Source organism: Callorhinchus milii, unplaced genomic scaffold, assembly GCF_018977255.1.
Source record: "Callorhinchus milii isolate IMCB2004 unplaced genomic scaffold, IMCB_Cmil_1.0 Scaffold1, whole genome shotgun sequence".
Classification (NCBI taxonomy): domain Eukaryota; kingdom Metazoa; phylum Chordata; class Chondrichthyes; order Chimaeriformes; family Callorhinchidae; genus Callorhinchus; species Callorhinchus milii.
In genome coordinates this window covers 65,667,013-65,787,347 of record NW_024704742.1, presented here as the reverse complement: position 1 = coordinate 65,787,347, position 120,335 = coordinate 65,667,013, and the positions used below count along the sequence as shown (strand labels likewise).

General features: G+C 43.6%; 4 protein-coding genes, 1 long non-coding RNA gene and 1 pseudogene across 8 annotated transcripts; 3 read left to right on the top strand and 3 right to left on the bottom strand.

Moving 5' to 3' along the window:
- Positions 1–6,450: 6,450 nt before the first annotated feature.
- On the bottom strand, positions 6,451–32,458 carry si:dkey-21a6.5 (multiple epidermal growth factor-like domains protein 9). Its single transcript, XM_007900383.2, has 9 exons — positions 32,193–32,458; positions 19,815–20,036; positions 19,357–19,492; positions 14,755–14,843; positions 13,876–13,936; positions 11,959–12,047; positions 11,246–11,358; positions 8,484–8,640; positions 6,451–7,098 (listed from the first exon to the last, which is right to left on the bottom strand). The coding sequence occupies exons 1-9, from the start codon at positions 32,245–32,247 to the stop codon at positions 6,935–6,937; spliced, it is 1,086 nt and encodes a 361-aa protein (XP_007898574.1). The 5' UTR covers positions 32,248–32,458; the 3' UTR covers positions 6,451–6,934.
- A 3,534-nt stretch (positions 32,459–35,992) lies between these two features.
- Positions 35,993–37,080, top strand: LOC121849574. Its single transcript, XR_006085266.1, has 2 exons — positions 35,993–36,613; positions 36,764–37,080. It is a non-coding gene; the product is annotated as an uncharacterized LOC121849574 (long non-coding RNA).
- A 1,100-nt stretch (positions 37,081–38,180) lies between these two features.
- LOC121850447 lies at positions 38,181–51,626 on the bottom strand (annotated as a pseudogene). Its single transcript, XR_006085609.1, has 10 exons — positions 51,584–51,626; positions 48,994–49,083; positions 47,710–47,830; positions 47,277–47,283; positions 46,769–46,841; positions 45,132–45,220; positions 44,162–44,273; positions 43,338–43,678; positions 41,061–41,160; positions 38,181–39,918 (listed from the first exon to the last, which is right to left on the bottom strand). The product of XR_006085609.1 is annotated as a negative elongation factor A-like (transcript).
- A 312-nt stretch (positions 51,627–51,938) lies between these two features.
- On the top strand, positions 51,939–55,230 carry ino80b (INO80 complex subunit B). Of its 3 annotated transcripts, none has more exons than XR_006085689.1 (3): positions 51,939–52,340; positions 54,143–54,763; positions 55,023–55,230. XR_006085689.1 is itself a non-coding variant. In XM_042343150.1 (2 exons), the coding sequence occupies exons 1-2, from the start codon at positions 52,077–52,079 to the stop codon at positions 54,599–54,601; spliced, it is 723 nt and encodes a 240-aa protein (XP_042199084.1). In that variant the 5' UTR covers positions 51,939–52,076; the 3' UTR covers positions 54,602–55,230. The 3 variants fall into 3 exon arrangements, 1 of the variants encoding a protein (XP_042199084.1); XR_006085688.1 differs by having other exon boundaries at positions 54,914–55,230; XM_042343150.1 differs by having other exon boundaries at positions 54,143–55,230.
- A 1,865-nt stretch (positions 55,231–57,095) lies between these two features.
- On the bottom strand, positions 57,096–83,063 carry nelfa (negative elongation factor complex member A). Its single transcript, XM_007900382.2, has 11 exons — positions 82,783–83,063; positions 73,268–73,439; positions 69,440–69,601; positions 67,097–67,186; positions 65,817–65,944; positions 64,875–64,944; positions 63,217–63,305; positions 62,304–62,415; positions 61,480–61,820; positions 59,216–59,315; positions 57,096–58,071 (listed from the first exon to the last, which is right to left on the bottom strand). Exons 1-11 carry the CDS (start codon positions 82,990–82,992, stop codon positions 57,887–57,889), a joined length of 1,659 nt encoding a protein of 552 aa, XP_007898573.1. The 5' UTR covers positions 82,993–83,063; the 3' UTR covers positions 57,096–57,886.
- Positions 83,064–83,279: 216 nt separating this feature from the next.
- cunh4orf48 (chromosome unknown C4orf48 homolog) lies at positions 83,280–91,913 on the top strand. Its single transcript, XM_007900381.2, has 3 exons — positions 83,280–83,675; positions 90,149–90,237; positions 91,386–91,913. The coding sequence occupies exons 1-3, from the start codon at positions 83,558–83,560 to the stop codon at positions 91,455–91,457; spliced, it is 279 nt and encodes a 92-aa protein (XP_007898572.2). The 5' UTR covers positions 83,280–83,557; the 3' UTR covers positions 91,458–91,913.
- The last annotated feature ends 28,422 nt before the right edge of the window (positions 91,914–120,335 follow it).

Below are 120,335 nucleotides of genomic sequence, written 5' to 3'. Positions count from 1 at the left end.
TGCTAGTTACATTTATTCCATAAGCAGTGGTGTAGGAGTTGTGTCTTATCAAAATATTTGTTTGAGGAACCTTTTTATCTTTGAGCAGTAGTTTTAGCTAATCATGAAGCAAAGGGCAAATATGAAAGAAATCTTAGAATCCAAATTACAATGGAGTACATTAGAGTCCAGATAAGGCAAAGGGTTATTTTAGAGCATTTTACCATAGAGAGATGAAATTGCATTAAAATGAAGACTATTCAACAAAGTTGATATCAACGAGAATTAATTTGCATTCATTTCAGATGAATTAAGCAGGTGTTTGCAATTAATTCTCCTACTTGGTTCATACNTTTTTTTAAATCCAATTTAATAACAAGACCCCAGATACAAATGTCTGGATTCAAAGACTTATTGATGAATCCATATTGAAGCTGCTGTATATCTTTCAACACCACTGTGCACCTCAAGATTTTTATTTTTATGACATTTTTGAATTAAAATGACTTGCTTACCCAGAATTGTAACCAATTTCATTTGAAATGTAGAGATTTACGTTTGTGCCTGATGATGACTAACCATGAAGTTGTATTTTTCTTCCCTCTTTCCCTCCTCTCCCAAATACAAAATCTCTTCCCCATTTTTTTATTCTCGTACAGCTCTCAATAGGATACACAACGGTTCCAGAGATGGCCTTTTCCTGGATTTCGCCACGAGGAGCTACTTGACAAAAGTCTGGTCGCAAACTTCGTCTCTGATTTTCCAGATGTGGTGTAGAGGTCAGTATCATCCCTACATGCACTGTACAGTAGCAAACATGTCATTACTACTGAAAAAATGTTTTGAGAAGCTTCATTACACTGGAAATACAATTATTATAGTTTCTGCACTGTCGCAGATTAATGAATGAGATTTGGATATAGTCCACTTCAGATTTTAAAATGTATCAAAAGTTCCAGTGAAGTTTTTAAAGATTTGAGATTTATTGGAATAATTGATTATAAATTAACTGGATCGAAGATTGGTTTAACAAACAACAACAAATTACATTTATAATAGTGCCTTTCACTTCAGGAGGACGTACCAAAATAATAACAGAAAGTAGAAGGTAATAATTGATAGACATGATGGACAAGATTTTTGCCCTGGGTTGATCGACAAAAACTTAAGTTTTAGTGGGGTTCACAGTTTTTTTTGTATTGGACTATAGTTGAGTTTCCAGAAATAAAGTATAGAGGTGTTCTACACAAATTAAGTACATGTCTCACAAATGGAACATGTCTTAAATGTGGATGAACAAGTTAATGGTGATATAAGTCCCATTGGTTCATTCACAAGAAACTTGGAACATGCACCCGATAGTGTTATTGACAACTAAAATAATCCAGTCACCAGCCCCAGTACTCAGCCATTGGAATGTATATCAAGGGCATTTCACTGGATGCAGATATAGAAAATTGCAGAACAGATGGAGACCATTCAGCCCACCTTGTCCAAGCTGGTACTTTGAAAGAACAATCTGTCCATATACAATATGTACTTTTCCCCATACCCATGGAAATTATTTTTTATTAGATGTTCTAAAAAGGTTAATTTAACTTTGTATCCATTACTCACCCCACATGTAAAATGGACGGTCCCCACCCTACTGGGTGAGCCTACATTTAGTGCATCCCCATCAATTGACAGTGCTTCAGAGACAGATTGAAGAAGTGAGGAAGAATCTGTAAACTTGAGTGTGTGTGGGTGGCGGGGAAGAGTTAGGAAGATAAACAATGAATTGGATGAAAAAATATTGAGATACTTTAGTACAAGTGTATTTGGTGATTCCCCTTTATGAGTTATGAAGGAGGTAGATAATAAGATTGATATTGTGGTGCATACCTGGGCCACAATGCAAAATGAACCATCCCCAAAGGGGTATGTGAGACGGACCCACTCACACAAAAAAAAATGTTAAAAGTAGAAAAAGACAAACACTGGGCAGATTGGTCAGTTTTGCAACATCGCAAACGTACCTATGATTATAAGCCATTAGTCGTGGCAATTTTAAGTGTTCCACTACGCTCATGATTAAAGGGACTGTGTTTTAAGGCAATAAGGAATAATACAATAAAAATAACCTTACAGTCGATGCAAAAAGGTTCCTGTGTGTTTGTGTTTGGCAGCTTCTGCAGACAGAACAGCAGCACCCAATAAATCCCTATTTCCAGATGCCCAGTGTGTGTCCTGGTGCAGTGAATCTAGTCTGTGGTGACCAGCAAAACTGCCCATCACTTGGCTTCCAGCCTTGATCACCCACTTTCCAAAATATACGGTCATCCAGGTATTCCTGCTGCTCATCCATTCATTCATGAGGGGGGAAGGGTGGGTTAGGAAGGTAAAGAGATAATGATTTGGACTGATTTGAAGACTATTGAGAGACTATAATAATAGTGTATTTTGTAATAGTGTGATAGTGCATCGCATTCTCCTGGTTCTCCTCACCCCAGATTGCTAGATGTCCCCATCCCCACATCACCTCTTGTTATCACTACAGAACAGGAGCCAGTTTAACAGTAACTATCATATTGCTAGCTCCCCGCCTCAGTGCAGGGTCGTGGGCAATGGTAACAGTATCTGTTCGGGTGCCCCGGCTCTTGATTACAACAGCAGCTTCAGTCACACTTTCCAGCTTTTAACAGTGATTAAAACGCGAGATTCCCTTTTTTTTTGCAATAAAGCAGCACCGCCCACTTCCCTCCAGAGCAGAGGCGCCTTCCCCCGGGGCTGGGTCTTTCCCGTTCTGTCTGCAGGCTCCACTGCCTCCTGCTGCAAAACTGGCAGATGACATGTCACACAGCAAGAGCTTCCAGACTGCTGGCATTGCCAAGGTTTCTTGGAAAATCGTCCCAAACCAATAGACCAAGTGCCGCCCGGCAATACCGCAGGTGACTCCACCAGCACATTCCCTGCCCGGGTTAGAATAATAAATAATAATAATGATAATAATAATCCTTGCATTTGGTATAGTGATTTATCACATCCAGACATCTCACTGCGCTTCCCAGGATTCTACTGCAAAGTGGATTTCTCAACTTTTAGTATTAGGCACACAAGATTATTTCAAGCATCTCCAGATAATTTTGGCAAAGGAATCTGGGTCTCTTTAATTCAGCCAATTTATTTGCATTGCAGCAAATACAGGATGACCAAAAAGTCATGTTAGCTGCCCTATTATCTAAAAAATGAATATCATCATTTCTTTTAAGATTTATTTTTTGTGGAGTCCTGTAGCTCAGTACTCGCTTTGCAAGTAAGAGACCTGAGTTCAATTCCAGGCAGCGCGAAACCTTGGGCAAGTTTCCTTACTCCACACGCTTAATAATAATTCCTCCAAAAACAAAAATAATAATAACATTGGTCATTTTCAATCTACGATTGTTTGTGGGACATTGCTGTGAGCAATTGGCTGCCGCGTTCGCCCACAAATATACAGTCAATTCACTTTACAGTGTGTTTTGTGAAGCACTTTGGGACGTCCTCCCGACATGAAAAGCGCTATATCAAATGCAAGGATTATTATATTATTATTATTATTTTTGGTCACCCTGTGTATAGAATAATAATAATCCTTGCATTTGATATAACGCCTTATCACGTCTTCGAGACGTCGCAAAGTGCTTCACAGACTATACTGTAAAGTGAATTGACTATATTTTGAGGGCGAAACATGGCAACCAATTGTACAGAGCAGTGTCCCACAAACAGTTGTGGATTGAAGTGACCAATTCATTATTATTATGTTTTTGAAGGAATTATTATCCCCGGAAAAGCAATCCGCCAATCGACTAACAACTGGGTCCCTACTTACTGCTAGGTAAACAGAGACGTGTGGAGTAAGGAATCTTGCCCAACATTTCGCCCTACCGGGAATCAAACCAGGTCGCTTGCTTGCGAGGCGAGTGCTCTAATCACTGAGCTACAGAACTCCATAATATATATATATATATATACACACACATACACAATGTCTGAAGGCGTTGGACATTCAAGAGTTTGCATCTCGAGAGCGGTGGAGAGCAAAGGGTGGTGTGTGCAATTGGCTGCCACGTTTCACCCACAAAATACAATTAATTCACTTTACAATATATCCTGCGAAGCCTCTGAGACATCTCATTGAACATAAGATGTTATATCAAATGTAAGGATTGTTATTATCTTTCAGATCCACCTCGGTTTAATCTTTCCCCAAGAACAGCACCTAGGATAATGCAATCCTCCCCTCCCAGGCACCTGCACTGGAGTGTCAGTCGAGACTATATTGGTGAACCCACATTAATGTTATCTTTCTCCACATGCCCCCAACTGGTGGGAAGATGACAGAAGGTGCAGTCAAAGAGGAAGTTCTTCAGCCATGTCTTGAAGGAGGCAAGGGAGGGGGCGAGACAGAGGGGCTCTGGGATGGAGTTCCAGAGGGTGGGTGCAGAGAGGCAAAAGGTTAAAGACCCGACCACCGAAAAATAATCATCTTATTTGTTTAAAGCAGCAAGGACCAATGACACTGAGCACAAACAGTACAGAATTTGATAGTGGAAAGTATACAATTAACCTATGGGTTTCAAAGTCATTTTTAGTCCGATTGATTAATGATCAACATTCAGTAGTTCCTTCACATCATTAGAGTCAGTTAAACAAATGACACCACGCTGGCTCTCTCTTCTCAAATGTCGACTGTGCCTTTTTTAAAAAAAACAAGAATCTATACAGTAGTTCATTTTATTTACCTTTTATTTTCACAAAGCACAACTGATGGAAGTGTTTGATCTTTATAGCACAAAGGAAATTTAAACATTTGAGAAAAAAAGTGGATAAGGCATTGACCCTTATTTGGTCTAATGTAACTTTGTTTTCTATAAAATGGGGGAGAAAGGGAGCTTGTTCTGAAGATTTTCAAGCTAATAAAAAGCTGCAGGCAGATCCTTCACCTTTCAAAATATAAACTATCTAGAATGGGGGGGGGGGGGTGTTGATTCAAGAAGTTATTAACCTATACCATCTATTTTTACCATCAGGAGTCCTGTAGCTCAGTGGTTAAAGCACTTGTCTTGCGAGCGAGAGACCTGGGTTAAATTCCCGGCAGGGCGAAACCCTGGGCAAGTTTCTTTACTCCACACGCCTGATAATAATCCCTCAAGGAAAAAATAATAATTTGATCACTCAATCCACGAATGTTTGTGGGACACTGTTGTGTGCAATTGGCGATTTTTGCCCACAAATATATAATCAATTCACTTTACAGTATATTCTGTAAAGTGCTTTGAGACGTCTAGAAGACTTGAAAAGCGCTATATCAAATGCAAGGATTATTATCATCAATTAACATCAAAGTTGGCCCAATGGATACAGCACATAGTTTGGGACATGACAAGTACATGTGACTGCCACGATGGTGGAAGGTGAACTGGATGGACCTTGGTCTTTGGTCCAGCAATTCTTATGTAATTATAAACACCCCCTTTCGTGTACACCCACCATAGTTTGACTACAAAATATAATGAAAAGCGTATTTCATTAGTAGTCTTTATTTTTTAAAAAAAAGAACAAATTCATTCAAAAAAATACAAGATTTTAAAATCAGTTTTAGTTCTCCATCAGTTTAACTCTGTCTGGCAAGCTTTCCTGCTGCTTGACCAGCTAGGACCACTCTACCAGTTAAGGCTTTGGCGTGAAGGATAACAGGAGGCAATTGGGAAAAATCCCTGCCTCCCAGTCTTCTCCCCCCCCCCTTCGCTAGTCCAGACTGGCTGGCTCAGGAATCTGTTTACTGAGACCACCGCAGAGAATTAACTCGACACTGACATTTCAGAGCCAATCACTGTCATAGTAGAGGCAGCTCAACTCCAATGAGATCCCACTTACCTTCTTTCTCCCCCTCCCTCCCTCCCTCCCTCCCTCCCAGGAGCACAGTCACAAGTTGGTCATTTAACCCGGTTAGTTTAACACTGCTCAGCAGAGCTCCACAAAGTGAATATTTCTACTATGCACGGTTCTGTTTGAACCAAGAGTTCAGGTCAACCATCTTGTGTCAACTTTCAACAACTAAAAACAATGTAACTGCTTCCTACGCACCTGGTTTCAAAGTACGCCTATGTTAAGTGCATACAAGCAATAGTTAATTAATCAATCGATTAATTAAGTGCCTTTTTTTAGTTACCTAACTGGCAATACAGAAACAGTCATTTTAAATCTTAAAAACTGTAAACGTAATAAAAAATGAATGCAAAATAGAATAGTTTTCATACTGCCTTTTGATATTTGCATCATAACTAGCGAGTAGGTTGTGTGCAGATATGGGGGAGTTTGGTGACAAAGGCACCATAGAATGTTTTTCAGTACAGACTCCATCCATGAGTTGCATTCCCTATGCAGCCAGCCAGGCAGCCAGCCAGGCGGGCAGGCAGGCGGGCAGCCAGCCAGGCGGGCAGGCAGGCGGGCGGGCAGGCGGGCGGGCAGCTGTTTTGTTTCCAGAAAGGGGCAGAGACTTGCACTTCTCTGTGTCAGCCTCTAGGTGGCAGTGCTGCGCAATACTCTGGTTGACCTGGCGGAGCCCACATCAACCAATGGTATTCTCATGGCAAATATGTATATATATATATATAAAATATACTGATCAGCATCACAGGCCACGCTCGATAGTGTAAGGCTCAGGGACAGTCCACAGCCCTCCACACCCCCCCCCAAAAAAAACACAGCACAATCCTGGTCCAAAAGTAAACCAACCAACGAGGCAAAAACACTATATGTGTTCATTGTCTGCAGTGGACCAGAGGAGTGTGGGGGAGCCAGTGGACTGTATGATGTGGGTGGTTTTTATGAGGGTGTACATGTCAGGTGTTAGCAGCGTGAACAGCCCAACCTAAATTTTACCCCTCCATAAACTCTCTTGTGCCTAGGGGAACAGATTGATCCGTGGTTACCAGCCTGCGTACACTGGCTCTCTGTCCCAGGCTATTCCGTAGATGGGCTGAAACCCTCTGCTCGGAGTCTCCTCTTTGTTCAGCAGCGGAGTCCTCGCTGGGTCCATTGGACGTGCATCCTTCTTCCGGCGAACAATCAGTATTATTATCAGCAAGATAACTGGAGAAAACAAAATAAATCAAATAGAATGGAAAAGGACACGCAACAACAACAACTTACATTTACGTAGCACTCCTTAGGCAAGGTAGCCTCCCAGAGCATTCAACAGTGGCGGTGCATGATGCTGAGCCAGGGGGATAGGGGAGATTACTGTAAGCACTGTCAAAGAGGAAGGTCTTCAGACGCGACCTGAAAATGAGGAACAAGGGGGCAAGGTGGAGAGATTGATGGAGTGTGTTCCAGAGTTTCGGGACATAGTGGCTGAAAGGGTGCCCACCGATTCTGGGACAGAGGGCCCAAGGGATAAGCAGGAGGCCGAAGCCAGTCGAGCGGAGATCAGATAACAATCCTTGCATTTCATGTAGGACCTTTCATGTCTGGATGCCATCTTTTCATAGGATTTACTGTAAAATGTTGTGACTATGTAACGTTTGCGGAATTTGGGAATACCTTATTCAGTTTCAATTTGGACGCGGTTTGTCCTGAACCGGCTTCCAAACTAAATCAAAGAATTTTCCTAAATTCTGCACAATCTCACACCATCAGTTTGAACAACGCTGTCAAGGTCACAATCACAAAGGGATTTCAGGCCTGGTCTCTCACGTTAGCTGTTCAAGCAGTTCTGATATATTAGAGTGAATCGAGGACTTCTGATTCACTCTATAGAAGTGGAAAGGTAATAAAGAACAAGAAGAAGCATCCGGATTCCCATTTTGTTTCCTATCCAGTGATTTGGTGAAAACTTTGCATTTTGAAGATAATTGCGGCAGCCCATTTGCACACAGAAATGTCTGACATACAGCAATGAAGTGGATTGCTCGCCAGGACACTCTCTTCTCTTTCTTTGAGTCGTGCCATGGATCGCCTCACAAGCGAGAGGACCAGGGTTCAATTTCCGAGTGGGGAGAAACCTTAGGCAGGTATCCTTACTCCACATGCCTCTGTTTACCTTGCAGTAAGTAGGAACCTGGTTGTTAGTCGATTGGTGGATCGCTTTCCTGGTATAATAATCTCTTACCCTCAAAAAATGTGGTCACTCAATCCACGACGTGCTTGTGGGACACTGCTGTGTGCAGTTGGCTACTATGTGTCATCCACAAAATTCAGTTAATTCACTTTACAATATATTCTGCGAAGCGCTTTGAGACATCTCAGTGACATGATAAGACGCTATATCAAATGTGAGGATTATTATTATTATCTTTAAGGTCCACCTCAGTTTAATCTTTCACCCAAGGACAGCACCTCGGATAATGTGGTGCTCCCTTCCAAGGCACTGCATTGGAGTGTCAGTCTAGACCACATTGGTGAACCCACATTAAGGTTATCTTTCTCCACACGCCCCCAACTGCTGGGAAACAGTAAGAAAGATTCCATCTACTCACAGGTTGCTGCCACCACGAGCAGGAAGATGGTGAGTGGAGCGAGCACGCACTGACTTCCCGATTTACGTAAGAACGTCTCCATACAGAACTGAGGGGCAGTGCTTCCCGCTGGGCAAAACGCATCACCCGGACACTGGAGAGGATTGATGTCTGGACTCTGTAGGGGAGACAGAAGTCAGTAAATCTTCCATATTAAAGAAAACAATTCTGAGGCTCTTCCTTAACAGAAACCACGACAACAATTTACATTTGTACAGCACTTTTCACATTAGGAGGACGTCCCAAGTTGCTGGACAGTCGAGCATTTGCAGCAGAGCAGGGGGTTGGGATCAGGAGGGGTGAAGGGCAGGGTGGGTGGGGGTAGGAGGGTGACCGAAGTCAAATGGGACAGGCTTGAGAAACCACGAGGAGTTAGAACTAGCAATCGCTTTACACTCAAAGTGATCACAAGAAGGTCACTTCAACAGAGGGAGCATTCGCCAACATGAACTTCCACAGACATTGAACAATCCTGGCTTAGTGCCTGACCTGGGGATGGGAGCAGGGACTTTGAGTGGAGGGGGGGGCGGGGGAGTGACAAAGCGCTGTGAAAGAGGTGAGTCTTGAAGACGGACCTTGAAAAAGATGAGTGAGCCAGCGAGTGACCTGGAGCGACATGGGAGTTCCAGAGAGCGTTGACAGACAGGCTAACTGCCCGAATGCCAATGATGGGGTGTAGGGCAGGGGATATGAAGCAGGCTAGTGCCCACTATGTGAATAGCAAAAAACAAAACTGCGCCTACCACCCCCCAGCAAACCACCTCCAAACTTTCTAAAATTATTTTGAAGTGTAAAGAAAAGTGACTTCGGACTGGGCTGAAGTTAGTCACATCAACTGCTGATAGTTTCTGCCAACATTTGCTCGGATTCAGGAGAAAACAACTCCCTCAGATTTAGTGTAAATGACCCTCCACACATCGAGCAGGACTTTGCACTGAGAAGGCAGCAGGCTGATAGAATGAATATTTTCAGCCTGTGCACAGCTTAACCCTACTTCACACTACGACATTGCAAACGTGTGACAACTTTAGTGGGATTTAAACTAAGTTATAATGCTGAGGTTCAAAAGGAAAGTACAAAAGCAAATGCCTTTGTCATCTCTCAGCTGAACTACTCTAAAGCCCTCCTTGTTGGTCTCTCCTTCTCCACTATTCACAAAATTCAGCTCATTTAAAACTCTGCCGCTCGCATTCTCACCCACACCAGACTTCATGCCCCGATTACCCCAGGCCTTGCCAAACTCCACTGACTCCCTGTCACAGAGCGGATCGATTTCAAGATCCTCACTCTAGTGTTTAAATCCCTCCATTCCTTGGCAGCCCCCTATCTCTCTAACCTCCTCTCTCCCCACAGCAGTACCCACTGCCTCCGCTCCTCTGGGTCTGGCCTCCTCCGCGTCCCCCGAATCCTCCACTCCACCATCGGCGGCCGTGCCTTCAGCCACTAGCCCTGAAACTTTGAAACTCCCTCCCTCAACCCCTTCACCTCGCCCTCTGTTTCCCCATCTTCAGGTCGCGCCCGAAGACCTTCCTCTTCAACCACACTTACAGTCACCTCCCCCCTCCCCTGGCTGGGCCTCGGGCTCCGCGATTGTTAAGCGCTCCGAGACACCACCCAGCGGAGAGGGTGCTATATAAATGCAAATTGTTGTTGTTGAGAAGCAGGGTATACACAGCATAGAGAAGTGGGGGTGGGGTGGTGGGGGGAATAGCACTCAAAGTTTCTATCTGAACAAGTGATTGTCTGACATACTAAACCATGGCTCTGTTTTGGGATCTTGTGCAAGCAGAACACCACACCCAGAGAACTACATGTAGGTGTGGTCACTGCAACATAACATGGCCGCAGTGAAGGGCAACAAACATGATACTCAGTGCTGGGAGGTGAGCTGTGAGGAACAAGATAAGCCATAACTCTTCAGCATCAAAAAGGAAAGTCTCAGAGGGATGGGCTTAGAGGTTTAGAACACATGATAAATGGGATTTAGAGAGTATTCCACAAAGTAGCGTTTTCAGATACGCCAAGACCGCAGAACAAGAGAGCCTGGGGTCAAGTCTGTGAAGAGCAAATTAGGGCAAATACCAGGACACATTTTGTCTCACAGAGGAAAGGCAGAATAAATAGACATTTGTGTTTATGTGTGTGTGAGAGAAAGAGAAAAAGAGAGTCACACAAACACCAGAGAAGGAACAGAAAAAATGAAATGGATTAAAATATAAAATATATAAATCTCAATATAAAATAGTCACAATTAGATCAAATAGGGGAAGCTAGAAGAAATTTCTTCACACATAGAGTTGAGGGAATGTGGAACACCTGAACTCGCAGTTACTCCTACCACAAGGAGTTGTTGAGGCAAATAGCATAGATGTATTTAAGGGAAAGGTAGATAGGTACATGAGGGAGAAAGGAATAGAAGGTTATGCTTGAAGGTTTAATTGAGGAAGGGCAGGAGGAGGCTCATGTGGAGCACAAACACCAGCATAGACCAGTAGGGCCGAATGGCCTGTTTCTGTGCTGTATATTCTAATGTATTCTAAAAGATCTTCCATCATATAATCAAATGTCTCACATACACACACATTTTACAACAAACCAGGTTCAATATTTCAGATGTTAAATTGTATTCCATTCACACAATCACACCAACAAAGGCCTGCGTGAAAGACCCCGTTACCAACAGTTACTAGCAAGTTACTAACAAGTTACTCGCAGTTACTCACAGGGCAATAATAATTCTCAGGACAGATGTTGCATTCCTGCTGCCCCTGCAGAGTCTGGTAAAATCCAGTCCTGCACATCCTGCACCGGAGCTCATTTTCTACCTTGTGCATTCCTGCCAAATAAAAACATTCCACCATTCGTTCTTCTTGTTCTGATATCACTGCAAGTTTCAAATAATAATAATCCCTGCATTTGATATACGCCTTATCACCTTGTCGAGACGTTTCAAATTGCTTCACAGAATATATTGTAAAATGAATTGACTGTATGTTGTAGGCGAAATGAAGCAGCCAATTGCACACAATAATGTCCCACAAACAGCCATAAACTGAGTGACCAATTTTATTGGAGGGATTTTTGGCCAGGACACCGGGAGAAACTCCCTTCTCTTTTCGAATCATGCCATGGGATCTTTAACATCCACCTGAACAGGCAGATGGGACCTCGGTTTTGATGTCTCATCCGAAGGACGGCATCTCCCACAATGTAACATCTCCCCAGCACTGCATTGGAGTCTTAGCTTAGACTATGTGATTCTAAGTCCCAACGTGGGGCTTGAACCCACAAACCTTCTGACTCAAGAGGTGAGAGTGCTACCACTGAGGAATTTTACTCTTCAACACCCCCACCCCAATCTCTTTTCTCCCAGTTTAATGATTTAGATACTGAAGGGGTGAGGTGGGGGCAGGGGCTGATCACTGGACACAGTTACCTGGGCGACAAAAGGAACATTTTTCTGTGGCTGAAGACAAAGCCTCCTGTCCGGCAGGGCACATGGTGCAGTGGGTGCAATGAGTTGTGCTTCAAGAAAAAAAAAGACACAAGGTTTATATAAACGCAGCTAGAGAAACCAGGGCACTCTGCCTGCACAGGTACCTGTGAAGGAAAAAAATTAAGGGATTAAACGTAGAGGAAAAGCTAGGAAAGCGATTGCAATGTGCTCAGCCGGCTGACTGCTCTCTGTGCCCTGGCTGGTTGATGCTTTAAGAAACAGTGGCCAACATCATTCCCACATTTGCTGCTGTGCCTCCCCAAAGCAGGAAGCGATGCTGACAGCAACCTGACAACCCAGTCGGCCTCCGTTTTGTCTGGGAAAAGCTAAAATGGCCAACTTCTGGGTAATTCGGTGGTCGTCGATGTCACTTCCTGATTGCACGCACACAACAAAACAGGAAGTGACAACAAACTAACCCAGCCGTCCAGCAGAGGGAAGCGGACACACAGTGAGTGAGTTCACAGTGAACCTTGTAATAAGTAAATTGAGGCTGTAATGGGCTGTGCATATAATATATAAATATAAAATATACACGGACACGTGCTCAGCTCACTCGTTTCCTCTACACCAGACACCTTTCACAACTAAAATGTCCGACTTCCAGGTCATTAGATCGCTGCCAGTGTCACCTCCTACTTTACACATACACAGTAAACAGGTAGTGACAGTGGCGATGAGTTAGCAATGACTCTGAAGTCAGATATTGTTTCTCTGGAATGAAGGAACCGATGAGCACACAGGGATCGAGCCAACCCAGCCAGCAATGCTCATAAAAGCATAACCAGCTATGAGCATTAGGGCTGCCGCAAATGTCACAGCAAACGGAGGAAATGATGTCAGCAACAGCCCGACAATTTAGACGTCAGACACCTTCTTTGAGCAGCAAACCAGCCAGTGCTCAGAGAGCATCACTGTACTCACGTTCCCACTTTTCCTCCTCATACAATCCCCTCAATATTCTTCCTCATTGGGTACCTGTGAAGTGGTATGTAATAATAATAATAATCCTTGCATTTGAAATAGCGCCTTATCATGTCTTTGAGACGTCTCAAAGTGCTTCACAGAATATGCTGTAAAGTGGAGTCCTGTAGCTCAGTGGTTAGAGCACTCGCTTTGCAAGCGAGAGACCTGAGTTCAATTCCAGGCAGAGGGCGAAACCTTTGGCAAGTTTCCTTACTCCACACACCTAATAATAGTCCCTCCAAAACAAAACAATAATAAAATTGGTCATTTTCAATCTACGACTGTTTGTGGGACATTGCTGTGCGCAATTGGCTGCCGCGTTCGCCCACAAATATACAGTCAATTCACTTTACAGTGTGTTCTGTGAAGCGCTTTGGGACGTCCTCCCGACGTGAAAAGCGCTATATCAAAATGCAAGGATTATTATTATTATATTATTATTAAAGTGAATTGACTGTATATTTTGTGGGTGAAACGCGGCAGCCAATTGCGCACAGCAGTGTCCCACAAACAGCAAAACCTATTTTTTTGGAAGGATTATTACCTCCAGAAAACGATCCACCAATCGACTAACAACCAGGTTCTTACTGACTATTAGATAAACAGAGGCAATGTGGAGTAAGGAAACTTACTGCCCGGATTCTAAACCGGATCCTCTTGCTTATGAGGTGAGCACGCAACAACTAGGCTACAGGACAGTATCAACATCCAGAACACAAATGATCAAAATAAAAAGAGATCGGAAACCCATCAAAACCTGCGGAGTGAGCTAATGCAATGATAAACTGAGGCCGCAACACAGAGTGAGGTGTTACATGTCAATCCAGGTGAGTTCAATGACAGACGGGTTTGTTAATACTTCCGACAGCTCAACAAGCTTCCCTGACTTACTTGCAAAAGAATCCCTGGGAACAGGCTTCACAGGAAGTGGCATTCTTCTCGGAAAAGTAGCCTGGGAAATGTAGAACAGATTTTTAGTGGGATTTCGGGATAGTTCCTTGGTGTCAAGTGACAATAGCACCCATTGGTGGAAAAATAAGCAGCCCCCCCCCCAACAAAACAAAGTCTTGTTCCATTTGTTCCATGGGTTGGGGGGGTAGGCAGGGCAAAAGCAAAGAACAAAGAGGAAAATATTCAGCAATCATAACAGTTTGTATTCATGTAAGTCTCTTCACATCTCGGAGCGCTTCACAGTGACAAGGGCCTGTCACCATGTGGGGAAGGGGGGAAGTGACTGTAAGCGAGGTCGAAGGCAGAGAGTATTTTTTTTAGGTGGGATTTGAAGACCGAAAGACGGAGCAAGACAGAGGGATACCAGAGGTTAGGGGTGTAGTAGCTGAATTATTCCCCTCTCCTCCCCACAAAATAATTTGAGCATTTATTTCCTACACTCCACGGGGTGTTCACAAAGTTTTGTTAGCCCCTGTTTTTTTTTCTTACAATGAATTTTTATTTTCTGTTGCAGATGAGTCGAGTGTAACAATGTCTGACACCAGTAACTTCTTCCTCGCTCCATCCATGTCATGGAAGATGTCACACCAAACATGGTGACAGTTCATTATCTGCCATGAAAATGATGACGCTCACACACACCCATCCTCTGCACGTCTAGATATAGTTAAACACTTGTACTGAATACAATGAAGTACTTTCTAAACACAATTATCATTCTTCCACATGTTCCAGTTGTTGGTCAGTTTACTATGTAAAAAAAAACATGGGGGTAACAGGAATTTGTGAACACCCTTACACAATGACGCACACCATTACCTGAAGAGCAGTCTTGGCAGAGTTTTGAACCAGTTTCGTTGGCGTAAAACCCAGCTTGACAGGGCTGGCATTCAGTGCTTCCCGTAGAGCTATGGAGAGAGAAGTGAGAAAATATATAGTACAATACAAAATTACATTTGTGTAGTGCCTTTCACATCAGAAAGACGTCCCGCGGTGCTGAACAGTCATGAAGGCCTGACCACTGATGGTGGGGGGGTGGGCCAGCACCTGCTGAGCAGAGGGAGAGGACAGGTTGATATAGGGTTAGCATGTCAGAGAGGTAGGGAGGGGGCAAGGCCATGGAGGGCCTTAAAGGTGAGGACGAGGATTTTGAACTCGATCCTCTGTCACAGAGCTTGGTGCAGGACAGGACACGAGCTGCAGAGTTCTGGATGATCTGCAGCTTGTGGAGGGAAGAGTTGGGAAAGCCAGCAAGCAGGGAGTTGGCATAGCCGAGCCTGGATGTAATGAAGGCATGTATGAGGGCTTCGGCAGCCTGAGGGGATATTAGCTACATCACTACATTCCTCACTTTTTACAACTAGATTTGGTTTTGATCAGCGGAGTGTCAGACACATGTGGAAACCCATGACTATGCTCAAGAGTATCCAAACCAAACAGTTCCATCGTGACACCTAGACATGAAAATTAGTGTTTTAGAATGCAGTGTGAACTCTGATGAGGTGGAAACACACATCCTGCTTCTCCACTTCTCTAATTCCGGTTCCAGAAAGTATTAGGCACAGGTTGGCAAGAGCCAAGACTTGGGGACCCCAGAGTGTGTGTTGTGGCATTGCTAGAATCTAACCAGCTAAAACCACATAAATATTGCTGTCTTGCTTTCCCTCTGCTTGTCCAGCTTGGACCATCCTACCCATTAGGGCTTTGGCTTGCAGGGTTAACAGTAGCTGAGTGGGATGGATCTCAGCCACCAGGGTTTACAACTGTTCCAAATGTTATTCTTTAACCCATTGACTAACAAAGATGTAGAGCAGTACTGTGAGATTCCCCCCACCATTCCCCATGGACACTTGGAACATACAAACACTTTGGAGCTGCTGCTATGATTATTTTAAGTCAACATACTCTGGAATCGAATAATCGGATATAAAACAACAACAACGTATTTGTTCTTACTATTGTGGGATATAGTATAGAGTTTGGCACATGACATGTGTATGCAACTGCCAGGTTGGTGGAAGGTGAACTGAATGGACCTTCATCTCACAATTCTTATGTTCCAACTTCCATTTATATAGTGCTCTTTGTGCAGGATAGCTTTGGAGCACTGCACAGTGGTGGGATTGGTCACCAAGCCTGTGTGTGTGGGGGGGTAGGAAAACCATAGGCATAGTTGATAAGATAGAGGAGCACAACAGTTTGCTCTGAATTGAACCCACGTCACACAGTCACTGACCACAGTACTACTTGACATGCCGGGTAGCCCAGCTGGTTGAGCATGGAGTATGGGTCTCAAATGTTCTACACAGTACTGAATAGAGTGTTGCTGGTCAGCTCCTGTGCTGTAACCCAAACACCACCACCACCAACAACAAGATTACATTTGTATAGCGCCTTTCACGTCAGGAGGACATCCCAAGGAGCTGGACAGTGTACAGCATTCCAGAACACAAAACTCAAACTACAGAAAATTCGGTTTGAATCACAAAAAAAAAGTAGAGTTTGAAAACTTCAAAGAACCACACGAAACACACACACAGGAAAAATCTTCCTTCTGCCTGATCACAAGAGGTTATCTGAAGCTACATGAGCCAAAGTACCACATGCACACACACAACAATAAAGCAAGAAGGCACAAAACAAAAAATAATTCATACACAATACTGCCTACATTTACACAGCCTCTTTCAAGTCAGGAGGAAGTCTCAAACCGCTTTACACAGCTTGCTGGGCACCCGAGCGGGCGTGTGGGGGGAGGGGGGAAAGGAAGGAAAAAGAAAAATGACCAAAAGAACGGTCAGAGACAAATTTTAAGGCAGGCTTTAAAATTGGGAGGGAGTTCCGAGTTGAAAGATATGGATTTCCAGAGAGCAAGGGCTGATGGCTGAAAGCTTGTCCAGCAATAGTGCAAGCAAGTCAGGCAGGGGACATGAAGCAGGCCGGTGCTCACTGAGTGCTGGAGGTCACAGAGGTAGGGTTTGGGGCGAGGCTGTGGAGGGATCTGAATGTGAGGGTGAGGATCTTCGAAATTCAGTCCTGGGGGAAGGGGATTTATTTACACGTTCATAAATTCTTAGTTTTTTTTTAAAAAGCGCACACTCTTGGGCATTTGGAAGAAGCCCCCTCCCTTGCCTCCTTCAAAGCCAACCGTGCCTTCGGTCATCTTCCGTCTTCCACCCCCTACCTTGCCCTCCACCTCTCTCTGATCCTAAATCCAGCTCAGGTACAACCCCCTCCTTTTTGTCCAGCGCCTTGGGATGGCCTCCTGACGTGAAAGGCGCAAATTAATTAAGTAGAATTTGTTGTTATTGGTGCAAAACCTAAACTTGGCACCAAAAATCAGCATTATGGCCATATTTCAAGCAGCTAATGACCCATTTGTCAACCCTTGCAATGCTGATTGAAGAACAGAGACTAAAATGAACACAAGTTGACAGCGGAGAACAGTCTGGGCTGGTTACCCGGCAAATAGTCAGCATTCTGGACAATGAATGGTCACTTGGATCCAGCTCCAGTCACACACTTATGAACAAACCAGCATTAAATGGTTTAGCACGACATTCGTATAATTCATATCAACAGATGATGGAAGAGGCCTGAAATTGTGAAAAGCTCAAATCTCTTTAAAACTGTACAGAGATTAAACTGGGACCGAAGGATTTAATAACACCACTTATCAAACACTCAGTCATCGGGACAGAAACTGGAGGTTTAAAATAATAATAATCCTTGCATTTGATATAATGCTTTATCACGTTATTGAGATGTCTCAAAGTACTTCACAGAATATATGTAAAAATAATAATAAATCCTTGAATTTGATATAGCGCTTTATCATGTCTTCGAGACATCTCAAAGTGCTTCACAGAATATACTGTAAAGTGGGCTGCGTATTTTGTGGGCAAAACACGGCAGTCAATTGCGTACATTACAGTACAAAATTACATTTGTAAAGCGCCTTTCACATCAGGAGGACTTCACAAGGCGCTGGATAGTCAGGGATTTGGACCCGAGCTGGAGGGTTGGAATCAGGGAAGGTAGGAAGGGTGGCCGTAGGCGTGATCAAAGAGGAAGGCTTTGAGACGTGCCTTGAAGGAGCCAAGGGAAGGAGCGAGGTGAAGGGAATGTGGGATGGAGTTTCAAATGGTAGGTTCAGAGAGGATGATGGTGGGGCAGGCAGGGCGGGGGACGTGGAGCAGGCTACAGCCTGCTGAGCAGAGGGAGCGGACAGGTTGATATATGGGACACAATAGTGTCGCACAAACACAACCATAAATAGTCGTGGAGTGAGTGATCAAATTTTTTTTGGGGGGGAGGAGGGATTACAACAAAAGCAATTACTTGCATTTATTTAGCGCCCCTCATACAGGGCAGAGTCCCAGAACACTAGGGGTATTATAGAACGACTGCCTTTTGTTTTGCACCATCAACGTTTCTAATCTCATCATCTTCACTTAAATGTTTCCTTTTTCTTTCCCCGCTCCTTTCTCTGTTTGTCCTTATATAATATATAAGGAGGGTAAGAGGTGACCTGATAGAGGTCCTTAAAATGATGAAAGGTTTTGATAGGGTAGAAATAGGGCAAATGTTCCCACTTGTGGGGGAGACCAAAACCAGGGGCCATCAATATAAAATAGTCATAGATAGATCAAATAGGGGAAGTTAGAAGAAATTTCTTCACACAGAGAGTAGTGGAATGTGGAACATGCTCCCACAAGGAGTTGTTGAGGCAAATAGCACATATGTATTTAAGGGGAAGCTAGATAGGTACATGAGGGAGAAAGGAATAGATGGTTATGCATGAAGGTTTAGTTGAGGAAGGGCAGGAGGAGGCTCATGTGGAGCATAAACACCGGCATAGACCAGTTGGGCTGAATGGCCTGTTTCTGTGCTGTATATTCTGATGTATTCTCATAATCCTTGCATTTAATACAGCACTTTTCACATCTTCTAGACGTCTCAAAGCGTTTCACAGAATATACTGTAAAGTGAATTGACTGTATATTTTGTGGGTGAAACGCGGCAGCCAATTGTGACAGCAGCGTTCCATAAACACTCGTGGTTTGAGTGACCAAACTATTACTTTTTTTAAAAATTTATTGAGAGATTATTATCACTCAAGAAATAAAATAATCTGCTCCCTTCCCCCAGTTCTGACGAAAGGTCATAGACCTGAAACGTTAACTGATTTTCCTCTCTCCATGGATGCTGTCTGACCTGCTGCGTGTTCGCAGCATCTTCTGTGTTTATACCTAACTTTACAGTGTATCCCGTGAAGCGCTTTGAGATCCTCAACCACATGACAAGACTCTATATCAAATGCAAGGATCATTATTGTTTTTACTGCTGGCAGAATGACCAATTCATTCCCAGCCAGAGGATCTGGAACCATAATATTCAGCACTTCGCTACTGTACTTACTTGGAATAAGCCCCTTTTGAACAGGGCAAGCAGGCCTTCTGCCCAGACTGGGACTGGTAGTAACCCTGTGGGCAGCTCAGGCACTTGTCCAATGAGACGCAGAAACCATCAGGACAACAGGAGCAGTTCAGGGAAGCTGAAAGAGACAGAGAAAATCTTAGAGCATCTGCAAAGTTACTTGACTTATACTTTGTCATGCCCTCCGTTCCACCATTGGTGGCTGCACTTTCAGCCATAATGCCCCGAAAATCTGGAACACTCAACCTCTATCCCTCCTTCCTCATCTTCAGGTTGCGACTGAAGACCTTCCTCTTCAACTGTTACCTCTCCCCGGCTTGGAGTAGTGCTCCGCCACTGCCAAATGCTATGGGACGCTACCCTGTGTGAGGGTCGCTATATAAATACCAGTTATAGCTTCTCCTAATGGAAAATTTACCCAACTCTGCACAGTAACTTACCATTGTCGGGATAATGCCCAGCGGGGCACACAGCACAGCTGGAGGTATTCACTCCCGTACAGTTTGGGAACGAGGAAGTGATGGCCACCAGAATGATAGCTGTTGTGCTGTTGCCCTGCAAAGTCTGATTGGTAAGATCATCAAACGAAGAGGTCACTGGTGCAGAAGGAAGCGAAACTGTGGGGGAAACCATCTTTGTAGTCATCTGACCCACCACCAAGCCTAAGAAAAAAAAACAAGATAGGAGCGTCTTGAACAGAATTGAGGAAACATTACTTCAGTGACCGAGTAGCAAACATACGGAACAGCCTCCATTGGGGGGCCAGTGGAAGCAGAAAGTCGATTCTTTCAAGAACAAATTAGATTTCTGCTTGAAAATAATATCTCAGGCTACAATGTATAGTTTGAGACACGACACGTCAAGCGACTGGCAGGATGGGGAAGGCAAACTAGACGGACCTTGGTCTTGTTTCGCCTAGTAAATTCTTATGTTCTTAATTCACAATACTGATGCCCACGTGTGCACAATACCCAGGCATTTAGTAACACAACACATTACAGTTACAAAATGAAAACATTCTTGTATTGAATGCATAACACAGAATGAACGTAACCAAGTAAAGGCATCAAAAAAAAAAATCTTATACAGGATTTAATTGCATAATGAGTGAAACTTCCGAAAAAGTGGGAACAACAACAACATTTCATTTGTAAAGTGTTTTTCACATCGGGAGGATGCCCCAAGGCTCCAGACAGACCAAAATATAAACTATGGTAAATCAAGCGGAATTCGTTTTGGATTGTTTCTTATTGTTTTGAGATTAATAATCATTTTGGGCAGAAGTAAAACATTGATGTATTGGTGTATCTAGCTTCCCACCCAACGTCCCAAAAGGTTTGGTCGACACTTCTAGTTCTCCTCATCTAAGAACCCCAGCAGTTGCCCATGCTCGCTCACCCCCATTCCCACCCACACTCACTCGCGCCCCCGCACGCGCCTGCCCGCACCAGCACACACCCACCCATCATACCCACCCACCACGCCCCATCCACCACGCCCACGCCCGCCCACAGCTGAAGAGCACAGAGGTGCCCTCCCATATCTCACAATCTTGTGCAAGACATAATAATCATGATAACAATAATAATAATCCTTGCCTTGGATATAGCACCTTATCACGACATTGAGACATCTCACAGCACTTCACAGGATGTAGCGTACAATGGATTAACTGTGTATTTTGTGGGCGAATGCTGAAACTGCAAATTTCTCTGTTGTAGTCAGATGCAAATGTTTTCTGAGATTAAATTCAAGTAAACCCACAGAAATTATCTACGCTCACTGCTCTGAATTTTAGTCACAGCTGCAAAGCAGCTACTACTGAGAGAGATGACTCCAGAGGTGGAGGAAATCTCACTTCCAGCCAGTTGTGGAGCCACTGCAAGTGAGAATCATGAGTCTCATCAGCTGATGACAAACAGCAAGCACTCTGTCCCAACATTTATCTCTCATTCAAGGAACGCTGCTGGCAACATTAGCCATTCCTTTTCATTGCTCAGCAAAACATATATGTTTTTTAAATGTGAAAGGCACTCTATAAATGCAACTTATTATTATTATTGTCATTAAACTCTGTGAATCAAAATGTGCAGCAGTCAACAAAAAGAAAGTGAAACCAACAGGGAAGTTCTGGTGGGTGATAAACCAGGCATGACAATTTTGATGTCTACAACAACAACTTGTATTTATATTGCGCCCTTCACAGGGGCAGCGTCTCGAAGCGCTCGTCTATTATTAACGCAGTAACAACAGATGCCCAAATTGTGAGTCTCACTGAGGGAACATGAGGCTAGTCCTTCAGGAAGTGTAAAGGTCAGTCTGGTATGCAAGGGAGATGTTTGTGTGTGGTTGAGGTACAAGAGAGAAGCTGTTGTCAATTACTGTAAGTGGATGCAGGAAGCTTCAAGCAAATTAAGCAATAAAACTGGACAATCGTACATTGTCCTGGGCAACAAGAGTGCGGGAGAATGGATCGTGGTTGTTTGTGGGACCTGACCATGTGTAAAGTGGCTATCACATTTGCCTATTGAAAAAAAAGTCAATACACTTAACAGTAAGGCAAGGTCGAAGAGGAAGGTCTTCAGGTGCGATCTGAAGACAGCCAAAGGGGGAAAAGCAGAGGCATTGAGGCAGAGAATTCCAAAGTTTTGGGGGGCTGGTGACTGAAGGGCAGACAGCTGATGGTGTAGCGAGAGACTGAAGGTCTTGTAGAAAGCTGGAGCCAATGGAGCGAAGGGATCAGAAAGTGGAGTGACGTGTGAGCAGATCGGAAAGGTGAAACAGCGAACTGGCTACACATTAGTCATTTGGGAATCACAGACAAGCTGACATTTAGTCTCAGTTCCCCTTTCTATGTCAAACAAGTCTATTTTAAGGGATTGCACACAACTGTACTTCTCGCAAAACTAACCAAATAGCAGCCAATAGCCCATTGGGCAGATCAACAACTCTCTGCATTTATCCAGTGCTCTTAAATCCAGGGTAACAAATATCTCAGGGTGCTGAACAATGGTGGAGTTTGATGCTGAGCCGGGGAGAAAGCGGAGGCGACTGTAAGCATGTTAAACAGGAAGGTCAGATCATCAAAAAAAGAGACACGTCAAAAAAAGGGAACCCAGCTCCATCTCTCCCCACCCCCAACAACCCAATCACACACTGGTCTTGAGCCAAACAGCTTCAGGAAGAAAAGGTGCTTTCATCATCCTCAAAATCCCAAACCAAAACAGGAGTTTCTTGCATCTAAAAGTAGTCAAAGATTGTGGTAAATTTCATCATGTAACAGCTTGGGTATTTTTTGGAGCTTGCTGGGTGGCTAACCCATCACAAAAACAAATAGCGCACTAGCGCATTCGGGAGATACCAGAGGGCACTCACATTCAATGCAACTGGAAATACCCTCAGCGGGAAAGGAGAACATATTGAGTTCAGAAGATAAAAGAAGAGGAGAAAATTACCAAACCCAAGAGGGCTACCAACTAATTCAGACAAAAAGTCTGGCTCAGTCAGTTGGACTCTCACTTCTAAGTGAGATAGATTCAACCCCAACATTCAGCTCATAATCTAGGCTGATGCTCCGATAAAGTACTGGGGGACACTGCATTGTTGGAGGAGCCAACGTTTGGTGATACAATACACCAGGACTCTTCTGCCTTTTTCGAGTGTATGTTAAGATTGCTTTTTGGTCAACCAGGTGTCTGAAACATGTTCCATGGCACTATTCCGAAATAGAAAGGGAGTTCCTCCCAGTGTTTTAGTCAAAAATCCCCCAGAATTAAAATAATAGTCATTCACTTCATGGCAATTCCTGGGTCATTGCTGTGTACACACTGGCTGCTGTGTTCACTTACACGGTCATCAACAACAACAACAACTTCCATTTATACACCGGCCTTCACACGGAATAGCGTCCCAGAGCGCTTGACAGTAGTGGAGTCTGACACCGAGCCAGGGAGAGAGGGAGGCGGGAGGTGACCATAAGCACCATCAAAAAGGAAGGTCTTTAGGCAGGAGTTGAAAGTGGGGAGCAAGGCGGAGGAATTGAGGGAGAGTTCCAGAGTTTCGGGGCGTAGTGGCTGAAGCCACGGCCACCGATGGTGGAGCGGAGGGGACGAGCGACAAACAGAATGTCGTAGCCAGTCAAGCAGAGGCGGCAGGTGGTGGAGTGGGGAGTAAGCAGATCAGATAGGTAGGGAGGTGCGAGAGCATAAATGGACTTGAAAACAAGTGAGAGGATCTTGAAATCGATCTGTTGGGTGATTGGAAGCCAGTGGAGCCTGGCAAGGACTGGTATGTTGGAGGTATGGAGTTTTGTGCGGGTGAGTATCCGGGCGCCTGAGTTCTGAATTAGTTGCATTTTGTGTATGGTGGAGCTCGGGAGACCAGCGAGGAGGGCATTGGAATAGTCCAGTCAGGAAGTGACGAGGCGTGGTCAAGGGTTTCGGCTGTGTTAGTTGTGAGGTACAGATGTGATGGGCAAAAAGTCACTACACTTTACAGTAAATCTCAAACGGTTTGAGAAGTTGACAATGTGATAAAAATGTTGTATCAAATGCAAGGATTATTTGTAATTTGTTATTAATATTAATTAGGGGAACACAGAATCAAAATGAAATGCCCGAGTGGAACTCAATAATAAAAACACAATATACCAACCTAAAAATAAATAAAAAATAATGATAATTTGGTCACTCAATCTATGACTGTTTGTGGGACATTCCTGAGCACAATTGACTGCCTCATTTCACGCACAAAATGGGGAGGACAAGTTTGCATGGTTATGGGGAGAGAGTGGGGGAGTGGGATTGATTTGGATAACTCTTTTCAAAGAGCCGGCACAGACATGACAAACCTCCTTCTGTGCTGCATAATTCTATGATTCTATGAAAATATACAGTCAATTCACTTTACAGTATATTCTGTAAAGCGCTTTGAGACATCTCAACAATGTGATAAGGCTGTATATCAAATACAGGATCAGTGAGGAACCAATCCCAAATTAAAGTAAGCATTTTACTTACCAGCAGCCCTGAAATTCAAACTCTTGACTTTCTGGTTAGGGTCTACAACCTGTGTCACATTGCTACCCTTTACAAGGCTCAATTTAAGTCTGTTGGTAGATTAACTTTTTTATTACAGGCAACACTTAGGTGCTGATGTCAAGCAAGTGCATTTTGTTACATATTCAAACCCATCCCCACATAACCATGCCATTAAATACCAAGCCTCAGATTTGAAGTAAACAGTTCAAGCTATTTTTGTTCCAAATAAACTCCTAATCACATTTCACAAATAGAAAGTGGTGGACATCAGCATTGTTGGCTTTTAGTCAATGGTGAATAGTTGGAAGCAGAAACTGCCAAAAAAACTATCCAATAATCAAAGAAAGAACTTTGTATTTTTAACAGGAATGTCTACCCAGAAACGTTTGGGTAATTATTGTCGCGTGTATTGAGACTAAACAGATTGTTCTTTCAGAGAGCCAGCAAGGCCTCCTTTATGCAATGAAATTCTCTATGGTTCCAGCAACTGCTTTTTGTAACTAAATTCCACTGCCGTTTTGCACACAGCCAAATCCCACAAATAGCTACGATGTGAACAACCGATTAACCTGCAGGACTGTTGGCCAGAGCATCGGAAGAGAGTCTCTCCTCTCTTCAAATACAACCCTGAGACCTTGACACCCATCGGAGAAACAGGCAAATGTGACCTTGGTTTAATGCCTCATCCGAAGGAAGTGATCTTGGCAATGCAGCACCTCCACCATACAGCACCTCCACTGGAATGTCAACCAAGACCGTGACATGGGGTGGGGCTTGAACCCACATCTCTGTGATCCAGAGGCGAGAGAACTACCAACAGAGCAAAGTCAACAGTGGAACATGAAGCCATATTAGCGAATATGTTAAATTTACATCATTGCTCTCTTCACTCCAATAATAACAACAGTATTTTCACCTTGTGTTGGAAAATAAAGAATGGAAGCAGTCAGTTGTCTGTAAACCTGAGAGACAGTGGGATCTCACTCACAAACATGGTTTAACCATATTCAAATGCATATCTGCTCTTAAATGTAGAATAGGCGTATGATTGTATAATAGTTGTTCACATGAACCACCGATTACATCTTATAATCTGTATGCTGTAACACGTGATAATAACTATTACAGTGTGGTTTATAGGACACCAGTGTAACTGTACGTTTCAGACTGTATCCTGCAAACCCATTTGATTCATCTGTTTTTTCAGAGTTCTTAAAATGTATCTTCTTCCAAATTAAGATTAAATTGAAAATGTTTTCCACAATTCTGTGCAATTATAAATCTTAAAGTGACTTGGCATTATAATCCAAAATCAGGTGTACTTTTGTGGAGTCCCATAGCATAGTGGTTAGAGCACTCGCCTCACAAATGAGAAGACCCAAGTTCAAATCCCGGGTGGTGTGAAACGTTAGGCAAGTTTCCTTACTCCAAACGCCTTTGTTTATCCAGCAGTAAGTAGGAACATGCGTGTTAGTCGGTAGATCACTTTCCGAGGGTAATAATCCCTCCCCCACAAAAATAATAATTTGGTCACTTAATTCACAACTGTTTGTAGGACACTGCTGTGCGCAATCAGCTGCCACGTTTCATCCACAAAATATACAGTCAATTCACTTTAAAATATATTCTGTGAAGCGCTTCGAGACGTCTCAACGAATGCAAGGATTACTATTATTTTTATGGTGGGCCCTTTACTCAGCTGCCTGTCACAATGCCATATTGGATCTCAGTGAATCGGCAACCACATCGCCTCGTCTAACAAATCAAGTTAATTGCAAACTTAAAGACACAGAAGACAAGGTGCAGATCATCTTACACTGTGCACAAACTGGCTGCTGTACTTTGCAGTAAATCTGATGAAGCTCATTGAGATGTGAAAGATGCTATTTCAAATGCAAGGATTATTATTATTATAGTCCTGTAGCTCAGCAGTTGGAGCACTAACCTCACAAGCGAGAGACCTGGGTTTGATTCCCAGCAGGGCAAAATGTTGGGTAAGTTTCCTTACTCCACATTCCTCCTAGCAGTAAGTAGGAACCCGCTTGTTAGTTGTTTGGCGGATCGCTTTTCCAGGGGTAATAACTCCTTAGAAAAAAAAATCGGTAACTTCAATTCCCGACTGTTTGTGGGACACTGCTGTGCACAATTGGCAACCACCTTTTGCCCAAAAAATAAACAGTCAATTCACTTTACAGTGTGTTCTGTGAAATGCTTTGAGACGTCTCAAAGGCATGATAAGGCACTGTATCAAATTCTCATCTGCATTTTATTTTAGCTCAATTGCCCAATAACCTGAAAGCTTGTTCAATTTAATACAGAATAAAATAACCAGCTATTTTTTATCTGCACCCAGTTTCTTTCATGTTCTTTCTCTCCCCCCTTCCTCACGTATGCGTTGTAGAGAAGTTTGAGCAAAATATAGTCCTCTTACCATTAAATGCCAACACCCAAACTCTGACAATGAGCTGTTTACTGGAAAAGTCCCAGTGTAAGTCCTCGGCAGCAAAAAACCTGATATATAGCAACAAGAGGAAGTTCACCACCTGTTTAAGTCCAATGTCATCAAACTGCCAAGGTAAATAGAGAAGTTGTGGCAATCAACATTGGTGGTTTTTAGTCAATGGTGAATGACTGGAAGCAGATGCAGACAAGATAAATAACGATCACTAGTCAGGCAGTTTGAATCATAGCTATGTACAACCTCAACTATTATCCAAAATAGTTATGAACACAAAATGTGTTTATTTAACGCCCTTCACATAAGATAAGATCTCTGAGTGCTTAATGTTAAGGAAAATAGCAGCATATTGCTATGTGTGAGATTATAGACTTCACCTGGCTGTTATGAAACTACAATGAAAGTTAAACAAGGATTTACATTTAAATAGCCCTTTCGCATCAGGAGATCTCAAAGTGACTGAGCTGGGAGAGGAGCTTGAGGGATGGAGGAAATGTACAGGGTGTCCACAAATTCCTGTTCGCCCCACATTTTTTTCTACAGTCACTGACCAACAACTGGAGCATGTGGAAGAATGATGATAATTGTATTTAGAAGCATTTTATTGTATTCAGCACAAGTGTTTAACTGTATTTAGATGTCCAGAGAATGAGTGAGTGACCGCCACATTTTCATGGCAGATAATGATCTGTTGCCGATTTCAGTGTGACATCTTCTGTAACATGGTGTGAGGAGACGAAATGCATCTCTGACAGCTTGTTTCAGCTCCTCCGTATTCTCATATCACTCTTTGTAACGGGGGGATAAGAGGACTTTATGTACACCCTGTAGAAAATATTGTTTCTCATACAAGTTTTGCAGACAGGGACAGAAGCGATAGTGAAGCAGACCAGTATCAGCTGAACAGAGGAAGCAGATTGGACAGTGGGCGAGGGTGTGGGGGCATTTCAAAGAGGACAAGGATCAAATTCAAGATCTTGAATTTGATCCACTCAGGGATGGGGGTAGTTTCTAGGAACCAATGTAAAAAAGAATTAGATGTTTCCAATGTATATTTTATATACTGCGAAATTAGATATAGACTCAAGCCCGAAGAGAGAATCACAGGAAAAAACACAAGCAACTCAGAAAAATGTATTTGATCATTTAAGGGAAAAAAGATGACGATTAGTGAGCAAGATCTGGAGAAGGCAATGAATGTAGACACGGCAGCCAATTCACACACAACAGCGTCCCTCAAACAGCCATGAAGTGAATGAAGTGCTGGTGAGTAATGAGGTGCTGTAGAAGTTGCTTGTGTCGGACTCAATCAAAGCAGTTGAAGATTTCCAAGATGACAATCAATGTAAAGAGCTAGTGTTCCAAAGGTTGGCAAGACACGTCAGAAGATCACCAGTGGACACTGATGCAGAGAAACCATAATGATCATCAGGTCAACACTACACTTGGACTGAGCTCTGCAGACAACATCACTACCCAACCCAACAGGGTGCTCAACATGATCGTAATCCAATCTCAAAACATGCAAGGAACTGCTTTCATATACGGAAATCTGATTTTGTAATCTGTTTACCCGGAGGATAGCTACATACATATGGAATCAGGACAGCTATAGGAATCAAGTGCCTTCTTGATACAAAGCCTTTTCATCCCAAGTTTCACATCACAAATAGTCAGGAGACTATTCCAAGTTACCCAGAGCAAGAGAAAAATGTTTTTATTAGAAATAGGTGACTAGGAGCATTATTCACATGTGGACGTATTGGAACACGATCTCATTCGAAAATCAACAGCCCATTGAGAACGAGACACACCATTTTAGTCGATGAAAGGACTGTTTCAGTTTGGAATAGAACATCTGCACTTTAATTAGTTAATTTTGTTACCATCAATTCTGTTACTGTCAATCACTTGGAGGAACTTTCTCAGAGCGGGATTTTACTGTCAACAGGGGGATTTATGGCATAAGAGCAGAGGAGTGGGAATAGTTGGATAGCTCTTTCAAAGGGTGGGCATAGGCACGATGGGCTGAATGGCCTCCTTCTGTGCTGCAAGATTCTATGATAACAGCGACTTGCTTTTGCAGGAACACATCGCAATGGGGAAGGAGGAGGTCAGGAAAGAGGATGTCCCATCCTCAGTATCAGATATTCCTGAAGATTTCAAGCGTATTGGATGTTCCAATAAAAAATCAAAAAGGAAAGGAACTAAGTGACAGCAATTTATCCAGGGCAGAGGTAGGGATTTGAAGGAATAAGCCTCTCAAGGTGAAAGGCACTATACCAAACGCAAGTATCATTTTGTATACTATAGCACCTTTCACGGTGGGAGGATGTCTCAAGTACTTCACAGGATTTACTGTACAGCGATTGTGGATTTGTCGACAACCACAGCAGCCAATTTGTATACCGCAATGTCCCACAAACAGCCATGAAGTGAATGAGCAATTTTATCTTGATGACGAAGGGTTGGGAGAGTGGTGGGGGGGCAGTGGGGTACTGCTGATCAGGACACTGAGAGAAACTCCCGTGGATGTAATGCCATGGGATCTTTAATGCCCATCTGAACAGGCAGACAGGAACTCGGTGTTACTGCTTCATTTGAAGGGCGGCACCTCGAACAATGCAGATAACATCCACAACAACAACAACAAGATTCCATTTATAAAGCGCCTTTCACGTCAGGAGGACGTCCCAAGGCGCTGCACAGTTGGGTCAGGACCCGAGCAGGGGGGAAATGGTCAGGGTGAGGGGAGGGAAGGGAGGGAGCGAGGAGGGGAAGAGAGTCGAGAGGGGAGCTGAAGGCTCGGTCAAAGAGAAAGAGAAAAATCCAGCACTGCACTGGAGTGTCAGCCTGCAGTCCCAATGAGTGGCTTGAACCCACAACTCTTAATATTTTGTTAAAGCTATATCTGAATTCTGTAACAATGCCACCCTTACAGTGGGAATGTATATCTCTCAATCCAACTGACTTTTCAGAAGCAGCACTGCAGTTAACTAGAATACCTCCACCTTTATGGTAGGAATCTGAGAAACCCGGTTTGTAAACAACATTCCTCATTCACCACTCCCCGAGCAGAGAAGGAATTCACTCAGTCTTTTATGGCTCTCTGTCAACAACAACAACAAATTACATGTGTATAGCGCCTTTCACATCGGGAGGGAGTCCCAAGGCGCTGGACAGTCAGGGATTTGGATCCGAGCTGGGGGTTGGCATCAGGAGGGTTGGGGAGCAGGAAGGGTAGGTGTTGGAGGGTGGCCGAAGGCATGGTCAAAGAGGAGGGTCTTGAGACTTGAAGGAGATAAGGGAGGGAGCAAGACAAAGATACTGTGGGATGGGGGATGTGGAGCGGGCCAGAGTCCACTGAGCAGGACGGATAAGTCGGTATGGTCGTTAAGTGTAGTGACTTTTTTTTGTGTAGGCAAATGTGATAGCTACTTTGCACGTGGCCAAGTCCCACAAACAACCAAGATCATGGGACATGGAGCAGTCCGAAGCCTGCTGAGCAGAGAGGTCGATATGGAGTCAGCAGGTCAGTAATGCAGAACCCAAACTACAATATCTAGTTCACAGGTTTTCAGGTAATATAATGATAAGAAGAATCCTTGTATTTGATATTGTGGCATATAATCTTGTTGAGACTTCTCAAAGCAGTTGTAAAGTGCATTGACTGTAGGCGAAACCCACAGCTGCGTGGATATAAAATGCAAGGATCAATTATTACTTTATTCTTAATTATTTTTAGCAATTCATTTTATTACTTACTTTTATTAATTTCCATTGTGCATTTCAGAAATTTATGCCTGTGTATTTATAATATCATCTGATGCAGTTACATTTAAGACCATAGAGGACAGTTTTTAGTTAGAAGAAAATGTTAACTATTATAATTATTGAGAACCTGGATGAGGAGCCAAGACAAGGGACATTATTGCAGTGCACCAATTAAGCTAAAATCATAGAATTATACAGCAGAGAAGGAGGCCATTCGGCCCATCGTGTCCGTGCCGGCTCTTTGAACAGAGGTATCCAAATCAATCCCACTTCCCCGCTCTCTCCCCATAGCCCTGCAAACTTGTCCTCCCCAAAGAATTATCTACTTCTCTCTTAAAGATTCTTAAAAGATAAACAATTCCAAGAAGATAAACCACACAGTGGATATTCCCCCAAGATACCTTGACTTTGACTCTTACCAACATCAACTTGCCCCCTTGCACCTTGAACCTCTGTGTACTTAGCAGTAAGTAGGAAGCCAGTTGTTAAGTCCCGGTCGGGGCACTACTATGCACAATTAGATGCTGTGTTTCACTGACAAAAATACACAGTCTCCACTTTACAATATAGTTTGTGCAGAAGAAATCAGCAGAAGAAATCTCTCTCTCTCTCTGTTCTGTTCACTGACCATCTATCCCTGGATGACAGTCATTTAATTAAACAATTGGCGCCACATTTCGCCCACAATATTCACAGTCAATCCACTTTACATTAAATCTTGTGAAGCGCTTTGAGACGTCTCAACAACGTGATAAGGCACTGTACGAAAACGGAAGGATTATTATTTTATTATTTCGCCTGTAAAATCAGCACGTTTATTACCCGCCAAGAGGGTTCTCCAAAACACGAATACTAAGAATCTTTTTATTTGATACGGCGCCTTGTCACGTATTTGAGACGTCTCAAAGCGCTTCACGGAATGCACCGTAAAGCGTTGTGACTGCGCATTTCGTGGACGAAACACAATAGGCCAATTGCGCACAGCGGCGTCCCACAAACACCGGTGGATTGAGTGACCAAATTACTTTTCGTACACTGAGCGTAGAAAACATCTTGAAAACAGAGAGAAAGGGAGAGAGAGAGAGAGAGAGAGAAAAAGAAAGTAGCATTGCCCTAAACACCAGTACAAGGTCCTCTTTCCCTCTGAGATAAACACATGTCGATTACATTTCAAAGACTGACTTTGGCTTCAGTGCTGTCAGGTGTGGTCAGGGCACCTGATGCCAGGCTGGCAGGGCTGGCAGGGCTGGCAGGTTGGCTGGCAAGGCTGGCAGGTTGGCTGGCAGGGCTGGCAGGTTGGCTAGCAGGGCTGGCAAGGTTGGCTGGCAGGGCTGGCAGGGCTGGCAGGTTGGCTGGCAGGGCTGGCAGGGCTGGCAGGTTGGCTGGCAGGGCTGGCAGGTTGGCTGGCAGGGCTGGCAGGCTGGCAAGGTTGGCTGGCAAGGCTGGCAGGGCTGGCAGGGCTGGCAGGCAGTGGGCACATGTGCACAGCAAAAGCAGCAACTGCAAACCCAAAGGAAAAAGCAAAACTTTCCAAGTTGCCCTCTCACCTGCAAAGGAGACAGCGACCAGGACACAGCTCGGGATCTGTCTGCGATCTCTCATGTTGCTGCGAGTGAGTGAGTGAGTGAGTGAGTGAGTGTCAGGGCGGCTCCCACTCTGCAGCTGTAGCTCCACTCACACTCTCTCCTGTGTGTGTGTGTGTGTGTCTGAGCCTTTGCAAACCCTCTCTGCCTCTCACTGTGCAGCCTGGACCAGCCCCTCTCACACCAGTCCCGGTCTATCATATGATCCCAATCATGTGACGAATTTCCAAACCCACAGACGCCCTTTTTTGGGGCTTTTGTTCCAGTTTGAAGGTGGAATTTATTTGTGTCTTTTTTTTTGGGGTGGGGGTGGGGGTGGGACGTTTGCACATCCTGCCCAGAGCGCACCCAGAAAACTCCTCGCTTTTGTTTTTTTAAAAATACAACTTTATCTCTTTAAATAGCACGGAATGATGTTGCGGCGCTTTACAGGATGTTCGGTGAAGAGCTTCAAGGCAGCTCAAAGACATGATAAGGCGCTGTATTAAGTGAAAGGATTATTATTATTAAACTGCTATTTGTGCGGAAAGGTGACACGTGTACTGTATAAAACTGTAGCCAAACTCCACTGAGCGCTATTTTTTTAAGATGTCAAAGTATCTGACAGATATTAAGGGTGTCGTATTTTGTGATCAAAAGAAATGTGGCAGAATGTAAAGGGACTGGGCTTAGTTTTCTCTCTCTCTTTGTATGAAGTATGAGAAAACTGCGAGAAATGCTGAAGTGTATTAAACAGAGTCACTTGACAGAACTTAACTGTCAGAAACAGTCTGTGAAGGTGAATGCTCGTTCTCAAAGATAAGTCTCATCGAAAACACATTCCAATTTACAAAACTCCAGGATAGATTGAATACACACACAACCCTGTCTATTGAGCACAACTTGACTCATACAAGTTTTGATCACGGGGTTGCATATTATCAAGTATGAAGTCATGTTAAAAAGATATTGTTGCATATTTTGCACACCAGGAAGCCTTTCTTTGCACAGAGGATGGAGCAAGTTAGCAGTAGGAGAACTGGTTTGCAGGAAAGGTGATTGTTGTTGAGGCCGGGGCTATTTGAGGGGAATTTTTTTTGAGAAACAGCTGGATACTGTCATGGGAAAGAGATCAGATGGGTTGAAGTTTCTTTTACATTCAAACCTCTCATGATCTTACTGCACGTTTCTCTTTCCTCCTTCCACAGCAGTCAACCAAATGAGCTGCTGCAAATTTCACTTTAAATGCCGCTTATTGATTGAAAAGTGTTCGTTCAATAGAATTAAATGGAAGGTTATGGGCTATTCAGCTCAACTACTCGACACAGGCTGCCACCCCTCCTAATGCCCTCTATTCCCTTCTCCTTCATGCATTGGGACATCCTCTGAACATGAAAGGTGCTATACAAATGTAATTTGTTGTTGTTATACATCAACTTTCCTCTTAAATAGCCTCTATGATTCTAAATAAAATTGGTCATTTATTTCATGGCTATTTGTGGGACATTGGATGCCGTGTTTATGACAAATACTAGTCTATATCCTCCAGCCACTCCACTTTGCAATACATCTCGAAGACGTCCTTTTGACAAGAAAGGTGCTGTATCAAATGTAAGGATTATTATTATTATCAACTCCGCAAAGGATATCTTCTTTTTCACACATCCTATAAAGTCCGCGTTTAAAATGATTGCCCCTCCCCCCACCACCATTACTGATGAAGTTTAGTTTATCTGGGATGATTTATTTCTGGCAGATGAAAAAGGATATTTGTCCTCATGTCCAGACTGCCCCTAATTCTATGTCTCAGTCAGACTTTTGTTTTTTCTTTCTTCTGTTCTTTAACAGCAGCATCACTTTTAGTTCAAAAGCTAGGAGAAAGGCAGAGACTCACCGGGGAGAATAAAATCCCTTGTATCTGATAATAATACCTTTATCATTAAATATCAGACAGTGCTCGAATGGCAAGTCATAACCCAAATAGGGTGATCGTAACCGAGCTGGTCAAGGAGCAAGATATGGGGAATTTGGGGCCTAACTGGAGAAAATTCAAGTTTTTCACTAAAAGAAACTGATATAAATCACATTTTTTTAAAAAATTGGTGTTACCTTTGTAATGGTTTATTATTATCTTCATTACAGTATTATAATGACATTGTTATCATTACAATGTCATGGAGTACTATAGCTCAGTGGTTAGAGCACTCGCTTTGCAAGCGAGAGACGTGAGTTTGATTCCCAGCAGGGCGAAACCTTGGGCAAGGTTCCTTACTCCACACGCCTGATAATAATTCCACAAGAAAAAAACAATAATAAAATTGATCATTCAATCTACGACTGTTTGTGGGACACTGCTGTGCGCAATTGTCTGCCATGTTTCGTGCACAAATATACAACCACAAGAAGATTTCATTTATAGAGCACCTTTCACGTCGGGAGGACATCCCAAGGCGCTGTACAGTTGGGTCAGGACCTGAGCAGGGGGGACATGGTCAGGGTGAGGGGAGGGAAGGAGCGAGGAGAGGGTAGAGAGTCGAGAGAGGAGCTGAAGGCACAGTCAAAGAGAAACAGTCAGCACCTGAAAGAGGAACAACAACAAGAACTTGCACTTATATAGCGCCCTCCATGCAGGGTAGTGTCTCAGAGCGCTTAACAGGAGCAGAGCCTGACTCCGAGCCGGGGGGAGGGGGAGGTGGCCGTAAGCAGTCAAACAGGAAAGTTTTCAGACGGGACTTGAAGGAGGGTGCCAGTGAGTGAATGTATTTGAACGTGAGTGTGAGGATCAGTTTGGTGATGAGGAGCCAGTGGAGCCTGGCCAGACTTGGTGAGATGTGGTTACAGAGTTTGTTCTGGGTCAGTATGAGGGCAGCAGAGTTCTGAATGAGGTGGATTTTGTGAATGGTGGAGCTGGGGAGACCGGCGAGGAGTGCGTCTGAGAATCCAGGTGGGAGGTGACAAACGCACGCACAAGGTTTTCGGCTGCATTTGGGGTTAGGTACAGTCGGAGGTGGCAATGTGGCGGAGGTGGAAGAAGGCAGTCCTGGTCAGGGACAAAGGACAGTTGGGGGTCGAACCGGAGGCCTAGATTGCGCACTGGTTCGGTGAGTCTGAGGGAGAGACCAGGGAGGTTGAGCAGTTTAGATCCACAGGTGTGAAGACGTTGAAGGGAGCCAAAGAGTATGGCTTCCATCTTGTCCATATTCAGCTGCAGGAAGTTAACACTCATCCAGGCTCTGATGTCTGCCAGACACGCTGATAGAACATCAGCAGATCTGGAGTTGGTACTGGAGGAGGCAAAGTAGATTTGTGTGTCATCCGCATACATGTGGAGTTTTACCCCATTGTCTGCAGATGATATTGCACAGAGACAGGCGGTTGGTTAACTCGACCCAGGACTCGAACCATGCAAGGTGAGACAGTGGAGGAGGAGGGCTTGGTCGACGTAGCCGTTCAGCCCCTTGAGCCTGGTCTGCCATTCTTTTAGATCATGGCTGATCTATACCTCAACTCCAAATACCCACCTTTGCCCCATATTATTTATTCACTGGGTTATTTCCATGCCCCTTACTGAGCATGGCAATGGCATGGAAGTGAGAATGGGTTGTCTGGAAGTGAGAATGGGTTGTCTGGCGTGTGTCGGCACTGATGGTAGGGCAGAGGATGCATGTCTTTGTACAAGAGCTTTGGAGGTCTAAATTTGTTGTGTTCAAACTCATCTGCTGTTAAATTAATGTCCGTTTGCTGTAACTAAATGCTAAAACCACTCCAATTTGCTTCTCTCATAGCGGGCTTTGTTAAACAAGCAGCAAAGCCAGCCCCTCCTGGAGCTGCCCATGGGCTACAAAGCAAAGGAAATGACCGAGGAGATGATGGTTAAGCGTGCAGAGCGCGCCCGGAAAAGACGCCTCCAGGCAGCCAAGAAGGCGGAAGAAAGCAAAAACCAAACAATCGAGCGCCTGACGAAAACAAACAAGGCTAAAGTGAAGACGCTGAGAGAGAAACGGACCAAGAGAACCCATTACCCCATGATCAGATATTCAAATAACCTTGGGGGGATTACTGTTGCTTTTCCACCTGGCTGTTCTGCTCCACTCCCAGGGATCCCGCGACCTGTCCCCAAACCGATAACCTGTGGGGTCGATAGTTGCTCAAATCTGAAGAAGTACTCTTGTTCCAAAAGTGGGTTACCTCTCTGCAGCATTGGGTGTTACAAAAAGAATTTGCTGAACTTGGGTTTGGCTTGACCAGAAGTAAACAAACAAAGATACAGAGGTAGAGATACCTAGGAGCCACATTGATCCTCGCTGCCACCAGTGCACAGTGCTATCCAGCAACATTCACATTTATGGATAGAATATGAAGGAATGATAATGCACTCCAATGGGTTAGAGTTGTTATGATATGAGGTACATGTCATGAATGAGACTGTGATAAATTATCTTTTCTTTAACCCAGTCAATGTTTCATTTCTAGGAAAACTGACTGGATTCATGGATGGTATTTTGCAATTTTATCAATTTTGTTTTGTTTTTCTTCTTCTCCCCCTCCACGCAAAGCTAACAATCCCCACAAATGCTCAAGACACCCATACGGATATTGTTCAGTTGATCCAGAAGGAGGTCCACTTCAAAGAGTGCCAATGGAGCCCCTTTTTGTTTTTTACAGGTGATGCAGCCGAGATTGGCAAGAGTCCTCTTTGAGGAAAGCTCTACATGAGCACAGCAAGTCAAGACAAGGATTCAAACTCCAGCTACCCTCGTCTGAATACAACACTGTACTGTCAGACAGGCACCCAATGTGTGTACTCTATTTATAATGCTTTTTGAAAAGATTTATTTCATAACAAATGCAGCAATAAACTTATTTAGAAACATGGAGTCTCCAACCATCATATCAAGCGCTATAATCAAATGCATGAAGATGGATCATACATGATGCATCGGATTTTTATGCAATCTCAGGTAAAATTTATAGTTAATTAGATCAAATTAAATTGTATATTTTGTGACATCATCCTTTGAGACACTAGAGTATTATTCTATTATAGGGTGGGGCGAGGGCAGTAATACCTTTGTAGTCCTACCCAGATTACATTAGCACATCAGCAACTTGTAGGTTCAAGCCCCATTTGACTATTCTGAGCTTATCTTCTTGGTTGATACTCCCATGGATTGCACTGGAATTCTTGAAATTGCTGTCCTTTGGAGTGAAATGTTAAACCAAGATTTTGCAGCACTATTTTAAAAGGGAATTTTGCCACATATCTTGGTCAACAATCCCCACCAAATAAAATTGGCTATTTGTGGGACTTTGCTGCAGAGAAATTGGCTGCTAAGTAAGCCTACAAGTCACAGTGCAGTGTGTTCCAGTAAATCTTGTGAAGTGTTGACAACATGATCGAATGCTTAACAAATACATGGTAGGTTATTCCTCTGTCACATGTGGAACTTCATTTGCTGATCGACTGCTAACATAGGTGAAACATTTTGATTTTAGCAGCCCGCCTTTCTCCATCCCCCCCACTGATCATTAATTCACAAATTCCTAACATCAGCTAGGAATTATATAATGATGATTTACATTTATAACACCTTTTACATTGGGAGTACATCTTCTACACAGCTGGCTATGCACCCACGTGGGTTGGGTGTGGGGTAGAGGGGGTAGAAAGATAACGAAAAACTAGTTCAAAGAATTGTGTATGAACTGCCCTTGGAAAGAAAGAAGCTCCATGCAGCACATTATTGGATGAAACTTAAATGAAAGTAGTTTTTGACTAGGTAAGAGCATCAGTTCTATGTAGATCTGCTATGGAAGTGGACATTTCACAATAAACAAGAACCAACTTTTACAGAATGGACTCATCTATTCTACTTGAATTAATAAACCCAAGGCAACTCATTTAAATAAATAACTTAACTGGTTTAAGTTTCATTTTTTTTTGCATTAAATGAAGCCAAAATATGACCAAAATGTTAAAAATAGCCATACATTTTATTATGTTCAGAACTGAAACGTCACAACCTGCAGGATTGAATGGAAGTGACTTCCTGAGAATTGTACCTTTTACAGCTGGCACTTTTGAGTAAATATTCAGTGCAGTGTGTGCCACATTTAGAAATTTGTCCATGTATATATGGCACTGTGTGTGAGGGGGGAGAAACCACATAAGAGCAAATGTTTACAGAATCAGCTTGAAATGTCACATCGAATCTAAACCTATAAAATGAACTTGCATTGAAGCAAGTTAATATGTTTAATTGTGCAACAATCACCTCCCTCTGCATCAAACTACACCATTGTTAAACACTCTGAAACGCTCCCACGTGAAGGGCACTATAAATGCAAGTTGTTCTCAGTAAATCTATGTTTGCAACAAGTTACAAATTTACCTGGGTGTAGTTTTACTAACTGAACAAAAAAGCACCAAATTAAACCATTATTGTTACAGAAAATATTGACGCGAATTTTCAGGAAGTGACTTCTCGTTGAGATTTCATACCTGGCAAGTAGCTCAAGAGGTGTAGCTTCCAACAGAGTTACAATTGGATTCAAAAGTACTTCAGCAACCTAGCTAAGGTAGTCGAACAAAGTGTCACTGCTTCACCGAAACATGTCACAAATTGGTGAACAATCAGGCCATACTTGCAGAAAAGACGTTTTTAATGAAACTACTGATTATGCATTTTAAAAATTGTTGCTTATTATAAAATTCAGATACCAGTAGATTGATAAACTATGACACCAGTTACAATGTAACTTTATTGTGCTTGGTACTGTATGTCCAGTAAAAAGCACTATTGTCCCTTAAGCACTGACAGTTCAACCAGCTGTCTAAACACAGAAAACCAAACTATTTATGGCTGTGCATTCTTTAAACTGCACTTAATTACAGTCTCCATAGAAAATCTAATTTGTTATTTTACATCTTACACTATACGAGAGAAAGAGAGAGAAAAACCTAGAATCTTTACAACTGTACAAAAAATAGAAAAATGTAAGTCTTGCTGCCTTTGCAACAATACTTTATGAAACTGATAACATCTCGAGGGAAAGGCTCCAGGTACCAGGAAGAGCTCTGGCTTTCTAATGCTCTCCAGTTTAAAACCCAGCGCTTTTCTTTTTTGTTTTAAAAAAGAAAGTGAACCAAATCTAAGCTGCTTGAAATGATCATCCCACATATTTCGAATAAGACAAAAACCCACTCCGAAGTTGTGACCACACAGTAATTCCTGTCAGCTAACCATAACAAATGTTCTACATGCTTTTGACAGATCGGGTTTTCATGCTGAGTCGCTGGAAGTCTGGACCATCATTTAAAGACTTCGGACACATCACAGAAGACGAGATGACCTCACCAAGGCAGGAAATAGGAGGAACCACTGCTCACACCCCACAATCTGTAAAAATTGGTGTCTCCTGTGACATTTCAGAACGTCTGAAAATACAATCATTTAAGCTCAGTTCAGTGGCAACCAGGAGAACCATGCTGGTTTTGGTCCACGATTTCTCAGCGTTGGGAATTCTCAGGATACGTTTGTGATCGGCTTGTACTTCTTCAGTCTGGTCCACTGGCCTGTGGCATAGTTCATTTCGAAGACTGTGTCCACCAGCATGGTGGTGCTGCCCGTTCCGTCTGCTTTTGGTAAAAGCTCTGTGTGCTCACTCAGTTTGATTTGAATGATATCGCCCTGCTCTGGACATGGGTTTTCTGGGGAAATAAACAGATTCAATCAGTGCTGTGTAGAATAACTAAACAAACCATTCTTGGTTGGCATTCCTGTGGTCTGATGTGATAAGTTACCTGATCCCAGCCAAGGTAGCACTACCCTTAGTACAATTGGCCAACAATTCCCTCAAATAAAACTGGTCACTGCCTCCATGGCTGTTTGTGGGACACTGCTGTGCACAAATTGGCTGCATTTGGAGGCAAGACATTTGAAGGCAACATCAGAGATCTTAAAGGCAATCTGCTGGGTGTAGTAAGCCAGTGAAGCCTAGCAGGGATGGGAAAGATGAGCTCACAGAGACTGGTATGGGAAGTTTTCTGGATGATCTAGGAGCTTGTGGAAGGCAGAGCTAGGGAGGTTGGTGAGAGGTCACAAAGCTGAAGATTTTAGTTACGTGGAGGGCACGGCAGCGATGAGGTTATGGAGGTGGCCAATTTGATCTGAACACAGATGAAAGGTTTATAAAATGCCAAACTTTTGCACAGCCTCTGTGAGTTGGACTGACCAATTGTTGATGGGAGCCGAGCAGAAGAGCCTCAGCTTTGTCAATGTTTAGTTGGCAAAAGTTAAGGTTTGTTCAGGGCTTGATGTCTGACAGGCATCTTCAGAACAACAGTGTTCCTGGAGTTGAGGGTGGAGGCAGAAAGGTAGAGTTGGATGTTGCCTACATACAGATGACGTTACCAAGACACGTAGATGAGGAATAGGAAAGAACAAAAGGTAGAGGCCCGAGGAACCACACATCACCAAATGGGGCTGGGAAAAGTACAGCAATTTTATATTGCACCCTTCACATACAATGACGTCTCAGAGTGCTTCACAGCACAATGAGGAAGTGGGAGAGGAAGAGGTGGTGACCACAGGTGTTGAAGAGGTAGGTTTTAAGGTGGGATGCAAAGATAAGTAGAAGGGAGGGGGTAAGGCAGAGGGATAAAATCACAGAATTTCAGAGGTTAGAAGTGTAAAAATCCCTCAGAGGAGGGGGGGGGATATGCAGCAGATCTGTGGTTAGCTGAACAGAGCGGGCAGACAGAGGAGTCAGTTAGGGAAGTGTTCAGAAAAGGCAGTGATGAAATAGGAGAGCAGGGGAAAGGTGAGAGAAGAAAAAAAGGTTTCAACACACCTCTAGATCCTGCCATAAATCCAAGTATAAGAGCCTTCTCTGGTCGAGTGACCTTGTTTGCAGTTTTGAACATTTCTTGGGCCGCATACATTTGGTCTCTCTAGAGAAAACAAAAACATGAACAAGGTCAACTGGAGGCCATCAAATTAAAACTATAAAAAGTAACGTTCCTCGTATCAGGTGATTCTTTTACAAACTAAAATCCTGCTTTATAAAGAGCATTCATCTTCTAAATAGCCCTCCCGAAGCATCAACAACATGAAACTATGTCCATAAAACTCCCAAATAATTTTGATATATATATGCACAAATGTACACAGCAATCAATAGTTTCTTCTCACTTTCCTCTTGTTGTCTCTCCCACGACATTAATCTTCACAGTTGGGTGGAATAGCAAGTCCCACTTCCACATCTCCACCAATACCATTCTGCTCTGTAACTAGACGATACCCACAAGACGGGCTGGATGGCTGGCTCTAGAGTATTTTTCAGTAAAACTCACACAAGTCTTCTGTATAAATCATATTATCGCCTAAGTCATACATCAACCAGAGTTACATTCAATTTCCTATTATATCCACTTAAACATGCACCAGTTGTTTCGACCACTGCATAACTCGTAACACCCCTACCGCATTTGGCAGCTGTCGGGTCAAAGCTTTGTTTCCCGCGTCTACCTCAATCGGGAAACCGCACAAGCACACCCCAACGCACAAGCACACAGATCCTCACCCTCCCTCTCGGGGGCGTAACATCAACTTTGTCACACGTGCAGGTGGTGGGGGAGAGAAGAGCATCACTTGATCACGTAGTGCGTTAGGGGGCACGGAATGCCTGATCATGTGGAGAGTGAAAAGGACCAGTCACCTCATGTGCACTTACCAGCCTTGAAGCAACGTACGCAGTGCTCCATGTGAGACAATCGCGGGAAGCTAAGTCCTGACCCATCACCACATTGTGCACTTACTGTCTGTAGCTGAAGGATCGCATGTTCAGTATAGAACAGTGAACAACTACAGAAGACAGGTTTTGACCAGCCATCATGGCATCAGGCAATGCAGATACCCCAAGTAACCATAATGATAAGGACCTATCAGGAGAAGTACCAGATTCTCCAATTTTGCAAGGCAAATCCTGAAATGAATACTTTCAGGCAGAGTGAATTGAGGTTTATGTCTGACTTAATATTTTCTTAAAAGTGATTGATAAATCAGTTATAAAACAAAATTACATTTGTATAGCATCTTTCACGTCGGGAGGACATCCCAAGGCGCTGTACAGTTGGGTCAGGACCTGAGCAGGGGGGACATGGTCAGGGTGAGGGGAGGGAAGGAGCGAGGAGAGGGTAGAGAGTCGAGAGAGGAGCTGAAGGCACAGTCAAAGAGAAAGGTCTTGAGACCGGCCTTGAAGGAGGAAAGGGAGGAAGCGGCGAAGGCACTGGGGGATAGAGTTCCAGAGCCTCGGGGCTGAGAGGCTGAAGGCCCGACCACCGATGGTAGGCGGGGGGGCGGGGGATGTGGAGCAGACCGGAGCCGGAGGAACGGAGGGTACGGGCAGGTAGGTAGGGGGATAGTAGGTCAGAGGTAGGGGGGAGGAGGCCTGTGATGGCTTTGTAGTGAGAATGAGGATCTTGAAATCATCCTCTGGGATGGGGAGCCAGTGGAGTTGGGCGTGGATGGGGTGATAGGGTCACAGAGCCTGGTGCAGGAGAGGACACGGGCTGCAGAGTTCTGGATGATCTGCAGCCTATGGAGGGAGGAATCATGATATGACTTATGCAAGTTTGCCATAACACATACTTTGCATAAATCATATTAAATGTTATTGTCCCAACTGATAAGACTTGTGAGTTTTACTGTAATGCACTGTACCCAGCCCTTAGAGCAGCACAGCGAGGCCAAGTCCAAGAGTTGCACGGCGAGCAACAAATTCATTACTTCCCTCACAGTATCTGGAGCACAAAGTCACACTGTGAAAGGCTTGAAGGCTTTCTTATCAATGTTGCTTCTAGTGCCCAAATAATACAATAAAGGAAGTTTGTAAGATATTGGACAGTAGGCCACCATTCTGGCCTAAAACTGTTGTTATAAGGAACAAATGAGGTCTTCTATGCAGACGCATGGTGATCGAGAAACGATGGGATGACTATCGCAGTACATAAAAGCAACAGTGTCACTGGGCGCTTTCCTCCGATGTTTGTCAGATGAACAAATGAGTAAGAATCCAACTCCCCCTCCTCCCCCACTCACAACGTTGGTCAGTGCAATTTGTACTTACTGTGAGTGAAAGATTCCTCCGAGGTTGTTGCTGCTGCTGTGTCTGTTGTGGCGGTGGCTGTGCCTGTTGTTGTTGTTGCTGCGCTTGCGGCTGCTGCTGTGGGGTTTGCTGCTGCTGCTGCTGTTGCGTCTGCTGTTGTGCAGGCGGCGTCTGTGCTGTTGTAGTGACAGAGGCAGACGCTGGGGTGGTGGTGGTGGCTGAGGTAGTTGATGCAGTCGAGCTGCTGTTAAAAATGGGCGTTCTTTGTTTGAACTGGCCAGGCAGACCAGAGGTAGGTGCTGTTGACTCTTCCGATAGTCTATTCGTCTGTAAAGCCTCCCTCACTGATCCACCCGTGTTGGCTGTGTGATGGAAAAAGTTTTTTTTAATGACTTCCGTATACATCAACCTCTTAACACTGATGTTAGAGAGAAAGTTTGAAAAACAATGCCAGAGACAGAAACAATCAGAAAGCAAGACAGAGACACATCGAGTCAACCAAAAAGAGGGGTTTGTCACAATATGGTCATTTAGTGATACTCTAACTTGCAATAGAAGAAGCTTTGATTACCACTGTTGCCAATTTGCATTTTGTGCGATGACCAGTTATCCGCTCGGTTTCCACATCCATGATGGGGCCGATCCGTTCGTGTGGATAATAGGCTCGCTACCGTATTGTTAATGTTGGTCTCAAAACAACTGCTTCCGATTGTGCAGTCATACCCAGTCTCTGCTACTTGAGCAACAAACTACAATCCCAGATATCTGCAAGATTACTACATGCCCCTCTACAAACAAACAATAAATCACAGATCGATGGATGTTAAATATCTCTCACAACTCACCTTGCGGAGTTTCTGAGCTGGGAATGTAGGACGATGATGGTACCATGCTGGGTGTAGCAGGCAAATAACTGGTAGATGGTAGTGGATTATCATTGTTTAAAGCACCGAGTTTCTGAAGTGAATACAGAAAAGAAAATGTGAGATATCATTTGTAGCTCTTAAAGGCCTTTGCACGGATTGGTTTGTGCTTTATAATAATAATAATCCTTGCATTTGATATAGTGGCTTATCACATCTGTGAGACGTCTCAAAGTGCTTCACAGAATATACTGTAAAGTGAATTGACTGGATATTATGTGGGAGAAACACAACAGCCAATTGCGCACAACAGTGTCCCACAAACAGTCATGGATTGAGTGATCAAGTTATAATTATTACTTTTTTTAAAAAATAGCAGCTTGAATGAAATGTTATGTATTATTTACTTAAGATTTGTTTATAACAGGACACTGGCTCTTTTGTGGAGGACAGTAATCTCCACTAAAATTAACAGTCACATACATACGTGGTTATGTGGAAGCCACAGAAAGTTTGTTCCAACTCAAATGGATTTTGTGTATAGTATTTTTAGTTAAGATCAATTGCACAAGATTCCGCAAAACCTGAGCAATTCCATATTGTTTTCCAGTAAATAAATTAATATTATAGGCCTCTTCTGCCGTTTGATTCTTTCTGTTTCTGTTTCCCAAAACGTATCGATTTGATTTACCTGAAAGCATTCCTCCAAGTTTACTTATCTTATTTACATCTTATTTAGTATCTATTTAAGGTGCCTTCAGAGAAGTCTTCTTTCAAGACTAACAAGTCTCAGCCTATCTTCTTGGAACTTGGAAGCCAAGAATTCTCTGATTTATGTTCTAGAGAGTTTGTAAGTCAGTCATCATATAGAGAGTGGATGCAATTCATCTTAACTAAAAGCAAATCAAAACCAGAAGCATCACATCTGATTTCCAGTTCAGAACTAACCTACCTGAGTAGACACCAGACCAACCGCATAATCTGGTGTGACACTGTCCAGAACAGTTTCTTCTTTGGCAGGCTTTTCTGCAACATCTGCATCTATATTTTAAAGAGAAAACAAAATCTATTGACCATTCTGAATTATGTGCATCTATCTCTGAAATTATTTATTTATTTTTACAAAGTATCCTCAGAGATAAAATAATTCTTGCATATGATATAGCGCTTTAGTACGTGGTTAAGACGGCTCACAGAATATATTGGAAAGTGGATTGACTGTATTTTGTGGGCGAAAAATGGCAGCCAATTGCACACATGCCTTGTTCTTTCAAAGGGTTGAATGAAGGCTTTTGATGCCCGAAATCCCAGGATCACCATCATTACCTTAAAGTGATTGTCTTGACATCTTAAGACTGTGCAGAATTTTGGAAAAATCTAAAATTCAGTCTGTAGTTGGAAGCTATTTTTCTGCTTCCAAATTAAAACTCAGGATAAGCTGTTATCTAAAATTGTTATTTTTGGGGGTAGGAGCCAGGTGTCTGTAAAGCCGTTACCATGCTTAGGGAGTATCCAAACTAAACAAAACATATGCATGCGATCTACCCATTGATGTGTATTCCATGTATCAGGAGTGGAATGAGCACTCTCTCCCTGGAGTAAGCCTAACTTCCTGTTCACCTGACATTAAGGGCACTATATAAATATAAATTGTATTTGCCAATTCTGGAGAGTATGAGGCGCAGGTTGACAAGGGTCAGAACTTGGGAACCCTGAGTATGCATTGGAGTTTAAGGTCAAACTTCACCTAAAACCGCAAAGGTTGCCGTTGAGAGCTCTGTCTGGCAAGCTTCCTGCTGCTTGCTCAATTGGGACCAATCTCCACTCGTTATGGTCTTGGGTTTGCAGGGTTAATAGGATCCAGTTGTGAAGAATCCCATCCCCAGTGACCTGCTTTTTATCCAAGTTCTGGTGATAAGTCATTGGTTGGTTTATCATTAGTAGTGCCCTGGTGCACTGTGGACTCAGCCTGCTCAAGAACTTGACTTCCTAGCCTGCTAGAAAATTCACTCAATTCTGTCATTCTGTTGCCAAGCACATCACCTTAGAGACAGCTTACATTCCCCTCCACTAGTCAGATACACACACCAAAGAGAAGGAAATAGAAGGGTGTTGAAGGAGTTAGGAGTGGATGAAGACTTGTGTTTCTGTCCTGTACAATCTATGTAAATCTGTGTTATTGTCTTAAACTTTAAGACAGTCGTAACCGGAAATGCTTCTGATCTAATTTGCCAGTTTGGGTCACATTTGTGACAGAGTGGTATTTAAGAATTGTTTTAAGATTTTTTGAACTTTTATAGCCAGAAGAAAATAGCTTGATTCTAACAGAAACCTCACAGCTGAAACAGCAACAAGCTAACTGTACATTTACAGTTTTTATATATATATATATATATATAAATACCCTGTACCTACCATTCAAACATGATAAATTTGGCAAATGCAATGACATCAAAACACATGTGCATCTGTACAGGGATTGCACTATACAGAGTTGAGGATTAGACTGGGTTTCGCGCTGTGGTTGCCTACTTGAATCTCTCGGATGACAAATAAAACACCAAATATACAAGTGAAGTCAGATTACACCAACCTAATGTCTCCTTCTCCTCTTTGCTTCCCGACCAGCACCAACCATATCCAGCTCAGAAATGTCCAGCAACTAGAAGAATCAACAGATCTACATCAATTTTGCAGTAATTATTTTTGAATTGGGGAAACCTTCATCTGAAATAGAAAACTTGTCAAGGTTTGATTATAAATACACAATAATTTAAATGCAGATTGAATGGTGAATTTACTTGAATTTTACTATTCAACAGTCTAACCAAATGCTGAGAAGCAAAGCAAATTAAACACTATACTTCACAATAATATGGAAGTACTCCAAACAATCATCCTGATGCTATCAGTACTTAACGTGCAATCTCATTAAATAATACATAACATATATATATAAAAAATATACAACACCAAAGAGAAGGAAATAGAAGGGTATGTGAAGGAGTAAGGAGTGGATGAAGACTTGTGTTTCTGTCCTGTACAATCTATGTAAATCTATGTAAGTTATTGTCTTAAACTTTAAGACAGTCGTAACCTTTACACTCATTTAAATTGAAAGTGACCTTCAACAACAACAACTTGCATTTATATAGAGCCCCTCACAGCAGGGTAACATCCCAGAGCACTTGAGAACATAGGGACATACAGGACATTAACATACTATCTGTTTTAAAACCACTTTGTGTAAAAGGATTAAGATAACACACTTTCTGAGAATTGCTACACTTGATATTTTAAAAGAGATTTGTTTTCTGGAGATGGACAATTGAGGTTACAAGTCTGGTTATCAGTTGTAACATAATTCCTGACTCCCAATAGGAGCCATCAAAATTATTACACAAGATACTTTGCAAAAACACTTTGAAAAAACTGGTCAAGGAGGAATATTTTTTTAAGACACACAAATATATCAAGAGGTTCAATGGCAAATCACATGCACACTGACAACCAATTACACTCACCTTAACGCCCTCTCCTTGCGCAAAGGTGTCCGACCTGCCATTGGTGTTCTGTTGGTAGATGGACTGAATACGCTGGGAGTAGTGGGACTCCGGAATGGAGCTTGCTTTGGAATCCCCTTAAGAGGAGCTGCAAAGTTACAATCAGCATTTACAACTGATATACATGAAGCCAGACATTTTGCCCTTCCACCTAAATCACTACTCGAGGCCATTCAGCTTTGTGTGAACCATTTCTTTCCTGGACTCCTCGTCCAGGCTGGCCTACCATGGTCTGATCACCAGGCAAGGCAACAGTTGAGCAGGAAAACAATAACTTACACATATTTAATAATAATAATCCTTGCATTTGATATAGTGGCTTATCACATCTGTGAGACGTCTCAAAGTGCTTCACAGAATATACTGTAAAGTGAATTGACTGGATATTATGTGGGAGAAACACAACAGCCAATTGCGCAACAGTGTCCCAAAAACAGACTGCATGTTGCGTGTGGAGTACTTGCCTAAGGTTTCACCCTACCCGGGTCCTCTCGCCTGTGAGAGCAAGCGTGCTAATCACAACACTACGGGACTCTTGACAGTCCATCCAATCATGGTCTGATTCGGCCAAACCTGGCCAGCTTTAACCAGTCAAAGCACAGTGGGCGAGCATGCACGAATTTACATCATAAAGACAGAAAACTTCATGTGAGGGATCATGGTCTAGATAAAAACAATTTACAACCTGGAACCAGACCACAGAGGCTATGGGGAGATTTAATAGAGGTGTTCAAATTATGAGAAGTTTTGATAAGAATAAATAAGAAGAAACGGTTTCCACTGGCAGTTGAGTCTGTAACCAGAGGACAAAGATTTAAGATAATTGGGAAAACAACCAGAAGGAGATGAGGAGAAATTTCTGTTATGCCCCAAGTTGTTACAATCTGGAATGTACTGCCTGAAGCGGTGGTGGAAGCAGATTCAATAATAACTTTCAAAAGGGAATTGAAAAGGAAAAAAATTGCAAGGCTATGGGGAAAGAGCGGAGGAGTGGGTGTAGTTGGTATCTCTTTCAAAGATCAGGCACTAGCACGATGGGCCAAATAACCTCCTTCTGTGCTATAAGATTCTATGATTACAGTCCACCACTTAGGAACCCATTTGCTGCACGGATTAAGATTTTAATTAAGAAAGCTATTCCGGTGAGCATTTTTCATATCTATCATGTGGTCAATAGATATACCATAATTCTAAACCGATCCGTTTACTTAGGCAACTTTGGGTGTGTTCTATTAAACAAAAGACACATACTAGTGGTATCAATTTTCTTAACCAAGCCTCTCCCCTTGGCAAGAAAAGGCACTCCAGATGTCTTTTTGAGCTGTTGTGCAGTCTCTGTTGCTGAAAAACAATAAAATGACACGCATTGAACACAGACTCCAATTGGACACAAAATCATAACAGATTAAAAACGATTGATAACAAGTAAACCCCTGAAAAGTTCCTCCAACCAATTAAGCAAGGATTCAGAAGTTATTGTTTACCTTAAAATTAAAAGAGCATCATTGAATTCACAATTTTAAACAGACATTTTAATACAAAACAAATCAAGTAGTCTGTCACTCAGCCTGACTGATTTACTAGTTTCCCTTTGTGACAACGCCACAAGAGCATCTTCTGAACAGTTTACTTATTCTGTTCAAGAATATTATTGTAACAATCTTGTTGCATTTTTCCACACAGTTTTCTTCATAAACTCAGTCAACTTTTAGCTGCACAGTGACTTAGGCTTCTTGGCTAACACACTGCAAAGCTGAGACAAATACAATCAGTTTAATAAAGTTACTCAAAACATCTAGTCATTTCATACAACAACAAAATTTCATTTATAGAGCGCCTTTCACTCCGGGAGGACGACCCAAGGCACTGGACAGTTGGGTCGGGACACGAGCATTGGGGGGGGAAATGGTCAGGGTGAGGGAGGGAGCGAGGAGGGGGAAGTGGTCAGGGTGAGGGGAGGGAGCGAGGAGGGGGAATGGACAGGGTGAGGGAGGGAGCGAGGGGGGAAATGGTCAGGGTGAGGGGAGGAAGGGAGGAGCGAGGAGGGGGGAAATGGTCAGGGTGAGGGGAGGGAAGGGAGGGGGCGAGGAGGGGGGAAATGGTCAGGGTGAGGGGAGGGAGCGAGGGGGGAATGGTCAGGGTGAGGGGAGGGAAGGAGGGGCGAGGAGGGGGGAAATGGTCAGGGTGAGGGGAGGGAAGGGAGGAGGGGAGCGAGGAGGGGGGAAATGGTCAGGGTGAGGAGAGGGAAGGGAGGGGGCGAGGAGGGGGGAAATGGTCAGGGTGAGGGGAGGGAAGGGAGGGAGCGAGGAGGGGGAGATGGTCAGGGTGAGGGGAGGGAATGGAGGGGCGAGGAGGGGGAAATGGTCAGGGTGAGGGGAGGGAGCGATGGGGAAATGGGTCAGGGTGAGGGGAGGGAAGGGAGGAGGGGAGCGAGGAGGGGGGAAATGGTCAGGGTGAGGAGAGGGAAGGGAGGGGGCGAGGAGGGGGGAAATGGTCAGGGTGAGGGGAGGGAAGGGAGGGAGCGAGGAGGGGGGAGATGGTCAGGGTGAGGGGAGGGAATGGAGGGGGCGAGGAGGGGGAAATGGTCAGGGTGAGGGGAGGGAGCGATGGGGGAAATGGTCAGGGTGAGGGGAGGGAAGGGAGGGAGGGAGCAAGGGGGAAATGGTCAGGGTGAGGGAGGGAAGGGAGGGAGGGAGCGAGGCCATCATGTTACAGAAGATGTCACACCAAACATGGTGATCGATTATTATCTGCCCTCGAAATGATAGCGCTCACAAACACTGATCCTTTAAGAGGGTCTAAATACAGTTAAGCACTAGTACTGAATACAACAACAACAACAAGATTTCATTTATAGAGCGCCTTTCACGTCGGGAGGACGTCCCAAGGCGCTGGACAGTTGGAAATACAGTTAAGTACTTCTAAAAACAATTATCATCATTCTTCCCCATGTTTCAGTTGTTGGTCACTGTGTAAAAGAACACACACACGCACGGGGGTAACAGGACTTTGTGGACAACCTGCACAATATAGCTGCCTCTGGAGGATATGAGATAATAATAATCCTTGCATTTGATTTAGCGCTTTTCACGTCTTCGAGACATCTCAAAGAGCTTCACAGAATATACTATAAAGTGAATTGACTGTATATTTGTGGGCAAAATGGGGCAGCCAATTGCGCACAGCAATGTCCCACAAATAGTCGTGGTTTAAATGACCAAATTATTATTACTTTTTTGAGGAATTATTATCTCTGGAAATTGATCCGCCAATCGACTAACAACCTACTTACTGCTAGGTAAAAGAGGCGTGCGGAGTAAGGAAACTTGCCCAACATTTTGCCCCGCCGGGAATAGAACCCAGGTCTCTCGCTTGCGAGGCGAGTGCTCTAACCACGGAGCTACAGGACTCCACTTCATGAGATGAAGTCAAACCTGTAGGTTAGTGACAGGAATTGCATTTTGAACAGATCTTCTTTCTGACCTGAAATTAATTCCAGCCAAGTTTTCAAAATGTGCCAGGTTCACTTAATCTTGTATTTATTTTGATCTGTACATTTATATATTACTTTACCAACAACTTGCATTTATATAGTGCCCCTCATGCAATGCAGCATCCCGGAGCACTTGACATTGGCGGAGTATGACACGAAGTCGGGGGAAGAGGTGGGGGGGAGGTGATTGTAAGCACGATCGAAAAGGAAGGTCTTTAGGCAGAATTTGTGAGTGGGGAGGGAGGGCATTTCTGGTATCTGCAAGAATTCTTTCAAGCTGGCTGTCTTGAAAGAGTTGTGTACAGAAACAACTTGTACTTCAGTGAGCTGGACATAGAGAACAGGTACCTGTGATTCTACACTCAGTGAATTTCTGATCGAAATCATGCATCTGGGAAGGTTCAGAACAAAACATGGAGACTTTCTCTGGGTCTCCAGATTTTTACATTCCTCCACATTCAGATCCAAGTACAAATTAATTGACTACCCGTCTCTGCAGTTTATAGGATGTTGCTGGCACAGATGTTAGATTCAAAGGTTTAGCCCTAATGGAATTAACCGTTCTGTCCAGCCTGGGTCAAAAGGAGCGGCCAGAATAAACCAGCCATTCTGGTCAGCCAAGGTGGAGTCTGGAACCCGAGAACAGAGGAACCGAAGCCAGCAAGGTCTGCTTGGAGCTAGCTCAGCTTCAGGGAGACCTTGCTTACCTCCACGCTCAGGGCCAGCCCCAGGAGGATAGATTCTAGTTGGTCATTTGAATTTCGATAAGCACTGGTTTGAGCACTACTTGGTTGGTTAAGGCAGTGGAGATCTGCAGGAGCCGGTGGTACCAAACTCCAGCATGATTCAGCTCCTTCACAGACAGCAGAACAGGAGAGAAAATAATTGTGAAATTGAGCTTTTAAAATACCCTTTCTTTTTTTTCAAAAAAGACGAGGAGAGCAACTTGGATCCATCACCCCTTCCTGATGTGGATTTGGAAAGTCTTCCAGGTCGGGAAGAGGATGAGGAACAGCGCTGGCTGGATGCTCTGGAGAAAGGGGAGCTGGACGATAATGGGGAATTAAAGAAGGAAGTTGATGAAACACTACTTACAGCCAGACAGGTGAGAGACAGCATTCAGTCTTAAAATCATAGAATCCTACAGCACAGAAGGAGGCCATTCAGCCCATTTTGCCTGTGCCGACTCTTTGTCCAGTTACCAATTAGTCCCACTCGCCAGGTAGGAGAGAAAAATTATAGGCCTAATTTTCAGTATTTATTAATGGAATTCCATAATAAGGAATCCCAAAGCTCACAAATGGCTTTGGATGAGTTCCTCTCTTTCTCCCTCTCCTCATGATGGAATAGCTTGCTGACATTCATCTTTTGGCTGACACATCATGACCATCATTGGTTTGAGGCACTGGATGTCTGCATGATGCGGTGGAACCAAACACGAGTCAGCTCCTTCCTGTAACCATAAGGAGTCCCTTCAGAATTCCTGAGAGACAGGAAATGTACCAGAGTGAGCTCCCACAGCATAAAGTATTTGTTGTCAGGAATCCCATTTGGCACAGGGCAGATCCCTTGTTGTGATATCTGTTAAGATATATCACAAATTAGTTCTCTATGTTGTCTCGACGGAAATGAACTGCGGTGAGCTCCTGTAACAATTTGTGTCACCTTTTAATAATAACACAAATCGCAGGACAGTCAGCACCTGAAAGAGGAACAACAACAAGAACTTGCACTTATATAGCGCCCTCCATGCAGGGTAGTGTCTCAGAGCGCTTAACAGGAGCAGAGCCTGACTCCGAGCCGGGGGGAGGGGGAGGTGGCCGTAAGCAGTCAAACAGGAAAGTTTTCAGACGGGACTTGAAGGAGGGTGCCAGTGAGTGAATGTATTTGAACGTGAGTGTGAGGATCAGTTTGGTGATGAGGAGCCAGTGAGCCTGGCCAGACTTGGTGAGATGTGGTTACAGAGTTTGTTCTGGGTCAGTATGAGGGCAGCAGAGTTCTGAATGAGGTGGATTTTGTGAATGGTGGAGCTGGGGAGACCGGCGAGGAGTGCGTCTGAGAATCCAGGTGGGAGGTGACAAACGCACGCACAAGGTTTTCGGCTGCATTTGGGGTTAGGTACAGTCGGAGGTGGCAATGTGGCGGAGGTGGAAGAAGGCAGTCCTGGTCAGGGACAAAGGACAGTTGGGGTCGAACCGGAGGCCTAGATTGCGCACTGGTTCGGTGAGTCTGAGGGAGAGACCAGGGAGGTTGAGCAGTTTAGATCCACAGGTGTGAAGACGTTGAAGGGAGCCAAAGAGTATGGCTTCCATCTTGTCCATATTCAGCTGCAGGAAGTTAACACTCATCCAGGCTCTGATGTCTGCCAGACACGCTGATAGAACATCAGCAGATCTGGAGTTGGTACTGGAGGAGGCAAAGTAGATCTGTGTGTCATCCGCATACATGTGGAGTTTTACCCCATTGTCTGCAGATGACATTGCACAGAGACAGGCGGTTGGTTAACTCGACCCAGGACTCGAACCATGCAAGGTGAGACAGTGGAGGAGGAGGGCTTGGTCGACGTAGCCGTTCAGCCCCTTGAGCCTGGTCTGCCATTCTTTTAGATCATGGCTGATCTATACCTCAACTCCAAATACCCACCTTTGCCCCATATTATTTATTCACTGGGTTATTTCCATGCCCCTTACTGAGCATGGCAATGGCATGGAAGTGAGAATGGGTTGTCTGGAAGTGAGAATGGGTTGTCTGGCGTGTGTCGGCACTGATGGTAGGGCAGAGGATGCATGTCTTTGTACAAGAGCTTTGGAGGTCTAAATTTGTTGTGTTCAAACTCATCTGCTGTTAAATTAATGTCCGTTTGCTGTAACTAAATGCTAAAACCACTCCAATTTGCTTCTCTCATAGCGGGCTTTGTTAAACAAGCAGCAAAGCCAGCCCCTCCTGGAGCTGCCCATGGGCTACAAAGCAAAGGAAATGACCGAGGAGATGATGGTTAAGCGTGCAGAGCGCGCCCGGAAAAGACGCCTCCAGGCAGCCAAGAAGGCGGAAGAAAGCAAAAACCAAACAATCGAGCGCCTGACGAAAACAAACAAGGCTAAAGTGAAGACGCTGAGAGAGAAACGGACCAAGAGAACCCATTACCCCATGATCAGATATTCAAATAACCTTGGGGGGATTACTGTTGCTTTTCCACCTGGCTGTTCTGCTCCACTCCCAGGGATCCCGCGACCTGTCCCCAAACCGATAACCTGTGGGGTCGATAGTTGCTCAAATCTGAAGAAGTACTCTTGTTCCAAAAGTGGGTTACCTCTCTGCAGCATTGGGTGTTACAAAAAGAATTTGCTGAACTTGGGTTTGGCTTGACCAGAAGTAAACAAACAAAGATACAGAGGTAGAGATACCTAGGAGCCACATTGATCCTCGCTGCCACCAGTGCACAGTGCTATCCAGCAACATTCACATTTATGGATAGAATATGAAGGAATGATAATGCACTCCAATGGGTTAGAGTTGTTATGATATGAGGTACATGTCATGAATGAGACTGTGATAAATTATCTTTTCTTTAACCCAGTCAATGTTTCATTTCTAGGAAAACTGACTGGATTCATGGATGGTATTTTGCAATTTTATCAATTTTGTTTTGTTTTTCTTCTTCTCCCCCTCCACGCAAAGCTAACAATCCCCACAAATGCTCAAGACACCCATACGGATATTGTTCAGTTGATCCAGAAGGAGGTCCACTTCAAAGAGTGCCAATGGAGCCCCTTTTTGTTTTTTACAGGTGATGCAGCCGAGATTGGCAAGAGTCCTCTTTGAGGAAAGCTCTACATGAGCACAGCAAGTCAAGACAAGGATTCAAACTCCAGCTACCCTCGTCTGAATACAACACTGTACTGTCAGACAGGCACCCAATGTGTGTACTCTATTTATAATGCTTTTTGAAAAGATTTATTTCATAACAAATGCAGCAATAAACTTATTTAGAAACATGGAGTCTCCAACCATCATATCAAGCGCTATAATCAAATGCATGAAGATGGATCATACATGATGCATCGGGATTTTTATGCAATCTCAGGTAAAATTTATAGTTAATTAGATCAAATTAAATTGTATATTTTGTGACATCATCCTTTGAGACACTAGAGTATTATTCTATTATAGGGTGGGGCGAGGGCAGTAATACCTTTGTAGTCCTACCCAGATTACATTAGCACATCAGCAACTTGTAGGTTCAAGCCCCATTTGACTATTCTGAGCTTATCTTCTTGGTTGATACTCCCATGGATTGCACTGGAATTCTTGAAATTGCTGTCCTTTGGAGTGAGATGTTAAACCAAGATTTTGCAGCACTATTTTAAAAGGGAATTTTGCCACATATCTTGGTCAACAATCCCCACCAAATAAAATTGGCTATTTGTGGGACTTTGCTGCAGAGAAATTGGCTGCTAAGTAAGCCTACAAGTCACAGTGCAGTGTGTTCCAGTAAATCTTGTGAAGTGTTGACAACATGATCGAATGCTTAACAAATACATGGTAGGTTATTCCTCTGTCACATGTGGAACTTCATTTGCTGATCGACTGCTAACATAGGTGAAACATTTCGATTTTAGCAGCCCGCCTTTCTCCATCCCCCCCACTGATCATTAATTCACAAATTCCTAACATCCAGCTAGGAATTATATAATGATGATTTACATTTATAACACCTTTTACATTGGGAGTACATCTTCTACACAGCTGGCTATGCACCCACGTGCGTTGGGTGTGGGGTAGAGGGGGTAGAAGGATAACGAAAAACTAGTTCAAAGAATTGTGTATGAACTGCCCTTGGAAAGAAAGAAGCTCCATGCAGCACATTATTGGATGAAACTTAAATGAAAGTAGTTTTTGACTAGGAAGAGCATCAGTTCTATGTAGATCTGCTATGGAAGTGGACATTTCACAATAAACAAGAACCAACTTTTACAGAATGGACTCATCTATTCTACTTGAATTAATAAACCCAAGGCAACTCATTTAAATAAATAACTTAACTGGTTTAAGTTTCATTTTTTTTTGCATTAAATGAAGCCAAAATATGACCAAAATGTTAAAAATAGCCATACATTTTATTATGTTCAGAACTGAAACGTCACAACCTGCAGGATTGAATGGAAGTGACTTCCTGAGAATTGTACCTTTTACAGCTGGCACTTTTGAGTAAATATTCAGTGCAGTGTGTGCCACATTTAGAAATTTGTCCATGTATATATGGCACTGTGTGTGAGGGGGGAGAAACCACATAAGAGCAAATGTTTACAGAATCAGCTTGAAATGTCACATCGAATCTAAACCTATAAAATGAACTTGCATTGAAGCAAGTTAATATGTTTAATTGTGCAACAATCACCTCCCTCTGCATCAAACTACACCATTGTTAAACACTCTGAAACGCTCCCACGTGAAGGGCACTGTATAAATGCAAGTTGTTCTCAGTAAATCTATGTTTGCAACAAGTTACAAATTTACCTGGGTGTAGTTTTACTAACTGAACAAAAAAGCACCAAATTAAACCATTATTGTTACAGAAAATATTGACGCGAATTTTCAGGAAGTGACTTCTCGTTGAGATTTCATACCTGGCAAGTAGCTCAAGAGGTGTAGCTTCCAACAGAGTTACAATTGGATTCAAAAGTACTTCAGCGACCTAGCTAAGGTAGTCGAACAAAGTGTCACTGCTTCACCGAAACATGTCACAAATTGGTGAACAATCAGGCCATACTTGCAGAAAAGACGTTTTTAATGAAACTACTGATTATGCATTTTAAAAATTGTTGCTTATTATAAAATTCAGATACCAGTAGATTGATAAACTATGACACCAGTTACAATGTAACTTTATTGTGCTTGGTACTGTATGTCCAGTAAAAAGCACTATTGTCCCTTAAGCACTGACAGTTCAACCAGCTGTCTAAACACAGAAAACCAAACTATTTATGGCTGTGCATTCTTTAAACTGCACTTAATTACAGTCTCCATAGAAAATCTAATTTGTTATTTTACATCTTACACTATACGAGAGAAAGAGAGAGAAAAACCTAGAATCTTTACAACTGTACAAAAAATAGAAAAATGTAAGTCTTGCTGCCTTTGCAACAATACTTTATGAAACTGATAACATCTCGAGGGAAAGGCTCCAGGTACCAGGAAGAGCTCTGGCTTTCTAATGCTCTCCAGTTTAAAACCCAGCGCTTTTCTTTTTTGTTTTAAAAAAGAAAGTGAACCAAATCTAAGCTGCTTGAAATGATCATCCCACATATTTCGAATAAGACAAAAACCCACTCCGAAGTTGTGACCACACAGTAATTCCTGTCAGCTAACCATAACAAATGTTCTACATGCTTTTGACAGATCGGGTTTTCATGCTGAGTCGCTGGAAGTCTGGACCATCATTTAAAGACTTCGGACACATCACAGAAGACGAGATGACCTCACCAAGGCAGGAAATAGGAGGAACCACTGCTCACACCCCACAATCTGTAAAAATTGGTGTCTCCTGTGACATTTCAGAACGTCTGAAAATACAATCATTTAAGCTCAGTTCAGTGGCAACCAGGAGAACCATGCTGGTTTTGGTCCACGATTTCTCAGCGTTGGGAATTCTCAGGATACGTTTGTGATCGGCTTGTACTTCTTCAGTCTGGTCCACTGGCCTGTGGCATAGTTCATTTCGAAGACTGTGTCCACCAGCATGGTGGTGCTGCCCGTTCCGTCTGCTTTTGGTAAAAGCTCTGTGTGCTCACTCAGTTTGATTTGAATGATATCGCCCTGCTCTGGACATGGGTTTTCTGGGGAAATAAACAGATTCAATCAGTGCTGTGTAGAATAACTAAACAAACCATTCTTGGTTGGCATTCCTGTGGTCTGATGTGATAAGTTACCTGATCCCAGCCAAGGTAGCACTACCCTTAGTACAATTGGCCAACAATTCCCTCAAATAAAACTGGTCACTGCCTCCATGGCTGTTTGTGGGACACTGCTGTGCACAAATTGGCTGCATTTGGAGGCAAGACATTTGAAGGCAACATCAGAGATCTTAAAGGCAATCTGCTGGGTGTAGTAAGCCAGTGAAGCCTAGCAGGGATGGGAAAGATGAGCTCACAGAGACTGGTATGGGAAGTTTTCTGGATGATCTAGGAGCTTGTGGAAGGCAGAGCTAGGGAGGTTGGTGAGAGGTCACAAAGCTGAAGATTTTAGTTACGTGGAGGGCACGGCAGCGATGAGGTTATGGAGGTGGCCAATTTGATCTGAACACAGATGAAAGGTTTATAAAATGCCAAACGTTTGCACAGCCTCTGTGAGTTGGACTGACCAATTGTTGATGGGAGCCGAGCAGGAGAGCCTCAGCTTTGTCAATGTTTAGTTGGCAAAAGCTAAGGTTTGTTCAGGGCTTGATGTCTGACAGGCATCTTCAGAACAACAGTGTTCCTGGAGTTGAGGGTGGAGGCAGAAAGGTAGAGTTGGATGTTGCCTACATACAGATGACGTTACCAAGACACGTAGATGAGGAATAGGAAAGAACAAAAGGTAGAGGCCCGAGGAACCACACATCACCAAATGGGGCTGGGAAAAGTACAGCAATTTTATATTGCACCCTTCACATACAATGACGTCTCAGAGTGCTTCACAGCACAATGAGGAAGTGGGAGAGGAAGAGGTGGTGACCACAGGTGTTGAAGAGGTAGGTTTTAAGGTGGGATGCAAAGATAAGTAGAAGGGAGGGGGTAAGGCAGAGGGATAAAATCACAGAATTTCAGAGGTTAGAAGTGTAAAAATCCCTCAGAGGAGGGGGTGGGGGATATGCAGCAGATCTGTGGTTAGCTGAACAGAGCGGGCAGACAGAGGAGTCAGTTAGGGAAGTGTTCAGAAAAGGCAGTGATGAAATAGGAGAGCAGGGGAAAGGTGAGAGAAGAAAAAAAGGTTTCAACACACCTCTAGATCCTGCCATAAATCCAAGTATAAGAGCCTTCTCTGGTCGAGTGACCTTGTTTGCAGTTTTGAACATTTCTTGGGCCGCATACATTTGGTCTCTCTAGAGAAAACAAAAACATGAACAAGGTCAACTGGAGGCCATCAAATTAAAACTATAAAAAGTAACGTTCCTCGTATCAGGTGATTCTTTTACAAACTAAAATCCTGCTTTATAAAGAGCATTCATCTTCTAAATAGCCCTCCCGAAGCATCAACAACATGAAACTATGTCCATAAAACTCCCAAATAATTTTGATATATATATGCACAAATGTACACAGCAATCAATAGTTTCTTCTCACTTTCCTCTTGTTGTCTCTCCCACGACATTAATCTTCACAGTTGGGTGGAATAGCAAGTCCCACTTCCACATCTCCACCAATACCATTCTGCTCTGTAACTAGACGATACCCACAAGACGGGCTGGATGGCTGGCTCTAGAGTATTTTTCAGTAAAACTCACACAAGTCTTCTGTATAAATCATATTATCGCCTAAGTCATACATCAACCAGAGTTACATTCAATTTCCTATTATATCCACTTAAACATGCACCAGTTGTTTCGACCACTGCATAACTCGTAACACCCCTACCGCATTTGGCAGCTGTCGGGTCAAAGCTTTGTTTCCCGCGTCTACCTCAATCGGGAAACCGCACAAGCACACCCCAACGCACAAGCACACAGATCCTCACCCTCCCTCTCAGGGGCGTAACATCAACTTTGTCACGCGTGCAGGTGGTGGGGGAGAGAAGAGCATCACTTGATCACGTAGTGCGTTAGGGGGCACGGAATGCCTGATCATGTGGAGAGTGAAGAGGACCAGGCACCTCATGTGCACTTACCAGCCTTGAAGCAACGTACGCAGTGCTCCATGTGAGACAATCGCGGGAAGCTAAGTCCTGACCCATCACCACATTGTGCACTTACTGTCTGTAGCTGAAGGATCGCATGTTCAGTACAGAACAGTGAACAACTACAGAAGACAGGTTTTGACCAGCCATCATGGCATCAGGCAATGCAGATACCCCAAGTAACCATAATGATAAGGACCTATCAGGAGAAGTACCAGATTCTCCAATTTTGCAAGGCAAATCCTGAAATGAATACTTTCAGGCAGAGTGAATTGAGGGTTTATGTCTGACTTAATATTTTCTTAAAAAGTGATTGATAAATCAGTTATAACAACAAAATTACATTTGTATAGCATCTTTCACGTCGGGAGGACATCCCAAGGCGCTGGACAATCAGTGTTTTGGACCCGAGCCGAGGGTCAGGATTGGGAGAGCAGGGGTGGAAGGAGGGTGACCTAAAGCACGGTCGAAGAGGAGGGTCTTGAGACGGGTCTTGAATGAGGCAAGTCAGGGCGAGGCGGAGTGACTGCGGGATGGAGTTCCAGAGGGTGGGGGCAGAGTGGCTGAAGGCCCTCCCGCCAATAGTAAGGCAGGCGAGGTGGCAGATGTGAAGCAGGTCGGAGCCCGCCGAGTGGAGGGAGCGAGCAGGGTGGTAGGGTTTAGGAGGTTGCCGAGGTAGGAGGTGAGGCCATGGAGGTCTTTGAAAGTGAGGGCCAGGATCTTAAACTGTATCCTCTGTGTGATGGGAAGCCAGTGGGGTTGGGCGTGGATGGGGGTGATAGGGTCACAGAGCCTGGTGCAGGAGAGGACACGGGCTGCAGAGTTCTGGATGATCTGCAGCCTATGGAGGGAGGAATCATGATATGACTTATGCAAGTTTGCCATAACACATACTTTGCATAAATCATATTAAATGTTATTGTCCCAACTGATAAGACTTGTGAGTTTTACTGTAATGCACTGTACCCAGCCCTTAGAGCAGCACAGCGAGGCCAAGTCCAAGAGTTGCACGGCGAGCAACAAATTCATTACTTCCCTCACAGTATCTGGAGCACAAAGTCACACTGTGAAAGGCTTGAAGGCTTTCTTATCAATGTTGCTTCTAGTGCCCAAATAATACAATAAAGGAAGTTTGTAAGATATTGGACAGTAGGCCCATCATTCTGGCCTAAAACTGTTGTTATAAGGAACAAATGAGGTCTTCTATGCAGACGCATGGTGATCGAGAAACGATGGGATGACTATCGCGGTACATAAAAGCAACAGTGTCACTGGGCGCTTTCCTCCGATGTTTGTCAGATGAACAAATGAGTAAGAATCCAACTCCCCCTCCTCCCCCACTCACAACGTTGGTCAGTGCAATTTGTACTTACTGTGAGTGAAAGATTCCTCCGAGGTTGTTGCTGCTGCTGTGTCTGTTGTGGCGGTGGCTGTGCCTGTTGTTGTTGTTGCTGCGCTTGCGGCTGCTGCTGTGGGGTTTGCTGCTGCTGCTGCTGTTGCGTCTGCTGTTGTGCAGGCGGCGTCTGTGCTGTTGTAGTGACAGAGGCAGACGCTGGGGTGGTGGTGGTGGCTGAGGTAGTTGATGCAGTCGAGCTGCTGTTAAAAATGGGCGTTCTTTGTTTGAACTGGCCAGGCAGACCAGAGGTAGGTGCTGTTGACTCTTCCGATAGTCTATTCGTCTGTAAAGCCTCCCTCACTGATCCACCCGTGTTGGCTGTGTGATTGAAAAAGTTTTTTTTAATGACTTCCGTATACATCAACCTCTTAACACTGATGTTAGCGAGAAAGTTTGAAAAACAATGCCAGAGACAGAAACAATCAGAAAGCAAGACAGAGACACATCGAGTCAACCAAAAAGAGGGGTTTGTCACAATATGGTCATTTAGTGATACTCTAACTTGCAATAGAAGAAGCTTTGATTACCACTGTTGCCAATTTGCATTTTGTGCGATGACCAGTTATCCGCTCGGTTTCCACATCCATGATGGGGCCGATCCGTTCGTGTGGATAATAGGCTCGCTACCGTATTGTTAATGTTGGTCTCAAAACAACTGCTTCCGATTGTGCAGTCATACCCAGTCTCTGCTACTTGAGCAACAAACTACAATCCCAGATATCTGCAAGATTACTACATGCCCCTCTACAAACAAACAATAAATCACAGATCGATGGATGTTAAATATCTCTCACAACTCACCTTGCGGAGTTTCTGAGCTGGGAATGTAGGACGATGATGGTACCATGCTGGGTGTAGCAGGCAAATAACTGGTAGATGGTAGTGGATTATCATTGTTTAAAGCACCGAGTTTCTGAAGTGAATACAGAAAAGAAAATGTGAGATATCATTTGTAGCTCTTAAAGGCCTTTGCACGGATTGGTTTGTGCTTTATAATAATAATAATCCTTACATTTAGTATAGCGCCTTTCAGTCAGGAGGACATTTCAAGTCGCTTCACAGAATATACTGTAAAGTGGAGGGACACCAGCCAATTTTACACAGCAAGGTCCCACAAACAGCCATGAAGTGAATGACTTTTTTTAAAAAATAGCAGCTTGAATGAAATGTTATGTATTATTTACTTAAGAGTTTGTTTATAACAGGACACTGGCTCTTTTGTGGAGGACAGTAATCTCCACTAAAATTAACAGTCACATACATACGTGGTTATGTGGAAGCCACAGAAAGTTTGTTCCAACTCAAATGGATTTTGTGTATAGTATTTTTAGTTAAGATCAATTGCACAAGATTCCGCAAAACCTGAGCAATTCCATATTGTTCTCCAGTAAATAAATTAATATTATAGGCCTCTTCTGCCATTTGGTTCTTTCTGTTTCCCAAAACGTATCGATTTGATTTACCTGAAAGCATTCCTCCAAGTTTACTTCATCTTATTTAGCATCTATTTAAGGTGCCTTCAGAGAAGTCTTCTTTCAAGACTAACAAGTCTCAGCCTATCTTCTTGGAACTTGGAAGCCAAGAATTCTCTGATTTATGTTCTAGAGAGTTTGTAAGTCAGTCATCATACAGAGAGTGGATGCAATTCATCTCAACTAAAAGCAAATCAAAACCAGAAGCATCACATCTGATTTCCAGTTCAGAACTAACCTACCTGAGTAGACACCAGACCAACCGCATAATCTGGTGTGACACTGTCCAGAACAGTTTCTTCTTTGGCAGGCTTTTCTGCAACATCTGCATCTATATTTTAAAGAGAAAACAAAATCTGTTGACCATTCTGAATTATGTGCATCTATCTCTGAAATTATTTATTTATTTTTACAAAGTATCCTCAGAGATAAAATAATTCTTGCATATGATATAGCGCTTTAGTACGTGGTTAAGACAGCTCACAGAATATATTGGAAAGTGGATTGACTGTATTTTGTGGGCGAAAAATGGCAGCCAATTGCACACATGCCTTGTTCTTTCAAAGGGTTGAATGAAGGCTTTTGATGCCTGAAATCCCAGGATCATCATCATTACCTTAAAGTGATTGTCTTGACATCTTAAGACTGTGCAGAATTTTGGAAAATTCTAAAATTCAGTCTGTAGTTGGAAGCTATTTTTCTGCTTCCAAATTAAAACTCAGGATAAGCTGTTATCTAAAATTGTTATTTTTGGGGGTAGGAGCCAGGTGTCTGTAAAGCCGTTACCATGCTTAGGGAGTATCCAAATTAAACAAAACATATGCATGCGATCTACCCATTGATGTGTATTCCATGTATCAGGAATGGAATGAGCACTCTCTCCCTGGAGTAAGCCTAACTTCCTGTTTACCTGACATTAAGGGCACTATATAAATATAAATTGTATTTGCCAATTCTGGAGAGTATGAGGCGCAGGTTGACAAGGGTCAGAGCTTGGGAACCCAGAGTATGCATTGGAGTTTAAGGTCAAACTCCACCTAAAACCGCAAAGGTTGCCGTTGAGAGCTCTGTCTGGCAAGCTTCCTGCTGCTTGCTCAATTGGGACCAATCTCCACTCGTTATGGTCTTGGGTTTGCAGGGTTAATAGGATCCAGTTGTGAAGAATCCCTATCCCCAGTGACCTGCCTTTTTATCCAAGTTCTGGTGATAAGTCATTGGTTGGTTTATCATTAGTAGTGCCCTGGTGCACTGTGGACTCAGCCTGCTCAAGAACTTGACTTCCTAGCCTGCTAGAAAATTCACTCAATTCTGTCATTCTGTTGCCAAGCACATCACCTTAGAGACAGCTTACATTCCCCCTCCCACTAGTCAGATACACACACCAAAGAGAAGGAAATAGAAGGGTGTGTGAAGGAGTTAGGAGTGGATGAAGACTTGTGTTTCTGTCCTGTACAATCTATGTAAATCTGTGTTATTGTCTTAAACTTTAAGACAGTCGTAACCGGAAATGCTTCTGATCTAATTTGCCAGTTTGGGTCACATTTGTGACAGAGTGGTATTTAAGAATTGTTTTAAGATTTTTTGAACTTTTTTATAGCCAGAAGAAAATAGCTTGATTCTAACAGAAACCTCACAGCTGAAACAGCAACAAGCGAACTGTACATTTACAGTTTATATATATATATATATATATATATATATATATAAATACCCTGTACCTACCATTCAAACATGATAAATTTGGCAAATGCAATGACATCAAAACACATGTGCATCTGTACAGGGATTGCACTATACAGAGTTGAGGATTAGACTGGGTTTCGCGCTGTGGTTGCCTACTTGAATCTCTCGGATGACAAATAAAATACCAAATATACAAGTGAAGTCAGATTACACCAACCTAATGTCTTCCTTCTCCTCTTTGCTTCCCGACCAGCACCAACCATATCCAGCTCAGAAATGTCCAGCAACTAGAAGAATCAACAGATCTACATCAATTTTGCAGTAATTATTTTTGAATTGGGGAAACCTTCATCTGAAATAGAAAACTTGTCAAGGTTTGATTATAAATACACAATAATTTAAATGCAGATTGAATGGTGAATTTACTTGAATTTTACTATTCAACAGTCTAACCAAATGCTGAGAAGCAAAGCAAATTAAACACTATACTTCACAATAATGTGGAAGTACTCCAAACAATCATCCTGATGCTATCAGTACTTAACGTGCAATCTCATTAAATAATACATAACATATATATATATATATAAAAATATACACACACCAAAGAGAAGGAAATAGAAGGGTATGTGAAGGAGTAAGGAGTGGATGAAGACTTGTGTTTCTGTCCTGTACAATCTATGTAAATCTATGTAAGTTATTGTCTTAAACTTTAAGACAGTCGTAACCTTTACACTCATTTAAATTGAAAAGTGACCTTCAACAACAACAACTTGCATTTATATAGAGCCCCTCAAGCAGGGTAACATCCCAGAGCACTTGAGAACATAGGGACATACAGGACATTAACATACTATCTGTTTTTAAAACCACTTTGTGTAAAAGGATTAAGATAACACACTTTCTGAGAATTGCTACACTTGATATTTTAAAAGAGATTTGTTTTCTGGAGATGGACAATTGAGGTTACAAGTCTGGTTATCAGTTGTATAACATTAATTCCCGACTCCCAATAGGAGCCATCAAAATTATTACACAAGATGCTTTGCAAAAACACTTTGAAAAAACTGGTCAAGGAGGAATATTTTTTTAAGACACACAAATATATCAAGAGGTTCAATGGCAAATCACATGCACACTGACAACCAATTACACTCACCTTAACGCCCCTCTCCTTGCGCAAAGGTGTCCGACCTGCCATTGGTGTTCTGTTGGTAGATGGACTGAATACGCTGGGAGTAGTGGGACTCCGGAATGGAGCTTGCTTTGGAATCCCCTTAAGAGGAGCTGCAAAGTTACAAATCAGCATTTACAACTGATATACATGAAGCCAGACATTTTGCCCTTCCACCTAAATCACTACTCGAGGTCCATTCAGCTTTGTGTGAACCATTTCTTTCCTGGACTCCTCGTCCAGGCTGGCCTACCACTGGTCTGATCACCAGGCAAGGCAACAGTTGAGCAGGAAAACAATCTAAATTTTTAGTTTATAATAATCCTTGAATTTGATGTAGCGCCTTATCACGTTGTTGAGACGTCTCAAAGCGCTTCACAGAACACACTGTAAAATGGATTGACTATGTATTTTGTGGCCAAAACATGGCAGTCAATTGCGCATAGCAGTGTCCCAAAAACAGACTGCATGTTGCGTGTGGAGTACTTGCCTAAGGTTTCACCCTACCCGGGTCCTCTCGCCTGTGAGAGCAAGCGTGCTAATCACAACACTACGGGACTCTTGACAGTCCATCCAATCATGGTCTGATTCGGCCAAACCTGGCCAGCTTTAACCAGTCAAAGCACAGTGGGCGAGCATGCACGAATTTACATCATAAAGACAGAAAACTTCATGTGAGGGATCATGGTCTAGATAAAAACAATTTACAACCTGGAACCAGACCACAGAGGCTATGGGGAGATTTAATAGAGGTGTTCAAATTATGAGAAGTTTTGATAAGAATAAATAAGAAGAAACGGTTTCCACTGGCAGTTGAGTCTGTAACCAGAGGACAAAGATTTAAGATAATTGGGAAAACAACCAGAAGGAGATGAGGAGAAATTTCTGTTATGCCCCAAGTTGTTACAATCTGGAATGTACTGCCTGAAGCGGTGGTGGAAGCAGATTCAATAATAACTTTCAAAAGGGAATTGAAAAGGAAAAAAATTGCAAGGCTATGGGGAAAGAGCGGAGGAGTGGGTGTAGTTGGTATCTCTTTCAAAGATCAGGCACTAGCACGATGGGCCAAATAACCTCCTTCTGTGCTATAAGATTCTATGATTACAGTCCACCACTTAGGAACCCATTTGCTGCACGGATTAAGATTTTAATTAAGAAAGCTATTCCGGTGAGCATTTTTCATATCTATCATGTGGTCAATAGATATACCATAATTCTAAACTTAGGCAACTTTGGGTGTGTTCTATTATACAAAAGACACATACTAGTGGTATCAATTTTCTTAACCAAGCCTCTCCCCTTGGCAAGAAAAGGCACTCCAGATGTCTTTTTGAGCTGTTGTGCAGTCTCTGTTGCTGAAAAACAATAAAATGACACGCATTGAACACAGACTCCAATTGGACACAAAATCATAACAGATTATAAACGATTGATAACAAGTAAACCCCTGAAAAGTTCCTCCAACCAATTAAGCAAGGATTCAGAAGTTATTGTTTACCTTAAAATTAAAAGAGCATCATTGAATTCACAATTTTAAACAGACATTTTAATACAAAACAAATCAAGTAGTCTGTCACTCAGCCTGACTGATTTACTAGTTTCCCTTTGTGACAACGCCACAAGAGCATCTTCTGAACAGTTTACTTATTCTGTTCAAGAATATTATTGTAACAATCTTGTTGCATTTTTCCACACAGTTTTCTTCATAAACTCAGTCAACTTTTAGCTGCACAGTGACTTAGGCTTCTTGGCTAACACACTGCAAAGCTGAGACAAATACAATCAGTTTAATAAAGCTCCTCAAAACATCTAGTCATTTCATACAACAACAAAATTTCATTTATAGAGCGCCTTTCACTTCGGGAGGACGACCCAAGGCACTGGACAGTTGGGTCGGGACACGAGCATTGGGGGGGGGGAGGGGGGGGGGGGGGGGGGGGGGGGGGGGGGGGGGGGGGGGGAAAAGGGGGGGGGGGGGGGGGGGGGGGGGGGGAGGGGAGGGAGCGAGGAGGGGGGAAATGGTCAGGGGAGGGGAGGGAGGAGGGGGAAAGGCAGGTGAGGGGAGGGGGAGGCAGGGTGAGGGGAGGGAAGGGAGGGGGAGCGAGGAGGGGGAAATGGTCAGGGTGAGGGGGAGGGAGGGGGCGAGGGGGGGAAATGGAGGGGGGGGGGGGGGGGAGCGAGGAGGGGGGATGGGGGGAGGGGGGGGGGGGGCGAGGGGGGGGGTAGGGTGAGGGGGGGGGGGGGGGGGGGGGGGGGGGGGGGGGGGGGGGGGGGGGGGGGGGGGGGGGGGGGGGGGGGGGGGGGGGGGGGGGGGGGGGGAGGGAGGAGGGGGGAGATGGTCAGGGTGGAGGGGGAGGGAAAGGAGGGGGGGAGGAGGGGGAAATGGTCAGGGTGAGGGGAGGGAAGGGAGGGAGCAGGGTGGAGGGAGGGAAGGGGGAGGGGGGGGGGGGGGGGGGGGGGGGGAGGGAGGGAGCGAGGAGGGGGTAGAGAGTCGAGAGGGGAGCTGAAGGTACGTATACTACATAAACTGCAAAATCTACACAAAAACATTTTGTGAAAAGAAAAGAACTTCTGTTCATCCCATTGTCCCTTTATCCCCCAAATCACTCTCTCTCCTCGTCTATTCATCATAACAGCTTTCTTACTTCCCTTCCATGACTTTCAAAGCTGAGCTCCACTGTTACCTTGTTTGAAATCACTGAACAGCCTCGGGGTGGGGTGGGGGGAGAGGGGGGAATGAAGCAGACATGGTCTTCTCAATAGAACATCGGAATCCAGGACAGCAATGCGGCTGAGTTTCCGTCCCATCCCAAGCTGTCCTGCCGTGCCCCCCATAGCCCTGGACGGGTTCAGTTTCACAGCACTGATCAGGATTAGGACCTGCAGTGTTTTGATCTGCGCCACTGCACCAGGCTCTGCTAGTGACAGGGTTCTTTAACAGTACATTTAAAACACACCATTTCCGTTCTTCATAGTTTCCACCCATCCATTTGGTTTGGTGGAAGTGGGTGAAACAGAATGAGAACCAGGCTGAGTTTTAAATGGCTGAGAAAAGTCCTTCTCTATACTCAGTTGAAAGCCCTAATTCTCAAGATTGACTGTTCACACAAATCAATGACATCAAATAAGGGGGTCTGTTGAACAGGTATACGGTCAATCACCCTGGTTCCTAGCAGTGCCCTAATACCAGGCTCACGTAATCCAGCAAAGTTTAAACACAGGTTGGCACTAGCCAAGGCTTGGGGAGCCCAGAGTGGTGTTAAGTTTAGCTAAGACATATAAACTATGCAACAAAGCTGTTTTGTAAGTTTATGGATGCTTGTTTAGAAACTTCCCCTTTGTAAGATATGCACAACAAACAACATCTATTTATATAGTGCCCTTCACGAAAGATAGTTTCTTAGGGTTCTTCAAGGTGGCGAGGTCAGACACTGAGCAAGGGAGGAGGGACCATAGGTGTGGTCAAAGAGGTAGGTCTTAAGGTGCGAATGAATAGCAGATAGGGTAAAGATAAATGACATGAAATGCTAAATCTCTCACACACTGAATTATTAAAATGGGCCACCTGCAGTAAGCCAAAAAATAATTTTGAACAAAGAGTAACTTACATTTCTGTAACAGTTCGGCTCTAAGTGTGGCACTTTTGGGTTTCCGTTTGAGTTGAAAATGCTTCACCGGGGGTGTGAGAGGTCCCACGAGAGTTGTCAGAGCATTTTTATTCAAATACTGGCATTCCAAAGGCAGCATAGCAGAGGCTTCACATTCATTGACTAACAACAAAATATATTTGTTTAAATAAAAGTAGAGAGGAGACAAATCATTCTACAGTCACTGAATCCTCACCAGTTCTCGAAACATCCGCGAAACATAGAAGAGGGTCAAAATGACACTTTGGAAGGTCCATCTTGAACTTTACACAGCATCACCTTCACAAACTACAGCTTTTTGAGAAAAAAGGATGAGAAAGAGGAAAAAAAATCTAGAGCCTGCTCCTTCCAACATGGCTGCAAGTCTTGCTGCTGGTGTAAATATTAGCCCCAGATACTGCCACATTGAAAAGCTCTGCAAGTAAAGTTAGCATTCAGCAATTATATTTGTAAAGCGTTTTATAAAGGATATCCCACAGCACAGGACAGTCAGGGATTTGGCCCTCAGCAGGAGGTTGGGATCAGGAGGGGTGAAGGGCAGGGAGGACAGGGGTAGGAGGTTGACTGAAGGCACGATCGAAGTGAAGAGTCTTGAGACGTGCCCTGAAGGCGCAAGGGTGATTGAAAGACTGCATGTTTGAAGGTCCTCTGGAATAAATTAATGCCTCATTGAGTTTTTGTTTGATCAGCCAGGTGTCAAACACGGTGCAGAAAGCCATCAGCGGGTGTTTGACACATGGAGAAATTTATCACCTTCTTAAAATAATCCAAATCAAACTATTGGGAGCTCCAGATACGCATAAGGCTTCAGGCAGAGGAATAGAGGCAGGAAGTTAGGGGCATAGTGACTGAAGGTTCGGCCACTAAGTCTGGTGTGGAGAGGATGGGGGATGTGCAGTAAGCTCGTGTTGGCTGAGGACAAGCAGAGGAGTGGGATAAGAGAAGATCAAAGAATGATACAAGTTCTCGTTTGGCAGCTGCGATTGAGGTGCCCAATATAGCAGTGCTGGGCCCCTGACGGCCAGTTACCATACATGGCCCGGACAAAGCCATTCCAAGAAGAATTTTTACATGTGCAGACGACGAAAAATTGTTTAAAAAAATTAAACATAATTCTGTGATCTACAGACACTTAATTGGGCAAGTGTACAGCAGTGCAATACAATACTGAGATATATAAGGCAATGTAGATTGTTATCAAAATCAGGAGATTGCAAAATGTATTGCTCAACAAATCTAGAAAAAAATTTGGAAAGAACACAAATCACTGGTTGACTAAATCTTTGTCACAACATTGCAGGGCAACATTTTTGCAAGGACATGATTGGGCCAATAGAAAACGTGCAGAAATATTTGCCAACAATTGCAGGGAGATTTGCAAATTGGCAAAAAATGTTTTGACACATTTTGCAGAAAATGGTGGGGAGTTGATTGGTGCTATTGAGGTACATGTCACTGCCAACCTCCATTTTTTCACTTTATTGATAAAAAGTAAACATGAGGAAATAACACATATTAGATTGTTGCAAAAAAATTAATTGCTTCTTTAACAAAAACTGGGTGGCCATTTTTTTTTGGGGTGGGGGGAGAAAGACACCAGCTCGTCTACAGGAGCTCTCAGGGCCCAGCACCGCACATGGACCCAGAGACACACACTCACAGACACAGAGAGACACACACACACACTCAGAGAGAGAGAGAGACAGCACACTCACAGGCACAGAGAGAGACACACTCAGAGACACAGAGAGATACACACACTCAGAAACACGGTGACACACACAAGCTCAGAGACTCAGAGACACAGACTCACAGATACAGAGAGACACACACTCACATAGACACTCACAAATAATAATAATAATCTTTGCATTGGATATAATGCTTTTCATGTCTTCTAGACGTCTCAAAGCGTTTCACAGAAGACTGTATTTTTGTGGGCGAAATGCGGCAGCCAATTGCACACAGCAGTATCCCACAAACAGTTATGGTTTGAAGTGACCAATTTATTATTGTTTTATTTTCTTAAGGGATTATTATCAGGGCCTGTGGAGTATGGAAACTTGCCCAAGGTTTCACCCTGCTGGGAAGCGAACCCAGGTCTCTCGCTTGCAAAGCGAGTACTCTAACCACTGAACGACATTGCGAGACACACACAGGCACACCCACAAACACACAGAGGAAAGGGAGACACAGACATACTCACACAGACACTCACAGAGAGAGAGACACCCATATACTCACAAATGCATAGACATACACAGACAATTACACATACTCAATCACACACACTCCCACACACACAAGCACAGAGGGACAATTATACACACAGACAATCACACATACGCTCAAACTCTTTGCTGCTTGAGCCGCGGGTGCACATCCAGAGCCACTCCGCCCACAGTGACGGCAGATAAACAGCTGGGAGGCCCGCGGGCCAGAAACTACATTTACAGTGGGTGTGTAATGTTGGAGGGTGTTTTGTGGCGGGTTCCGCAGAAAAGGTGTAGCGCACATTTCTATTGGCCCAGGACACGAGGCAGCTTTTAAGTTATAGTACAACTCTTTAAAAGGTCAAGGAATGTGATAGTGAATATGATTCTAATAACAACTGTAATTGTGCTCTTTTAAATAGACCGAGGAGAACGATGGCGTCAAACCATGAGCTGACTGCTTTAAAAAAGGGAACAACAAAACTACATTGATATCGCGCCTTTCTCGTCGGAAAGATGTCCCAAGGTGCTGGGGAATAAGAGTGTGCTCAGAAATACAAATCAAAATTTTTAAAAAAATGAACAGAATTGATCAGGTGGATAGAATGGTTTCCCGTGTAAAATTAACAAGATAAACAGGGGAACCCGATGAGCTGAAAAACATCACAGCGACACACAGTCTGGGGTCCCCAAGCCTTGGCTCTTGCCAACTTTCCGGAATTAGGTAACCAGGATACGTTCCTCCTGGGAGAGAGTGCACATTCCAATCCAACAATTTATCTCTGGGATTCCCATGTGTAGATGGGAGGCATGGAAATCTCAGTTTAGTTTGGATATACTTAAGCATGGGGATGGGTTTCCTCCTGTGTCAGACACCCGTCTGACCAAAAGGAAATACAATAAACTGCCAACAAGCACAGTAAGCACTGGCTAGCTGAAGCATTGAAAGGAAAAAAGGTGAGCTTTAGCTCAGCAGGCATCATCAGGATTTGGGACAGGATAAAGGTGAAGGGAGTTAACTGGATCTTGTACAGGAGCAGAGTAGCGTTCCTCGCTCTCTCCTCACTACCCCAATAATTTCTATCTGAATTCAGCTTCCCAAAATCCTGTTCCTTTCCTTAAATATTTTGTTTTCACCATTGATTTACAATAATTTACATTGATTGCCAGTTCTGCGAAGTACAGGGTTTTTGATCTACAATGTTTAATTACTGGAATATCTCAGCAAAATTGATATTACTGATTTTAAAATATTATTTTATTAAATAATAGTATCCCAATCCCACACTCAGTATTTAAGTATTCTATTGTGCGCAATTGGCTGCCACGTTTCAACCACAAAATGGACACTCAATTCACTTTACAGTATATTGTGTAAAGCGCTTTGAGATGTCTCAATGACGTGCTATTTCAAATGAAAGGATTATTATTATTAATAACTGCACTCACTAATTCAGGCCCATCTCCCAGGGAGATTAAACACCATGCACTAACGATGAAAGTACAATCTCATGTAAAACATTCCGCATAAGATTTCATGTTGTGGGAATCTGATGCCTTCCTTCAATAATTCTACCTTTTTCTCGGAGCTCTCCTAGAATTTCTTGTAGGTTCTGATTGTGTTCCTCAAGTTCTAGGTTCAGGGACCCAGTCTCCGGAAAGGTCTTCAGAATATCAGCCACCATCTGAACCCAGGAGTCGGTGTCCATTGCAGCAAGATGGACAATTTCAGTTAATGAAGCTTTCATCTGTGAAATAAGCACAGAAACATGCAGTACATCAAGCACTCAAAATAGATTTTCAATATAGTTTTTATAGCAAAAATAATCAGCAGTGTAGGCCAATCCTCTGGTCATTCAAGCTCTCCGAGACGCTACCTGCATGAAGGGTGCTATATAAATGTAATTTGTTGTTGTTCGTTTCCTAGGTAAGTGTTGCTTTGCTACAACTAGGGCAAACTACACATCAGTCAAGTCTGATGCACCTCCTACTGCTAGTTACGCAGCAGAAAAGCCAAGAGGGATATCATCTGTCTGCACTCAGTCCTTGTCCTCTCTTTAGGGAATCGTGTGCAACTCAAAAGAGATAGCAATGATTCAATACCTTACTGGAGAAACTGAAATAATGAACCTGCACACTTAGAGCATCACTGGAATATCTATTGCTTTGTCTGTGATCACTTGGTTGAAGGACGATGAACAATAGCAAAACAAATAAAAGGGAGAGTGAAGGGCAAGGGAAAAATACTAATACATCAACTCATGACATTGAAAAGTTTCCAAGCACTTCACAATACAAGTTACTCTGAATCATACTATAGTCCTTCAAGTGACACATTGATTTGAGGCTATTCACTTCATGGTTGTTTATGGGTCACTGCAGCGTGCAAGTTAGCCACCAATTTTCCCAGCAAATAAGTGGTTACTATACTGTACATTAAATCATGTGAAGCGTTTTGAGATGTTATGATCATGTGCAAGGATTATTATTCCTACTACAGTGACTGTTACTATAAAAGCAAACAGGACAGCTAATCTGCTTCTTGCAATGACCTACAAAATCCACAATGAGATTGCTGCTACGTAAGTTATTTTCGCTGGTATATCTCATTTTAGTTGTAAGATATTGATGCAGATTAACTCTTACCTATAAAAAGGAACAATTTTTTTTAGTGAATGAGGAAGCACCGTTGGTCAGGCGCCTGGCCCTTTAAAATAGTGCCATGGATCTTTACATCCACCTGAACCACCCAACAAAAACAAGTTGCATTCATATAGTGCCCCCCCCCCCCCCCCCACCCACACAGGGTGCGTCCCAGAGCACTTTGGTGTCCAAACCGACAGTTGAACATCTCATCTGCAGCGTGGCACCTCTCATCTCTTCATACCAAATCACACCAAATGTGGGTGTTGAACTCGCAACCTTCCAATCCAGAGGTCAAAATACTATCAACTGAGCCAAACTGACTGCACAATAAATATGTTGCTTTTACAGTTACTGTAGAAGTCATCTCAGTGACCTCTGCTGGCAATGCAGTGTATAAACATTTGGCAAACAGGGCGACAAGTCATACTGCACCATACGAACAATATGCTGCATCATACAACTACATATTCCTACTTAATAACATAATCAGTGTTTATATCGTAACAAATTTTACTTCCAAAGGTAGATTATTTTGGGGAGAACCTTGGATGAATCATCTAACCCGTGTGACCCAAGTAATTACTGCAATACACATTTCAAAAAGCAAATTTCTATTTAGTTTTCACAAATATTACAATTAAATGCAACAGTTCATATTTTGCATTGATAGCAACTTTGTATCCTCCAAATTAATTCACTTAATCACTTTCCTGTTGTATACTTTCCCAAAACACACTCACTTTTCCTTCAAACATCCTAAAACTTACATTTAGCACCAACAGAATATGATTGAATCCTTCCAGGCATTTATTCTCTGCTGGTCAGTAAATTTACTGCCCTTGATACACTTATAATAGGATTCAATTGTAATAGGCACGGCAGCAAGTTTGATAAATTTACTAACAAACCTAGATATTCGCCCACAAAATATACAATCAATTCACTTCACAGTACATTCTGTGAAGTGCTTTTGAGATGTCTAGAAGACGTGATAAGGCGCTATATCAAATGCAAGGATTATTATATTATTATTATTCCCCTCCCAGAGTTCCACCTTCTGCATTCCATTTATCTATATTTTAAAAAATATCAAGTTCTTGAGATGTTACTGATTATAACACAGAAAAAACAGGACCAGAACAGACCACTGTGGCTTTATAAGTCTCTCTACATTTAACTGCAACACCTGAACGCTTGTATTAACAGATGCATCCTTGGTAACTCATTGTCAGCTCTCCGTAGAAGCTAAATATACCGTGGAGACTTTTTTCATTACAGTAAAATAATTCCTAAGATTGCAACAATAAGAACGTACTTTACCTCGGATTCTGACTCATTTCTTCCAATTGTTTACAAAGTGCTCCCCTATAAACACAACCCCTACCTGATCAAGTTTAATTGCCTTTTCCATCCAGGCACTTGGTTAAAAAAAATCCATCTCTAGCTCCAGATTTTCCTGACTTTTTTTTGATTGGCAAGAGCCAAAACTTGGGGGCACCCACAGAGTGTGTGCTGTGGTACTGATGGAGTCTAACCAGCTAAAACCGCACAGCTTATCAATGAGATCACTGCCTGGCAAACTTTCCCGCTGCTTGTCCAGCTATTGGTAGGGCTTTGGCTTGCAGGATTAACAGGAACTGAGTGGGATGACTCCCTGCCCCCAGTGACCAGTCTGCCCTTCCAAGTCGTGCCAGTGGGCCAGGTGCTGTCATCACCTGGATACTGCAGGTGAGCCTGGCTCAGGAACAGGACTACCAAGACCGCCACAGAGGCTGAGCTTGATTCTGATTTGGTCTCTGATCTGTACCTCATTTCTTCTAAATATTTACAAAGTGCTCCCCTGTAAACACATACAAGTAAGTTAGACAGTCTGGGCCAACTTTTGGCGACCTCAAAATGATGGGGGGGTGGGGGGAGTTCATAGCCCCCCTGACCTCCCTACCGGGTCCGCCGCTGATCAAGATCATATCGATTGACTCACTCTGTGTTGTGTTAGCTGGGCAGCAGTTCAAATAGTACAGGTGGCCTTGGTACCCTTTGTCCTAAATCAGAATTTTCCTCTCTTGAATGACACCCATTGATCACTGATGAAAAGTGCAAATGTATGGGCATCAGATATGGCCAGGATTGAGCTTCCATTGTTTGATAGGCCGGTGGCGCTCGGCATCAAGAATCATGAAGAATGGTATCGTGATTTAATCCAAAGTACTGGAGGTCACCAAGCACCACAGAACCTTAGCAACTTTAAACAAGCAAGGAGTCATTTGGAAAGGAACAAAGCTGTGCATACAGTGTGTTGCAGTTCATCGTAACAGGTCAAGAAACATCCTGTTGGAATAAACAAAGTAGATTGCATTACTTCAGCACAGAAAATGCTACAAGATGAAATGCTGCACAGGATACTATTGAAGTGATTGAACACACTGTTTTGCTGTAATACTGTAGTAGGATAGTTGCATAGTTTATTTTTAAATTCAGAATTGCATATGTAGAGTACAGGAACAACAATTTACATTTACAGAACACTATTCATGTCAGAGCAACATCTCAAAGCACCTCAAACAGTTGCCTGCTCACCCAAGCTTGGGCAGAGGAAGAACAAACAGGATCTTATAGGGGTTGGTGTGAGTAAAGATAACCAAAAGCACAGTCAAAAAGATAGCTTGAAAGTAATGCTTTAAAGGTATGGAGGGAGTATATGAGGCAGAGAAATTCCAGGACACAGTTCCAGACAACAAGAGCAGAATGGCTGAAATTTTGGATCGGTTAGCAAAACATGAAACAGGCTGCTGTTGAGGAAGGGGCAGGCTCGGTTGGGTTGTAGAAAGTTGGAGAGGTAGAGTAGGTGAGCCCGTGGCAGGATTTAAACACAAGAACAAGGATCCTCAATGCAATCCGTTGGGGACAGGAAGCCAATAGAGCCAAGTAAGGAAAATAATAATAATCCTTGCATTTGATATATCGCCTTATCACGTCTTTGAGAAATCTCAAAGCGCTTCACAGAATATACTGTAAAGTGAATTGACTGTATATTTTGGAGGTAATAGGCTCATGGAGCCTGGTGTGGAAGAGGAGATGGACTGGTGAGTTCTGCTTGGTCTACAGCTTGTGTAGGGAGTAGCAGAGGAGACCAGCAGGCAGGGAGATGAAATAATCGAGCCTGGACGCAATGAAGGCATGAAGGAAGCTCCCAGCAGTCTGGGGAGAAGGAGAATTCCAAAAGATCTTCTCCAAAAGATCTAGCAGGTTCAGCTAAATGGCTGTATTTATGCCTACAGCTCATTGTGGCGGATAAAAAGAGAGAAAAGGAGGTCACTGAGTCTCTTTGGGGCAGTCACATATGGCAGTGAATACCTGAATCCAGCCAGTCTTCCCTGTGGCAGTCTCGATAGTCAATGCAGGTCTGCATTAATCCATGGCTTTGTTGTTAATGGGAACAAGCAACCTGGCTCATCAGAGGAATTATATCCAGGCAGACCAGCCATGGTGGGGGGGGGGTTGTAATTTTTCCCATTTAGTTACTGTTAACCCTGTAAGTCAAAGCCTTAATCTATCCTCATCCACTCCCTCTCCTCTCACCTCCACTGCGCTGTCCTTGATTGGTTCAGACCATAGCTCTCACACCGCCTGCACTTCATCTCCTCAAACGGCTTCTCCTCCAGCCCCCGCACCGTCTCATGTAGCGTTCCTCGGGGCTCTGTCCTTGGTCCCCTCCTCTTCAACATCTATATGCTCCCTCTTGGTGACATCATCCGCAGACATGGGTCAACTTCCACATGTATGCGGATGACACCCAACTCTACCTTTCCTCCTCTACCCTCAACTCCACGACCACTGCTGTCCTGACAGAATATCTGTCAGACATCAAGTCCTGGATGAGAGCTAACTTTCTACAGTTGAACCTCAACAAGACCGAGGCTCTCCTGATTGGCTCAGGTCAGGGCCTCCTCACCTCAGGCGCTGACAGCATCACCGTCCATGGTTGCACACTCCACGCTAAGCCACTCCGGAAACTTGGGGTATTGCTCGATCCTCAATTATCTTTTCTAAACACATTCGCGCCATGACCTGCTCTGCCTTCAACCACCTCCGCAACGTCGCCCGGCTCCGACACTGTCCCACACCGCAGACCGCCAAAACGCTCATTCATGCCTTCATTACATCGAGGCTCAACTATGCAAACTCACTACTTGTCGGCCTTCCCACCGCCTCCCTCCACAGGCTGCAGATCATCCAGAACTCTGCAGCCCGTGTCCTCTCATGCACCAGACTCCACAACCCTATCACCCCCATCCTTGCCCAATTCCATTGGCTTCCCATCACACAGAGAATACAGTTCAAGATCATGGTCCTCACTTTCAAAGCCCTCCATGGTCTTGCTCCCCCGTACCTCTGCGACTTCCTAACCCCCTACCATTCTGTTCGCTCCCTCCACTCAGCGGGCTCTGGCCTGCTTCACGTCCCCCGCCTTGCTCACCCCACTATCGGCGGGCCTTCCGCCACTCTGCGCCCACCCCCTGGAACTCCATCCTTCGGTCTTGCCCCTCCCTCTCCATCTTCAAGACCACCTCAAGACTCTCCTCTTTGCCCGAGCTTTCGATCTTCCTGCTTCCCCTCTGCCCTCCACCCTCCCCGACCCTCAGCTCGGATCCGTAACTCTGTCTGTCCAGCGCCTTGGGACGTCCTCCCGACGTGAAAGGTGCTATATAAATGTAATTTTGTTGTTTTGTTCTTGTTAACCGGTAAGGTAGTCATAACTGGACATATAGCAGGAAGCTTGTTGCTCAGGGTTGGCAATGGTAAACTGTGTGATTTCTTAAGAAGTTTGTTTTTTTGGATATCTGTAAGCATGGCGAGGGGTTTCTGTGTCTATTAAACACTTGATTATACATTATAAATATAATATATATTCACAAGTATACAGTCAATTTACTTTATAGTATATTCTGTGAAGTGCTTTAAGATGTCTAGAAGGTGTGAAAAGCACTGTATCAAATGCAAGGATTATTATTATTATTGACTGGTCAAAAAAAAATTTAAACATATGTATCGCAGCCGTGGTAGCACACCTTTTTTTGTGCAATAACCTGAAGGCCCAACAGAGCCACCAATGGAAGTTTGGTAGACCAAGATTTTGAGGTGGGTCTTGAAGGTGGCGAGGGAGGGGGCAAGACGGAGAGACTGCGGGATGGAGTTCCAGAGGGTGGGTGCGTAGTGGCAGAAGGCCCGCCTGCCGATAGTGGTGCGAGCAAGGTGGGGGACGTGAAGCAGGCCGGAGCCGGCTGAGCGTAGGGAGCAAACAGGATGGTAGGGGGTTAGGAGGTCAGAGAGGTAGGGGGAGCAAGACTGTGGAGAGCTTTGAAGGTGAGGACCAGGATCTTGAACTGTATCTTCTGCGTGATGGAAAGCCAGTGGAGTTGGGCAAGGATGGAAGTGATAGGGTCATGGAGCGAACACACTACACTCAGTAGCACAGCACCACAGAATACATAGAACTGGTCACATTCATACAGGCATTGATTGATTATAAAATGTCCTAGAGTCAGTCTTAAGCCTTTGTAAACATTTTTTTAAAAAATGCTAAGAAAATATACTGCAGTATACAGCACAAGATTTCTACATATCCTGTGGATTTTTTTCTCCAATAAACATAATAGAAAAGACAATTAAAATCCAACGTTACACATTAAACAATCAACAGAAAATGCGATTTTTCAATCTCAATTTTCCATTTCCTTTAATTTACCGGGGAAAACAACAGATTCACTTCCAAAACTCTATTCCCACCTGCTGCCACTTAGAGCTTTGAACTTCTAAAAGTAACTAGCAATTTTGAGGAATTAATCCAAAGGACATGATATGGCACAGAGATTGTGGGGCACCGATGGATGCATATGCTGGAAGCATTAGGACAATGTGAAAACAAGATTTTAGAGTACATAGCTAAAGATATAGAACACAAGTCGCAGTCACCCGAGTTAAGAGGTGAAGTTATAGAATATTAATATTGCAAAATAGAAGGCTCTGGGTAAATCTTAGTTTAATATTCAAGATCCTAAAGATTGCAGATAGACCTGAAGCCTAGTAAGATTTAAGACAGAAACTCGTAAAGGGGGAACAGAATCAATGTCAGAAGATGAACAGACAACTTACTACTTTAACTACTTCACACAGAAAGTGGTAAATAAAATGGAATGAACCACCCAGGGAAATTAGTAGAGGCAGATTGTGACAGTAAACTCAAGAGGGAATTGATAGCTATTTGGTAAATAAATTGATTGAGAGGTATGAGAGACACAGCAGTGTTTGATTTTTTAAAAAAACTTAGAATTGTCGATGGTTTGTGTAGTAAGTGGGTCAGTACTACCCTCTGTTGTCACGTATCGCTTCAAAGTCAGAGTAAAGGGATGCAACAGCGTTTCAGATCACAGGGAATAAATAAAATTAAAATAAATAAATAATTTGGTCACTCAATTCATGACTGTTTGTGGGACACTGCTTTGCAAAATTGGCTGCCGCGTTTTGCCTACAAAGTATACAGTCGATTCACTTTGCAGTATATTCTGTGAAGCGCTTTGAGACGTTTCAACAAAGTGATAGGGCGCTGTATCAAATGCAAGGGTTATTATTATTATGACAAAGTCCACTTAGAGGATCAGCTGAGCCTGTTGCAGGAGAAACTAAGCTGTTATAATAATGAATCTAACACATAATACAAAAACTTAGAAGAAATTTAGTTGTCTAGTATTCATACAAAAATCTTGCAATCAATCCTCAGAAATACCTTATTTTTAAAAAAATAAACTTTTTTTAAGACATGGCAAGAATTTTCATCTTCTTCACCAAGGTTGGGCAAAGATTCAGAAGTAGAATCGTAATTATCAACAGCAAAATAGATTGAAACATATGGGAATGCCGCTTACTTTTCACATCAGCATGTGTCAAAACAAATATTTTCCAAGCAAAATGAATGTCATTTCTAATCATGTGTCAGTTCGGGTCATGTGGTGGAATTCTCGCATCTCAGTCAGAAGGTTGAGGGTTCAAGCCCCACACGGCAAAACTTTAAACTTACAGTCCAATACACTGCAGGGGGAGCGCTGCATTGTTACAGGTGCAGTCCTTCAGATGAGGTATTAAACTGAGGTCCTGTCTGCCTGATTCCATGACACTACAGTATTTGAAAAGAGAAGGGAGTTTCTCCTGGTGTCCTGGTCAACAATCCCTCAAGTAAAACTGGTCATTCAATTCATGGTGGTTTGCGGAACATTGCTGTATGCAAATTTGCCTACAAAGCGCAGTCACTACACTTTACAATGAATCCTGTGATGCGCTTTGAGATGCCCTCCCAACATGAAAAATGTTATATTAAATGCAAGGATTATTATAATAGCACTTAGCGCATTACCTGCCACCTTTCTGTATGTCACCAAGAACGTTTTTCTTTAAACTTGTTAAAGATAAAAATAAATATTGCATCAGGTCAATATCAATAATACGATCAATAATATGGTGCCTTTATCACCAAACATTACATTGATATTAATAATCTCAAAGTTTTCATGAGCCTCAGTAGCAGTGAAGCAGAAACCAATCATAATTTGCATTTTATATCGCTTTTATCCTTAAAGGAAAATACTGTTATCTTCAAAATTAGTTTCACTGCATCTTATCGATCAATCAAATTTACACAGGAAGAGGCGGAAGATGGAGGGAAAGTGTTTGGACAAATTTGCCTTTCTGCGGTTACATCATATCCATGGACTTCAAAATAAACGTTGAACCTGTGTGGGTACCCCCACCGACCCCACCCATCCCAGGAGATAACTGCTCCTTTGAATGCAAAAAAACAAACAACAGAAAACACAAACTGCTGACACACACAACAACAGGCAATCTGGATGGTGATGATGAGCAATGCCATTTCTTAGCGCTCTGAAGTTCCCCCTCTCTCTCTCTCTCTCTCTCTCTCCCCCTCTCGGACCTGCTCTGCTTTCTAAAGTGCTTCCAAACACAGTCAATTCACTTCGGTGCATATTCGGTGAAGCGCGTCGGGACGTCCCGATAAGACGCGATGAGGCGCTACGCCAAACGCCAGGATTATTAGTAGTAGTATTATTATTATTACAATGAATGCAAAATGGCAATAAAACATTCCCTCGCTGAGAAAAACTTTGGTTGGGGGGGGGGGGTGGGTGAGGGGAAAAAAAGAGAGCGAGGCGGCGGGGAGCGGGGAGTGAGTGAGTGGGTGAGAAACGTGGGCATGTTTTTTTTGGGGGGGAATATAATAATACTGTACGAGGGTTTAAGCAGTAGAAGGGGCGGTTATATGTGGTGTGTGTGACCCTGGCGGTACATGTACTTCCTGGCGCGCTGTGCCTGTTTCCCGCTGACACACACACACACACTCACTCACTCACTCACTCACAGGGATGGCGGACTCACCTCGTCCACCGTCCGCCGCGGGAGGTGCAGGATCCCCAGCAGCAGTTTGAGCTTCACCGCCGACGAGAGGCCGTGAAAGCACACCCTGATGTTGTCCACCACGTCCTTAGTGAGCAGCGAGGCGATGCTGGGGGGCGCCCACAGCTCGTCCGCCGAGCCCAGCTTGTTGTGAAGCCACAAGCCCGTGTCGCTCTCCCGCATGGACGCCATCTTGGAAAAAGGAGATTTGAATGGACGGGCATTAAGCGGGGACGCCTAAACCTCGCCGCCCATCCCCCCCCCCCCCCTCCCTCCTCCACAGGACCCCGCCCCCCAACCGCACCACAACGCCCCCGCACGGCGGGCGCAGCGCAACCGAACTCGCTCGCGCCACCCGCCCGTCACCATCCGCGTCGGGCCCCAATGGGACGCGCGCGGCTGACCCCCCCCCCCCTCCTCCACGTTCCCGCAGCCGATTGGCAGAGCCGGGCATCAATCACGTCGCGTCGCCACGTTTTTTGGTTTGTCCCACCCACCGCCGCCGTCGTTGAGGGAGGGACGGTTGGGAAGGGTTTGTTTGAAAAACAATTAAGGGGGAGACGAGAGGGGAAAACACGGTTGTGTGTCTCACACACACACACATATATATATATACACAGAGACATTTAGATAAAAACACAAACACGTTCATCGGAGTCGCTGTGGAGTCTGTGTGAGAGGGAGCGGTTGTGTTGATCATAAAACCGCGGACTCTGTGTGTTTCTTTCTCTGTCAGAGCGGCGGCGTCGGGCAGAAGATGATGGCGGTGCGAGGCTCCCGGGCGCTCTGCTGCTCTCTCCTCCTCCTCCTCACCGTCTCCGGGGTGAGAGCAGCCGAACAGGACTCGCAATCCGGCACCGTGATCCCGGCCGAAAGTGAGTGTCCCCCCCTGCCCAGCCCTGCCCTGTCCAGCCCTGCCCTGTCCTGCCCTGTCCAGCCCTGCCCTGTCCTGCCCTGCCCTGTCCAGCCCTGCCCTGTCCTGCCCTGTCCTGCCCTGTCCAGCCCTGCCCGTCCAGCCCTGCCCTGTCCAGCCCTGCCCTGTCCAGCCCTGCCCTGTCCTGCCCTGTCCAGCCCTGCCCTGTCCAGCCCTGCCCTGTCCTGCCCTGTCTTGCCCTGCCCTGTCCTGCCCAGCCCTGCCCAGCCCTGCCCTGTCCTACTGGTCTGAGGCTCAGTGTCAGTTGGGCTCATGTGCACAATAACAATGTTACTTCAATTATTTTATACACACACATAATAATAATACTAATAATAATAATCCTTGCATTTGATATAATGCCTTATTTATTTAATAATTTAAGTTCTATATATAATTCAATAATTGCTTGTGTGCATTCTATATGTTTAATTTCAATTTTTGCCCACAAAATACAGTATATCCAGTGAAGCGCTTTGAGGCATCTCAAGGACGTGTTAAATCAGGACATAAGAAATGCTACACAAAAAAAGACATGTTCCATCTAGTTCGCCTTCCACCCTCCTGACAGTTGCATGCACATATGTTCCAAACTACCTATGTTATTATTGGATATAATAATGGAAAATCACTCTCATCAAATGCAAGGATTATTATTATGATTTGCCTATAAAGAGCATTGTTTATGTATAATTTGCATGTAATCTATGTAAACAGCAATATATATATGTAACATAAATATTGTTTGTCATTATATGACTTAAATGTTTGTATATCTATATAATATCCATCATGTATGTGTGTGTATATTAGATAATTTATTGTATCTATGAATATTAATATATTCTGTGTATATATTTAGATTGTGTATAAATATTAGTATACTTCTAAATTTTCTATATGCAAATAACATCATTCTGTTGTACTGCCTGGTATTTTAGAGCTGGGAAATGCAGTTACCAACAATGGCAATCCAATTGCATTAATGACATTTAAAATTTGCAGAATTTCTTTTCTCATGCCCACCCAACCTCTCAAATATTCCTTCTCAACTCTTGTTACTATGAGGGATTGGCTAATGCAAGGGCTATTTAAGGAGCAGCTTGATGCCGGAATGATATTGTAAAAGGATTGATATTCTGAAAGCATCAGATTGAAAGGACCACAGGACCTTCTTCATAATAAACACTCTGTAGGGCGTTTTTCACAGGAACCAAAAACAACAAAATTACATTTATATAGCGCCTTTTACGTCAGGAGGACGTTCCAAGGCGCTGGACAGACAGAGTTACAGACCTGAGCTGAGGGTTGGGGGAGGGAGACTGAAAGCACAGTCGAAGAGGAGGGTCTTGGAAGGGGCGAGAAGAGGGACTGCGGGATGGAGTTCCAGGGGGTGGGTGCAGAGTGGCGGAAGGCCCGCCGATAGTGGGGTGAGCAAGGCAGGGGACGTGAAGCAGGCCAGAGCCCGCTGAGTGGAGGGAGCGAACAGAATGGTAGGGGGTTAAAGGGTCGGAGAGGTAGGGCGGAGTTGAGGTCATGGAGGGGTTTGAAGGTGAGGACCAGGATCTTGAACTGTATCCTCTGTGTGAGGGGAAGCCAGTGGAATTGGGCAAGGATAGGGTCGTGGAGTCTGGTGCGGGAGAGGACATGGGCTGCAGAGTTCTGGATGATCTGCAGCCTGTGGAGGGAGGCGGTGGGAAGGCCGACAAGCAGTGAGTTTGCATAGTCGAGCCTCGATGTAATGAAGGCATGTTGAGGGATTTGGCGGCCTGCGGTGCAAGATAGTGTCGGAGCCGGGTGACATTGCGGAAGTGGGGGAAGGCAGAGTGGGCCACTCACTTGTTGGCCATATAAATATGGATCTATCACCATGTTCATGTTTATTTAAACCCCCTTAAGCTACTCTTCCTTTGATTCTTCACATGATGTGTAAACTAGTAATCTGCTATGTGGTAATAATAATCTGTTATGTGATAAAGCCTAAGGCCTACCCATTTAATATTATAATTGGTAATTTATTGTATATTAATCTATTCTAATGGTGTATTGCACCTTAGAGTGAAGTTATTATGCTTAAAATGTTATAACTTTCACACTTTTATTTCCATGGCATCCATCACTGGACAGTTGCAGTCCTGTGGCTTTTTAGATGTTGTTTGTGGATAGANTTTTTTTCTCCATGTTTTTCTACTTTGCCCATTCTATATATCATCTCTGACAAGGTAATAGGCTAGGAAACCCTTTTGGTTAACATCAACTTAAGATACAATTCCAGCCCATCATGGGCCTCCGATTTTAACGGCCTGTATACAGTACCTTGAACTTCAGAGATAGGAGTGCAGGTAAAAAGGCTATGAAAGGGGAAATCGGGTTCAGGGTTTTATATACGGGTCGTTGAAAATAAAGCAAGGAAGTAAGGTTAAATTTACGCAAGATATTGATTGCCCTTATTTGGAGTTTTGCACAAAGAAAGGACAGAGTCATAGAAAGGGCAGAGCATAAATTCACAATGATAAGGGATTATAGATAATAAGCAAAGGCTTAAAAATTGGGTTTGTTTCCACTTAAACAGAAAGGTTCAGAGAGGGTCCAATAAAGCTGTTTAAAATTCTGAAAGGTTTTGAGTGGATAGATAGTGAAAGATTATTTCTTGCTAGTTGATGGATGGTGGTAACTAGTCGGGGTTATCGGACTATGGAATGTTTTGTTACAAGTTCCTATTGACTCTGAGACAATAAAAACCTTTCAAAGGGAATTGGTTAAATATTTGAAAGGAAGAATATAAAAGCGCAAAAGCAGAGAATTGGGATTAGAGCAGTTCAGTTATCTCCAGTGTAGGGAATGCACACTGACCATTTTGGTTTCATTCAAAGTGTGGCACGCTATGTTATACAAACAAGAATAATTTAACACATATAGAACTATCAGTGTACAGTGGCATTTTTAGCTTTGTAGGAAACCAGAGTACATAATGCACCAGATCTTATAATAATAAGCCTCGTTCTTCTGCTCTGCAAACTCAAACTGAGCCTTCAGCTGCTATATCCTTCCCTCTTAAAACTTTCTCTCTTAACTTCTCCATCGCACTCCTCAATGACACCTCTTCAACCAATTGCTTTCAGCAATATCTCTGTAAAAGCACTCCCAAGATATCATGTAAAAAGGGCTATACAAATGCACATTAATAATAACTGAACATTTACATGTTTAATTAAAATTAAAAATTTTCAAAACACAATGAGTTTGAAAGCAGAATTTTATCAACTATCCACAGAGAGTTTGTTTTCTGGTAATATCCATTAGCAACAATTACTAGTTTAGGATGATGCATTTAAAATGAGAACTCTGTCCACTGGTATCTAATTTCAGGCGATGAATTTAAGATTATAACTTGGGCAATTTGGAAAACAAATTCTTAAGAGGTTTGTCAGAGTGTGGAATAGGGGGTATGGTAGAGGGCATTAGGTGGATTGGAGGCTCATGTTGAGAATAAACAAGGCATGCACTAATTAGGCTGAATGGGCTTTTCCATGCTGTAATGTTCTGTGTAATTTTGTGAATTGTCAGAGGTGCCTATTGGAGCAAACTCAATTGGGCCATTTTGGAGGCCACATAAGGGACAGGTATTACAGTGAAAGAGTCGTGAATTAGAATCAAAATATTGATGGCTTCACTGGGGCAGCGTTCTGCTAGGAAGTCATAGATTTTGATTCACTTGATTCATTTTATGCACTTCTTGCGCATGTTTGTTTTCAGTGAGATGGCTTAGAAAATAATTTAAACCACAGATCAATAAAACTCAAGATAAAGCCGATTTATGTGATTAGATTTGATTTCCTCGTGGCGTTTTTATCCATCCGTGGCGCCATGCCTCATTTTGTTTGTTTAAAAGGGTTTCAGGCCCATATTGGAGAATAGAAAAAGCTCTGTTGGGATTTCTATTTGATAACTCATTCTAGATCCAAATGCAGCAGCACATTGGGTTGTAAGGTACTGCTGCTTCCTCCACAGTTCCAAGCATTTATTAGTTATAGGTTTTGTCTTTAAGGTCTTCACCTAGAATTACCTTCACATCCTAGCATCTCTCTATCTCTGTAACCTTCTACTCCACTCATCGTATCTGCTTCGCAAACTTTGGCCTGTTGTGCATCTATGCCCCTACCCCAGGAACTCCTCTCTACACCCTCTGCATCTCCACTTATTTATCTGTCCTTAAATCCTGCCTAAAAACCTAGCTTTTCAACCACGCTTATATTCGCCTCCCATTTTTCCTCGCTCGGCATCCGATCTGGTACTTGTTACTTTACAGCATATTCTGTGAAGCGCTTTGAGGCGTCTAGAAGATGTGAAAAGCGCTATATCAAATGCAAGGATTATTATTATCTGATTGAAAATAATTTGTCTTCACCTATATTATTATATATTATACTTATTAAGCTTTCGAAAATCCTAAGAGTGAATCATGCAAATTGTTACAGTGCAATACAATTTACATTTACGCAGTGACTTTCACATCAGGGTGTGTCTCAAAGTGCTTTACACATTTGGCTGAGCAGCTGAGTAGGGTGGGGGGGAGGTTGTTGTAATGTTCCATATTTTGTTCCTTGCCTGTCTGTTTCAGTTTTGGGGTCCAAACCTTCAGCTGCTATTCCCCTAGTTTCTTGAGCTCTGTGATCAAATACCTATATCTTGAGTAGAACTACCTACCTTCAAACTTCTTAACCTATCTCTTTGACCCGCCTCCCAGCTTCGCTCTTTCCTCTCCTCTCACTCCCTCCATGAATCCGTCCAATTGGGTTTCCGTGCTGCTTACAGTACAGAAACTGCTCCGGTCTCGGTCACAAACGACATCCTGACCATGTGCGACCAGGGCTCCTTCTGCCTCCTTGACCTCTCCGCAGCCTTTGATACAGTGGACCATTCATTACTCCTTCACCGACTCTCCTCCCACCTCAAGCTTCAAGGTTCTGTCCTTGACTGGTTCAGGTCCTATCTTTCACACCGTCTCCACTTTGTTTCTGCAAACGGCTTCTCCTCCAGCCCCCGCACCGTCTTGTGTGGTGTTCCTCAGGGCTCTGTCCTCGATCCCCTCCTCTTCACCCTCTATATGCTCCTCCTTGGTGACATCATCCGCAGACATGGGGTAAATTTCCACATGTATGCGGATGACACCCAACTCTATCTCTCTGCCTCCACCCTGAACTCCAGGACTACTGGCATTCCTGACTGACTGCCTGTCCGACATCAAGTTACTGATTGCCAGACTCCGCCACTGCCTCACCCCTCAGGCTGCCGAAACCCTCACCCACGCATTCGTCATATCAAGGCTCGAATACGGAAACTCCCTCCTCATCGGCCTTCCCAACTCTTCCCTTCACAACCTGCGGATCATCCAAAACTCTGCAGCTCGTGTACTCTCACGCACCGGGCCCCGTGACCCCATCACTCCCACCCTCGCCCGACTCCACTGGCTCCCCATCCCCCAGAGGATTGAGTTCAAGATCCTCGTTCCTCACTTTCAATGCCATCCATGAGCCCCCCGACCCGCTCTACCATCGAGCTTTCAGCTTCTCTGCCCCCACACTCTGGAACTCCATCCCACAGTCCCTTCGCCTCGCTTCCTCTCTTGCCTCCTTCAAGGCTGATCTCAAGACCCTTCTCTTTGATCGTGCCTTTGATCGCCTTCCCGCCTCTCTGCCTTCCCTCACCCCTCCCCAATGCTCAGGTCCTGACACCTGACTGTTCAGCACTTTGGGACATCCTCCCGACATGAAGGCGCTCTATAAATGTAATTTTGTTGTTGTTGTTGCCTGGGTTAGAATTTTCGAACTGCCCTGCTTCTCATTCTGCTCGTTGATCCGAATCTTTCCATTAAATCATGTTTGAGATGTTATCCTTGGTGAAAGGCATGAATGAAAGGCAGCTTGCCATTTCAAGCTTCTACCAATGATGTTTTTTTGTTGCAATTGTATCACATTTTTAGATTAAAGTGTTTTTTTTCTTTCAATCTCTTCTCTATTTCTTTCATGTGACTCCTTTTCATTACCTTTTTGACTTTACATATACTGAACCTTTTTGTCACTGTTCCTTTCAATTCTATGCAATCTCTAAAAGGCTGAATAGAGTAAGTAAAGGCATATATCAGTACAAAATAAGTCTATTGTTGAACATGGGTTTACTGGCGCTCCCTGTGAGAGTAAAAGGATATTTAAGTGGGGAACAAGACACCATGGATCTGCACAGGCTCCATATGTTGGAGTGTGCACCTAAGCAGTTTGCTGCAGTCAGTGACTGGGGTTAGAAAGTGCTGACTGGAGCCCACCAGGAGAGCCTCTGTCTTGTCAATGTTCGACAATTGGGCCAAAAAACCTTGTTTATCTGAATCAACATGAACAGGTTTGACTTACATGTATTATCCTAATGTGCCTTCCACAGGCCGTCCATGCGTTGACTGCCATGCCTTTGAATTCATGCAGAGGGCACTGCAGGACTTGAAAAGGACTGCAAATAATCTGAACACTAGAGTAAGTATACAATGCTCACTGTAACAATTGGATACTTTGATTCTGGGAGTCGTGCAAGAAGTGGCCTGAGGATAGGATGCTTTTTGGTCGATAACTTCAAAATAAAATATAACTATTAAATGTCCAAAGAATACAGGATGCTTCAATTTCATATATAGCACCTAACAAAGATAAGATTTAAAATGGACAGCCCAAACCAATTGGATAATCCAAACCATTAGATGATATGTAGTTCCTATACATTAATGCAGTTTGAATCAGCAAAAAATAAGGATAAGGAAAGCATTTCAGTAAAAGTGAAGGATACTCTGCCCCTATTCTGTAGAGTTTCATAATCATACATCCAAATATTGGCAAATGCCAGCTTAGCTGCTGCGTTTATGCTATCGGTATGACAAGTTACCTCTTGCACCATCATAATCCCTCCAAAAAACAATAATAAATTGGTCATTTTCAATCTGCGACTGTTTGTGGGACACTGCTGTTCGCAATTGGCTGCGCGTTCGCTCACAAATATACAGTCAATTCACTTTACAGTATATTCTGTGAAGCTCTTTGAGATGTCTAGAAGACATGAAAAGCCTCATATCAAATGCAAGGATTATTATTATCTGATTGAAAATAATTTGTTTCACCTATATCCACTTCACTCCCAGAAATATCCACCTGAACTTCACCTTCATCCTACCTCAGAGAGAATATTTACATTGATGTTAGGGGTTTGATTTATTTTTTGATTTAGCATCTAATAAGGTTATGTAAAGCCTAAGCTAATTATTGACAAGGCAGTAAAATGAATTGCTCTTGATATATTCAATGTGTTTATTGATAGATTTGTATATTTAATTTTTAAAAATTGCAGAAAAGAAAATTTGCAGTAAAAGCTTAAGATTATAGAAAATGGCTGAATGATTAAATCCATTGAATTTGTGGCTATCTATTAATAAGTATGTATTGTATTTTTTTTAATGTGTTAAGTATCTGTACTACCTACTTTATCTGTGAATCTTTGTTTCTTCTAATCTTGAGGCTGTAAAATGACTTCCAATCCAGCCCAGGATGAAAGAGGCTGGCAATGTTTAAAATGAAATGAGGGGGGTGGGGGGTTGTTGATTGTATGATAATGCTGCCCTTTATGTATTCTACAGACTGAAGATCTGCTGCTGCGAGTGGAGCAGAGGGCTTTGTGCGACTGCCTGCCTTCAAACCTAGTTGGCTGACGGATCACAAGATGGTGCCATGATGTTCCCATGAATCCTATACTACGCGTACACAAAACCACTTGTTGAACATGAGAGTGTAGGTTAAGCAGTATTAAGCTTAGTATTTACGGTGAAAGGTTTTAATATACAGTATTTCAAGAGACTTGTGGAAAATAAAATAGATGAATTATGAAAAGCATTTGTTTTTGCGGGTCAGTATAAAGACTTTGTTTCTGCACTTTAGAAAGCATGAAATGTGATGTGGTAGAACCATCCGTATAGCACTTTATTATGTAGAGTTTAATGTTTGATTGCGAGTGGTTAGAATGTACTTGTTCATATATACGGCTTAACAACACACCCGTGGGAAATAGTCATGTGTACGATTGGTCAGCTGTGCGTATTGCAAACCTTTGTACCAATATAAACTTTATTCAGCAGTTTAAATAAACCTACATGGTACAGTTCTCCCTACGGGTTTGTCCTGTTGTGCATTTAAAGGTTGGTACCACGTGAAATTATATCATTATTCGCCAGCTTGTGCTGATACATGCAGTGCCAAGTAGATTTGTATCTGCTTTCTATTTAATTTTGCTTCAATTCTCATTACCATGATCATCAGTCAAAATTCAAATTAGTGTAACAATTTCCTTTCTCTTTGATCATACCAATATAATTTAATAAGTAAAAAACGGCTTGGTCCTGTAATGGGAAGATGGAAGAGTATGTATTCTGGAAGGATGAGATCAGATGGGCTGAGTGACCTTCTTCATACAAACCAATCTTGTGATCTTCTGAAAATGGATTATGGAGTTCTGAGCTCGTCTAAGTTAATGTCCCAATGCATGCTTGAGGGTGTGTCAGCCTAACATGGTTGAAAGCACTTTTGCTTCTGAGTCAGAAGGTTGTGGTTCAAGCCCCATGTTGGACTTAGAACTCATACAGTCCAAGCAGCCATTGCAATGTAGCACTACATTGGGGGTGCCTTCCTTTGGATGAGATGTTAAATTGTCTGCCTGTTCGGGTGAACGTTAAAGGCACGATTCGAAAAGAGAAGGGAGTATCTCCCAGTGTTCTGGACAACAATCCCCCAGATAAAATTAGTCATTCACTATACCCTTACGTGTAGTGACTGTATTTCGTGGGTGAAATACACATGAAATACAATTTTATCAAAATGTATTCACAAAATTAATTTACTGTAACGTACTAGCATTCACAGTAGATTTGCAAAATTATTTGATCATTAAAATTTCTTTCCCACCCCTTATTTTTCCTGGTATATTTGTAATTTATTATGGAATTTTCAATAAAATGACCAAACCCTACAGGGGAAAAAAGAGTGCAATGCTAAACAATGGGAAGCAATTTATTGTGACCCTGGAGCATTGTTAAAAAGATCTTAAATCCTTCAAACCCAAAAGGTCTTATTGTCCTACATCTTGTGGATTATGAAAACATTGTATAACGGAGTTGAGAAACACCTCTGAAGGAAAGAGTTAGCATCACAGTCAGAAAAATTACATCTCCAAGAAACCCCATCACAGCAAATTGCAAGACATGGGAACCTCTAACTACTATCCTACATTCTATGCATCACTTCAATTATACAGCATAAATCAAAATTGTGGAGGCACAATAAAAATAATTCACAATAAGGTGAAACAAATTGATTATCCCATTATTTTCATTGCAATGGATAAACAATTTCTATACCTCTGCAGAATACTTTGGAAAGGACAAGATATTAGACTTGGAGAGAGTGAACTGAATATGCTAGTTATAAAAATTGTCTTGGGAGTAGCACAGCAATGTAGGCATTTTTTGAGATAAAATAACTTGTTTTAAATCTAATAATGCACAGATACTAATGTTTACAGATATCTAGTCTCTTGTCTGCTTAATAATGCCTCACTGCAAGGCCAGGTTTATAAATGTTAACTGCTGAAAACAACTCAAAACTGCACTTCCATTGAACCTATCACATGTGAGAGCTCTATCTCAATGTCAGGATTGTTAGCTATGCTAACACCAGATTCTTTGGTATTTTATGAAGCTGAGTATTCATTGCCCATTTCATGACTAATTTTCCGTGTTAATGAGTCGCCAATGCCTATTTCTGCAACACGTCTTTATCAGCAAGAAATACCTTGTCCAGGATTCTACAATGCAGCACTTTGCTGTCATTAACATTTTAGCTACTACATCACTTTATTATGCTCACCATTTCAACCCTTAAACCATAACTAAGTGCAAAATAGACCTCGTCATTACAGGCTCAATCTGAATTTGAGTCGCTTGTCTATTTTCATTCATTGGAAGTATTTCTGAGAGGAAAATGGCTTCCAATGAATTCACTGCTGTATTGCGGTCGAACATCCAGCCACTGTAGGGAGTGGGTGCAAAATCATATTTCCAGTGGCCAGAGTCTGACAGGTTACAGCACAAGCCTCGCAAGCCAGAGGACCTGGGTTCGATTCCCATGCTCCTCACACTTCTGTTTACCCAGCAGAAAGTAGGAATTCGGGTTAGTCAATTGGCAGATTGCTTTTCTGGGGGTAATAATCTCTTCAAAAAAAAATTTCAAAAATGTAATCCACAACTGTTTGTTGACAGTGCTGTGTGCAATTAACTGGCACATTTCATCCACAAAATAGTTAATTAACTTTACGGTATATTCTGTGAAGCACTTTGAAACGTCTCAATGATGTGTAAAGGCGCTATATCAAATGCAAGAATTATTATGATGATGCACTTTCCGGTTATCAGCAAGTCTCTACTTGCAAGTCCTGTACATTGGATCTCAAAATTATCCCAACTCCTCTAGTCAGTGCTCCGAGATGCTACCCCACGTGAAGGACATTATATAAATACAAGTTGTTGTTGTAGTTTTGTGCCTTGGAGATGCAAAATAATAAGCTGTGTGGAGTAAGGAAACGTGACAAAGATTTTGTCCTTCATGGAAATCAACATCGGGTCCTCTCGCTTGCAAGGCGAGAGCTTCAACCAATATGCTACAGGACTCCACAAAGGAAGGATGCTGCGTTTTGTGGCTGCTGGCGTTTAAAAGGTTGCTGCACACATAAGTGCAGAAATTGTCAACTGGCTTCCAGCCACAAAGATCCTTGAGCTTTCTATGATGCAAGAGAATTGGCAGAAAACAAGCCAGACTTAAACAAAACAATTGCTGTAAATAAGAAGCATCATTATGTACTGTAACATTTAATAACTGGCTACGTATGACTTCATGAATATCTGAGAAATTCATTTTAGGACTGAGAGTTTCATTTGTAAGCTTCTGCTCCCTTATTGGTAAAAGGATTTTTTAAAATAAATAACCGTGGACAATTCCTTTGTTTGTAACAACCGCATCTAATACAGTACAGCAAATTGACCACAGGAGGTCACTCTAATTCCAATGGTGATTCAGGTACAACATGTCGTCAGCTCACTTGTTCTTTGATCACTATACACTACTTTTACCCATTACATTATAGCAGATTCGGCTCTACTGATTATCAGTATTTTTGTAGAAAATTATGTCCTTTGTTTCAGTGGTGTGCAGTAGATTTGAAGCGTGATGTGCTATGCCATGAGTAGTGTATATTAAATGAGTGCGATGTTAAATCAAGGTCTTTCTGCCTGTTTAGATGGACATTAAAGATCACATGGGACTCTGAAAGAAGAGTGTTTCTCTTGGTCAACAATCATCAAAAATAAAATTAGCCATTCATGGCTGTTGTGCACAAATTGGCTGCCATGCTCACCAAAGTCACTCCACTTAAAAGTATATATTGTGAAGTACTTTGAGACATCCTCCTGACATGAAAGACTCTATATCAAATGTTATTATTATGCGTTGATTCCTCATAAGTATACTATGAATATAGGAATGTGAAAGAACAGAAAAGGTTACTTAACCGAAAGTTACAAATATATCATCTACATTACTTTATTTCTCATAAACTTCAATTGATTTTGTTTGCCAAATAGCTACGGAATTCTCTCTTGAATTTGGTGACATAAGCTGCATATTGGAGTGGTCTATTCCAATTATTTGCCACTATCCATGTGAAGTAATACAGTAAACTCCTTTTTGTCACTCAAGGAAAAAAGGTTCAGTGACGAGTTATCCGAAGTGGTTAGTTAGACGTGCATCATCAAGAACTTCTAGGATGCTATTAGTTATGTGTTATGTGGAGTGACAAATAAAGCAGAGTCCCTTATTAACATTTTGCATGGGAAACAGACGGGATATTGACAGCATGGCTACTTAAGTGGTAGAGACAAGTTAAGACTGTGTCTTGTTATCAAGAGGTTAGTGTATATCTGAACCGTCTGTTAATCTTCCCTCTTCCGAGCTGGAGTCTGTGTCCCCATGTTTCCAGATTGTTTGGATCATGATAAAAATATTATTAGACTTCAGTGTATCTATGGATGTTAAAAATATGGGTGCAATAAAACAATCTGTTTCAATTAAGCATGATTTTATTAATAACAATCCTTGCTCTTGATATAGCGCCTTATCATGTGGTTGAGATGTCTCAAAGAGCTTCACAGAATATACTGGATTGATTGTGTATTTTGTGGGCGAAATGTGGCAGCCAATTGCACACAGCAAATTATTGTTATCACTGCAAATTATTGCAAAGGTGTCATACTTGAAATGTTGCTATAGCAATTCTCAATGGTGCAAGTGTCAACTCCTTATAACAAACAGTACATGGGACACTGCTGTGCGCAATTGGCTGCCGCGTTTTGCCCACAAAATATACAGTCAATTCACTTTACAGTATATTCTGTGAAGCGCTTTGAGACGTCTCGAAGATGTGATAAGGCACTAAATCAAATGCAAGGATTATTATTATATTACATTCGGGATGTTGAACATGAGGATAAATGTAGGGATTTAACTTTTCATGTTGCCAAATATTTTCTTCTCCACGACTACGATGTTGTGGCTCGGTGCCACTCAGTACTTTAACTGCCTTGATTTATTCATCTTAACACTGAGACGAGCTGTACGTTATTAAGGAATAACTGCACAGTGAGCAATAAGTTAAAGAGAATTCTGACCACAGGGGTATATGACTCACAATGTATCAGACAGTAAACTATCAAACTCTTTAATCTGATTCATGTTCAGTCTTACAATACTTCACTGAAATGCAGACTGCTTTGATCCATAGAGTAATAATAATAATCCTTGCATTTCATTCCGACCTATCACATTGTAAAGACATCTCAAAGCACTTCACAGGATATACTGTCAAGTGGATTTACTGTGTATTTTGTGAACAAAATGTGTCAGCTAATTGCACACAGCAAGGTATCACAAACAGCCAATTAATGAGTGACCAATTTTATTTGAGGAATTGGTGGCCAGAACACCAGGAGAAACTCCATTCTCTTTTCGAATACTGCCATGGGATGTTTACCATCCACCTGAACAGGCAGATGAGACCTCAGTTTAATGACTCATCTGAAGCATGGCACCTCTGACTTTGCAACACCCCCAAGCACTGCATTGGATTGTTAGACAATGTGATTTCAAGTCCTGATGTGGGGTTTGAACCCACAACCTTCCGACTCAGAGGCGAGAACGCTACCACTGAGCCAGGCTGACACACATCTCCAGGAGCAAGTCTCGACACTTCTTTCTTCTGCCAATGGTCTCCAGCGGACATTGAACAATGCTGACAGAAAACTGAGAGGAGACAAAAATGCATGTAGTTGATAAATAATTGCATTGGGTGTCTCAGCAGAATGACCTCAATTGAATGGTAAGGATGCAAGCTTTATTCCTCCTCACAGGTTACTCCTGAAAGGATCTAGTCCCACTCTTCTACTCATTCCTCAGCCCCTTTAATAGCCCTCTTTTTCAAGCATTTGTCTAATTCCCAACTTTTCCCGGATGACTGGTATAAAGATTTTTGATCTTGTTATTTGGTCATTCAATCCACAACTCTTTGTGGGATACAGCTGTGCACAAATGGCTGCCTTGCTTCCTGCACAAAATGCATAGTCAGTTCACTTTACAGTATATTCTGTGAAGCACTTTGAGACCACTCAACAACGTGATAAGGCACTATATCAAATGCAAGGACTATTTTGTTTGCTGGAGAATCGGTGATAACAGGGCATAGCTTGTTAGCAGAAAAAATAGGTGAAAGGTTAGTTTTTTTTCACACACTGAGAGATTTATTAGGGTTTCAAAATCATTACGTGTGGCTTTTCAGGCCGGATCAATAGAATGTTTCCAAAGAACTGGGTAAGCACCTGAGCAGAATAAAAGCATCAAGGCGCGCTGGGAGTTGATAAGTGGAATTAATCATTTTTTGTTTTAGAAAAATAGGTACTAGTGATGCAGGGACAATGGTTCCATTCTGTGAAGAAAATGTCAATGTTTCTGTGTCTTTTTCAAGTAATAGAATTCCAGTGTTACCAATAAACTCATGATAACATTCTCAGTCTAGGCTGAGATCATTCACAAGAGGCAGTCTATCAGATGTTCAGAGGACTAGAGTATAAAAGTAGGAAGTCATGTTAAATTTATATAAAACATTGGTTAGACATTTGGAGTACTGTGCACTGTTACCATAATGCAGGAGAATACAGTGTAAATTTACAAGGATGTTACCAGTGGTGAGTGAATACAGCTATCAAGAAAGATTGAACATGTTGCAGCTTTTCTCTCTGGAGTTGAGACGACTTCATATGTTGTTTCCCCTTTCAGTGAGTCCAAACCTAGAAGGCATAAATATGATAGCCAGTAATAGATGTAATGGGGAATTTAGAAGGAACTTCTTTACTCAGAGGATGGTGAGAATATGGAACTCACTGCCTGAAACTGTGGTTGAAGCAAAAAGTATAAATGTATTTAAGAGTAAACTTAATGCATAATTAAGGAGAGGTGAATTCAGAGGAATAGAAGGGGCAAATTGGATTGAATGGCTTGTTTAAGCATTGTATTTCTCTATGTAACTCTATGTAAGTGCTATCTTATCTCTGCCTTTAACTCTTCGTAATTTAGCAAGCTAAAATTCCACTTAATTAAAATATTTTATGGAAAAAGGCTCTTTCTTTAATAGAGATATATATCACCGTAATTTTTTAATAAATATCTCAATGAAGAGGGAGCTGATTGAACCTCCGAGATGCTTGGTAAATACACGTGCAAATACAGTCAGCTATCAATAATCAATCTACTAAATCACAGTGATATCACGGTCACTGCTGTTTGTATTTCTCTTCCACTGTAAGAAAATTCCTCTCACTGCTAATTCATTTCTCTGATGGCTGTATCTTTGGATTCTCTTAAAAGTGTATTTTGTGTACAACATGTGACAAAGGATCTTTGGTATCTCAGTCACGCTCCCTCCAGCTGTTCTTCTGGATTCTCTTGTTATATTGGATCCTGTCTAACATAGACTTGTTCACATTCTTGATGTGTTTTTTACGGTGATCCCATTCGCTTAGACATCTTTATAATGATGAATGTAAATGTATAATTTATAATCACTGAGACGTCCTCCCGACGTGAAAGGCGCTTTAAAAATGTAATTTTGTTATTGCTGCCGCGGCTTAGCTTTGTCTGTGTTCTTTATTTTGTTCCCGCCGCCACATAGCTACGTGTGTGCTCTGTGATGCACAATGCCACAGCGCCACGGACAGCCAGTGTGGCCACCAAGTGTAACTGCACGATGCCACAGCACAACTTTTTTTAACTTGGCAGCCACCAGGTGTAACTGCAGCGAAAAATGCAAAACTGTAATACATTTTAGGTCTCAAGTCATGAACAATAGGAGATATCCAAAAATAAATATGCCCAAAACACAAATACTGCAGATGCTGAAATCTGAAACAAAAACAGAGAGAACTGGGAAACTCAGCAGGTCAGGCAACATCTATGGAGAAAGGAAAGTGAGTCAATGTTTCGGGTGCACGACCCTTCGTCAGAACTCAAATATTCCCATGTCACTCCCAGCGGCAAGCTCTTTCCGGTGAAGTATAAATCATGTCTCTACGTCAATCAGTTATTGAAATCCTCCAGAAGCACAGACAGACAGACAGACAGACATTGTCATTCTATTAGTATAGAAGATGCGTATATGTATAGTCCTCATCTACATGCTCCCTCTTGGCCATGTCATCCGCAGGCACAGAAAGTTCCATTTGTATGCAGATGACACACAAATCTACTTTGCCTCCTCCAGTACCAACTCCAGGTCTGCCGATTTTCTATCAGCGTGTCTGGCAGACATCAGAGCCTGGATGAGTGCAAACCTGCAGCTGAATATGGGCAAGATGGAAACCATACTCTTTGGCTCCTATCAACGTCTTCACTCCTGCAGATCTAAACTTCTCAACCTCCCTGGTCTCTCCCTCAGACTCATCGAACCAGTGCGCAATCTAGGCGTCCGGTTCGACTCCCAACTGTCCTTCCTCCCTCACATCCGGTCCCTGACCAGGACCGCCTTCCTCCACCTCCACCACATTGCCGCCTCCGACTGTACCTTACCCCAAATGCAGCCGAACACCTTGTGCATGGGTATGTCACCTCCCACCTGGATTACTAAAAGCATTCCTTGGCGGTCTCCCCAGCTCCACTATTCAAAAACTCCAAGTCTGGCCATACTCCACTGGCCATCACCAAACGGATCGACTTCAAGATCCTCACACTCGTGTTCAAATCACTTCACTCCCTAGCACCTCTATACCTCTCTGACCTCCTCACTCTCCAATCCAGCACCCGGCACCTCCACTCGACTGGCACCGGCCTCCTGCTCATCCGTCGCACCCTCCGCTCCACCATCGGAGGTCGGACTTTCAGCCACTACGCCCCAAACTCTGGAATACTCTCCCTCAATCCCTCCGCCTTACCCCCTCTCTCCCCTTTTTCAAGTCCCGCCTGAAAGCCTTTCTTTTCAACCGTGCTTACGGTCACCTCATTCCTAATCCCCACCGCAGCTCGGAATCAGGCCAATGTTAAGCGCTACTGAGACGCTACCCTGTGGGGAGGGCACTATATAAGTGCAAGTTGTTGTTGTAGTTCTGTTGGAATCAAAAATTGACTTCTATGGTTAATGTCTTAAATGTCCTTACCTCTCCAACCTGCTCACACCCCACTTCTCTTCCAGCCCCCTTTGCTCAACTGGCTCAGACTTCTTCATGTCCCTTGACCCCTCCACTTTGTCATCAGTGGCCGTGCTTTCAGCCACTACTTTCAGCTCCCTACCGCAACCTCTCTGCCTTGCCTCTTCCTGTCTTTAGATAGCACCTGAAGATTTTCCTCTTTCATAGTGCCTACGGTCACCTTCCTTTTCTATCCAGCTCAGTATCAAACAATACCATTGTTCAGCAGTTTGAGACTTTACTGTTATATTGGATCTTGTCTAACATAGATGTAGGTTTTAACTCATGAATAATAGGTGATACCCGAAAACATACCCAAAGTAAGAGATACCCACTGTTTAAATACAAATTGTTGTCATTCTTTCTGGACTGGCCATTTGCCTATCATTTTCCAGTATTTTCTCCTGGAGGTAGATGCAATTATAAAAGTCAGGGGGTTATTTCTGTGTCTTTAAGCTCATCAGCTCGCTTGAACTCATTGCCTTGTTACGTCCTCCCAATATAAAAGGTGCAAATGCTCTGAGATGCTGCCCCACATGAAGGGTGCGATATAAATGCAAGTTGTTGTTGTCGGTACTAATAAAGACGTAATATCTGTCTGGCTGTGTATCTGTCCATCCGACAAAACTCTGTAACCGATTGTCATAGAGACATGGTTTATACCTACCAGGAAAAGTCTTGCAAGGGGGAGTATTTTTTTGGGGGGGGAATCTCCTCTCATTGATGAGGTAAGACCTAAACAAAGCTCATCACACATGTTTTGCAATTTTGCTTAAGGTGTGCGCACAGGGTTTATGGCATGTAAAATGGTTTGTGAGTAATATCACTGAAAACACCAGCTCTTAAAAACAAGCATACAAAAACTATTGAGTCAATATCTACAACAGTTTTGATTAAGGTGTACACATAGTGTTTATGGCATGTTAAATGGTTTGTGAGTGGTATCACTGAAATCTACATTCCATATTGGATCCTTTGGTTGCAAGCATAGCTGCAAACGGTACAGCTAGTTGTAAATAAAGAGCTTTGAGACATCTCACAGACATGATAAAGTGTTATATCAAATGCAAGGATTATTATAAATACAATTTATTGTCTGTTGTTGCTCAAATCAACTCGTTTGCGAAGAGAACAGACTAAATTTACTGCCAAGCAATTTACCACTGACTGGCAACAGAAACTGTTTGTTGTTTCCAGATAAGTTAATTTCAGCTAAGCGGTGTCATTTCTTCTGACCCCCTGAGGCTGATGGCTGCTGGAAAGCAATATTAAACAAAATAAAACTAATAACAATAATCCATGCATTTATTATTGTGTTTTATCACGTCATTGAGACATCTCAAAGTGTTTCACAGGATAAACTGTACAGTGAATTGCCTATGTATTTTGTGGGCGAATTGCAGCAGCCCACGCAAAGAGCAGTGTCCCATAAAGAGTCAATGATTGAGTGACCAAATTATTCTTATTTTATTTATCTTTTGAGACTAGAGCTGATATAGGCCCTAAAATTTACACAATAAAATCACTCACCTCAGATTCATACAAAATGGTGGCGCTTGACCCCTGAGAGGAACAAACCATAATTAGACAAGCTCGACTTATCAGTCTTAGGAGACGAGAACTCAGAGGACCTTATAGAGGTGTACAATTTTAAAAACAGGATTGAAAAAGTAAACCCAGATCAATACTTTAGGATGCAACAAGACAGTCGAATAAGAAGACACAGGTTGAGATGTAAAGGGCAATTTCAGGACAAACACCAGGCTATTTTTCTTTACTCAAAGGGGAATCAATGGAAGGGAAATATCAGGAAAAGTGGTAGAGGCCAGGACACTCGACTCATTTAAAAAACAACTTTATGCTGTGATGGGGGAATGGGTGGATGTTAGGGTGGGATGAGATTGGATGGGCTGAAGAGGATGAGTAGTTTGGCCTATGAGCAGAGATTGAAGGAACTGGGACTTTTTCCACTGAAACAAAGAAGTTTGCGGGTGACCTGATAGAGGTCTTTGAAATTATGAGGTATTTTAATAGACTCAATAGGGAAAAATTCTTTCCACTGATCAGTGATTCAGTAACTCGAAGGCAACAATTTAAGATGGTTAATAAATGAGCAAATGGGTAGGTTAGGAGTAATTTTTTCATGCAGAGTAGTTAGGATATGGAATACCTGCCGGAAACAATGGCTGAGGGAAAATTCATATTGGCCTTCAAGAGGGAACTAGACAAATACTTTAAAAAGAGTCAGCTACAGGGGAATGGGGAAAGAGCAGATAACCTCATATCATATCCACAATGATATCCCACATAGTGTGGATACGTGGGATATCATTGTGTTTTGCTGTATCGGCCACAAAATATACAGTCAATTCACTTTACAATATATTCTGTGAAGCACTTTGAGACGTCTCAATGATGTGACAAGGCACTTACCAACAATAACAAAGCAACAACAAATTACATTTGTATAGTCCCTTTCACGTCAGGAGGACGTCCCAAGGCACTGGACAGTCAGGAATTTGGACCCTAGCTAGGAAATATATATACATTATATACTGTATTATATAAATATATCTATCAAATGCAACAATTATTACTATTATTATTATTTGAGGCTTGCTATTCTATAGCCATTTATATATTATAATTTCCACACATACATAAAGGCATATCAGTCTGCTTTATTTCAGCCTTCAGCTTCTCATTCAATATTCACGAGTCACTGACTCCTTGAGCTCACCAGAAACTCAAGAATCTGGATGGCTTTTCAGCTCAGCCACATAGTAAGTAACTAACCACCCCACCGCCCCACCCAACACACATTCTTGATTTCATCTTAGGACTGTACTATCATCATAAGCACCATATGTTTCAGTTGGCCTTTGTGACTGCCTTCAGCTTCCATTGGTGCTTTTCATAAAACTTTAGGCATCTTGTTATGATGCTTCTTGCTCACAGTGGACTTTGCTGCTTCACTCCAGCCTCGCGGGTCCTTTCATTCTGCTTCACAGCACTGCCAGGCTCTTGCTGGTTCAGAGACAGTTCATGCTGGTTATGTACTTGGGCTAATAAATGACTTCATGAACTCCAACAAAGGCAAGCAATATCATCTTCACCTCGTGCCCTATTAATTGTAATAGTAATAATCCTTTCATTTGATATAGCGTCATCGAGATGTCTCAAAACGCTTCACAGAATATACTGTAAAGTAAATTGACTTATATTTCTGTGGGCTAAATATGGCAGCCAATTGTGCATGACAGTGACAAACAATCATAGGTTGAGTGATCAATTCTTTTTAAAAGGGCTTATTATCCCCAGAAAGCAATCTGCCAATCGACTAACAACTGGGTTCCTACTTACTGTTAGATAAACAGAGGCGTGTGGAGTAACAAAACTCGCCTACAGTTTTGACCTGTTCGGGAATCGAACCCAAGTCCTCACATATGCAAGGTAAGTGCTCTAACCAATATGATAATGGACTCCATAATAATAATTTTACCCTAAACTGTCAGCAGACATCAATATAGTAGTAGTGGGGTTGGAGAAAATAGGTGACCAGCCTATTATCACTTAGTAGGCTATCATTAGACATTATTGTTTGATGATAAATGATAGAAGTATACCATGGTGGGTGGGGGGGTGGGGGTGGAGGAGGGAGGATAGAATTGAGGAGATAAATTAAAACTGGGGGAGGGGGAAAATAAACATTTGCTGCTCTGAGCATTAAAGATCTTCCTCTTTGGCCGCGGCTTCGGTCATCTTCCACCACCACTCCCCTTTGCCCTCCATCTCCGCAGTTTTTAGGAAGAAACTGGCTCCCAAATTAAGACTGAATCGTAAACGTTTTCAACAAATCCACACATTCTTAAATTTTAAGGGAAAGTAGTTGCACTGGCTAAGGCCAGGGAGAATTTGGGGCATTCATTGCTGGTTCTTCACCCTACCCCCATTACCCCCACCTCCATGGGTTAAAAAGGTCAAAGATAATGTGCCATACCAGAGGCTTGGCAGCGAATGAATTCACTAACACATGTTCGTTTCCTAGAGTTCATTCTGTATAGCTCACTGAGATCACAGAGCAGGGCAAAACTTTAGGCATCTCCTTACTCCACTCCACACCCCTCTGTTTACCCAGCAGTAAGTAGGAACCGCTTATTAGTCGATTGCTTTCCGGGGGTAATAATCCCTCCAGAAAAATAAATTTGTCACTCAATCCACGACTACTTGTGGGACACTGCTTTGCGCAACTGGATGCCACGTTTTGCCCCCAAAATATACAGTCAATTCACTTTACAACATATTCTGCGAAGCGCTTTGAGTCGCATCAACATCGTTATAAGCATTATATCAAATGTAAGGATTATTATTATCACCTGAGTTCTTGGAGAGAGGGGAAGAGGAGGGTGTAAGCAGTGGTTGGTAAAGATGACTATCAAACTGCAAGTTGATCTCATTGGATTTTTATAATTGTCTGTTCCACTGTGAATGTGAGAATTTCAATCAGAATATTGCTCATTCGACCTCAGTCATAGACCATCAATTTAAGCAATGAGAGTGTACCAACCCGAAGGTGGGAAAAACTAAATGGTGCAGAATTACAAAAAAAAAGCAGATTCTAGTCAGACACAGTAACTATATTAATAATAATCTTTGCATTTGATATAGCGCCCTATCACATCTTCAAGATGTCTCAAAGTGCTTCACAGAATAAACTGTAAAGTGAATTGACTGTATATTTTGAGGGCAAAACGCAACAGCCAATTGCACACAGCAATGTCCCACTAACAGTCATGGATTGAGTGGCCAAATTATTATTACTATTTTTTTGAAGGGATTATTACACCCGGAAAAGCGAAAACCAATCGACTAACAACTGGGTTCCTACTTACTGCTAGGTAAACAGAGGAGTGTGGAGTAGGGAAACTTGCCCAATGTTTCGCCCTGCCCAGGCATCGAACCCAGGTCTTCTTGCTTGTTTGCGAGACGAGCGCTCTAACCAATACACTACAGGACTCCATCCGGCTACAGAAGGTTAATTATTCCCAAACTCATAATTTAGCAGCTAATTCAGTACAATTGAAGGGAAACATCAAATCCCAGGGTTTTAATTCTGTTGTCAACAGATAATAAATGCCATTCACAAGCTCAGCTTAACTGATGCTTTCATATGACAAATCGTTCAGGTAGGATAAGAAATAAATATCTTTTTGCCCATATGACTTTCTGGTACAGACATTCCTTTGAGAGATGTTAAATGTGGTGCACTATGTTTAACCACGATTTTTCCCACAAAATATACAGTTGATTGTATATACACTTTACAGTATCCCATGGCACTATTCAAACACAAAGGGGAGTTTCTTTTAATGTCCTGGCCAACAATCTCCCAGATAAATTAATCATCCACTTTATGGCTGTTTGAGAGATATTGCTGTGCCAAATTGGCCACCGTGTTCAACTACAAACACAAACAGTCACTTCACATTATAGCAATTACCATGGGTGGGATATCAGATCCAAGGATTATCATTGTGCCTAACCTCGCTGATTAATTGTATTCTATGCATTGTAGGTTTCTGCTGTACCTTTTAGCTGTGAGTAAACCATTAAGATAGTTTAAAAAGGTTGGCAATGATGGGTCTGTCGGCCTTGAATAAGATTTCATCTTATACAGACAGTTTCTCTCAGAACTGGTTGTTGCATTTCAAGGAGTGTACCAGAACAATGTTTTTCCTGAATACATTTCCATGATAGAAATATACTGTACCATCTTAACATTCTTAGTCTTGTCAACGATCTCACCTTGGTCGCAAATACTTCACAGACATTGGGCTTGATTTTATCTGTCTGGAGATCCATGAAATGACATCGATGACCAGGATTCCCTGTGCCTCCTTTTCCTCCTTGATCTCCCTGATGCCTTTGACACTGTTGACCATTCCATTATTCTCCACAATCTCTCCTCCCTGGTATACTTCCACTGACATCCACTTTCCTTGTTTCACTCATTACCTGTCCCAGCATTTTCACTTTGTCTCTTCTGATGGCTTCTCCTTCTGTCCTATACACAGACATATACGCTGCTCTTCAGACCTCCACCATTGGTCTTCTCTTTTTCATCATTGACATACACCCCCTTGGGAATATTATCTGCAGGCATAGCATCCACTTTTATATGTTCGAAGGTGACACCCAAGACTACATTTCTGCCACCACCCTCAATTCCAGGACCACTACTGTTCTAACAGACTGTCAAGCCGATATTAAGTATTGGATTAGCCTCAACTTTCTCCAACTCAATGTCGACTAAACAGGCTGTCAAATTTGGCTCCTGCCAGAGCCTCCTTATATTGGAGTCTTATAGAGTATTGGTCAAAGCACTTGCCTCGCAAGCAAGAGGACTTAGGTTTGATTCCCGGGTAGGACAAAACCTTAGGCAAGTTTCCTTACTCCACACTTCTCTGTTTACCTAGCAGTAAGTAGGAACCCGGTTGTTAGTCAATTAGTGGATCACTAACGAAGGTAAGCAAAGGTAATAATCCCATCAAAAAATAATCATAATTTGGTCACTCAATCCATGACTGTTTATGGGACACTGCTGTGCAAAATTGGCTGCCGCGTTTCTCCCACAAAATACACAGTCAATTCACTTTACAGTATATTCTGTGAAGCACTTTGAGACATCTCAACAACATGATAAGGCGCTATATCAAATGCAAGGATTATTATCAGGAGCTGAATGTATCAATCTCTCCGGTTGTTCACCCCAACTCATGGAGCCTGGGTGGAATCCTTAACTATCACCTAATGACTATCCTCATGGGGGGAACCTCTTTGTTTTTAACCCACAACTCTACTTCAAACCCTTCATCTGGACTCTGACCAAGACCGTTTTCCTTCACCTCCATAAAATTACATATATCCAACATTACCTCACCCCAACACAGCCAGCAATGCCTTTGACACCTCCAGACTCAACTTCTCTAATGCGCTCCTCACGGCTTCCCCAGTCCCACCAACCACAAGCTCCAGATCATACAGAACTTTGCATCCTCATCCACTCCCAGGCTAGGCTCCATGACCCATTCCCCTCACCTTTGCCCTTGCACTGGTTCCCCATCTCTCAGCAGATTGATTTCAAGATCCTCATCCATACTTTCAAATTCCTCTACTGCCTTGCCCCACCCTATCTCTGTGATCTCTTGCATTCCTACTCTCTCAGCCGCAAGGACACTCTGCTTAACTCTCCTCCCCACAAAGAGGATAGTTACTGGAGTAAAATAATTTGGTCACTCAATCCATGATTGTTGGTGCGTAATTCGCTACCGTGTTTTGCCCACAAAAGATATAGTCAAATTACTTTACAGTACATTCTGTCTTGATGCAGTGATAAGGTGCTAAATCAAATGCAAGGATTATTATTATTACTATTGATTATTTGACAAGCATGGGTTAAGCCTTCGATCAGCAGGTACCGACTTCCTGGTAAGCAACAAAACTCTGCATGAAATGTGTGAGAGCATAGGCACTGTCCTCCTGCTCACACCTTGGACACTCATCCCTACCAATGAAGCAATAGTTCCACTGGTTAGAAGCTGGAAGCTTCAGCTGCATCTGCTTGCTTCTCTACACATAAATCAGTGTAGATACTAAGTCCTGGATAAATGAGTGTGTTCATGAACCCAGACTCCAGGTAATGTCTTTCAGGAACTGTCGTCCTAACATCTCAAAGTTTGCTCATTAACTATTCAACGGACATCTGCGTGGGGGAATTGTTGTCTGGAAAGAGCAGACCAGTGAGAAAAAATTCTATCACTGCCAGATGTATTCTAATTTCTTAACATTTCAGAACGTTTCGCCCACAAATATACAGTCAATTCACTTTACAGTCTATTCTGTGAAGCGCTATGAGATGTCGAGAAGATGTGGAAAGCGCTATATCAAATGCAAGGATTATTATTATTATTTTAACATGCAGAATTGGGCAAATTGTTAACTTTGAAGTTGATTTTGTGCAAGTAAAATAATTGGCAGAAAACTGCTTCTAAATTAAGACTGTATTCAAGAATTTGCAAAATTCTGAAATGCGAAGAAAATAGAAAAAATCCAGATCCAGTGGAATTTCTATCCCTAGTTTCAGTAAGAGAAACGCAGATGAATGGTGTGGAATGTTTCCTTAACTACCACCTAATGACTATCCTCATGGAGGGACCCTAATTGGTTCCTTGAGAGCTGAGCTGGTTCCAAAATGCCAAAGGAATGTCAGAACCATGTCAACTCTCTACAACAATCTTGGTCATCTGACACCTGAGCCAGGCAGGTCCGCAGTTCTCCAGGGCACTGCTGATGACAGCACAGCCAGTCTGGCTCCACAGCAGTATTTGGAAGGGCAGACCAGTCACTCTGGGTGGGGGACTCTTCCCACTCAGCTCCTGTTAACCCTGCAAGCCACAGCCCTAACGGATAGGAATAGTCCTAGCTGGACAAGCAGCAGGAAAGCTTGCCAGACAGCAATATCAATGGCAAGCTATGCGGCTTTAGCTGGTTAGACTCCAGCAGAACCCCAACAAACTGTCTGGGTTCCCCAAGGCTTGGCTCTTGCCAACCTTCACATAATACTCTCCAGAATTAAGTAAGCAGAATGCGACAATGCAGGGAAAGAGTGCACATTCCATTCCAGAGGCTGGGAAATTTCCATGTGTAGGTGGCATAGCTAGTAATGGAAGTTTGGGTGGGCACCAAAGGGTAGACAGGCAATAAACAAAGGTTAGGCAGCATTTATGGAGAAAGGAAAGTGAAACTTTGTGGATCTTTTCCCCTGTTTTGTTGCAAACCCCCCCTCCCCCCCCCACACACTTTGTTTTGCATCATTAACACCTCTTTAACCCATTATCCTCTGTTCTCTACCCCATTTTCTCCTTTGTCTTCCTTGCCCTGCCTCCCCCCGCTCTGTTAGTCCTTAAAAGGTTAGTCTCCAAGGTCTTGGAAAGAGTTGTCGCCTCCCAACTGCGCTCTTTCCTTTCCACCCATTCTCTTTTTGAACCCCTTCAGTCAGGTTTCCGTGCTGCTCATAGCACAGAAACTGCCCTGGTCAAGGTCACCAATGATATCCTGACCATCTGTGACCAGGGCTCCCTCTGTCTCCTCGTCCTCCTCGACCTATCGGCAGCATTCGATACGGTCGACCACGCTATCCTACTCCACCGCTTGTCCTCCCACCTCAACCTTCAAGGCACTGTCCTTGAATGGTTTAGGTCGTACCTTTCCACCGTCTTCACTTCGTCTCAACGAATGGCTTCTCCTCCACCCCCCGTACTGTCTCATGTGGTGTCCCTCAGGGCTCTGTCCTCGGTCCCCTCCTCTTCACCCTCTATATGCTCCCCCTTGGTGACATCATCCGCAAACATGGGGTTAACTTCCACATGTATGCGGATGACACCCAACTCTACCTTTCCTCCTCTACTCTCAACTCCACGACCACCGATGTCCTGACAGCCTGCCTGTCCGACATCGAGTCCTGGACGAGAGACAACTTTCTTCAGCTCAACGTGCGAAAAACCGAGGCCCTCCTGATTGGCTCACGTCAGCGCCTCCGCACCTCAGGCGCTGACACCATCAGCATCCAAGGCTGCACTCTCCACCTCTCAAAGCCAGTCAGGAACCTCGGCGTTTTGTTCGACCCTGAGCTGTCCTTTCTCCCTCACATCCGCACCACAACTGGCACCGCCTTCCATCACCTCCGGAATATCGCCAGACTACGGCACTACCTCACCCCTCACGCTGCTGAAACCCTGGTTCACGCCTTTGTCACCTCAAGGCTGGACTATGGGAACTCTCTCCTCGCCGGCCTTCCCGCCACCTCCCTCCACAAGCTGCAGGTCATTCAGAACTCTGCAGCTCGTGTACTGTCCCGCACCAGGCTTCGCGATCACATCACTCCCACCCTCGCTCGCCTCCACTGGCTCCCCATCCCCCAGAGGATTGATTTCAAGATCCTCATCCTCACCTACAAGGCCATTCACGGCCTTGCTCCCTCCTACCTCTCCAACCTACTATCCCCCTACCTACCTGCCCGTACCCTCCGTTCCTCTGGCTCCGGTCTGCTCCACGTCCCCCGCCCCAATCGCCCTACCATCGGTGGTCGGGCCTTCAGCCTCTCAGCCCCCAGGCTCTGGAACTCCATCCCCCAGTGCCTTCGCCGCTTCCTCCCTTTCCTCCTTCAAGGCCGGTCTCAAAACCTTTCTCTTTGACCGTGCCTTCAGCTCCCCTCTCGACTCTCTTCCTCCTCCTCGCTCCCTCCCTTCCCTCCCCTCACCCTGACCATTTCCCCCCTCCTCTCCCTCCCTTCCCTCCCCTCACCCTGACCATTTCCCCCCTGCTCGGGTCATGACCCAACTGTGCAGCGCCTTGGGACGTCCTCCTGACGTGAAAGGCGCTCTATAAATGGAATCTTGTTGTTGTTGTTGTTGTTGTTGAGTGTTCCCAGCAACTTTTGTTTCAGATTTCCAGCATCTGCAGTATTTTGTATTTTGAATAAACAAAGGTTTCCTTTTCTAGCTGGAAGAATTCTTCTTACATCTTCCCATCACTCTCCGCACTGCCTCATATCTCCTGCTAAGGGGGAAGAGAGCCGGTGTGAGACATGAGTGTGGAGATTGATGTATGACGCTGAGTATCAGTTCACGCACATAGCAAAACCAATCAGTGGGCCAGAAAGGTGGGACTTTCAACAGCTGGTGACAAAGGCCGGCGAGCTGATGTGCTATGGAAAGAGAGCAGGAACGTGCCAGGAGTTATGAGGCAACGCGGAAAATGACAGACAGCCTGGGTGCTAATTGGTTGAGGCAGTGTTTACCCAGGCCCATCCATGACTACGCCACTGCTGGGTGGCATCCATTTAGGTATAATTCTCAGTCTGGTTTGGATAAGCAAGGTGATGCGTTGGGGCATGTGTCAGACACCTGGCTGACCAAACAAAAAACCCTTAATTTAACTAGGGGTTCATGGAGTGATAATAATAATCCTTGCATTTGATATAGGGCCTCATCATATCATTGAGACATCTCAAAGCGTTTCATTGGATATACTGTAAGGTGGACTGGTTGAGTATTATGGCAGCCAGTTTGCATACAACGAAATATGACAGCCAGTTTGCACACAACGTCCTCAGACAGCCATGGAGCAAGTAACCAATTTTATTGGAGGTGGTGGGGGTGGGGGGGGGGAGTAGGATGTATAAAATCCCTTCAAGAGACAGAAATTGGATGGACTGATGTGCATGCACGGAAAGGGTTAGTTGAGAAGTTCCAATTTATTGAGGTCTAAGAGAGTGTGTAAAAATAATTAGTTATCTTGAAGAAAATTATTATAATAATAATCCTTGCATTTGATATAGCACCATACCACATCATCAAGACGGCTCAAAACATTTCACAGACTGCACTGTAAAATAAATTGACTGAATATTTTATGGGCAAAATCCCCCCCCTCCCCCCAATCCCCTCTCCTATTTGAATTGTACCATTTCAAGCCCATTTAACTTTGTGTCCAACGCGTCACCTGCCCGGAATTTTTATTATTAATAACACCTGCTCCTTGACGTAGCTCCTTATCGCGTCTTACATCGCGTCGTCTCAAATCGAAGCGCTTCACAGACTATACCGTGAAGTGAATTGACTGTATTTTGTGAAGTTTACTATCATTTTTTTTAAAAAACAAAAACTACATCGCGGCAGACGAATGCATATTTTGTGAAGTACAGTACAGAGGTTAAAATTGCATTTCCTGATCCACAAAATGGTAGTAGGTCTCACTGAGTCTCAGTCAAGACCCTGCTGCCAGCTTTCTCAGCAGCTGCTGCTTGTTGGCACTGAGCAACTTCACAGTGATGGACAGAGATGTGTGGCTCTGTGACAAGTGTCTGCAGGAGTCTCTCTCTTGTGTTGTGCTGTGTTGTGCTGTGTTGTGCAATGTGTGAGCCTTTGGTGTGAAAAGGGAATCGACCTCAGGGTGAGGGAAAGCAGTTGAGATACCAGGTAACTTGGTTCTCTGAGGGTAACGGTGTCTCTGGTGTTTGTCTGTGTGTGTGTGTGGGGGGGGGGGGGGGGTATCTTTTTATTCCAGGGTGTGAAATTCACAGGCTGCTCTGCACTGCATTGCACACCTCTCTCTCTCTCTCTCTGCACACTTCTTTCTTTCTCTCTCTCTCTCTCTTTCTCACCTCCCTCCTTTCCCTCCCCCTCTCCCCGCACTGCAGTCGTTTGGAGCTGCTACACACAAACACACACACGCACACACACACGCAGTTTCCACTGATGGTGTGAGAAAACAGCGTAACATTGCACATTCTCGCAAACCCTCCAGCGAATGTCCTTTTGTGCACAAGGGACACGTAACGAGGCTTTGCACTGAAGCCTTGTTCAGTCTCTCTCTCCTCCCCCCCCCCCCCCCCCCTCCCTCCACACGCTCCCAAATCGATGCCATGTTTAAGGGGGACGCCAATGTACATCAACCACTCACTGCCTTGAAGAGCAACACGAGAGGACACTTTGGGGTCAGCTCTCAGACTTATGTGGTTTTTTTTCTTCTTCTTGAAGCCATTCTAGAAGATGCTTGTGGTTCACAACCTTCATCCTCTCTGGCCCCATCCTTTGGCACTCTATCCCACAGTCTCTTTGCCTTGCTCCCTAGTTTGCCTCCTTCAACGCCTGTCTCAAGACGCCCCTCTTCAACTACGCCTTCGATCATCCTCCTACCCTTACCCTCCCTGTGCCCTTCACCACCCCCCCCTGCTCAGGTCCAAATCCCTGACTGTCCAGCGCCTTGGGACGTCCTCCCGATGTGAAAAGCGCTATACAAATGTAATTTGCTGTTGTTCACAGGCTGTGTGGTAGAGAGAGAAAGATTGAGCCAGTGATTTCCTTTTATATAATAGTAATAATAATCCTTGTATTTGATATAGAGCCTTACCACGTCTTTGAGACGTCTCAAAGCGCTTCACATAATGTACTAAATTGTAAACTGTCTGTGTATTTTAGTGTGTCTGTGAGAGAACCTGGGTTTGATTCCCAGGCAGAGTGAAATGTTGGGCAAGTTTCCTTACTCCACACCCCTCTGTTTCTCCAGCAATAAGCAATAACCCGATTAGTCGATTGGCAGATCTCTTTCTAGGGGTAATAATTCCTTCAAAAATAATAATAATAATAAATTGGTCACTTCAATCCACAACTGTTTGTGGGACACTGCTGTGTGCAATTGGCTGTCGCATTTCGCCCACAAAATATACAGTCAATTCACTTTACAGTATATTCTGTGAAGTGCTTTGAGACACTTCGAAGATGTGATAAGGCGCTTTATCAAATGTAAGGATTATTATTATTTGAAGGCTGGGATTTAACATTTGAAGTGGGTTGTTTTTGTGAAAAAAGGGGATAGAAGGGAAAATCTAGTTAGACCTCTTAAAGTTTAGCAGGAATGGTTAATTACCCTGACTGTATTTTTAGGCTCAAACAATATAACCTTTAAATAGACATTATTATTTTGTGGGTAAATTGTGGCGGCCAGTTGTGCACAGCAGTGTCCCACAAACATTCATGGATTCAGTGACCAAATTATTTATTTATTTTGAAGGAATTATTACCCCTGGAAAAGCGATCCGACAAACAAGTAACAACCAGGTTCCTATTTACTGCTAGGTAAACAGAGGCATGTGGAATAAGGAAAGTTGCATAATGTTTCACCCTGCCTGGGAATTGAACTCAGGTCTCTCGCTTGCGAGACAAGTGCTCTAACCACTGAGCTACAGGACTCTACAATATAAACTGTAGATGATTGCTTTCTAAGGTGTCTCCATCCAATGTTGCCTATTCTTCATCCAAAGCAACTGCCTGACTCATTGGCTGTCAAACTTAAGACATCCCTGCCCAAACCGTAGGGACATTGAACATTGGGTAAGTTTCCATACTCCACATGCCTCTGTTTACCTAGCAGTATGCAGGAATCCAGTTGTTAATGAATTGGAGGACCGCTTTTCTGGGGGGTATAATCCCTTCAAAAAAAAATAATTTGGTCACTTAATCCATGACTGTTTGAGGGACATTGCTGTGCACGATTGACTGCCGCATTTCACCCACAAAATATGCAGTCCATTCACTTTACAACATATGCTACGAAGCGCTTTGAGACGTCTCAGTGACGTGCTAAGGCGCTATATAAAATGTAAGGATTATTATTTGAAGGCTGGGATTTAACATTTGAAGTGAATTGTTATTTTGAAAAAAGGGGAGAGAGAGAGGGGGAAATCTAGTTAGCAGGACCTCTTAATGGTTAATTACCCTGACTGTATTGTTGGGCTCAAATAATATAACCTTTGAATAGACATCAACAAAGTTTTTTTGGAGTGAAAGATGCTATATTTCACAATTTATATTTATAGCTTGGCGCTCTGGGATCCTACCCTGAGTGAGGGGTGCTCTGTAAAAACAAGTTGTTATAGATAGCACCTTTCACACCAAAAGGGAGTTTCAAAGCACTTCACACAACACCTGCGGTGGGTGGGTGGGGTGGGTGTTATACTTAGTTTTATCCTGTTATTCTAACAGGCAGTGGAAGGGGCTTCAGTCAATTTTCGAGGATCTTTTCCTCCTGAGGATTTGCCTTTGACTGTATTTTTGATTGGTTAAAAAAAATCGATTTATTGTGTTAATAAAGATCGAAGGGATAAAAAAAAACTCAAAACACCAGGTCCAACCTCAAAGTATGGCAGGGATGGTGGGGGGGGATTCATAACCTGAGTGAGTGAGTGAGTGAGTGAGTCTGGGGGTTGGTGGGGGGCAGAAAGATGCCTTCAAATCACAAGCACTCTCCCTCCAGCTGATCTGATTAGTAAATCTATTCAAACTCCCCATCGATCGGGTTTTAAAATGCCAACATTTTGAAGCAATTTTTTTTCGATGCAAGTCCACACCCCACCATCATCCCCCTCCCCCCCACCCCAATCCCCCCGGGTTAACCACCCCCCCCCCCAAAAAAAAAACCGCCCGTTTGATCATATAGGTTTAGCAATTTCACTGCAGCCTTCAATGTATTAAAAGTGCTGTATTTCGACATATACTTTTAGAGATGGGAATGGGAGAGAGGGGGAGTGTGTGTGTGTGTGTGTGGGAGGGAGGGTGGGAGGGAGGGAGGTGGGGGGGAAATCCCTACATCATTAATCATTCTTCAAATCATCGAATGAAAAGCGAGGCTCTCACTAAACCTGCACAGCACAAAGAAATGTATCCATCAGTTCTCTAACCAGGAAAGTGAATTGGGATGTACATGATAAAGGATATTGAACTGCGCGGTGGAGTGGCTTCACAATAAACGCAGTGGTCCTCTTGTGAAATACTACTGTATCCCTCTTGATCCCAACCCAACCTACAGAAATACTGTATATACACAACACCCATCTTGAATCACGAGTCTCTCTCCTCTCTCTCTCTCTCTCTCTCATCATCATCACCTCTCCGGAAATTCAAGAACATGTCGATTTCACAAAGAAGCACATTGACCCAATCGATGGTGTGACTCCCACCTCTTACCCAACCTCCCTCCCCCCCCCCTCCCCCAAGAAAAAAACATGATAAATCTCTCCCAAACATTGCCCCGTCTTTATTTAAAATGATAAACCAACAAATGAAAAAAAAACGAATGAACGCCTGGCAATGCAGTGGAATAAAAGGGGGCAATGCTAAAGTTAAGGCATCCATCATTAGAGGAGCATGCGTGGAGTCAAAGCCTTTGAACGGAGAGGAATGCGAAATTCCAGCTTCCATCTTATCCCTATCTTTTTGCACAATGTTCGTTACTCAATCCGGATTCAATCAGGAGAGGAGGTGGGGTGGGGGGGGGGGGCGCTGATCAGATTGAATGCATTCACCCTCTCTCAAATCTCACCCTCTCTTCCCTCCACGTCCTTTACAGACACGAATGATGTCCCGAATGCAATAAATAAATACGTGTATTTATTTATTATTTTATTTTGTTCAAGTCGAAACGTGCAGACAGACACAGACAGACAGACAGACAGACAGACAGACACAGACACAGACACAGACACAGACAGACAGACAGACAGACAGAGATCTCAGCGTATGGTATAAAAGAGAGATGGGGAATGAAGACGTTGAGTATTACTGTTGCGTTGATGAGAAAATCGTGGCTTAGTTATATTCCATGTAACCTTGTGCTCAACAAAAATACCAAGCGGAAAGCAAGCAAGGAAGGAAGGAAGGAAGGAAGACATTTGTTTTGCATGTTAGAGTAAAGTCGCATTTTCACGCTGGTCGGGTCGGGTCGGGTCGGGTCTGGTTTCGCCTGGTGACATTGTGCAGAGTGAACACCTCTGTCCTTCCCTCCCTCCTGGTGTATCCAAAAGACGTGGATTTTTTTTCACCATCAGCATCTCCTGAGACTCATCCTCAAGGTTATTGCTGTATCCCACCAGTGTCTCCCCCCCCCCCACCCCACCACACACACACACACACACACAGAGCCGTGTGGTTTATTCACTTGCACTGGATGGTCTTCTTGTGGGTTTGTTTTAGTGTAAGAGTGTGAGAGTGTATAATAATAGTTACCCCTACTGGTAGCAGAAATGATGGAGAGGAACCCCGGATGTCCTGTCACACTGCAGTGAAGCTGTGATGATGGTGATGATGATGGTGGTGGTGTGTGTGTGAGAGGGAGAGAGGAGAGGATGTCAGCGTTTTTATTATAAGTTGCACAGGGTTAACTGACATGGAAAGGATCCACAATCGAGACTCGTGTCGCTTTGCCCACAAGGCTCACTTTCACATTGCTCTGGGGGAGAGGAGACAGAAAGGAAGAGAGAGAAGGAAGGCAGAAACGAAGAGAGAGAAGGGGAGATAGAGAGAAGGGGGGAGAGAGAGAAGGGAAGATAGAGAGAAGGGAAGATAGAGAGAAGAGAAAGAGAAGGGAAGATAGAGAGAAGGGGGGAGAGAGAGAGAATGGAAGATAGAGAGAAGGGGGAAGAGAGAGAGAAGGGAAGATAGAGAGAAGGGGAGAGAGAGAGAAGGAAATAGAGAAGGAGATAGAGAGAAGGGGGAGAGAGAGAGAGAAGGAAGATAGAGAGAAGGGGGGAGAGAGAGAGAAGGAAGATAGAGAGAAGGAAGATAGAGAGAAGGGGGGAGGAGGGGGGAGAGAGGGGGGGGAGAGAGAGGAAGATAGAGAGAAGGGAAGAGAGAAGAGAAAGAGAAGGAAAGATAGAGAGAAGGGGGGAGAGAGAGGAAGATAGAGAGAAGGGAAGATAGAGAGAAGGGAAGATAGAGAGAAGGGGGGAGAGAGAGAGAATGGAAGATAGAGAGAAGGGGGAAGAGAGAGAGAAGGGAAGATAGAGAGAAGGGAAGATAGAGAGAAGGGGGGAGAGAGAGAGAGAAGGGAAGATAGAGAGAAGGGGGGAGAGAGAGAGAGAAGGGAAGATAGAGAGAAGGGAAGATAGAGAGAAGGGGGGAGAGAGAGAGAGAAGGGAAGATAGAGAGAAGGGAAGAGAGAGGGAGAAGGGAAGAAAAAGATAAATGAGCCAAATTCATTGTTTTTTTTAGTTATCTCGCGCCCCCCATCAAATATTTAATGTGTTCCTTCCAGGAACATCTCATTTCCATCTCCTTCGTTCCTCTACGTTGCGTCTTATCGTCGGTTTGCATTGTATTTTGCGCTTTCTCTGCAGATCAGTGGGAAAAAGGGGGATAGAAAAAGGCAAACGGGATAAAAGGGAGATGAGAAAAAAAAAGGCTGGGGAATGAAGATGGTGTGGGGGGGGAGGGGAGGGGGGGGGTATTAATTCCAACAGAAGCTGCAAATTATTCTGTATAAACTGACTGATCCGTCACGAGTTACGTATTTGGGTTTAATTCTGCTTTGTGCAGACATCAGCTCAATGTGCAGTTTGACGCCGATGCAGAGTTGGGGATGAAGGGAGGGAGGAGGGAGGGAGGGAGGGAGGGAGGAGGGAGGGGGCAGAGAGATAAGGAGAGAGGGAGTGAGAGGGAAGGAGGGAGGGAGTGAGAGAGGAGAGAACGGGGATAGGGAAGGAAGAAGGAGGCAAAGAGAGAGGGGGGGGGAGGGAAGGAGGGGACAACCAGAGAGAGAGATAGAGAGAGAGAGAAGGGGCAAGGAGGGAGGGAAGGGGCAAAGAGGGAGGGAAGGGGGCAAAGAGGGAGGGGAGAGGGCAAAGAGGGAGGGGAGGGGGGAAGAGGGAGGGAAGGGGGAAAGAGGGAGGGAAGGGGAAGAGGGAGAGGGAGGGGGCAAAGAAGGGGGGAAGGGGCAAAGAGGGAGGGAAGCGAAGAGGGAGGGAAGGGGGCAAAGAGGGAGGGGAGGGGGGAAGAGGGAGGGAAGGGGGAAAGAGGGAGGGAAGGGGAAAAGGGAGGGAGGGGGCAAAGAGGGAGGGAAGGGGGCAAAGAGGGAGGGAAGCGGCAAAGAGGGAGGGAAGGGGGCAAAGAGGGAGGGAGGGGGCAAAGAGGGAGGGAAGGGGGCAAGAGGGAGGGAAGGGGCAAAGAGGGAGGGAAGGGGAAGAGAGAGGGAGGGGGCAAATAGGGAGGGAAGGGGCAAAGAGGGAGGGAAGGGGAAGAGAGAGAGGGAGGGGGCAAATAGGGAGGGAAGGGGCAAAGAGGGAGGGAAGGGGGCAAGAGGGAGGGAAGGGGCAAAGAGGGAGGGAAGGGGGCAAAGAGGGAGGGAAGGGGCAAAGAGGGAGGGAAGGGGGCAAGAGGGAAGGAAGGGGGCAAAGAGGGAGGGGAAGGGGGAAAGAGGGAGGGAAGGGGCAAAGAGGGAGGAAGGGGCAAAGAGGGAGGGAAGGGAAGAGAGAGAGGGAGGGGGCAAAGAGGGAGGGAAGGGGCAAAGAGGGAGGGGAGGGGGGAAAGAGGGAGGGAAGGGGGAAAGAGGGAGGGAAGGGGGAAAGAGGGAGGGAAGGGGAAGAGAGGGAGGGAGGGGGCAAAGAGGGAGGGGAGGGGGGAAAGAGGAGGGAAGGGGAAGAGAGGGAGGGGCAAAGAGGGAGGGGAGGGGGAAAGAGGGAGGGAAGGGGAAGAGAGGGAGGGAGGGGGCAAAGAGGGAGGGAAGGGGGCAAGAGGGAGGGAGGGGGCAAAGAGGGAGGGAAGGGGCAAAGAGGGAGGGAAGGGGGCAAGAGGGAAGGAAGGGGGCAAAGAGGGAGGGGAAGGGGGAAAGAGGGAGGGAAGGGGCAAAGAGGGAGGAAGGGGCAAAGAGGGAGGGAAGGGGAAGAGAGAGAGGGAGGGGGCAAAGAGGGAGGGAAGGGGCAAAGAGGGAGGGGAGGGGGGGAAAGAGGGAGGGAAGGGGAAAGAGGGAGGGAAGGGGGAAAGAGGGAGGGAAGGGGAAGAGAGGGAGGGAGGGGGCAAAGAGGGAGGGGAGGGGGGAAAGAGGGAGGGAAGGGGAAGAGAGGGAGGGAGGGGGCAAAGAGGGAGGGAAGGGGGCAAGAGGGAGGGAGGGGGCAAAGAGGGAGGGAAGGGGCAAAGAGGGAGGGAAGGGGGAAGAGAGAGAGAGGGAGAACGTCGAAGAGACATAAAGGAGCGAAATGCAATAAGATTTCGCAGTGAAGCGGCCGAAGGAAAGGCGCTGTTCCCGCCCTGGGATGACAGGCCGAGCGCTCCCGCCAATCCCGGGCGGACCCGGGCCCGGGCCCGGCCCCCCCCCACCCCCCCCGCCCACAGCGGCCCCGCAACCTGAATCACTTATAGCGCTGGGACTGAC

Coding starts and splice junctions, on each gene's coding strand:
- nelfa (XM_007900382.2), bottom strand. CDS start 82,992: ATGGCGTCCATGCGGGAGAGCGACACGGGCTTGTGGCTTCACAACAAG. Junction 61,821..62,303: donor CAGCTCAGAAACTCCGCAAG/GTGAGTTGTGAG, acceptor TCAATCACACAG/CCAACACGGGTGGATCAGTG. Junction 58,072..59,215: donor ATTTATGGCAGGATCTAGAG/GTGTGTTGAAAC, acceptor TTATTTCCCCAG/AAAACCCATGTCCAGAGCAG.
- ino80b (XM_042343150.1), top strand. CDS start 52,077: ATGATTCAGCTCCTTCACAGACAGCAGAACAGGAGAGAAAATAATTGT. Junction 52,341..54,142: donor CACTACTTACAGCCAGACAG/GTGAGAGACAGC, acceptor CTTCTCTCATAG/CGGGCTTTGTTAAACAAGCA.
- si:dkey-21a6.5 (XM_007900383.2), bottom strand. CDS start 32,247: ATGAGAGATCGCAGACAGATCCCGAGCTGTGTCCTGGTCGCTGTCTCC. Junction 19,493..19,814: donor TGGGCATTATCCCGACAATG/GTAAGTTACTGT, acceptor TGTCTCTTTCAG/CTTCCCTGAACTGCTCCTGT. Junction 7,099..8,483: donor GCTCGTGGTGGCAGCAACCT/GTGAGTAGATGG, acceptor TGTTTTCTCCAG/TTATCTTGCTGATAATAATA.
- cunh4orf48 (XM_007900381.2), top strand. CDS start 83,558: ATGATGGCGGTGCGAGGCTCCCGGGCGCTCTGCTGCTCTCTCCTCCTC. Junction 83,676..90,148: donor CACCGTGATCCCGGCCGAAA/GTGAGTGTCCCC, acceptor TGCCTTCCACAG/GCCGTCCATGCGTTGACTGC. Junction 90,238..91,385: donor CAAATAATCTGAACACTAGA/GTAAGTATACAA, acceptor TGTATTCTACAG/ACTGAAGATCTGCTGCTGCG.